Source organism: Falco cherrug, chromosome 3 (assembly GCF_023634085.1).
Source record: "Falco cherrug isolate bFalChe1 chromosome 3, bFalChe1.pri, whole genome shotgun sequence".
NCBI lineage: Eukaryota > Metazoa > Chordata > Aves > Falconiformes > Falconidae > Falco > Falco cherrug.
This window is the reverse complement of record NC_073699.1, coordinates 33684824-33829002: the sequence shown is the minus strand read 5'-3', so window position 1 is coordinate 33829002 and position 144179 is coordinate 33684824. Positions and strand designations below refer to the sequence as shown.

Genomic DNA, 144179 nt, shown 5'->3' with positions numbered 1-144179 from the left:
TTTTTCTTTCATTCACTCACTCTGAACTCAGATTAGAAGGGTAGAAGAAAAGTTACTGAATTAGAAAATTATTTTAAGCTGTGGTATTTTTTAATTACCAGCACAACACTGATGCTGGCTAAAAGTAGAACCACATTTTTATCTGCTATAAATGGCAGAAGTTAATACAAATTGAAACTGCTCTATTGCTGCTTAATAGTCTGTATAACCAAGACATTAGGAAGTAATTTACAACATTTTTTATTTTTGTCTTTGATTGCTTGTAGTATTTCTTGTGCATTTAACATTTCATTCCCAATAGCACCTAGAAAATGGGTAAAAGCTTTTAAAAGGTTATTGACTTGGTGTCTGTACCTGTCGTCCTTCACCTAAGTCAACTGTCAGTAGATGATTTGGTCTGATTTAATTCTAGACTTTTTCTTTATCAGACCTAGCCTGACAATTTGCTCTGCGTTCTTATTCCTGAGAGTATGTCTGTATTTTATGTTTCAGTCTGTATTCACTCTTATGAAATGCAGACTTGCCCGTGGAACAGGGGGAGTTGCAAAAACCTCCTGCAGCCCTCACCAACACACCGTTTCCAGCGGCAGGACTCTCTCGCTTAGTTCTGTGCAGGCTTGGATCACACAGGGCTTTTCCTGCATACTGCTGTTGTGCAAGGCAATCAATCCTACTGGTGAAGTAGCTCTTGGTAGCAGCATTAGCTCTGCCCTATGGTCATTTCATGTAGCCTATTCCCAGGCTAGTATAGCTTTCTCAGTGCAGTCACAACAGCGACATCCTGCACCTCACACAGCAGAGTACAGCAAAGCAGTACTATTTTATCCCTTCCACATTTCCTTTTCTCTCCAGCTATTCTCCTCTGTTCCTAGGGAGCTTGCAAAGAAACTTCTTTACCTGTTTTTCCTTCCATTCCCTTTCTGGTTTGCTAATTCATCCTTGCTGTTGCCTTGATGATTGCCAGCTATCATGCTGTTCTCTCTCCTTCTTTATTTCAGCCTTCCTCCTCCCTTTCACCCAGTCTTACTTAGAAGCATGGTAGAATGTGGAAGTCTCCTGTTCAGCGTTTGCACAATGTATTGCACTTGTGATTGCTGGTGATTGTTGCAAGGCTGTTGTTTAGAATGCACACAGCCAACCTAAGCTATCTGGAAGCTCAAAAGTTCCCTATTTTATTGCATATTCACACACTTTCAGCTAGAAAGTATCCCTGACTTCTTGTAACCATGACTTCACACCACAGAAATAACAAATCACCTCAATGGAGCAACCGCTTCCACTGATGGCTATGCTACTTTGAAAGAATAAAGACCCTGTTGCATCACAGAATATATCTAGATTGTCCAGATTAATTTAAATCTGTAATAATATAGCCATTTCCAAGCCTTTCACTATCGGTAACGTGCTAAAAATCATAGTAAGGTGTGATGTCTGATGAAAAGTTGATTTCAGTTATTGTTACCTCAGGAGCAGACAGGTGGCCAAGAACAGAAAACCCTCAGCAATGCTGGGAAGGGGCCTTACCACAACCACTGGCACGGAGCAGAAAATTCCCTTTGTAACACAGCGAGGATGACTGCTGGGACCAGATGAAAAGCAAGTGATGGCAGCCTGGAGGGGGCTGGGTGGGGAAAGCCCAGCTGCCAGGGAAGAAGGAGACTGGGCTAGCAGGTCCCTGCAAGCAAGCCACACAGTGGTACCAGCCCTTGCTGGAAGTGGGTGGCTGCCCCAGTCCAGAGGAGGGAGTTCAGAATGGATCTACACCATAAGAAAAGCCATGTTATTTAAAATTAATTAAAATACAAATTAATGAAGCTAGTCTTGTGCCAATAAACGGTAAAAAATGGCTGAGAAGTGCCCGATATCCACATGTCTACAATACAGTTTCCTTTAGAAAGAAGTAGGCTGCTAGGTCATGGAGATTGGCTTACTGATTGTATTGACACTGGCTTACTCAACTAATTAAAATCCTCATTAGTGATCTTAACTGAAAATACGCTATTTTCAGGTCAGGCTTCTGCCTGCGTTCATTTGTCTGGCCTTGGGGTTAAAGCACAGGGACTCAGCAGCAGAAAATAGCTCTTCCCAGCTACCTCACCCTCTTCTGGTGCGTCCTTGACAAGAGACTTCATCTGTTTGACTTTCTTTGCCAGGCTGTAAAAGTGAAGGCAAGAACATCCCACTCATCACACACTCAGAAACTAATTTCCTAGTATTTGAAAATAAGGTGACAGAGAAAATGGGATTAGTTCTACTAATTCAATCATTGACGTTAGTCTGAGCGGTTTGTGAGCATAAACAGGATGACTGGGTAAGTACCCAAAAGACATTGTGTTGCAATGGGTTTTAAGTTGTATACGCACAAGTGATAAAAGAGCTCTAAAAACCTGTGACTGAGGTACCTAGCAGTAATACTGTTGCACGCAGGCAACACAGACTTGCCTGACTGAAAAAGGAGAGTGGAAGACTTGGACACGGAGGTGGTACAGGACTGTATATGAATACTGTTAGAAGTCAAGTATTGAGTCATCAGCTTCCCCTAAAACACACTGACCAAATAAGTTTTCCTTGGCTTACTATGTCTTCAAAGGTCTGAACACCCTTCTGTTCTTCAGGTAATCGGTCCACAGTATTGGCTTTCTGCAATGCACTTCAGGATTTCTGTATTTTAAAGAGATTTTTCTGAGCCATGTGTACCAAATATGACTGCCAAGATCCATGCTGATTGAAATAGATGAACCTCTGTTAAATAAGCTGAATGTGCTTACTTGAAACAGAAATGGTACGTTCGAATTTATGCCATCTATCGCCTCCCCATTCTTTTATGACCAAAGTTTAGACTGAGTCTAAGAATATTTGATAAATTTGTTTCTGTAGTGAAAACCTTACCCTGTTATCTTGTCACCAAGGATGTTTTGCAGTTTGCTTGACCCATATTTGAATATGTGTGGTCCACAGCTGCAAAGACAAAAACAAAATAGTGAAGAAATCTTCCTTTCTTTTTTTTAATTACTATATGGCTATAATGTATGACATCTCTTTAAACAATGCTGACTAATACCCCATTTTCTAATTAAAGATTATTATCGATTCCCCCTTTCATAAAGGGAAGCCCAGGGCTGTCAAAGAGGCTGAGACCCTGGCCAGTGTAACCATAATGGCTATTTCATTATATCAGTGTGAGATCAAGCCTCACCACTGCAGCAGTGCTCTGGGGCCAGCAAGTCCTGCATGCCACAGCCTGCAAAGGAAACCAGTCCTCCACTCTAAGCCAAACCCTCAGCAGAAATAGCCCCACATTGCCCTGGGAAGGGCCATCTCAAAGCTTTTGGTGGTGACTGAGGGCTGGGGCAGTCTGAGATGGACAAACCATATGGGGCAGCTGCAGACCCCACACAATGAAATTGCTGTGCTCTCGTCCTCCTGGGCATGATGGGCAACTGTGTTCAGGAGTGTGTCCTGTATGGGATGTGACTATGTAATAAGGCAAATTCCACATGATCTGTCAAGACTGGGATCTGGCTTAGTGTCCTGCCCAAGGGGAAGGAGAGGACCTTCGAGAGTGTCACCCTGGGAGAGCCTCTGCAGCTATAATCTTGGGGACTGCTTGTTTCCAGAGACTTTGTCTTCCAAAGAGCACTAAAAATTAATCTCATGTTATATGCTGTATTAAGATACATCATTAGCCTTACAAATGGCTTTCTACAACATAAGTCTCCCCTTGGAAAGAATGGAAAGATTCTGGTAGAGCCAGATGGAAAATACAGAAACTACTGTGGGAAGTTTTATCATGACAGAAGACATTATTTAAAACAAAATATTTCTGGTCAGTATTTTGAAATCAGACTATAATTTACAGGTCACAAGAGCTTTTATTCTTAAACTAGTAGTCCATAAATGCTGAGAACACCAGCACACTACAACACCATTATTAAATACCTCATACTTTTCCATGTTTCTCATGTTGTTGTAGGGTGGAAAAAGAGGAAAGACATTTTGGAAACACATTGTCCCAACTGGAGATAAGCAAATCCCATGGTATTAATTGATTTGGTTGTGGCTGACTTCTGGTGAGAAGTAGAGTGACACAACTTCAAGGTCAGGAAGAACTACAGATTAAGAACTGCTGTGATTCCCCATGCTACATCATCATTATTATTATTATTATTATTATTATTATTATTATTATTATTATATTTTCCATGGAAAAGTTATATCTTTATGTTCCCAAAATCCATGGTCTGTCTAGACTTCATCCCTCCTTACTACTCTAAGTTTTTAACCAACTAACCCTCAAAAAAAGTACTGCCCAGATTTAGCCCCAGGCTCTAAGTTCCTGGGATCAGTAACCGCACACTGCCAAGATCCTTCTCTCAGATGTGACATAGTGAGACCAGTTTCACTGCAATTTGCAAAGTAACAACTAGCTCTTTTCTCCTGTGTTCCACTAAGAAATGCAACAGCTATGTTGAAGTCGTCCTACGAAGCACTGTCATCCCCAAGCCACAAAGAATTACAGGTGCTCATAGGACCACTTCACTAAATCTTCCAAGGTTTAATACTAAATAATATTGTTAATATTAATTGGTGTAATACTGATGCATCACAAAGGCAAACTATCCAGCTGTACTATGTACTTGAGGAAACTGAAGACTTCCCTCTTGTGGAGAACTTGGTCATATAAGGGCAGAATATACATCTAAAAATTCAGGGAACAAGGATTTGAGGAAAACTTTTGGCTGAAAGAGAAGACATCATGGGACAGCTTATAAGAAACCGAAGAGAACTGGATTATAAACCATTGCCCAAATAGAGGAGGCATTTCTTGGAAAAGGCCAAAGTACTATATACAGGTGTCTGGTTGTTTAGACACTGATTGGATGCCTGACAGTGAAGAGGACGGTGTGAGCTGTTCACTTAAACAATATAGATACTGTGTTTCAGCATTGCCAGTAGTCACCAAGAATGACCATCAGTAGCAGAAATGAAAAAGGCCAACATGTGGATGAGGTTAGCAGACATTATTGATGATTGTATAGTGTAGATCAGTATAGATTATAGTATTGTATAGAAGATCAGTAGATCATCATGTTGGGCTCCTAACTAAAGAAAAAGATTTAGAGAGTAGGTTAAATGCAACACTATTAACAAATCCTCCCCCACAGAGTGATTCAATCGGTTGCATAAATGTTGTTTTAACTATAGTGCAATCAACATACTTGACACATCGTGATGCAGACTGTACAAAAACTAATGTTAGCATCATTTACCCTGTTCTTGCCATTACGACCTGTTTTTTAAAAGGCAAGGGCATACTCTTTTTGTTTGTATGTATTAATAATATATTTTATCAGACTGCCACAAGTAGAAAAGCAAGACAAACTGTCAGATATGCACAATGTTGACACCTTGTAGTGGTAGCAGATACTGATCAAGCTCTTGCACATCCTTCCCACTTGCAATTTCGTGTACTGGAACCTACACACACACAATCATTGAAAGATTTATTAGAAGATAATCCTGTTTTGAAACAGGGCTCTCCAGAACCACCCTTCTAATTATGCAGGCCCCAACCTCTCTAAACCCTTTACGAGAAGTAAGCTTCCTGTGGTCAAAACAAACTAAATATACTAAGGCCCTTCCCAAGTACAAAACATAACCAACGTGTCTCCACTACTAGCACAATAAATACCCCTTAACACAGAACCATCAACTCCTATGCTTGTACTTCTGGGGTCATAATACGTTTCATTTGAGTGCATCAAGTGCTTTCAGGGTAACTACGCAGGTGAAACTAAGCAACTACTCTGCACCAGAAAAAAGAAGCAAAATTCAAGCTGCAAAGGACAGAAGCACCCAGTTATCAGGGAGGGAACATTTCCTAGAAAATAATCACTGCACTTTGAATGTCTTAGGCCTGCACCTCAAGGAATCCTACAACATTTTCCAAATAAAAACCTGGGTGCTTTCATAAACTTGCTAGATACCAAAACCCATGAACTCACAGACCGTATATCTCCCACCACTCTCAAGATGTCTCGCTTCCTCAGACTCCTCTTCCTTTCACTGCTCCTTCCTCCAACATCCTTTTCCCTTCAGAAGCATCAGCTACTTTCTCTTTGAGATGGTCTGAGATATAACTAACGTAATAGCTATAAGAATACTTTCAACTTCTACTTGGCTTTGAAGTATGCTGCTTCTATTTCAGACCTGAAGAAGGACTCACATGCCCCAAAACTTGTCTAATTTTGCCAGAGATACAAGCTGGTCTAATAAAAGATATTGCTTCCACCAACAAAATCTGTCTTGATTATGACTTTAGGCTGTCATAACAACAGCAGCACCACCATTACTCTTCACATGACACAGTCAATCAGTAGATGCTTTATTTTTTGTCTTTCCATAAGTGATGCACAAAGCTAAAATAAACCAGGCACTGGGGTTTTTTTAGGCTGATGGCTCAGAGAGAGGAGAGTGTACTACAAATAGTATTTCAACAAGCACAGCCATAATTCAGACAAAAAGTGTGTGTGGGCAGTGAAGGGGCAGGGGTAGGGGAAACTGTGGTTTCAAAAGGCATGTACAAACACCTGAATTAAAAAATTAAATTCAGAACCAGAGTAAGGTAAGAACAGAGAGATATGCTCAACCAATGACATCTATATATCAAATAAACTCATGAATGAAATAGGTATTATTTGTGGGAAACTTATAATGTTGAATTAAACTGAATGCTATTCTTAATCGAACACAGACAGTGTAAGGTTGGATACTTTTGCTTCCAGATTTCTGTTTACTTCTTTTAAAGGCTGACAGCTGTCAAGAGCACCTTTTTGAGGAGAAACAGAAGAGAAAATTCAGCTGTAACAAGAGGAGGAGATCATTTGCCAAACAAACACAGGGGAGAACACAAGCCCAGAATGAAAAAGGACATAAGCAAAATGAGGCTGCCAAGAGAGGCAGCCTGTCAGGAGTGTTTGAATAAGTACACACTGGGGGAAGGGAACAGGGAGGAAATAAAAGATATGCAAATATTTTAACTAGATATCCATAGAACAAAAAACTGGTGACTCTTAGAAGCATGATGTAGATCAAAAGGATCTGTTGGAGGAGGTGGAGGAGAATGACACATGGCTTGATCAGTGAGAGAGGAAGCTGATTCCTGTATTAGCTTTGTAACCTCCATCCAAGACCATACAGCAAAAAGAAACAAATAGTAGCTTTAGTAATTATGCATCAAACCCCCAAATTTAAGAAAGCTGATTTTTATCCAATGTTTTCACACATTTCCTATCATAAAATAGTAAAATTTAATCTCAAGATTCTGCTGGTATTATAAACCTCAGTTGCTTCTGGACCTGATAACTGTTTTGCATATTCAGATTAGTTTATTAAATGCCTGATCTGCTAAAGGTAAAGCAAACACTATCACATCAAACTTCTTTCACTGACTACCAAATTGATTTTAATGAGTAACAGAGGCCTGTTTCCCAAGTATTTACTTCCTTGAATAAGAAGCCTATTTACAGAGATGCGTGGGGTGATCTTCACAAAGATTTTCAGACTTCCAACCTGGATCCATCAGAGCTTTAGTCACTCATTCTTCAGCCTTTTTTAAAGGACAGTCATAACAACCAGACAACTGAATTCCACAATAAGCATGTATATATAGAGAGCATCATCCACCACCCAGGTGCAGTTGTAGTCAACAAGAAAGTGAAAAGCAAATTGACAGCATTGTCAGTTGTAAAAAGAGGATTAGTCAAAAGGATCAAGAATGCCTGTTTCAGTGCTCCACTCCATAAAGACATGGAACTCATAACAAAAGCTTTGAGATATGCATTAGCTATCATATGTGAAAGACTGTTTTGCACTCTTCCTCAGGGTATTTGAGACAACAATTCTGAGCTCCCCAACATCATCGGAGAAGCAAGGAGGGGATATGTCTTGAAAAAGGCACTGAACTGATCAGTGAGAACACAGTAAAATCACAACATTTTCTGCATTAGTTTTCTTCTGCAAAATAATTTCCCTCATCTGCCCCGCAGGAGTTTCTTTTCTCTGTTTCAGGTACAGTAAGCCTTGTCTTTGATCTTTTTCCTTCTCAGATATTGCTTTGAACTGCCAGAAGCTTGTTTTAATTTCTCATTTATATTTCAAAGTTTTTATACACTCCACCACATCCAGTTTTCTAACTCTCTAGCATCCCATTTACTTTTTTAAAGTTTAAGTTCTCCTGTAAAAAAAACCCCTAAAAACGCAGAATACCTCAGCCTTGATGTCATGACTAATTCCTTTTGTTTCACCTCTCCAATTTTCACAGCACCTACAAGCAACGGCAATGCCTATCTCACTCTAAAAGCATATACTGAGAGTCCCTCAAAACCTAAACTTTGTGGGTTTCAATTTTTTTTAAGTATTGTTGTTAATATAGAACTCTGAACTTCAACCACATTCTCTCCTTATGAGGCTTTAGCAGCCTCTATGACTACTGAGCCTGAGTTTTATTCCACTGGAGCATGGATAATCATCAAGACAGGGCCTGTTGAAACTCTACCGCATGTACAGTCATACTTTCCATACTTGTTAGTAAGTCTCACGCATCCCCACAGACTAATGAGCTAACTACACTGGTTAGTTAATAGACATCATTCACCTTTTTCTCAAGAGTCTCAACAATTGTAAAGATACTAGCGTGTTACAGAAAAACATGTAATTTCCTAAAATAAAGCTGCTATTTCTTTCTTTGTGGCCTATATGTACTGATACATCTTTTGTGAATTTCAGATTCAGGTAATCTTAAAATTGCTTTGGTAAGACTGGTTTTGAATGGGGTATTACTTGAATATGCATATCCTTAGCTCATTTACACATCCCACTCAAAACTACACAGTGCCACAACAAAGCACAGACAAAACCGTAGTCTACATGCAGTGTCCTCAGGTATGCCTAAGAAAATAAAGGGCTCAGAGCAAAGGAAAAGTCCTTCAGGTGCATCTGAAAACTCCATCCTAAATCTCTTCGCTTTTTAATATTGAACAACTTTCATGCTGTTCATTTCTGAAACTACCAAAGAAACTCAAGAAATCTCATTTCTGGAAACATCTCATGCTTCCCCAGGCTCTATAAAGTTAAAGCATGGGGTGGGTGGAATGTATATTGCCATGGAAATGTATCAAAAAAGCTTTCCTAAAGCCAGACTCCTGCTTTAAACCTCTATGGACCCGGCTTCGGTTTAGGAGGTGTCCCCAGGTAGCCTGTAGTGGACAAGACTACAACAGGCTTCAGGAGGACCTCTGCTGGCCTCAGGAATCCAGCATCAAATCAGACAGATAGAAGTCATGTTTTTATTTCACCACCTTTAAGAATGCAGAATGGCCAAAGTAATTTCTGGAAGTTTTATAAAAAAAATAAAAAATTACATTTAGGCAACTCATTGGCCAGTCTGCAGGCAGAAGATATGGTCTCCAGAAAACTCAATTGAGTTTTTTTTCATAAGAATTCCTGTTAGATTTTCTGGTCATGCCTTTCATTTTTGTTCATGTAATCACATTAATGAAATAATGGGTAGGAGCTTTCCTTCTCGAGAGTGAAGTATCAGCAGCGTTCATTTGTAATGGGAAATATGTCCACTTATCAACCAAGCTTAATAACTGCTGTATTAAAATTCCAAAATATTGTATTCAAAATAACTTTTGGAATTCAGCAATTGTATCAACTTATTACAATAATGGGAAGTCTGATTGCAAATGTATGATGTCAATTTAAAACAAAACTATGTTGGTAAGTTTTGTATTCAATTCAGATAATTTTTAACAAAGATTTCTTTATAGGTGCTCTCAAAAAGCAAAAAGAAGCAATCAAAATATCAGTATTTTTGCTTTTTAGTATTTCCAAGTTATGTTTTAATGCTGAGCACCCACAAGTTGAACAGTCTTGTATGATAATATTTATAGAAATAAAATTAAAATCCTAATTTTCTGCCAATATAATACTTTTTACTGTGCAACATTTATTTTTATGATTGTTTATATTTTTAAACTGTGACATACAATCTCATTAGTTCAGGTCAGGCAACATGACAAAATTTAGCTCTCCTTTATTAGCTAAAATCTGTTTATGTATGAGCTCTTCAAGCAATTAACGTACAAGAGAATTTCTCCTCGCTCATTGAAATGAACATCTGTAATACGACTACTGTGCTGCTCTCTCTTAGGTAACCAAGCCACAAGAATGAATTCCTTCTGGTTTTACCAAAAATACAAATGGAGGTTTTTGCTTTTTTGCAAGTAGTGTCAGTTCAAACAATCATGTCATAACATGGTACCTGATGAAAGGAACATTAAATCAGTCCTGAGATTTGCAGTGGAAACCTACTGCAAATACAATGAAAAAGTGGCCTATAGTGAAATATGGCCCTGACCTCAAAATTCATAATTTTCTGTTCTAAAATGAATTATTAGTAATACTTGCAGAAAAGACTCCCAAATTACACCTTTTGCTACCTCCATTTTGATGAATCCGTTGGTATGAACAGAAGTCTTACATAAATACAACTTGTGGACTACAATCTGAAAACACTTTTACCAACAGCAGGTTTAAGTACTGACATCTGCGCAGTTGCCATCTCATTCTTGTTTCTGACCACAAGCAGACCATGCAACAATGCATCCACCGATTAGATTATATTTCTTACTTAAAATATAAAATGATTAGGCTCTGTTGATGGGTACAGGCAGTTCATCATGACCTTGTTCCTGCCTGTCTGTGTGTAACTTTTTCACTAAAGGAATGTTGTGTTTCTGCTAATAATGTCTTCTGGAGAGCAGGGCTTAGACACAGCTTTTCATTTGTACAGCTGTTCTGCTTTCAGACCAGAGCAAAATTAAAATCCAGCCACCATGGACTATAAGCAGAACCAACACACACCAGTTTCTACCTGCCTATCTGGATATACCATTTTATTTGTCTACAGTGACGTGAGATGCCTTATGTCACATGCATGTTTTTATTTCTTTTCCCCCCCACGTATTTAGCATTGCATTAAAACTGAGAATCAGTAAAGTAATATTGCAGTAACTTTGATAAGGACATCTTTTGCAAGCATAATAAAAAGTAAGACTCAAAGGCTGATAAGGCTGATAAGACTGAGAATCCTAACGAAAAAGTAGTTGCTTAGACCAGCAAATCTGATATGCACACAGTTTTTGTAACATCCCTCCTTTTTCACAAATAAATAAAGTTTTGGCAATATTGTTCACTTGATCTGTCTAGCCATGGTGACTTTTATCACCGCAAGCACATACTTTGTATCACATACACTTGAGATCTGACTGAATTAACAGATTAAGTTATATCCTAGTGGTAGTTTTGTTATGAAGCTGTAACTTACCACTAAGCTGTACTTGCATGTCATATTTTTTTGCCATTGCCCCATCGCCCTCTGCTCCAATTTGATAGCTCTTCTCAGCAGATAGAATTTCCAGAAAACAACCAGATTCCAACTGTTTCTAGCAAAAGGTCTGGATTCAAGGAAAAAAGTGCTAACACCAGCTACTACCAACTGTAGATCTGGTAATTTAAGCTGAACTCAGCTATTTGTATGAAACAACAAATTGACTTATGAGCAAAAAAGACTTCTCACAGCTCCCCGCTCTCCAGCTGGCCAGTTAGCAGCTGATGTAGGGTCAATGGTTTGGTTTGTTTCCCCAGAGAAGGGAGAGTGAAGGAAGAGGAAAAGGACTGATAGTAGTTCTTTTAGCATAAGACTCCAAAAAGAAAACATGTATTTCACACACAGAGGAGCAGTGGCTGGAGCAAAGTGTGCTGCTATTTATTTGTGAATTACTACAGACAATACCTAACAAGAGCCTTGGTTTAATAACAATGCCTACGCACTGAAAACAAAAGGTATGCTGACCTACGCTAGGGAACTGAAGGATTTACTAGCATAATAAAGAGTACACAAAACACAATGATGTATGCTTTGCAGTAGGTCCTTCATTGCAAGTAAGATGCTTCAGTACTTCCAAGAAACTTGGAAATGAAAGTCTCCTTTGCTTAAAAATTATCTATTAATTTTGCAATAAGATTGTTTTTTTTGTTTGGTTTGGTGTTTTTTGCTAATGAAACTAATTGAGCATTCAATCCAGTATGGGAAGTGTTACAATGCTCTATAGAGAACACTCCTTTTACTGCCAATTTGAACAGCATGTATTACTTCACTTTTGTCTTTCAGGGCTAAATACCACTTTACTTACAAGGTAAATGCATAGTACTTGTAGACCCGTCAGTTGAAAAGCCCTGTGATCATAAGACTATGAGATTTCCCAGTTATTTCAGTCACATTAATAACAGCTCAGCTAATTAACAATTTTAAAAGGATCAACCCGCTAACAAATTAAAAGAAGTATCTGTATACAAAGAGAAATTTTTCTGTTTGGCTCCAGTCTTGATGGTAATAAATAAAAGCTTCTATTGTGGAAGTGGAGAAATGTGTCATCTGTAGTGATAGGGATTCACTTTGGAATGACACAGTCGCAGTTTCTATTTTCTCAGTGTTTTGTGGGGTATGTTTTGGTTTCTGCTTATTAAAAGTGAAATTTAAGGTCAGAGGCTAAATGACATCAAAATGCCTTCCACTCATTTGATGTGACAAGGCAGCTGAGCTGTTCAGAATGTGTTCCAAACACACGGATAGGTGGCGTTTAAGGGAATGCTACTGGTAAACTTACTGTTTCTGTCTGCAGCTCATTTGTCAGAAATAAAGTGACCAGCAAGGACACCTCTGAAAATACTGCCATATCCCTCTAGAAGTGGAAATGCTTTTATTCTAACACAAAGAGATTGCTGCAGAAAAAATTATTCTAGAGGTATTGGCTGGATGCCCCATCGCCCCAAGCACTGTGATGTCTTTTATGGATGCTATGAAACATTTCAGTTTGCCTTGGATTAGGACACTGGCAGTACAGAGCATGTGATCCCAGCCTCAGCAAAGCATTCTTTCTCTTTGGGATACAGCTATGGAGTGATTTTTCCTAGGAGATTAGACGAATCAAGCCTGGGCATCTGCAATACTTTTTTTCTCTCACATAATGGAAAGCTTTTAATCAGAAATGCCACACAAGCTAGTAACTGGAGCCCTCTTGGTCTTCTCAAATAAAAACAAAGAAATCAAACCAAATAAAAAACTCCAAAGACTTTAAACTAGTTCCCTAAATACACAGCAGAGAATTCATATAACTCAGAGAAGAGCCACATGTTCCAAAAAGAGATTGTTACTGCATGTTCAAAAATTATTCTAAAGGCAACCATGCATGCTATACTTGCTGGCATAACATTATCCTTGTATCACAACTGAAAGCTTGTTAAAATAACTTCAGAATTTCTAGTCTGAAAATATCAGGAGTACTATGAGCACAGCATTCTGACTTCCAGAGGGCTGGTAGCAGGCACTGTGGAAATAATAGATGGCCAAAGCCACAGGGCCTTGGTCTGTAAGCGATGCCAAGAAACTATGAAGTCAGTAGCTTTTGTAAGTGAATACCAGAACAAGATACATAGACTATAGCTCAGCAGTTTCCCAGAGGAAGATTATGGACATACATTGCTTTTTCTGTATTAAAAGCTAGGTGTTCTTTCATTCAAAAAGCTCCGTCGTTATCTGTCAATGCCCTTGATGAGACCTTTCTGTCATCGCTTCATATTGAGTGTGACAACCCATTGCTGCCATCAGTAATGCCACAGTAGAAAAGGCAAAATTTTGGCTGCTGGATCTCCAAGGACCAATTTTAAACTTCCCGAGAAGTACTTCCCAAGCACAAATAAAAAAAAGAGTCCTGTAGGTTTTGATTGAATTTCCTAATGTGACGAAGTTTTGTTGTTCTCAGTTAAAGGACTTCTAAACCATACATTAGACAAATCAGAATGAATAAAAGCAAATAAAGGAAAGGTATTAGCACGAACAAAAGGAAATAAGTTCTGTAGAAAAAGTAAGAATTTAATAGAAGTGACCTGAACACATATGTTCAAGTCATCTGAGGAAAGAGGAGTCAGTGAAAGGGATTGGAGAAATAAAAAAAGTTTTAAAGCAGAGGAGGAGGATATATCAGACATCTAAAATTAAAACAGTGCTATAAGTATCAAGTCATGAACAGCTGAGGCTGAGTAGAAACTATTTTTTTATAAAGAACATAGCCCAAGAGTGAAAACAAATTAGTCTGTATCAGATAAAGCAACTTCTAGAAAATAAAAGTACCACATAATCATATAATAACCATATAATCAAGCAATTAAATGCAACAAACAAAAAAAATCTGCTTTTCATACAAAGAATCATCAAGATGTATAATTTTAATTGTAATTAGTGAATCAAACTCAGGAAAAAAATCACAAAGATTAAACTCAAAACAGAAAAAGCATTGCTTTTTTCCTTCTCCTGTCTCCGATTTATTTTACAGCAGCATTTAAATATAGATTTTACAAGCATGAGGAGGTCAGGGACCCAAAATGAGTAAAGTGCAAATAAACAGACTCTACCTTATTTAACATCACAATTTGCTAAAAATCCTTTGCTCATTTACCAATGTGTTTGCTTCCCCAGAAGAGCTGCATCAGGCAACACTCGATAGGAAGATGCTGCTTTTCATTAAACCAGCTGATACAGCTAGGGCAAGCAAACCTGACTGGTTCCAGCTCCGTTGATGCAGGCTGCACCTAACTGGGCTCTGCAGGCAGAAGCCAGAAATCATTCTTGATTCCAGTCCAGGTGGGTTATATGAGCTGCAGAGTCTCGTACCTTCCTTACTCTGCCAGGTCAGTGCAAACTAAGTAAGCCTAAATTCTGTCTAAGAGTCCCTGGAGTTTCAGAAAATTTGAAACAGCCTCTTCAGTTTCATCTGAATGTGTGACAGCAAAATTAAAATGTATGTAACATGTAGTTTTCCGAAGATGAGGTTACCAATATTGATTACAACAATGTGTATTTCTGCTATTCTGCAGTGTGGGTGCATCAGGGGTATGTGTTCAGATCCTGCATTCCCAAGTATTTCTGTTTTATGTGTATTGAAATGCTAAATGCTTGCAATTGTTTCCTGTAATATGCAAAGGCCAGTTGGCCCACATGTAGAACAGTTAAGCCTTTATTGTTACTAGACTTAACATCTTCAGCAAGGTCGAATAAAGCTATTATCGGTGAGACTTTCATCTGTTGTTTCAGTAATATAGCATGGGGCTTTTTAAGCAAATGCAGAGACCTATGCATATGACCGAGGCTGAGCCCAAAACAAAGCTGTACCAGAAACACTAAGCCACTTAAGAACACGCAAAATTAAGAGCTTTGTCTGCTTCTGTGCCGATTGTTCACAGTAACTTGTCCCAAAAGATTTTCATGCAAACCCACTGAGGAGCTAGATGACTTTATTTCCCTCATGCATTCATCCAAAAACATTCTTTGAAGATGCAAACCAGTACATCTGGTCACCAGAAAACTGTATTTGACTATTGAGATAAATACATGAAAACATGACTTCTCCTCAAAGGCTGTAGAATTCAGTGCTTGAGTGACAAAATGAAGGACAGTGAAGATCATCCTGTAAGCACTGGAAAAATATATAACATGTCATAAGCATTTTTAAAGCATTATTGCATTATTATTAAATATCCATTAGATTTTTCTTTCCCTACTTTTCCTAAACTAATTGCTGTTGTCTTCCTTCAGACACAGCCGCTCCGGCAAAGCAGATCTTACTGTTGGGTGCAGGTAATGCTTCATGGTTCATTTTGGTGATTTTGATTGTCTTACCTAATTCCACCATCACTGTGTTACTCATGCAGATTTAATACAAAAATCAGACAGCTCGTTTGGGGTGGGTTTTTTTACCTCTCTTCCACTTTTTCCAATGTTGTTTGCACTTCCATAGCTGGTGACTCCCTAAAGCCATAAAAATTACACTATTGAAATTGCAGGTTTCAGTCCCAAAACATCAGTAGGAGGTGGCAAAATGTTTAACTTTACTCTACAGCCTGATGAAAAAAATAAAGCTTTTCAGTGGTGAAACTGCTAATTTTGACAGGCAGGAATGCTCTTCAAGGAATGAATGCTGACCTTAAAGTTTCTAACAAGCAGCTTTTTCCAGGCTTTCTCTTTGGAATTTATCACAGCTATTGTAGGTGGCCTGTGTTGTAGTCAGTCTTCTGTTTCAAAAACATGTAAGCTTAGGAAATATTTCCCACTATTTTATTTTTTCTTTCTCTTATGCAGCTGATGTTCCAGTTCAGCTGCATTTGCTACTCCTCACCTTTGATATTAAATGCCCTTTGGTAAAAGAACACATTGGGTCAGGTAATTTACTTGATATTAACAGGCTATATAATGCTGCTTTGAAACGTTTAAGCTTTAATGCAAATTTAAAAGAAAAATCAAAAACTTATCTATACCAAAACACGTCAGATGTGCTAATGAGTTAAAAATAATATGTAGGACTCCTCTTTTAGAAATTGTGATGGAAGATTTTACTATGTAAATCTAAGGAGGGAACCTGACAATATTTAGATCCAAATTTTGCTTTAAATTATAGCTCCTAAGATGCAAAACTACATGAAAGAAATTATGGCCCTTAGTATTTCACACTGAGGTCTGTCTCTGCTCTCGAAATGTATCCTTGAAGTTCTAATATATTCTGCATTTTCTCTAACATGAGGCAAAGAGGAACAACCTCATTGCAATCCACTAAATACAGCACAACTTGCGCAAACTGCCATTGTATTTACAGCAATGAGAGAGGAATAATCTTGCATTTGGACAAATAATCCTGTAGCCCATGTACAAGGACACCAAACAGAGACAGAGACTTTACAGAAAAAAAAAAAAGAAAAAAAAAAAAAAAAGATAAAGTGTACTTCCATGGGTTGTGGAATAATCCATTTATTCTTACATAGGATAACATATAGTTAGTACTTATTTATTAGTTAGTACTTGTTTATTTATGTGTCTTTAGCTACACATTTTCTCAAACTGGTCCTTAAAAATGCCCATCTAGTGCACTACATATTTGCTTTAGAAAAACAAACAAGCTGTGAGTACAATTATTACTGGCAAATGCTTCCAAAAATTTTGCCAAGTCACCACCCAAGTCAAATCCCATTCATCCTCAAAGACATGTAAAACCAAGTGCAAGCTGCAGACCATTCCTATGGTCTGAAAAACAAGACAGGACACAAAACAAAAGTTTGAGTTACAAAAGAGTGAGGAAAGTTATGATTAGACAGGCTTATAAGAGGCTTGATAATATATTTGGTACAGAACAGAAAATCCTGTTGTTTCTAGAGCTTTCTGCAATACTTGTTAATTGGCTGGTTTGCTCGATTTTGGAATTTTTTTAGGACACCTTTGTGTAGTTAAGACACACACAGACATATAGACTATGTAAACTCCCTTTTTGTTCCCTCTCCTGTAACCTGCAGCATTTGCTTTCCATCCACTTATTCCATTACAGACAAGTACACACCTCTATTTCTGTTTTTCACTATTTCAATTCCAAGACCTTTGCAGTCTTATGTCTTTTACAGACACAAAGCAGTTAACAGATGTGACAAAATAGCGTGACTCAAAATAATACAGCAAGTTCATATACAAGTGCAAAGTGTGGTTGAAATATTGTTGCTATGGAGGTGCAGCTATAATCAAACTGTGAGTACTGTGCTCTCAATATTTAGAAAGCTAACACTCAAAGGGATAAAAAATTTTGTACAGCTCTTCTTTTGGTTTCCTTTGGTGCCTAATGGAAGGAAAGGCAGAAGGTTTGAAATAAGCATATGGCGGGTATTGGGTACTGTGAAAAATTCAGCAATTGCGTCTCCTGTTCTGTGACAAAGCTGCAAGTCACTGGCAATAGAGTCCCTACAATTGTCACTTTTAATTATTATCAGTCAGCTTTAGGAAATGAGAGTGTCAGAATAAAAACAGAGACTTAACATTTTGATAACATTGCATCAGAATAAAAAAGCGTTGACAGTCTCAACTACACCAAAAGGAAGATCGACTGCTACGTAAGTGGTTACAAGGATTAGTGAAATGCCAAATCAGCAGTAACTGTGCTTTTCACCAAAATATGTTGATCATCTAGTCTTTTTTTCTTCATTCTCACTTACTGAATTTGGTTTACAGCACAAGTTAAAAGGCCTAATCAGAAGTAAGGCTCCAGGACAGCAGCAGCCACCCAAACACAGAAGCACGCATCACTCATCACTCTCCTAAGAATGTAATCAGAAATAAAATGCTGCAAATAGCTGTGGCAGATAATAGGAAAAACAAGAAAGAAACAACACTTGTCATTCTAAGACCTAGAAGTAATTGTGTTGCCCAGTTCAATGAGTGGAAGCTTTTCTTTTCCTTTTTAATTAAATGCCTTTAAGAGCTACTCCTGAATGCTCCATCTTTCACTACTTGATACCCTTGTTTGATGTTTCTCTCCCACTCTCTCCTTCACTTCCCACTTGGGCAACACAACAAGAGTGTGATTCAGAGAAATGTGTGAAGCAGCAAAAGCAATAGGATGCTTATGACAGCTGGATTTCAAATACATTAAAGGAGAGAGGAATGCAGAAGCCACAGCAAAAAAAGTAGGTTGGAGTACAATACGCTGCAACTGAAGAATTTCAGCTGTTTCAACCCCTGGGGTTTTATCCTTGTTTTGAAAACTATTGTTATGGTTCTTTATATTATTCTTCACATCCCTTGTGGCTTCATATATCCCAGCCTTGACCAGTTTGCTTTGCACACCGTCCTCTCCTTGCCCTTTTCAAACAGCCGTGCAGGTACACAAAGCTTCCCCATGAACTGCCACTATCCCTGAGAGATGCAACCTGACTTTCATAACAGGCAGGTTCGGGAGTGACTGGGAACAATCTGTGTTTCATAACAGAAGAACTGAGAAACATGAAATTCATTATGAATTCAATTGCAATTTTGACATCTTTCGAATTATGCTACTCTTTTTCCAACATCTATGACAAGCCTCAGCCCTCTACACAATGTAGAAGTGTGCACTGGATACTGCCAGGAGCGAGCTGTACATTCCTACATTTATATAAAAATGCTGTTTGCATTGTGGCATTACATCTAAAAGAAATTCAAGCAGCACAATAGAGCTAGTCCCAAGTATTTCAGAAATTATGAATCAGACCTACAAAATATATGGAGCTGAAATTAATTTATATCTAAGGAGTTACTTTTGACAAAGTTTTTGTGCAATCAGAAGTGTGACCGAGACACATTTGGAGGACAGAGAATTAGATGCAGCCTATATAATCATTTGCCTCCAGGACCTGGACTTGGTAAAATAATGAGGACAGAGGAAGACCTGGCAACACTCAGGAGGGGAAAGCTCTACTCTTTGAAAAAAAAATACTTAATTACAAATAAAAATGCATGTCCTAAAGTCTTTATACAGGAAAAATTCTGAGGCCTTTCCCAATTAAAATTGCAGAATTGCTTCCCCAAAAATGAATGTGCATCTGGATAGTTATATATGACACTAAGTAGCATCATTAGTTGTCAAAATTCATATTATCAGTAAGCTTACATGGGACTATTTACAGAATAAGACACTTTAAATAAACAAGATGAGAACTAGTAGTTGTATGTGGCAGACATCTTTACAGGAATTTTGCCACAGGCTCAAAGTATGCATTCATTTCCTCAGGTTGGGTACTGAGCTCCACCCAGTGTCTCCACAGATTGGCATAAAGACACTACTCCAGCACAGTGCTTCGGCTGTTCAGTGAGGGCAGTTTACAGTACTGAAAGTTAATTCTACTGAATATTTTGGTTTTTTTCATGGACTATCTAGTTTTTACAGAATAGCCCTTTGGTATTATGCTGCTTTTGGACAAAGTAGAACATACTGTGCAAAAATACAGAGATGAAGAGTTATCTATCAAATGAGGATCAAATATATATTCTCTATAACATCTATTTGAAGAACAGTACCGCAACTTTATCAGTGGGATGATACCGTAAGATGCCTGCATCATCATGCTTCAGTGGCTCAGAAGCATCACGGTTTGCAATTTTGGAATAGACATGTTGTAAAGACTGTTTGATAGCAAATTGATTAAAAGCAAGTCACTGGTCCAAGCTGCAAATAATAGAGATCTACAATCACTTTCACTCTACTGTTTTTGAATCTGCTCCTGCACTGCCACATTTTGCATTTCAGATCAGATACAGAATGCTTTTGAATAATTCATCTCCCTGTACAGAATGTTTTGTTGTTATTTTTCCTTAACATAATAGAAAAATGACCTAGAATTGGAAGGGCAGATGTTCATCTGTGTATGTAAGCACTGGCATGCCTCTGATTTTTTTCTTGCAAACAGTAAGTATTTTGTGCTTATTACCAAAGGCAACTAAAGTTATAACTACATCTAGGAAAGATTCAGAGCTCTCTGACTGCCTACCAGAAACAGTGTGCTTGTATTAGTAGAATAATCTGTATATCAAATATTTTCTGTGAATTCCTTTTTCACCAACTAGGTCTAGTTTTATGTTAGAACTCTTAAAAACATAAATGAAATATATCTAGGCAAAATAACTTGCATTAAAAATAGAGGACAAGCAAAGGTGATATTTATAAGAGCAAAGGTAGATTTGCGTAGACTGATGATTATCTGTATTTTAGGTTTAGAACATACCATCAGTCCTGGTCAAATACATAAAATAGAGATGCAACATTATGCAACAAACTGACAGTTTCTTTTCTTAGAGCAATTTAAAATAATTTTCATATATTTTCCAAGTATATTCTTCATAAACGCTTGTTGTTTTTATACAGGCAGATGGTGCTAACGGCTCCTTCAGAGGTCACACTAGAGAATTGTAGAACTGCAAAAGGAAACAGGGCTTCCAGACTAATTATATTTCCAAAAATACCATTTGCATATTTTATCTACAGCATATTTATTATTCTAATTAGAAAGGAGGTAACAGTTTTGCTCAGACATAATCCTTTAAATAAAACCTCATATACATTAAAGGCTGTAGCTAGTTACATGCATGCATCGTTTAAACACACAGCTGAACACCATCTTTACTTCCCTGGACACTCACTTGTATTACTTTACCATGGATAATTTTGTACACTAACACCAGAGCAGTTCACAAATCCAAAGTTAAATACAAACTGTAAAAAAGATTCATTAGTTCTATTGCCAAAACGGTTGCCTCAGGGATTAAGTTTACAGAACAGGTCTAGTATATGCCATAGGGTATGTCCTGACCCAGATACTTCAACATGCACACTTATTCTTGCAAACAAATCTATGGTAATTTTGAATATATGCCTTTTCCCTTACTCAGGACTATGTCATGAAGTTTGTTTCAGGCCTTGCAACATGCTGACTTCCATACATTTGTTGGAACCACCAAATTCTGCAGTTCCCAGAGCCTATAACCTGTGGCCCTACCACTTCTCACAAGTCTTTTAAGCAGTGGAAGCTGCTTGCTCCTTTACATCCTCTTTTCTGGCGCCTGGCCCCCTCCCAGTCTCAATGGTAACTAGATCCCAGTTAGCTATTCTCTCTCCCAGCAATATCATCTTCCAAACACACTTCAGGTGTCTTTCCAAAACCAACAAAAACCTTTGAATGCTCAAAGCTGATAGCCAGCTTTCTGTGATAATTAGCGCAGAGTCTGATTGTGGGTGATTTCACAGGCTGGAGTGGACTTGCCCCTCCCCACCCCACTCAAAAAACCGCAGCCAGCTCCCTCCATGCGTGTCAGCAGTGGCTACAAGAAGCAGGCAATAGCTGCCGCTCGGTCAAGTGCAAAAGGAGACTGACAAAGCTGTACCATCTGTTACTGGAAAATCTGAAATTATCTTCACGATTTTTGTTCATCCTTCTCTCTTGATATTTGTAATCAGAATGTTTTTTATAATCAAACAGATTTTTACAAGTGTCTATACTAGGAAGTTTTCAGGCCAGTATTCATACCTTTACATGCCTCAGGAAACTGATGTCCTGACACTCCCTGACAGTCAATCAACTCCAAGAAGGCTCGGCAACACCCCTATTTCTTCTAAAGTCAGGTAGCACAAATCCCCAATTATCTTGCCACCATGTAATGCCTATTTAGAATTCTCTTCCCCTACCTTGCAAAAGGCAATCACAATTTACTTGTTTCCACTAATACATAGCAGAACACTTTAACTGCTCTCATGGAGGTTGGATCTATAAACTCTTATCGTAAATGTCTTGAAGACTGACATCATCAGCAGACTCCGGGCGGTTAATCCCATCCACGTACACTGTTATCCAGAGGCCATTCATGCCTTTACCTGTCTGTCACATCATGATCTTTCAGGTTTTCTCCAGGCTGATTTCATTCATCTGTCAAAACAGTCCAGTGCAGTGTCAAGAAATGCCAGTTCCTTCCACGTGCTACTGACGTTATCGCAGCTTTGCAGTTTACCACTGGCTGGGACCTTGCATCAGCAAAATTCTTCTCCTATTGTCCTGGTTTCAGCTGGGATAGAGTTAATTTTCTTCCTATTAACTCGTACAATGTTGTGTTTTCGATTCAGGATGAGAATAATGTTGATAATACACTGATGGTTTAGTTGTTCCTGAGCAGTGCTTACACTAAGTCAATGACTTTTCAGCTTCTCATACTGCCCTGCTGACAAGGAGGCTGGGGGTGCACAAGAAGCTGGGAGGGGACACAGCCAGGACAGCTGACCCCAACTGACGAAAGGGATATTCCATACCGTATGACATCATGCTGAACAATAAAACTGGGGGGAGTCAGCCAGGGGGGTGGTGTCCTGCTGCTCAGGAGCTGGCTGGACATGGTCAGTGGGCGGCAAGCAACTGCACTGCGCATCACTTGTTTTCTATATTCTCTTACCATTACTATTATTTCCCCTTCCTTTTCTGTCCTATTAAACTGTCTTTATCTCAATGCACCAGTTTTACCTCTTTTTTCCCAATTCTCTCCACCATCCCACTTGGGGGGAGTGAGCAAACGGCTGTGTAGTGTTTAGCTGCCTGCTGGGTTAAACCATCAGCAGAATTCTTCTCTCATCCTACCATCACAGAATACTACACAGATCCCTTTTGAGATATTCAGACAAATATCTCTGTGAAGTGCAAAAGGCGTGCAAAGACCCTTATGCCAATCCTTCTATACTACTAAAATAATTCTTTGACACAGAAATTGTTGCATCTTTGCTCTCCAAGCAAGTATTATTTCATTAGCACTTCAAAACATCTGAAGAGAACCAATGAAAATTATTTTATTCAACGGTGAAGAAAAGATCCCAGGAACCTGACAAACCTGCTCCTTTAAGCTTATTCCATAAGCGTCTTTTCTTTCTCCCTCTTGGCAAATATCTCGACTTTTTGGCAGGATCTGTTATACCTGCAACAGAACTTCTTGACTGAGATTCCCCCATCTTTATCATTCTTTTTCCTTGGCCGGGCAGAAAGTTGGTTTGCAGCTCAATTTCCTAGCTGCTATCTCGCTTGACAGTATTGAGAGTAAATAACCTCAAGCCTTCCTAATCTCTCCTGGCCTTTCTTCAGCACCTCATACTTCAGGCTGAGTGCCACAGGCTTGTGGCAAAGTTTCTGTTAGCTCATCTCAGAAAAAATTTCACTACACTGTCGCTTGCTAGGCCTTGCAGTTCATACATCTTTCAGAGTCATTTAATGTTACAGGGAACAAGTTTGTAATTGATGAGACACCTGTCCTGGGTAAGCTCCAGTACCAAGATACTGCATTATTTATCCAGACAGAGTTGATCATATTCCTGTAGTGACATTTGAAGCCTTGCAGGTCTACTTTCTACTTAGTTTGTACTTCAACCTCATATTTTAGTGGATGGAGGCATCGGAGTCTTCCCAAAATGTTGCAGTCGTTTTCCTTGCTTCCCGTGCTGTATTACAATGTGCAGGTTGTTGGCATTCCTCAGTTACACATCGGCCACGCGGCTTCTACAGAGGAGGATGAAGACCTTTTTTCCATGCTGTGTATCATGGCTTGAGACAACAGTTCCCTGCTCTGATGCTCCCATCTTATGTGTCCACAGGATTTTCAGGAATTCTGCGGTGCCAAGCTGGTACTAAACATATTTAGTTATCAGTCGGTTGATCGGGAGAAAGATTATGCTACTAATGTTGTTAAAAATACCTTTGTGATTACTAAAAAGCTGTCTGATTAATATATTTTCCAAGATCATTGGCAGAGGTAATGGTTTGTTGAATATTGGAGGAAGAAATTTTTTTTAATTGATTTGCTTAAAAAAATATTTCTTGAACAAATGCACAATTTTATTACCTAAATTAGTATAGTGAGTGTTAGTGAAAGAAAGGAGATTTAAATTAGCTAATTGGCTAATATGATTTAAAATGTGAAGATCTGGAATATACCTAGCAGCCAATAACTGCCTGAATCTGTTAACAGAAATGAACAGAACAGGAAATAGAAAACCCTGTAAAATGTGATTGTGTTTATATATGGGAGGAAACACTTGCTATGGCTTGGTGCATTTTATTCTCTTCTCATTTGTTGCTTCCTTAGTGTTAAATAACTAAGACAAAGGTACATTTGAAGAAAATTTATTTTAACATGAGACATGAATTTGAAATAAATCCAATGAAAAAACTAAGATACCTGAAAAACCCAGGCCAATATGTAGAATTTAAAAGGAACATAAAATTTTATTTCTGAGAGAAGTATATAATTAATTATAAGTCAGGTCACCTACGCAGAATACTACTTCCAGAGAAGGCCCATGAGTACTTGTTAGGTTTATAAAATACCTTTTTTCCAACCTACCTTCTTTGTAAAAGCATGCTGGGGAAAGATGTGTCTTGATCATAGGTGTGGACACAGGTGTGGTTGTTTTTCTCTTCTACTCAAGGTTATGTCCACAAAGACAAGGGCAAAAACTATTAATAGTACCAGAATAGCTGAGGTGCTGTGTTATATTCTAGATAACCAGATTTGCTGATGGGAGGAAATAAAGGTGGCATTTAGAGCCAAATATGTCCTTAATGTGTTGATTTTGAAGTCAGTGCCATCGGACCCTGCCATCAAACAGCTAGTGAAACCTGGAAAACTTTTGCTTGGCGATAGCTAGTTTTCTTGAAGCATGATGTCCCGCAGACCTCCAGTTTTGTATCTGGGAGGAGGCCAAGTCCTGACTGGAAGCAAAATATTGTAAGAAAAAACTTAAGTTTGCCTTTCAGTTTCTGTTGTATTTTTCTGTAACTTGTTGTAAAGGAGAACATAATTTTAATGAAACTGTATTAATATTCAAGTAGCATGAATTAACTGGTCAACATATAAATCATTCATGTAATTTCCTAAACTGAAGGCAGTATTCTGGGGATAGAGCAAGCTAAAGACAACTTCACGTGGTTAGTTCTAGTCTAAAGACATATTACACCTGGTCCTGGGTATACTCAAAGAACAACGTATTTAGCTGGATGTATTTCATACTCTCTAAAGAGATTTTGTATCAATATTCTGTATTTCCTCAGTGATACAACTCGGCTCCCATGTTCTTCTGCCTTAAGTTTTTATAGAGCACATATCTAATAAATATAAAGCCATCCTGTAAAAGAAGAGACTCAAACTCTTATGGGTTACTCTAGGTTTGCAGTTTTAGTCGGTCCAGCAGCGTTGGGTCACCTCCGCAGAGAGTGACCAGGTTACAGGATTTTTAGCTCTACGTTTATAGTCTCTACAAAGCATTACCTAATCTATTGGTTTCAAACAAGTCTTTTATTAGTCATTATCTTGACAGTCGGTTTCACAAGTTGTTCTATATCTTGACCACTTCGCCATTTTACTTTTTCTTTCAAGGATGATCGCTTCAGGTTCTGCACGTCTCAGTTCTGAGTAATCACAATAGACAAACTCCACCGTCTCAGCCGCCTAGAAGTCAGGGTCTTCTGTTCTTAGAAACTTCTTTGAACTGTCAGGTACAGTCTTACTAATATTAAACTTTCATTGTCTAGCATCTATTTACTGACTGCACTTGCAGTCCTGGTCTGGGGCTATACAGGGGACAAAAGCTGAGGTACACAGCCTACAGTAGCACTCATCTGGCATTTTCCATCCTTTCTAGTGGGATTGAGACTGATGCTATTAATTATTTGCTGACTACCATCCTAACAGTGTTGGAACGGACAACCTAGAGGTAAACTGAACTGTCAGCTACCAACAGCCGCTTCAGACACAGTAAATCTACAGCCTTGCAAGATCTGTGTTGTGGATTTATGGAACAGATTCACAGAAGACATTTCAAATTGTTAAGTTTGTGTGAAAAACTAAATAAACAGTCGTAGATTTTATTAGCATTCTCCCTTATTGCTTTGAGAGAGAAAACCAGTGTAAGACATGGGTGTCTTAGATAGCAGACTGACTAATATGAGCAGAGGCTCGGAAAGCTGGGACTGTTCAGCCAGTGGAAAAGAAGTGTCGGAGAGATCTTATGCATGTACAAATACATGATAGGTGATGGAAGAGAATGATGAAGACGCAGCCAGGCTCTTCTCAGTGGTTCCCTGGGACAGAATGACAGGCAATGGGCACAAAATGAAATGGAGGAAATTCTACTTGTACGTAAGGAAAGACGTTTTCATTGGGAGGGTGGTCAAAACACCCGAGCAGGTTGCTCAGGGAGGTCATGAAGTCTCCACTTTTGGAGATACATTTCCAACACCAGCAGGCCCGCTCCTGGACAGCTGGGCAGCCTGCTCTGGGCTGCCCTTGCTTGAGCAGGGGGTTGGGCCAGGGGACCTGCAGGGGTCCTGCCCCTCTGAGCCGCTCCCCGACTGGGGAAAGGCCAGGTTAAGAAACGGTTTCTCTCAAATAAGCACACCTGCAAACTATTTACCTATCGTAAGACCCCATTTCGAGTAGCTAACAGAACACGTATTAATATTGTTCCCAAATAGATGGCTAAGAGTCAAACGGTGCCTCGACATTTTTTGAACGGCTTTGATTTCTGTTAATTTCCTCAAGCGCATTTTGCACGTGAACCCTAAGAGGGCAGGGCAGGGAACTCCGGGCCGGGCGGCAGCCTGGGTGACAACCGCCATTGCCAGCAGCACCGCAACCTGCGGCAAAAGTCACCTCAGGAAGCGAAGCCCCCGCTCCCCGCGCCACCGGCCGCGACCAAGCCGCAGGTGTGCCCCGGCCGGCGGCGGGAAGGCGGCGCGGCCTGCGTGTGGAGGCCCCGCCTCGGAGGGGCGGCGGGCGGTGACACGGCGGCGGCGGGAAGCGGCCCTCGCCGTTCTCCGGGGAGGCGGTGCGCCGAGGCCCTCCTGCCGTCGCCCTCGTCCCCGGCCCGAGGAGGGGTCTCCCTGCCGCGGTGCCGCCCTCCCGCTCACCCTTCCCCCGCGCCGGTGCCAAGCCGGGGCTGCCCTTCCCGCCTTCCCCGGGCGGAGGCGGCGCATCCCGCATACTCCCGCGGGGAGCGGGCGCGCCGCTGGCTACCCCCGCCGCACGGGGCCGCGGCGGGGCTGGGAGGGGGAAGCGGCGCGGTGCCCTCCCCTCCTCACGCCGCCCGTTCCTCCCGCCCTCCCGGTGCTGGCGGCGGCTCCTCCTCCCGCGTGTGACCCGCTGCCGCATGTGAGCGGGGAGGAGGGACGGCGCCGCGCGGGCCCCAGTGTGGCGGCGGCGGCAGGAGGAGGAGCGGGAGCCGCGGTGCGGCGTCCCCCCGCAGCCTCATCGCTGGGCCCCGCCGGCGCCCCGGGCCCGCCGGCGTTCCCCATGCCCGTGTGGTGCTGCCGCTGCTCCTTGGCCGGTCACTTCAGGTGAGGCGGCGGGGGCGAGCGGCCGGTGGGTCGAGGCGGCTGCCTGCTGCCCCCTCCCCGCCGCGGCAGCCGGGGGACCGGGTTTGAGGGGCTCGGGGGCGGTGCTGGGGGGGGGGAAGACGGCGACACCGACGGGCGGGGAGCGCGGCCGCCGCCCCGGTGCTGCGGCCTCCGCGAGGCTGCTGCGTGGCGGCGGGGCTGCCCGGTGCCGCACGCCCCTCGGCCGCAGCGGCGCTGGCGGGCGGAGCGCGGGGCCGGTGGGCAGGGGCTGGCGGTGGCGCGGCGGGCAGGCGCGCAGTGACCTTGGGCAGCGCCGGGGCCGCGCTGGGAGGGGACCGGCGCCCGCTGATGCTCGGGGGCGCTTCTGCGTGCGGAGCGCTGCGCCGTCGGGGGTCCCGGCCCTGATGGGCATCGCTTTTCTGCGTTACTTAAAAAAAAACAACCAACCAAACAAAAAAACCAAAACAACCAGCCAACCAACAATCCCACGGTGTTAAATTTGCTTCCTAACACGTCAGATGGAGACCAAATTTAAATTCCTTTTATATAACGAGTTTTCTGTTAACCACCCACTACAGTCAGTTTGCTTTTTTTTTTTTTTTTCTAGAACTATGTAGGGAATTCTAGGATCTTTCAAAACGGCTACCTGAAAAAGGCAGCTCTGATTTTAATAACCTGCAGCAAATGAGGGCAGTTGTTATGAAAGAATTACTTTCTTTTTCAAAAGGGAGAAGAACGTGTATGTGTATGAAGTGTTTTTTCTCTTAATGGGTTTTTCACATGAATTAAAAAAAGTAATGAACTGAAAAGCACTAAAAAGGGCAAAAATTGAAAAAAACAGCCCACAAACTCAAGCACGTTTGAAACTTAGGTGTTTGACAGAACGTAATTCTCGAGGTTATTTGGTATGACCAGCAGAAGGTAAAGTAAGCACTCGCTTTGGAACTGACTCATCCTTGTGCCCACTTGCATCTCTGCAGGACTATAGCCCGAGAGGTATTCTTACCAAATCCCCGGCACTGCAAAGCTGTCTGCCATGGCTTTTTTTTTTCAAGATCAAAACTTCTGGTACTTGGTGGCTTTCAGTGTTGTGCAGAGGTTAGGAAGATGGTGGCCCCGACTTAAAATCTTACTGAGCTCTGGCATGATGTCCTTGCAAAGGAAGAACATGCTCCTGACAGCAGTCCTTCCTCTGCTGCATGTGCACAATAGCTGAGAAACTCTGTTGCATGCGGGTGTTTCTATGCACATCTAGATTCTATGCTAAACCAGTTAGGATATCACATTCTACCCATCTAAGCTGCACAGAACCAACTGTTTTTATCATTACGGATTCTTTTGTAGCCTAAAGCAGTGCGCATATATCCCATAAAAGAGTTTTTGAAATGTTTCTTTTGTTTTTTATCTCCCATCTTGCACAGCAAGTGTATTAAAACCACGCTAAAACATATGTGCTCCCTTTAAGGCTCGTTTGCAAAGCATAGTGTAGTTTGCCTTAGTTCACTTTGAGCAAAGGCTAGAAAATAATAGTCTACCTGTGCCAGTCTAAAAGGAAGTGAAAAAAGCAGCATGATAATTAGATACCCTTTCTCTGACTTCTGCTTGTCTTCATCTAGCTCCTGGTATTTGTTGCCTGTCTCCAAGATCACCAAGAGCTAATGTGCAGCTGTAAACAAACAGTAAGCACGTAATTTGCAACCTTTTGTTTGTTGTAGTGTAGGGAATAAAGTATCAAGTACTTTCTTTCTGAAATAAAAACACTCTTAGAATAGCTTCTCACCCTTTTTAACAAGGAAATAACCGTCAGAGAGATGTATTACAGTGTGCTGGTGCTGTTACTACTGTACAGCTCTGCCTCTAGTTTATTTCAGACTTCCCCCGTTGAGGAAAGGCTTTTGAAATATGTAGCAGAACCTTCAGTGTTGGGGGAGTTGAGGCAGCATGTAGCTTAAGTGGCTTGTTGAAGGCCATGGGAATTGGATCAGTGTCTTACGCTTTTGGTCCTTAGTAGTAGAAAATAGAAATTTGTAGTGTAGAAAATAATTCCTGAAATAATAAAATAGCTTTTAAGATATTCTTGGGAGATAAATAAGAGTACTTTCATTTATTCAGTTAATAATTAAAACTGTGTTTGTAAAGAGAAAAAGTTTAGATCAGTTGATTGAGGTATTTTTAATGAAAAAGTTGCCTTTATTTTGAAGACAGTAAAATAACTGCTAATAACAGAGTATTGTTAATTTGCCCCTGCCTTTCTAGCTAAACTGATAGTGCATGCTTTTTCAATGAACTGGAAAGGCTTCAGAGGGGGCTCCTGAATAATTAAACAACAAACAATATAAACCAAGTCTTCGTAGTCTAGAAGCACGTTTGGAAGAGTTAACAAGAGCAACCAAAGTAGATCTTGCAGAGAAAGAACTGAGAAATCTAGGAAAATAACTGGGGGTGGAAGCAGTCTGCTGCACAGTGGCTGACCTGACTGCATGGCAATTCCTTTTATGAAAATCTTTCTTTTAACAGTAGTAAAATGCACTGTGTCTAAGGCTTAACAGGGCTCACACTTTTCTCTGTCTTCAAACCACTGGCAGCTTTAACCAGCCTTACTTCTACTCAAACAGAAATTCGTCGAGGCAAAGTCCTCTGTGCTGCTCAGCAGGTAGGAAGGGATGTGAACCGCTGCTCTTGTAGCTTAGCTATTCCTTCAGCCTTTGGTTGGCCTTAGAGTTGTTAATTGACTAGGCAGTGTGTATCCTCTTCTGATAAGGATAATGAGGAATGGATTTTGCTGTGTGTGGGATCAAAATAATGCTTGTTGGTTATACTTTTTTGGCTTTGTATAAACTGAAATTAGAAATCTGCATCTCAGCAGAACCATCTGTGCCTTCTTGTTACGCTTCTGTAGACTTTCTAGGAGAAAGTGGACTTTTTAAAAATCTTCTGTCAGAAAAGCTGTGCTGAAGCGTAAAATTTCGTAGATTGGATGAAGCGTATCTATTTTGGTCTTGGTTTTGCCAGTTCCATAGCTCTTAAAGTAAAGCATCAAAAGCAACTTTATTTTTGAAGAGACTGTTCTGATGACAGTTGAAATGTTTCATTTTAGTTTTTTCCCATCTGTCCTTAATTAGAAGTTACAGCAGCCCTGAAACAGAAGGACAGCTTTTGAATTCCTTTGTCCAGTATTTTGGTGACAGTCTTGGGAGGAAGATTAAAAGAATGCCTTTAATTGAAGAAACTGTTCTGCCTGGAGATTCCCTCCTTACTCTGCCTGTAGTAATAATAGGTGAGTTTTTTTCCACATTTTTGAGAATCTCTGTCACTGTCATTGCCTTTATAGACCTGCTGCATGAAGTCATTTATCATTAAATAACAAATGCTTAGCATCCTTGCAGTGAATATGTTTATTAGACTAATACAGTTGTTATGATTAATAAAAGTACCATAAAATTATGTTAAGGGACTTGCTAGTGGAGTAATTTGATTTCAGATTGTGCTTTGACAAAATGAGCTGCATTATTTGACAGCAGATACATGTGTCTTAATGGAAGAACTGTTTTGATTCTAGTGTTGATCCCACTGGGTTTGATTTACATGATATGTCTACTTCAGGTAACATGGAGGTTGTTGATGGCATGAGTAGAAATTTGTAGGGTCAGACGGGACAGTGAAAAGCATAACGTAAAATTTATGCTGTATGTTGGTTAGATGTTAACCTCCCTCCTTGATTGCCTTTCTCTTTGTTGCACCCATCACTAACGTCTGAATATTGTCCCATCTTTTCCAAGCTGAATCCAAGTCAATCCAACCAATTTAAAACAATACATTGTAATCTCAATTAATTAGTTAAGGGCTTGTACTCGTAACATCTTGCTGAATGACAGGATAGCAGAGGGAGCAAGCTCCTTAGGTATGTAGCTTAATTGAGAGTGCTAGGAGGATTTGTACTGGGCCAAGGTTTTTCAGCAACAGCTGGTCACCAGCTCCTTACCACCGTACCTTGATGAGGGGATAAAGAAAAGATCTGGAGTAAAGAAGGTTTTCAATAATATAGTCCAAAGCTGTTGAGACTACAGCAAACCAACAGCTTTAACTGTACTTGCAAACAAGCAGAGATTCCAGAGAATGATATTTCAGTGTAATGTGCTCACAGTAAGTCTCCACAACTTTGAAAGACTGGTGTTTGTACATTGCCTGTTAGCAAAGCTCTCTTCATGATAGCTTAAAATAGTGCTCATGTAATAGACTTATGTGGATGTGACAGACATGAATCACTTGCTCAGTTCTGTATCATAGTTGAAGAGCAACAGTTTTCTGGCATTTTGTCAACCTTAGTGTAGGTTTGCCATATGGTTAATGACTCAGTTTTCACTGTTTAGTTTTACAAATATGCATTATGCAAATACCTGTGCTCAATACTTACTTTGTCTAGAGCGCCTTTGTATGTGCTGACACTAAACGCAGCTGCCTTGACTATTTCTTCTTGAAAAACAAATACAGTACCCAAATGATTTTTCACAGATAATGTTTGAGACACTTCAGATCTTCTCGATTGGCAGCCTCTTATCACTAATTCATTGGCTCTCTGAAGAGCCTTAAAACGGATCTAGAATGATTTAATAATGTAGAAGAATACAAAAATAGTTGTCACACTATATACATACATGTATATATACACACACACGCACACACACCGTCTAGTGCTTTAATTATCTCTGTGTACTTTCTAGTGCTGCCATCTTCTCATTGCACTATTTTATTATCAGAAAGAAAAAGATGGCACATATGTAAATAGTTAGTGATGGAGCAGTAACTTATATTTCCCTTTCTTTAACTTTCTTTAACCATCTCCTTTTTACCTCTGTAATGTCCTATTTAAGATTTGATTCTAAGCTTGTGCTGCATATTGTACTGCAGTTCTGCGTAGGGTGCTAAGCTACTGTGTAGTAAGTAAGTAACTTTGGTGCTGTACCTGTCTTCAAGATATTGGGAAAAAATTAATACATTCCATTTGAATGAGTTGGGACTGAAGAATTTCATGCTGGAGCTCTTAAGTCTAGAGTATGTTCTGCACTAAACACTTCCATCTTCTGCACTAGTTTTGATCGTTACTGTGTAAATGTAACATTTTAAATTTTCATCTGAATGACAAGGCTGTTGTGATGTTTGTAGCTGATTATTTGCTTTACATGTAGACACATAATGTAAATATGATTGGACTGTAGTTGACTGTTGATCGGGAGAAGCCTCTGCTGCTAGTCACACAAAATGTTAACTGCTCCTTAAATGAACAGGGTCATGGGGTTTTGGGGTATATTGATTGTATATCTAAAGTCTGTATTATAATAAAATCTCAGTTGCAATCAGAGCCTTTATTGGAGGCATTGTGTGTAAATAAAGAGCGAACTCTTCAGGTATACATTTCTCATTTCAAAGAGAGTTGTTGGGGTTCCCTGCGCGCACCCCCTCCCCCCCCCCCCCCTCCTCCAGCCCAGGATGTCATGAAAAAATCATAGCAAGTCTAATTGCAGCTGAACCTTCATCTTGTGTTCTGAGAGCATATCCACAAGGGAATTTCTTTCCCTTGGACACAGTCTGCCCCAAGAATAGGAGCTGGGTTTGGATGGGCCCTCTGGATGGGCCCAGGGGAGTGGCTAGGGAGTTTACTGACAGTAATTCACCTTAGCATAATCCCATCCTCAGTAATTTCCTTGGCCCTTGCCAGCCTTTGTTTTGGCAACTTTAGCAATCCATTTGGTTCTTTTTAGTCTTACCCAGTAGGAATAAATAATCTTTAGCACGGCATCCTTGGGTATGGCACGGTTCTTTCTCTTTGTATTGTAGACTAGCGTCCTTTAGACCCCGGTAGGAAAAAAAAATCTAGCTATGCACTTGTAAAAAGAAACAAAATTCTTTACCATGTCCAAGTTGTAATTCCAAAAATAGTTAAGAATGGACTCTGTCATGGGAGTGTTTGTGAACTATAGGTATGAATAGTGTTTTCAGAACTTCATACGATTTTGTTCTGGATGGTTTCAGTGTATTGCTAAGGTTCTCTCTCACATCCGTCTCATGTGGCAAGTGGGTGACAGGAGGGGTGTGCATCTGTTTTAAGCTTTACTTCCTGGACTGAAGCGTAGCCAGCTATCTCATGCTGATCTGTTTGTGGGAGGGTAGAACAGTGTGAGAGTAAGGAAGAGCATTTTCACTGTCTGAAAGATTGTTTATAGTCTTTTTTGTAAATGGTAAAATAGGAATGAAAGTGGTTTGGGGGATAATATAGGCAGGATCAGCAATACGTAAAACTTTTATTACAGATTTTTGATTTAACTGTCTTGAAGATCCCAATGGTAGAAATCCACGGCTTGCTTAGTCTTTTCCAGTGTTTTATGGTTCTTACAGTATACAGGCACTCTATTTTTGGCTCCATATTTGGGTGCAGAAACAAGATTGTTTGATAGGAGCCATTGTGCAGTCTCACATACTTAGTCAGGTTTTAGGCCTTTGGAGAAAACATGCTTATTGAAGATTTCTATTAACTTTGTAGTCTCAGCCTTTGAAGAACTCGTCTGTAGTGAGCCTACATGATTTTATTGGAGCCCATGGCAGTGACTGGTCTATGCATGCAGCATTGGGATAAAGTATGGGATATATTGCCACTGGGGACCAGAGTGATGAGTGTAGTCTAGTGGAGGAGTAAAAAGAGATCTGATGTATGAAAAGGCTGGGAATGAACAGGGTCTCGGCAAACTGATGGGGGATTTAGGGACTGGGAAATCAGAAAATGGAGAAGGGACGGGCATTGGAGAACTGGGATTGTTAACAGGTAATGGAAATAGCGTGTGCAGAGGTGATGGGGAACAGGACATGACGGGTGAACTCTTCAGATCAAGAATTGAAATGGTAGGAAGAGCTAACATCCTAACAATGAGTGCTGTATAAAACACGAATAAATTAGTAACTTTGTCTTTACCCTAGAATTTGAATAGTGTGTGGTAAATACCATGTGTGCCATTCTAGTTAGAAAACAAAGACAAAATACTGAATAGTGCCTCATTAGGAGAACACTGTGCTTTTCATTCAGTTAATGAGCACGAGGAGCTATAGAAATAACAGTGCATAGTCACATGTTTAAATTCTGTACCAGAGCCTATACTTTCCTGACTTTACCTTTCCCTAGCTTTTGTTATCTGACTTTGCAACATGAATATTACTTCCATATTTGCATGTCATAGATATGGTCCGCTACTTTGTTTAATACTAGTCAAATAAATAGAAATAATTACGGTAGTGTTTTGGTCCCACACATTTCACACCTTCAATAACATTTTGAAAAGTTTTAAAGTTGCAATAATACACATATATTAATTGAATGCTACAAAAAGGATATAGAAGGATGTTTGAATTTATATTGTTGCTTAATGTTGAATGTGGTCTTACGAGTTTCTTGTACTTCACCACTTACCTACTGTAACTGTCTTCATTCAGCTTTTACATTGCTGTTGTGGTGTGTCTGTAACTTCTCATCTGACTTGCAGTCTCCAGCTTTCTGCTTGTCTCTTACTTCCTTTTATTTTATGGGAAGACCTGAAGAGCATATGCTCTAGATTGTCTTTCTGTTCTGTGTTTTTACAGTACCCAGTGTAAGTAGGAAGGCAATGTTGTAAGGTGGCAATAATATTCAGGTATCACTATGATTGACAGGCAGACCAGATCTTATCCATTGAACCATTTTCACACAAGAATAGTGATTTCGACATACTAAATTATGAAACTCCTTTATATGCATTTTCTTTCATCATTTAAACAGTCATATGTACTTTTCTTGTTATCTGGAAAAGATTCTGCTCAGTTTATTTGGAGGAAGTTCCTATGGCAGCCTTTATTTTACTGTGAAGTTTATAAGCTGCTTGGAATCAGGATAGTATCGCATTATAGTACTTTAATATGATTTTGCTGCTGCTTATTTAGCGACAGAAACTTTATTGGCATTTTTACTAAAGCGGTAACTTCTTTCTTTAATAGGAAATGGACCTTCGGGAATATGTCTTTCTTACCTGCTCTCTGGATACAGGCCATATTTATCTCCTGAAGCTATACACCCAAACCCCATTCTACATACGAAATTAGAAGAAGCTCGACATCTTTCCATTGTTGATCAAGTAAGCTTTGGTTACCAGCTTGTCTAGCTCTTTTCCTGCTGCAAGCTGGATTATGAAACAGTAGGCTTTCTTTAACAATCCTATTTAAAATGCTTTTGCAATTTACATAAATAGTGCCATAGACAAGAACAGGCTTAATATTCTCACCCCATAGAGAATTAGACCGCAGTAAAGCTCAGTAACTGCGTGGTCTCAAACAACAAGCTTTATCTCTTGGCCTCTCTTTTTTTCTACCTGTAAAATAAAGAGCAGTATATACCTTCTTCAGTGGCTTGTAACAAATTATATATGTAGGGCACTTCAGATGAAAAGCAATACACTTTAAGTGCTGCTTATCCAAAACAGTTCTGCAGATTGTATTGTGAAGAGCCAGCCTACTCATCTAAGGGTATTTCTAATGTGTTAACAAGTTACTTTGTTAATTTAAATAGAATAAATTCATGAGCACTAGATCCAATCCTGGGGCATGTGGTGGGTTTTGTGGTTTTTGAGGGCTTTTTGTTTATGGTGTTTTGGTTTTACAATCTGCCCTTTGCATTGTTCCTACTACTTGCCAGAAGTATCTAAAGCACCACTTGGTCAGTGAGTAGCTGATGCAGGAATTCCAGCTTTCGTGTCCTAGGATGTTCAGGCACTATTGTCAAAGAACACATGCTGCTAACATACTTGAAGTTAAAATCTTCCTTAAAAAGTACGATTCTCATAAAGACTTCATTTTTAGTAACGTAAGGGACATATATCCTCTATAAACACAATCCATTTTTCTTTTCTCAACAGTATGTATCCTTCAGTGTTTGTCTTGTACTCACAATTGCTCTTCTGCTATATTTGTTACCCTCATATAATCCCAGTTTTTTCTGATTTGATTAGTTAAATCTTCTTCATTATTTTTCTCCCCCCTTGTCCATTTGCTTGTCATGTTATTGCTTCTATTTACCTCACTGTTCTACTGATTGACTACTTACAATGCTATCACTAACTGTATTGTCTGTGTGACTAGTTTATTTGAAATACAAACATGCATATGTATTTGTAGTGGAGAAGTAGGGGTTGTTTGACTTTGGGTTTTTTTGTGGTGTTGGTTCTTTTTTTCCCCCAATTCTTTCTTCAAAACTGTAGTCTCTCTTCAAATATTTGCTATTGCATTGTAAAATTTTTAGAACACGGCTGATGAATAGATGCTGAAATGTGAACATGTTACAAAGTTTTCTGCTTTATCAAAATGGGGCTCCTAGAGATACTAGTAATTCTTTGTTAAAAGGAGTCTCCTATCTATAAATGCAAGTGTCACTAAGTTGCTCTGATCTCTGAGTATTTGTCCCTGTATTTCTTTTTTAAAGTGAATTTCAAATGCTAACCTGCCCCAGTATTACTGTGTGATTAACATGTAGTTTTTGCATGAGTGAAATGTATTATTCAGACCTATAGAAGAACTGAATCATGGCAGTTTTTTCTGAAAAGTGTTTTGATTGAATCTCTGCATTAAATACCTCTGCTTAAAATGCAGCTTGAACTAATTGTGTTTTCTGTTGAAATTCAACTTCTGTACATCAGAATAACATGATGAACAGTAGAAGCTGTGTGAACATACCACTTTTTCCATATTTTAGGATCTGGAGTACCTGTCTGAAGGCCTCGAAGGGCGTTCTTCAAACCCAGTTGCAGTGCTTTTTGATACATTGCTTCATCCTGATGCTGACTTTGGGTATGACTACCCACCTGTTTTGCACTGGAAGCTAGAACAACATAATTATATTCCCCATATAGTGCTTGGTAAAGGACCACCTGGTGGGGCTTGGCATGTAAGTAAAAATTTCCTATCACTTCTATGGTAACTTGATAATTTTATGGTTTGGGGTTTTTCTTACCATCTAAGGCTGGTTTAGATAGTAATGGCAGTTTCAGTTGCAACTGCTTAATTACCAAAGCCCAGATATGTTGGGGAAATGAGAAAATAAGGAAAAGATTGTCCTTCATTTGGGGATTTGTGACCATTACTGTTGTCTTATATGGTTTTTTTATTAGCTTAAATTTAATGAATTATAATGAAGAGTATTTTCTATGACTTTTTTCTCGTCTGCATTGTTTCCAGGTACTTCAGTACAAAATCTTAAATCTTAATGTGTCCATATGGTGTTAGTTTCACTTTTTTTTCTTCTTGTTTTGTATGTTAAGTAGCTTGCTTTTGATTTCCCTTTCACTTGTTCTGTCTTCACCTTCTGCTTTATTAGATAATGTAGTTGCTCAGTATCTAACTGTAACATGACCACAGTTCATCAACGCTTCATGTCATGTCCTGGTATTGTTATGTTCTGGTATTTTATTGCTCTGAATGAGTACAATGAGAAAAATGTTACTGTATTTTACATTAATGTATCCATTTTAAATGTATCTGGTCATGCATCTTGGGGTTTTTTTCTCCATAGTCCATGGAAGGCTCTATGCTAACAATCAGTTTTGGAGACTGGATGGAGTTGCCTGGCCTCACCTTTAAGGAGTGGGCAGCTAACAAACGCAGGTAACGATATTGCATAATTAGGGTTGTATATATAATTGTAGTAGGGTCACTTAGTTGCTCTAAGAATCCAGATAACATTATTTTAAGAACTGGAAAACACTCAAACTTCATTGTTCAAAGGGAGACTTCTTGTATTGTTTGTTAAATTGCCTGATGGCACTGGAAATTATTCTGCTGTATGTACTGTGATGGAAAAAAATGGACAGTGGTCAGCCAGAGTAATTGCTTTAAGAGCATCAAAAGCATACATACAAGCAGTGGTGTGTTTTAGCAGCATTTCACAAAGGAGTACTGTTACGTGAGCAGTTTTGATCAGAGTTTAAAGGAAAAAAATTACTGTCTTGTACAAGCTCACTGTTCTTACTTCAGTTATATAATTAGTTCATAAAGGTCTGTGTCATCAGATGAACCTAGGAACACTCTACATAAGCTTTTTCTAGAATTTTAATTTTCCTGACTTTGTTCTAGCAAAATTAAAGGAAGTTGTTCTTGTACCACACAGGGCAAAGAAGAATTACTTGGGCATATGTCTTTAAGGGCAGACTGTTACTCATTTCAGGACAAAACTTGTAGTGAAGAAGCTGTACCTTTGTTCTTTAACTGCTTTCTTAGATAACCACAGTAATCTTGCATCCTTATTAACTGAAATCCCATAAGCTGCTTATTATCTGAAGCTAATTTGTTTATATTATAGTTTTCAACAATACTAAAACCAGCAGTGTTGACCTGTTATACTACAACTAAACTAACATATTTAAAAGTATTGATGATAATGAAAACTTACAGTCATGTAAAATAGTTCCTGAAGTTTCATTGCAACAGGTGTCACACTGTAGCATTATCCTCTTCAATAAATATCTCAACAGGATTTTCAGAGTAGCAACTTGAACATTTAGAAGTACATATGCTATTAACTTGTTAATCTATGATAACAAGTATCTTGATTTCCTGTAAATATGCTTTTAAGCATAATTCAGTGGCAATCCCGATATTCACTGTTTCTTTTGCCTTCTTCCTAGAGCTTACTTCTAAAGAAGCACAAATTCATGCACCTGTTCAAAATAATTACATTTTCAGCTTACTCTTTCATACATGTGAATGCAATAAGCATTGGAAAAGCATAGATGTAATGTGAGGATTACAGTGCAAAAAATTTTTTATCGGACACTTGGACATGATAATCCTCTTTACATAGTTGTATTAAGGTTGCGTGTCATACTTGCATTGTTCATTCCTGTGATATGGAACAACTTGATTTGATACTTACTGAACTTACCTGTACCCAAGGGAGAGGTCTTTTGTAGAGTATAATAAAGAATACTTGCCTCCAGTAGTACATGGAACCTAGGGTTTAAAAAACAGCACTTAACAATTACTGTAACATTTAGTTACTTATGTCCTAATCAAGTGTATTCTCACGGAGTACAAGTTTAGCCAGTATTGTATTGTTGACCGTTGTGATGCTAAACTGGCTTTGTAAAACACTTCCATACAGACCTACTGTGATACTGCAGAGTTTTGTTATACTTGTTAATCACCTTATCACTTTGCATGGTAAAGATTTACAGCTATTAAAAATGTCAGATTGTCTTGTATATCAGGAATCAAGAGAACAAATAAAGGTTCAGTTATCTTAAATTTGACTGCCATGTAGTGTGTGATACATGATATTCACATTTCTGTACATTAACCAGAACCATTTAATTTTGTTTCAGAAATATAAAGAGTGATCGAGTAATGCCAGAGGAGATAGCTTGTTATTATAAACACTATGTTAAAGTCATGGGCCTCCAAAAGAATTTCAGAGACAATGTTTACATCACATCAGTATCCAGGCTTTACCGAGGAAAGGATGATGAAGATAGAAGTCAACTAAATGAAAATATGTCAACACAGCATTTGGAAATGGAAGATGGACAGAAATCACTGATTAAGAGAAATTGGGAAGTGAGAGGTTATCAGCGAGCAACGGATGGTTCTCATGTGCCCTTCTGCCTCTTTGCTGAGAATGTGGCTCTGGCCACAGGAACCTTTGATTCTCCTGGCCGACTTCAAGTTGAAGGAGAAGACTTTCCTTTTGTGCTTCATTCCATGTCTGACTTCGGAGCTGCTATCAGCAAAGGAAAGTTACGTGGGAAGGCAGACCCCGTGTTAATTGTGGGTGCTGGACTTACAGCAGCTGATGCAGTACTGTGTGCCTACAACAACAACATCCCAGTAATCCATGTGTTTCGTAGAAGAGTTACTGATACAAGTCTAATTTTCAAACAATTACCTAAAAAGCTTTACCCAGAATACCATAAGGTCTATCATATGATGTGTACTCAGTCCCATACGGTGGACTCCAGTCTACATTCTGCTTACACAAGTTTCCCTGAACACAATGTGCTTTCCTTCAAGCCTGAAATGAAGTGTGTTCTTCAGAGTGCCTCCGGACTGAAGAAAATTTTGAAGTTTTCTGTAGCCTTAGTTCTGATAGGTTCTCACCCAAATCTTTTCTTTCTAAAGGACCAAGGACATAGCATAGGTCATCACTCTAACCAGCCCATCACGTGCAAGGGGAATCCTATAGAGATTGATCCATACACTTATGAATGCACTAAAGAAGCTAACCTCTTTGCTTTAGGTCCTCTGGTGGGAGACAACTTTGTACGGTTTTTAAAAGGAGGCGCACTGGGCATTGCGCGATGCTTGGCAATAAGACAAAAGAAGAAACATGAGTTGATTGAAAGTGGGGATGGAGGAGGTGATGGGGTACCATAAATGAGACATTAGAAACTTTCACATACAGAATTGCAGATGTAGTCTAACAGAACACTCACTGACAGAGAAAGTTGATAGCAGTCACATTTCTGTTGTATACAAGTAACCTGCGCTTGTATTGCTTGGTAAAGGATGCTGATACTACAATACTTCACCTTTTCAAAATACAAAAAATTGATCTGCTATTACAACTGATCTCTACTTAACTGGCATTACTTCCAGATAAACAGAAAATGAGACTAACTTATATTGACCTGCCTGTCATCTCTTGCTCAGCTAAAAGAGCAGACTTCCTGTGGGAAAAGCAATGCCTACCAGAGTGGCTTTAATTTTAGTGTCAAACGTGACAAAATATTCTTACCATGAAATTAAAATAACTTCTAAAAGCAGAAAGCTTGCATAGTCCAAAGTGATTCTTGGTCCCAAAGCAAATTTGGAACCTTCTGCTTGAAAGAAAAATTTTATTTATTTGCCATAGTAATACAGTAATACTTGGAATGAGCACTTAGTAAAATGGTTTTTACTATAAGAAGGATTTCTTCTACAATTTTAAATTATCCTAGTTGGTAACTGGAATAAAAGAATAAGCATTCCCATTTAATCTTTAACACATGATTTGACACAATCCATTAATGTTTTTTCACTCTATGCCTATAGTTGGGGGAGTGCAGAAAGATTTGAGATGTTCCCCTACAGTGGTATGTACATTTCTGAGAATACTCATTAACATAAACAATAAAGTACTGATGTAAGTGCTCTTATTACAGTGTCAATATAATGAATATCTAGTGTACTACTGAAAAATTAAGTACATAAGAAAAATTAAGGGTTTTTTTGCTTCCTAGCTCAGGAAGACTGAATGGGATCACTTGACTGATGAAGGTGGGTGATAGATATCCTCATCTCCCATTTGAGCAAGTGTTGGTTATTTCTCTTTTTTTCTAGAGCAGCACATAACACTAAAACTACTTTAGCCTGCAGTTTCTGAAACTTGAAAAAGGGTTATATCTCACAGCCAGCTAAAAAACAAACAAACCAAACCCAAAACAAACATGCCATAGTTCCTATAAATCTTAAAGCTCGTTATGAAAGACAAAGACTTAACTTGTACCTACCTCTGAATTGAAGTTTCACCTTTCTGCTCCATAATGTGAGACCTAGATTTCATTTGCTGGGTTTTAGAGAAGTTAGTTTACCTAAACACACTCATGGATTTTTCACCATAGTGAGGCAAGCATCAGCTTGTTCGAAAACTTACTTTATATTCCAGAACTCTCAATAGACAAAAAGTGCTTGGTTTTAACTGATTTGTTACCAAACATTTTACTTCAGGTCCAATGCGATGGAATAGATGTTATTTATTTTTTTGTTGAGGGCTTTTTGTGTTGAAGAATTTCATGTTAGTTTAAGGTATTGTATTTGCATGATTAAAATCTCCGTATTATAACTTGAACAGATTTTAAAAAGGAAATTAGGCTTAGACTTTTGTGAAACTGCTAGTGCTTGCTGGTTTCCCAGCTGTCTAACTTTCATAAGTTGTAGATACCAATATGCAATAAATGCCTGTTTTTCTGTGCCTACTGAATTATGGGGTTCTGTGGCTGCTGCAGCCCTTTATGCATCTGAGTAAGTTACTCAGACTTTGGACATACAAGTTGAAAAGGTAAAGTATGCAAGGACTGAAATGACTATTTTCAAAGGAAGTCCAAAGTAATTTATGAAATGATGCTACTACTAATAATAAATTTTAGTTTAGAGCCAACTTAATAGCATAAAAATGAACACAAATGAAGCAACATTTATATTAATTTCCACATTGCCTCCATGGTTGGATTTAACAATGCATTGTCAATAGTAGTTAAGATACTTTTTATACTGATATTTGAGCTGGTTTTAATTATGCTAAATTCTAGGCTTATTCATAATTGAATTGAGATTCTATAATTTGCTGCCTTTGGCCGAAACTGTGTTATATATAAATCTATCCTAAACCTGTGATAGCTGATAATTTTAACTGAAAATCAGTTTTGTAAGTGCTGAATACTTGATTATAGAACTTCATTGCAGTTAATATGTTGGGAACACATCTGTGCTGTTATTAAATTCCTTGAGTTTTGTGTCGAGATAAATGTCTGAATACAACATATCATAGCATGTTACCACTTTTTCATTTGTCATGTGAAACCATCAAAACAAAGGAGGCCATTTACTTACACTTATTTTGGAAAAAGGGGAAAAAAGCTTCAAACAGCCAAATCTCTAGCTTCAGCTGCTGCAGCTACTTAAAAGCTGTGTGTGTTGTAGTGAAAAATTTGTAGCAGAGATTTCTGTCCTGTTACTGCAGTAAAAGATAATTCTGTACTATTACAGTACCTTGGGGTTTAACTGTCTTTCTTTATTTTTCCTTTTATCTTGCATGTATTTTTGGATTAAAAAGTTGCATGTGAGAAGCCCTTAGCTGGGCAGAGAAGTTCTCGGTAGTCATGTTTATTAAGCCAGTATAAAAATACTTTTTTCAATCAAAGCTTTACTAAAAAAATAATCCTGTTTCTTCTAGGAATTGCTAGGTTTAAAGTTGTAGCTGGACTTTCTTACTTTTGGGTTTCTTCAAGAGAAATTCCTGTTTCTCTCCACTGTGGTGTTTTTCAGAGAATGAGAAATGTAAAAATTTAAGCTTTGCCTTAGGATAGTTTTTACCTAAAGCATTATATTATACTGACTGCATTTCTTGTGGCTCAGATGTTGGCACTGAATAGTTGTCTTTTGGGGAAATACTTTGTTGCTCAGATTACAAAAACCCCAACAAACATCTGAACTTCCTGTATGGTATAATACAGTTCCCAGAAGGGAGCCTGACTGCTTCTTTCAGCTTTCCTTTCAGAAAGAAAGATAAGCTTTTAAACATCATGGATTTAAAAAGGATGCTTTACTACTTAAGCTTTTATTACTAAAATACAGACAGGAAGAATATAATTTTTAGCTAAAGGACTTTAATTTGGGTTTATAGAATTGGTAAATGTATGGTAACCCATACTGTAGATTTTCTAATAGGCTACTGGGAAAATGTCTCTTACATTTGGGTTTGGTTCTTAATGCTGAATGTGTCTCCTAGATAAAATGCTGCTACGATTATTTAAGTAGTATTGAGCTGTTGGGCTGGGAGTAAGATTTTTTCATAGTAATTCCCCATACAGTCTGCCTCATATGTGATGATGTAACGATAGGTGCTTATTAATGAAGGCACCCAACAGGGCGGTAGGAAACGGCACTGTCTTTCTTTTAGGTTCCAGTAGATGACTGATTTCTGCTTAAAACATTTTCCACGGAAGAGTAAGGCTAAGTTTCACCCTGGTGAGTAAATGCAGAAATTGTTTCTGCAAGTAATCCAGAGAGAACAGTGTCTGAGCTTGTCAGTGAACGCGTGGAAAGAATATAGCTCCCAGAAACAGTACCTATACATTGAGTAAAGGACACCAGAGCGTGTCCTGCAGCTGTATGTCCCTAGTCCTTGGCACTTAGGAAATTATTGGGTCATACTGTATTTTCCTTCTGGCCTGGTGACTGTAGGCCCCCTTTTTTAAACTGATTAATTTCATAAAGGATGGTTGCATAATGAAAAAAACCTAAATTTGTAGAAGTAGGTGTCAGTAACTTGTTTCTCTCATAGCTCAAGAACTATGAAAAGAAGGCTAGAGCCAGAAATCCAGAGTACTTATTCAAAGCTGGAGGAAATAAAGACTCAAACTTGGAGGCAGGCCCGACCAGCATGTCCAGTTGAAAGGAAGAAAAGGCCATTTTTAGGCCAACTTCTTGAGAAAGAAAGGGTGTAAAATTTGCAAACTTCTAGTGAGTCCTCACTGACAGCAAGTGATCACCTGTGAGGAATGACGGGAAGAAAGCAGAAATGAATCTGAGCAATATGAACTGCAAACTTTAAGGTGCTGAAGTGAACCTATGCAGCGTTGATGGGCTGGTGGTCTCCCACCCTCGTGTGTCAAGATCTGCCAACCGTAACTTCAGAGCTTTGTGCTGGAGCCCTTAGTCTAATGTTGCCGTGTATTTTTAACTGAAGTTACACTGAAGTGCAACACGCAACATAGGAAGTAGAAGCAATTATATTTGCTGCAGAAGCTGTAGTACTGGGTCAGTAAGGTGGTGTGCCAAGAGATGAGACTCTGTTGTTCTGGAACCATGTTTTCTAATTCTGAGAAAGCAAGCGCGTATTTTCATGTAATGGCGGAATCTGTGCTGTAACTGTGCTAGCTCCCAAACTTGTCTGAACAGCAAGAGGTAGCACATGTATGCCTTAAAGGCAGCTAATAATTTGATTTTATTATCATCCATATAGTAATGATTTCATTTTGAAGAAGTTACAGAACAACAAATGCTGAAAGGTTTATACTGTTACATTTTAATTCTAGATAGTATTTTAGAACCTTACAATAACAGTGTTCCGTCATCATTGATTATTTTTTGAGATAAGAGCAAGATGGGAGCATAGTACCTCAAATGATGTGAGAGCTTTTTGGATGCTTACTTCCCCCTTTTCCCCTTGCCCAACTTGAAAGAAAAGTCACGCTTTATTTGCAATAACCATAATACCTGATTCTATTTACCAGAAACAATGGAAACTGAAACATCCTTTGACAGAGAAAGAAAGGTTTTGGTGACATTAGGGGTACACATTTGAAGCGAGGATATTGAATTATGAACAGCTCTTCTTCTGAAAAAGACCATATTTTAGGGAATATGGTATACTTCAGTTATTTCACTTTAACTAATTTTTGAAGCTTGATTATACAAGGAATTGTGAGGTCATGGATTAAATTGGTGTAAGGAACAAGGATTATGGGGGAAAAAACATTTACAGTATAATTTAGTAATTACAGTGAACATAAGCTCTGTTTTAAAGATTATTTTGTCTTTGCAGGCACTACAACATTTCAGCTCAGGCAAACCCTGAACCTACGTTCACATTACATCTGTCCATGTGCTAGGTGATTTTCTAACGATAGTTTTGTACTTACAGGGCATACCAAGCAAACTCAAAACGCAGAGGTCATCAGTAGTCATTAAAACCAGGAAAAAAACCCCAACCTTCATATTGTTAGCTCTCTTATCCTTTTTGAAACAACTTGTTGTGGAGATTTAAGTTAATCTAATTTTCATTTTCCTCCTCCATCTCTTTATTCTGGGATCACTAGCAATGCACAAGTATCAGCCTACAGTGGATGCTTCAGTAAACTAGAATTCAGATTCATATTCCTGGGCACCCTCTGTGGACTCGCATACCAGCATAAAGAAAGCTAACGACTAGGTTTGCTAAATAGTCACAAAGTAGTATGGAATCCTGGCAATTTAAATTCTTTTTTAACTAGCTGTAATAAGTAAAAAAAGTTCTCCACAAACATAAAGCTAAAGACAAGGCAATCAAAGAGATTGGACAGAGTTCCAGGGGACACTCTGAGGAGAGAGGGGAATGGTTCATTTTTTCATCAGTTTGGACTCTAGCACCAGCATTTACATGAACTCTGAGTTATTGCTGTTTAAGAACTGATCCTGCTTTCTTATATCTACCTGGCACAATCTGGAGTGTCAGTACTCTGATCTTGCCTGTTTCTGTTAGGATTGGTATGCTGGTTGTGGAATTACTTCTAAGTAAGATAAAGGCTTGTATTTATCTACCTGTGTGTTTGTTCACACACGTGATACACCTGGAGATACTATGTAAATGTAATTTCTGTGTGTCATGCCTCCATTTGCTGCTTTTGCTGGAGTATGCTTGGGTCATACCCCCTTTTTCAGATGAGCAATGTCAACTTGTACAGAACATCTGCTATCAGCTGAAATACAGTCTCCTGAGCTGCAAGCAACTTGTGAGCAAAACCACAGCTTTGATTAGATGATAAGCCCGCCTAAGGTTTGCATGCTAAGCTTGTTTCATCTTCGTGTGTGAAAACTGATGATGGACTGAAGGCTAAATATTAAAAGTTTCACCTAGAAGTTAATTTTTTTAGTTTGGAAAAGTGGGGAATTTTTAAGTCAAAGGAAAAAAACCGGGGAGGAAGAGGTGTTCAGAAAGCTGTAGTATTCAAAAAGAGGAAGGTGTTGATTTGCTTGCATCTGGTGCTGTACCCACTGCTGGAGAGAGATTGTGCTGGTCAAAGCTGGGGCAGCGTAGTATGGGCAGAGCGCTAAAGCAAGTGGCTGTGAAAGTTGCAGTTAGGGAGATCTGATTTTGTCTAGCATTTTCATAACTATTTCCCTGGAATGTGGAGATGGCGGTTATAAAGGCATTGTAAGAGGAAGAGTAGAGGTGTAACAGTAAAGATGACGGTTCAGGTTTTGCCACATTTAGCTTGAAGTTCTAAGGAGATACCAGAATGCAACTGGAATTTGTGAATCAAACACCAGATGCTGCCAAATGTGACTTGAGGACAGATTCAAGAAATGGAACAGAGCAAGAGGAGCAGTTTTGCAGGAAGAGGAGAAAAGGCAGGAAAATAAGGACTGAGGAATCACCCGTGGTAAGAGGAGAGCTGGGAGGGGGGGTGGGAGGTAGGTCTATAGCAGAGACTTCAGCTACTGTCTCAGTTAGGATGGTTGACGGTAAACACGTGGAATAAAGCCTCTTTGACACGTCGGGAAGGAAGGTAGTGAACGGGCTTAGCCCTCCAGAGGAAGCCAGGGGGGAGGTTGGTGGATGGAGGAGACTGAAACTGAAAGCAAAGACACTTTCAGCATACAGAAACTGGTGCAATGATGCAGGAGAGGCCAGCCCTGCCGCATCAGTCCCCCATCATTCTGGGAGAAGATGGGGAGTAAGGGAAGGAGAAAAGGGGGCAGCTCAGAGATGTTAATGGACAGAAACAGAAAATAAATGTCAACAGTGAGAATCGTCGTAATCTTGCCAAAAAAGGCAGTGGCTTCCCCAACTGATGTAGGAAATATGCGAAGTTTGCTGAAACGCGTGTGAGTTAAACTGAGAATTAAGCATGTTCCTGCAGGGATACAGCACCCATCCTCTGTTTTAGTGGCGCATGGAGTAATTCAACCTGCTTTAAACTGTGTTCAGCTAAGCTGCTGAATACAAGACTGTATTTTAAAAAGCCTTGCTAATAAAAAGTATATTTAGTTTTAAGTATTGTGTGCATCTCCTTCCTGTGAGCAGGGTAAACAATAAATGCTATAAAAAAAAGCAATCCCTACAAGCCTTCAAACAAACTTTGTGTTACACAGAAAAAATGCAAGAAACAAGATCTGAAGATAAGTTTCTGGTTAGATGTATTTTTAGAAAAAGAGCATCATATTGTCAAAAAGGTGGCATACTTGCAGACTGTGGGTTGAGGCAGATCAGAGAAACCTTAGATGTCGTATCAGTTGCTGCACTTTTTTTACCCTTCCAAAGAAAACCATAGAAATTCTCTCGGAAAACTGCTGAACTGAATGTCGAAACCACAAGGCACAATCCTCACAAAGTTAAAATATGGCATGCAGCAGAACTAACACAAAGTTAATTGCCCTTGCTTGTGCACCCAGCTTTAACTGTTAAAACCGTCTTTATGTCAACCCCTCAGTTTTCCCACTTTCACCCTTCTGATTCTCTTACCCCACGCTGCTGGCGAGGAGCAAGTGAGCAGCTGCAGGGGGCTTAGCTGCCTGCTGAGGTTAGCCTACAACAGTATGTTTTGTAAACTGAAGGAAACATTGGGCCAAGTTAATTTAATAGTTCCAGGGGTAATGCAAATACTGGTGTAGTTTATTGGATGTTCAGGCTCCCAAGATTTGGATCACGTAATCACATCCTTTATCATCTACCTCAGAAACTTCAGTAACAGAAGGCTCAAACCAGCGAGCAAACAAGCATGCTTCCCCTAATGTTTGGAGCTCTAACTTATGACAATATTATGCTAAAATGGAAGGCTTCAGTATTACAAACAGGATTTGTTACATGAATTTGGAATTATAATTCAAGGCATGGGTAAGGGGTAGAGGTTTAAATGACTAAGCTTTTTTAAAGCAAATATAACTTCATGTTCAAATAGCAAAAGGCTTACATACTGATCTACAGGCTTCTCATCAAGCAAACAGCAGACAAAGCTGAATTAGAAACCAAACCTATCAACTATTAGATACCCTCAAGTTGGACCCAAAACAGGAACATACACTGGATACATATCTCCAGCCAAGTGCTGATGCTGGGTTTTTTTGTCAGCACTACTGTAGAAATTCCCAAAATGCCCTCCCATCTCAACAGCACACAGCCTGTGAAAGACTACAAAGAAATGTGAAGATGACACTGGAAACGCTGACACAGAGAAGACATCTCATACAAGATCTATAAAGAAACCTCCATGTTTGTCTGGGGGGTGCTTCCCTTAGTCACGTGGTAGATGAGTCCACTGGTTTGCAAAGGAACGGAAATACGCAGAGAGGGAAACTGCACTTGCCTCTCCCTCCAATTTCAAGGAGCAAAAATTAAAATGCTTATTGCTGCTGTAAGATTTTTTAGTATCTTTTCTGAGTTTGTAGGAGTGTTTCTAGTCTAACTGTAGGCTGTTCAAACAAATTTTGAAGACCTAATAGGGCAAAGTCACTGAATTTTAGAATTTAAACATCTTTCAAATCTGCTGTCACACAAAACTGGTGGCACTAAAAACAATTTGATGTTACTAACTTCAAAAATAGAAAGAAGCTTGACCTTATCAATATTAAATACTTGTTTCCACAGACACGAATTTAAGTTTTGTCTAACTTATTTATGAAGTCTTCAGAAACCACCACCTCAAGACAAAATTGACAATATGCAAAAATCTAATTAACAAAGCCCTTCTGAAAAGAAAAAAGTGTGATGCTAACTTCCTTTTTTTTCCTAAAATACTACTGATAAGGAAACACTAGAAATCAACAGCCCAAAATGAAATCTTAAGTATCTATGGTATTTTACTGAGCATTACTCTGAAGCAAGCAACGTGAGGGTCTTGAAAACGTGCAATCTGTTAAGTACCAAGCAGTGAACAAAACTTTTCTTTTTCTTTAATAAAGCCAAGACTTAAAAACAAGTCTTACAATAACAGATAGCTCAAATAGTCATATGTAGGTATGTATTACACACTGTAACAGCAAACCTAAAGAACAGAAAAGACTGCTTGAAAATCACTGTAAATTCAGGTCACAATTCATCTTCTCCTTTTCACATTAGGATCATATCTGCAACAAAAAAGAAAATTTGTCACAAATAATTAAAACTTAATGATCTTCAAAGTTAACAATGTGATGCAAATAGCTTTATTATATATTTGTAACAGGGGATTAGTCGGCGTTCAGTCCCTTCCCTGACTGCACTTCTATAATTAACTACAGTTGCTACAATTTGACTGAAGGACGCACAAGCCAGAGCCTGTGCATGAACTACAGCTAGCCTTTACTAAAATCTTCACTGATTTCCTAGCTACTTAAAATCTTTACAGTTGAGACATCAACAAGTTTCCCCAACCCTTTAATGTCCCAACATTAAGTGCCTTACTAAAGAAAACAAACCAAGCAACCAAACAAAAAACTGCCAAAATAAAAATTAAGAAGGGGAGGGAAGGGAAAGGGCTACCATATATTCACAGCAATGTATATTTGGGCACAACTCAATCAGACAAAACCCTTCTGCTGCTTACTACTCCCACATAAAAACAGTTCCTTGCCTTACCTTCTCTTTTATACAGCTTCTGATTGATTTTTACTAATTTAGATCTACTTTCTGGATATACTGGTCACCCGATTTACTGCAGTATGTTTACAGTTTGCCTCTGTTTGACACTGCTGTCCCTTAGCCTTCTCTTTCTCTCCATTTGGGCTTTATTTCCCAAAATCCTGCATACCTTCTTTGGAATTTTGATGTATTTTGTATTCATGCATGAATAACGTACAGACGCAACTGAATGATCAGGCAGTTTTACTTCCACTAATTCTGCTCTCATTCATCAAGACTTTTTTTTGCTTAGACAGGAAAATGTGATAACTTGTGAGCCAAATTACATCACCACATAACTAGAAAGGTATTAGAAGTCACTGCTGTTGCTATACAACTCAGACCAGCAGAAATGAAATGTGTACCCTTTGAAAGAAATGCTCTATTATTAAATGTTAATTAACAGAGCAAGCTGTTATTGCAGTAGGATTTTCTGAATGGCTCATACACATGTTGACATGCAGTATTGTGTTTCTTTGATAGTGATTTGGATAAAGATATCTTTCTTCACCATACTTATTTTTCTACCTAAATGCACTATTTTTAGTATTAGTCAAATGCATGGCAGGTGATAAGTCAAACAGTGGTGGCTTTTTCACATAAAAACTAAGAAAATAAGGAAATCTTTGCTAAATATGAGATCCTTATATTAAATCTCAAAGCATTTCTTTGAATTTATTGCTATAGCATTGTAACACATCAGCTGTAACATTTAAATATGTCCTGGACACCGAATCCTGGGGGGGGGGGGGACGGGGGGGGACACGGGGGGGACGACGACAGCAGAGATAAGTAGATAGGAGAAGGGGGTGATATGTGATGGACTGCCTTCAGGACTTCAACCCTGTCTGTGATGGGAGATGCTGACACCGACAGTCATGAACATCTTTTCATAACCTCCCCCACCTCACCTCCAGCCATTTTCCATGTTAAATGAAGCCTGGATGTTGTTTTCCAGACAGAAAGAAATCAAACAACATTATCAGAGAAAGGAAACTATACGGTGCCCGTGGCCTGAAATGGAAAAAGGACTACAGAGATTTCACTACTGTGGAGTGAATGCACAAAGAAACAAAAGACCTTGCTGGAACAGGGAGTGAAGGATACAAAGGGCTATTAACGAACATAACCCATTTATCTGTAGTCCTAGCAGATAGTACGATACGCCTTCCCTTCCTCCTCCATCTCTGTAAGTACTCAGCAGCAGCTGAGGGCACAGCTTTTCTTCCTAGCTCATCTTTACCTTGGAGTACTGCATGACCCTAATGGCACCTTCAAATGCAATTTTCATGGGAAACTGTAACTGTTACCATTAGCATTATGGCAAGTAGTTTTACTCAGGATTAAGGACAAAATTAGAAGTAGGTTACAAACTGCTGAACACTAAATTGCCTGTTTTAATAGTTTTGACTATGGAAACTTTTCTAAGTACAACTGTCCTAAACAATAGTTGAGATAAAAAGTTTTCTAAGCATGAATGCATACAAATTATCTAAGTTGCCACTGCTGTGTTTTGAAAGGCTAAAATTAATCAAGATATTTTGAACCAGTTAATACGCCAGCACAGTAATCAAGCTGCATCATGTTTTTATAAATGTCTTCATAACTGACATATATTTAAAGGGCTGTATGGCAGATGTAAAAACTGGATAAAGTAGCAAGCTTGGCTTAGAAATTTATTTGATTAGAGAGTGGTGAAAAATCATTAAATTAGGATTACAATTGAAAGTAACTGGACAGGAAATCAACTGACTAGAATGAATCCCTCTTTCAAAAAAGAGATTAGGGAAAGCAGTAGACAGCTGAAGTGAGGGTTATTAAAAGAAAAATGCTGAAACAGAGCGTGTTTTAGAGGCAAATGCAATGAGTTATGGCAAAGAGCAGTGGTAAACAGCAAAGGTGAACCTGGACCTACCAAAGAAATATCTCAAACTCCCGTGACATAAGCCCTGATTAAGACAGAATTAATCACTCTACTACACAATCAAGAGCATAGAATGATCAGTGTAAAAATGCCTCCTCTCAGTCTGAAAAATGGAAAGACAGTAAGGCACTGAGGGAGTTTCTAACAAAAAAAACCCCCAGGTACAAGCTCTTTCATTGCGAATGAATGGTTTGAAAGCAGCTTAAGGTCTCAAAGGGATATGGGGGCCATACTAAAGGATTTATTTAGTTTTGTGGGGGTTTAATTTTTATTTTTAATTCTGAGAATCATTACTTCAAAGATTAAAAAAAAAAAAAAGCAAGCAGTCCTGCCAATCACTTTCTCACAGCTGTTGTTTAGCTCCCTCAAGTGACAGGGATAGATAAGTGCTATGGCCAAAATGAAAAAGTGGCAGACCCCATCACCTTCTGCTTCGCATTTCAGATGACTGACTACGTTACAAGATCAAAACCTTCATTAGGCTCTACCTAATGCTAATGGTGAAAAGCCTGACCCGGGAATCTCTTTCAGCCTCTGTGAACAATCAAGTTTGCGCATATCAGCCAGGAAATAGCAACATTTTTGTTTGAGAATATTCTTATTAAAAAACTATAGCAAGTCTGAATGAAATTTAAAGCTTCAGGTATAAAAAAACAATTGAGTTGTTGAGTCATTGTGGCTATATTCCATACATGGGAATACATGAGATTTTGAAAAGAACAGTCAAAGCAGTCTTTTACAGAATTGGAATTTGTCAAAAAAAAAACAACAAAACAACCCAAAAAAAGATGTGATGCAAAAAACCCACACATTTTCTAAGTACAAACATAAAACTCTTACCTAAAGAGATCATCAGCAAGTGATTCTTCTCTTGCACGTCGGTTCTGTTCCTGAGAAAAGATGTTTACTCAATATTTGACATTAAGGATGAAGCTAATGAACAAACTATATAGAAGAAAAATATATTCCTGCACTAACACAGATTTTCCTGAAGAAATGTTTTCTCTAAGTACTCCATTCAGTGCATATTCACATTAGGTAATATATTTCACTACTCAAGTTTGGCTACTGCTAACAACTCATTCAACAGAGTTGTTCATGCAAGATAGCAATTTTGGTCAGAAATATGTTTGGGGTTTTTTTTAAGCATCATTATAGAAACAGGGAAATTTGTATCTGGTTATTGGTGCATAAAGGGAATTTTAACCAGCATTATCTATACGCAGGGGTTAAAAACAAAGGACAATCAAAAGTGTTGATGTACGGAGACCTCAGACTATGGAAGCAGAATACATATCATGAGAATACATCAGCAAGTATCTTTAAACAAACTATTGGAAAATGAAAGTGCTAGAAAACTGCTATGATAAAATATGGGTTTTTTTAAAAACTTTTACACACAAAAGGTCAAGATTTTTACAAAAGAAAAAACACCGAATTTATTCTTACTAATATATCTTCAGTATACTCCCAACAGAATTTTACTCAGGTATTTTCTTATCAAGAGTGCTGTATAACAATTTGAACATAGTGAACCATACAGAAGCTCTTTCTAGCTCCCTGTCATCATTTTAGAAGTCACGAGTTTCCATAATGCTTATTTTGCTTATTAAAAAAAAATTTCTAAATTACTGATTTTTGCTTTGAATCAGTATTTCTGATAACATGAGTGTCAAATGTAAAATGAATTCAAATAATCAGCAAAAAGATGAGTCTTACCACTGACCTTTGACTTTCAGTAACTTTTCTAATGTATATGATCCTATGAGCATGTGCACAGCTCATTGGCTGAGGTTTTATTTCAAGAATAAAATTCTGAAGTATTTCACAGTTTGGTATGACCACTTAAGTCAGTCAAGTTTTTGTTTGATCATCTTCAAGTAGTAATTCCTTACCTCCATTTCTTGCCTTAACCAGTCTTCGAGTTCAGAATTCTTTTTAGCATGGTGAGCAATCAAATCTAACCCTCCAATAATATACGGAAGTTGTCCTGCCCCTGGATAAGCTACCTGTTTGGACAATAAATTATTACAATTACAAAGCAAGGCAAGCACACTGCAAGTAGAAGGTCTGTTTTAATATATTCAGAAAGTCTATTCAGATATCACAGAAGTCAGTCAGTCTTCCTTTGCATAACATTTAATTAGAGATCATATTTCAGAGTCTGAAGTGAAAAAGCATTTACAGAAAGCTATTCACTCCCTTGTTTTACCAACAGAAAAACAAAAGCTGACAAGTTACATATCCTAAATAAAGCTGATAGTACATTAAAGAAGTTTGAAAACATCAGAAATTGATTTTTACCAACCGATTCTATTTTATTGTCAGAATGAATAAGCATCTATTGCAAAACAGTAGAAAAGGAAACACTATCAGAAATTTAACGTTATCTAAAAATGAGAACATATCACCAGAAAACTGGAAGTTGCATTAAGTGACTCACACTCTACATAATGCTTTACTGAAATGCATTTCTAGTAATCTTATACCATTTTTTAAATTATTGTTAATATCAGCTGAAGTGGTATTTTTACACTGAACACAGGATCTTCCTGAAATTATCTTCGGTACCCAAGCAAGTAATAATCTTACTTTTGTAAGATACTACATTTAGTTCCGTTTAGAAATCCAGGATTTATTAGATAAAATGCAAGACACTGAATCAGCATATACTTTATATGCAGGTTTTTGGAGAAGTCAAATTGCTAGCATTGTGGAGGTACAACCGGGAGTTATGGTAGGCATCACTTAATGACTGATTCCAAGTAACAGCTTGGAACAGAGAGTACAAGTACCTTAATAATCTAGCACAAGGTAAGCCTTCGTCAGCCTGGCACTGCTTCAGTCAATTAGCAAAATACTTGTTAACAGTGTAATATGGTATTTAAATGGTTTCCTTCTGTAGTTACTATACATTTAAAAATTCTTATATAAAATATTTCATAGAAGGGGTTGGGTTGGAAGGGACCTTAAAGATCATCTAGTTCCAACCCCCCTGCCATGGGCAGGGACACCTTCCACCAGACCAGGTTGCTCAAAGCCCCATCCAGCCTGGCCTGGAGCACTTCCAGGGATGGGGCACCCACAGCTGCTCTGGGCAACCTGTGCCAGGGGCTCACCGCCCTCACAGTCAAGAATTTCTTCCTAATACCTCATCTAAATCTACCCTCTTTCAGTTCAAAGCCATTATCTCTTGTCCTATCACTACATGTCCTCATAAAATGTTCCTCTCCAGCTTTCCCGTAGGCCCCCTTTAGGTACTGGAAGGCCGCTATAAGGTCTCCCTGGAGCCTCCTCAGGGCTGAGCAACCCCAGCTCTCCCAGCCTGTTCTCACAGGAGAGGGGCTCCAGCCTTTTGATCATCTTTGTGGCCCTGCTCTGGACTCAATTCAGTAGGTCCATGTCCTTCTGATGTTGGGGGCCCCAGAGCTGAATGCTCCAGGTGGGTCTCATGAGAGTGGAGTAGAGGGGCAGAATCACCTCCCTCAGCCTGCTGGTCAAGTTTCTTTTGATGCAGCCCAGGATATGGTTGGCTTTCTGGGCTGCAAGCGCACACTGCTGGTTCATGTTGAGCTTCTCATCCACCAACACCCCCAGGTCTTTGTCCTCAGGGCTGCTCCCAAACCATTCTCCACCCAGCCTGTACCATGCTTGGGATTGCCTCGATCCAGGTGCAGGACCTCGCACCTGGCCTTGCTGAACTTCATGAGGTTCACAAGGGCACACCTCTCAAGCCTGGCAAGGTCCCTCTGGATGGCATCACTTCGCTCCAGCGTGCTGCTCACACCACAGCTTGGTGTCATTGGTAAAATCACTCAGGGTGCACTCAATCCCAGTGTCCATGACACCAACAAAGATGTCAAAAGGAGTGCCAGTCCCAGCATCAACCCCTGAGGAATGGCACTCGTCACTGGTCTCCACTCAGATGCCAAGCTGTTGACCACTCTGAGTGAGACCATCCAGCCAATTCCTTATCCAAGCGGTCCATCCATCAAATCCATGTCTCTCCAGTTCTAAACTGGATGGTCTCAATTCCTTAGACAGTCTCAAACCCAACCTTCTCCTATAGCAAGTGGCTCTTCCATTCTCCCAGTCCCTGCCCTTGCCTTCTGCGACTTGTGCGGTGTGGCTGGAACACTTGTTGGTGAAGACCGAGGTGAAAATGCCATTGAGTACCCTCAGCCTTCTCCATGTCCCAGGTAACCAGGTCTCCCTATTTCCTTCCAGAGAGGGCCCACATTTTCCCTGGTCTTCCTTTTATCACCAACACACCTTTAAGAAGCTTTTCTTGTTGCCCTTCATGTCCCTGGCCAGACTTAATTCTGTCAGAGCTTTAGCTATCCTAACCAGGTCCCTGGCTGCTTAGACAATTTCTCTATATTCCTCCCACGCTACCTGTCCTTGCTTCTACCCTCCGTAGGTTGACTGTACTTCTACAGTCTTGAAGCAATACTTGGTAGTATTTTTAGACACTACTTTTAAATAGTGTCATCTTGTGACCATTTCAAATACACACTAACCTTTTTGAACTTTTTGAAATTTTTCTTTCCCCCGTAGCTGGTATTTCCAGTAAACTGGCTGTTGTGTCTTGGATGGCTGACAACCAACGATCTGAACTCAGTCAACAGAAGTCTGCTAGGAAGATTGCTGGAGTCATCTTGCAGTTCATTGTGGTTCTTATGTGGGAAGAACAAGGAAGGAGCACTTCAAGTGTGTAACAAGACATACTGAATATCTAACAGTATAAACTTTAGAGAAAGAAATTACCATGAGCACAGCTGAGGCAGAAGTTAGGATTACAAAAGGGTGAGAGGAAGCACTAGCAGTACTAGAGGCCAAGAAAATAGAGGTACTTCTCGGCCTCCTTACAGAGCACCAACAGAGCTGGGAGCTCAGTAGATTTTTTTTCTCTCTTATTTACATCTGTTGAAAAGACCAGCTCATTAAGAAATGCAGTAATAATAAGGAAGTCAATGTACCTCATTTCACCAGGATTTTAATTTTTTTTTCAATATAGCTAATATCTAAGAATTACTTATTCTTCCTCTCACCTTGTCTCCTACCTGGACTAATTTAATCAAGTGTACTTACTCTAATGGAAACTCCAGCTAACTCCACGGAAGAAAAAGTTGAATGTCTCCAGGTCAATTCTAGCCTACAGATTTACCATTCAGGCCAACTTTAGGGCTGTAAGCTGGACCTGATCAATGAAGCAACGTTTTCTTGTACATAAGAATGCTCATATGCCAGCAAGTCTACATGCACACTTTGCTGCTTGGGGCTAGATCTACACGGATTAAAAAGGAAGTCTGGGTACAAAACAACGTTGCAAGTAATGTTAAACTATCTTCGTGAACAGCTCCAGCCCAGATATCGTATAGTTGTTTGTAGCAAAATATAAACTGAACATCCCTTAATGTAAGCTGTCCCTGCACTTGGTATACCTGCACAGCATTCCTGCCATTACAAAAGCATGCAATGAACTACAGTTCACTGTCTTTTCACAGTCAGTAAGCTAAACTGTACTAATCAAATTTACACGTGATTTTAAGGAGCACAATCTTCAGAACCTCCTTTATGCTGAAATACAATCCACAAAGACTATGTTCTTAAAAGCAAAATTTTGATGCATTTTATTAACGCTTCTCAAAGTTCGCTGTTCAAACTAACAATTAACTGGTTTCTTACCAAGACTTGCGACTCCTGCTTGATGTCACTTTTCATTTCTGAAGTTAGAACTGATCCAAGTTCCTCTTCATTCTATTTGATTAGAAATTATTTCAAATGTAACACTGAAATTAAATGCAAATGTAATTACATAAAATTGTTTTCTGCTATTTTCAGTGGAATAAGCATTTTCAAATCTATACAAATATTTAGACAGAAAAGAAACTGCACTGTACATTTAAATTTTTATGATTTTATGTGTACTGTAACAATTGATGGGGGTTTTTTCTACTAAAAAAATCACTATTATTTTCTCACTTTTTTTTTCCTTATACCAGTAGCCAGTATTGTCCATGTGTACAATCTTCAGAGTCCTGCCGTGTTCTGGAAAACACTGTAAAAACTTTTGAATATAAAAAGTTGCATTTTCAATTTTGTATGCTAAGTGTACATGTCTGCAGGAAGGAAATTTCATTACTAGGACAAGAAAGTATTCTGCAGATTGCTTTCCTCCTGTAGTTTAAAACCAGATTTGCCTTTCACAGATTACTTTCAATGGTAAAAAAAAAATCAGATCAGTTTTAAGCAACCCATAGATTTTGAGTCACTCACATTCTCTGTCTTGCCAGATACATGAGGTGCATCTATACTTGAAGAAAACAGGCAACATAAATATGCCTGTGGAGCTTTATCATGAAATCTCCTTCCTATTCCACTGGAAATATAATTTATGAGAATAAAGTACGTCATTATTAAACTAGTCAGCAAAAATCTTTTAAGTGCACATCTGAAAAAATAACAATTTAGTTATACATAAGAATTTGTTTTCCCTCATGATCCTGACAAGAAGTTAGACTAGAAAAACTTCCCAGGCCACAACAAAATTCGAAAGACTATTCCAAGCAGCCATTTCAGTCTCTCAGTACAGTCAGACCAAACGGAAAATACCTCCTCTCTGATAGGATGCAGACCAAGAAATAAAGATTCTCTACAACTGTAAGATTTGTTTTTTGTAAAATTTGCCTGTTATTAACACACAAAAACCCAGCACTATAATGAAGTTCAAAATTCACACTTTGCCAGAAGCAAGCTCTAGTAAAGTATCGAGAGAAGAGTGTTAAGCTGGACTGAGCTAAGGATGCACAGAAAATTACTAATTATCATCTGATTCAAGGTATCTTGCAAATCCCAACTACTCACACATACATTCAAACTGATTCTCAGAAACAAAATCAGAGAAATAAACAAGAAAATTAATCACAGGCTGTATTTTGGTTTGGAGTTTTTGTTTGTCTGGGTTTGGGTGGTTTGTTTTTGTTTTAAAGAGGACATTAGTGATTTGAATTGCCTCATACAGGAATTTTAATAATCTTTCACGTGACACCTAGAGATTCTGACTTGAAAGATGCTGGACCCTACTGTGGCATTCAACAGAAGAGGTCAACTAAAGGTCTCTTCAGAAAATTCATTACATAAAGGTAAGTATTATTTTAGTATAAATATCAGCATTATAATTAACACAGTAATATACAATTTGAGAGGTTTTTCTTGGACCAGGGGTATATTCTGCTGTTCTATCCACAGTACTTAGGCAAAAAGAGAGGAAAACTCAGAATACAAGCAGCTTTCAGTTCACAAAGAAACAAGGTCCTGAAGAATGAAAAACACTTAAGATAGGCGTAACACTGCAACATTCATGTGTAGCAGATACATCATGCCAATTTTTACTTCAGAGTTATTTGGGATGCTTAAGCAAACAAATTTTACAAAGCTACTTTCTGTATGCAGGCAGCCTCATTCTTAAAGAAGCTACCTAAATTCTTCCACCACAGTTGTAAATTTCAATATTAGGTACATGAGAAGAATATAGCTTACCAGTATTTTATTATCTTGCCTCTGCTTTAAATTTACTTCTCGAATCCTGCCTCCTTTGGCTTCCAAACATTTTTTTTTCCGTGCATTTCCTTGAGCTTCCTGGTCATGATCTGCCGTTTGATCTTCCCAGTCTAGATCTCTACTTCCGAACACAATTTCTAGTGCCTCTGTATCTTCAGATAAATCACTGAACTCCTTTCTCTTCTTTGGTGCATGCTTTTCACTAGAAGCAGTTTTAGTGTCTCTTTTATCGCTTGTTAGTTTGCCATTTTCCCTCATGAGCTCTACACCTGTGTCTTCTAACGCAAAATTTGGGTTTCGGTCCAGGATGTTATTTTCCTTTTGATGTTGTTCTGCTTCACTGTTCCGCACCGATGAAGCTGTGGGCTCAGTGCACTTGGAAACAAGCAATGACCTTTCCTCCAGTTTTGCTAGTTTGGGTTCAGATGTTTGTTCTTCTTCATCTCTTTCCCTTAGCCAGAAAGTAATTAGAAAAGAAATTAGAAAAGCATTTTTGAATACGACTAGCTGCATCCACAACAGCTTCCCGGGGTTTTAGTGGCTGCATTGTGAAATTCGAACATAAGAGCCCTTGAAAAAAAGCTTGCCATTCCAGGAAGCTGATCTAAAAATTACATTTTTAAGTACGTTTAGAATTAAACGTACATGCCTTGAGTTAAAATTATTTTTCAGAAACAACACCAACAGAACAACAAGGTAAATAATGTCAAGAACATTTCAACATACCTTTTTCTAGCTACCTGGAAGTAATTTGTAATTACATTAGACTGGTGATGTGAAGCACAGTCACTAGGTTTATTAGCTTCTGAAATTTTAGATGGTGAGACAGGATGACTTTGACTAAATCCTGATGTTCTGTTTACTCTAGCCATCGATGTTCCTGCATTTGCACTGCCACTTGTGGTAGGGTTTCTCTTTACAGCAGTTACATCTTGGAAAGCCATTTTGCCCCATCTATCCATCTGGGGAGTATCCTCTATCATCATACTACATTAGAGAGAAAAAAAGTGAAAACACAAGAAGTTACCACAGAGATACACCGTAGAGTACCACTTTTTAAATTGAACATACTTATAAAAAATATAGGTGTACTTAAACTGTAAAATCTGCTACGATAAATACAGTTTTATAATTGTGGAATGCCAGTCAAACAGTCAAATCAGATATGCAGCATCTACATTTGTATCCAAGAGTCACGCAAGTCCTAACGTGATGCTTTCTACCACTCAAAAGCAGAACTCCTCTCACTGCAGACAAGTTGCAGCAGTTTAGTTAAGTGCCATTTCTAACAATCTATCTCTTTGCCCACGGCAATGATAGAGCTCCTCTGCCACAAAAGATTGCTTTATTTGCAACTATTAGCTTAGAAACTATTTCCATGAATACTTTACCATGTCTGCTTTTCTGTTTCCGTGTCAGCTAAATATACTGTGCTGTTATCTGCAGCAGGTGGCATTATGGTTTCATCCACAGCCAAGCTCTGGGAAATGGCTCTCCTTGCAACAGCTGGTGCAGGAATACCTTTAGTTACAGCTGCAAGATCAACACATAAGAATGAAAAGGTTAGTATCAAATCTGTGTTTCTTTGCAAGTGTTGTCACACATCAGTAACTGATCAGGTGAGATTTTTGTAAAATGGCCTTAAAGCCATTTTAATAAAACTATTAAGCAGATTTACTAAAAAAACCTGAAAGAAACAGTTCTAAAGGGCCATATTCTGGGGTTCAGTTTTAGTCAAATATTCCACTGAAGTCAGTCATGGAATTTTGCTTAAATAAAATGAAGTATAATGGGAAATCATATATTAATATGGACATAATGTAATTAATAAGCCATGCAACAAATTTTTTGCAAAACTGTCAAGAGCACAAAATTCCTCACATTTACAGCTTTACGATGGTATCTAACATGATTATTATACAGAATACAGAACCAATATTTGAAATCAAAAAATCTTTAGAATAAATGTCTTCTACAGCCGATTTCCCCTAATGTCTATAGTCAGGGGATTGCCTTAAAACATCCTTTGCTGCTTTCTATTTAGTTACTCTCAGTATTTCTCTGTAAAACAGAAAGAAGTGCATATACAACATTTATTTATATTCTTTCCTTTCACATGTCCTTGTTTCACACATTTCTTCTCCAAGTCAAAAGATAATAACATCTACTATTTTAACATGCCTCATCATGCTTATAGATACATTTTTTAATTACTACTCATCACTCAGCCCTTTTACATTTTTCCTGCATCTTGTTATGATTGAGACTAAGGTAACAGTATTACCCTTTCAGATGACCCATTCTATATACATTCATTCATTTTTTCCTACCAAGAACAACATATAGACACACCTAGCAACTACATCTTATGTATTCATTGCTATTCATTGTTCTGAGACAAGATCAGAGGAAGTAATCTTGTTTACAATCCCTTTGATTTGAACACTTACATGGAAGGTTTTTTTAAGTCCCAAAAAATATTTGCTAAGAGGGAACAAATGCTAAACTCTAAACACAGCTATTCTTAAAAGCCTGACATATAGCACATTCACACAATTCAATCAGACAACTTAATTTCTATCCAATTGTAACATTCAGACTGGAAACAAGACTCAGCATGTTTGATATATTCAGATGTCTGCAAGATGCAACTTTGTATCTTTAAATTCAATCTGATAATTATTTTGTATTGTTTCCTAAACTAACTGGATAGGCAACAGATCATATAGAAGTTATTCATAGAATACCAGTCAACCTAAGTATTTTTCAGCGCTCTGCCAGTACTGCACATACATCTTTCTCTCTTCAAAATACATTTTTGAGTAAGTAATGTTCCCATATGTAAAGGCAAATGTATGGGGGTTTTGTTTGATTTTTTAAAAAAATTATAGGATTTGCTACCTGATACAACACTTTGTAGAACAGAATAGAACATAAAATTATACACAGAACTTTGAACATTTTACATAAACAAAACAGTAACAATTTTGGAAGATACGTGAAAAGAGAATTAGAGAAACAAAACCTCTTTCTGTCTCTCAAGCATTTTTGTTAGTACTGCATTAGCAAATACAAACTAAGTTTCAAGTCAAGACTTGGAACGCCCACCCCCAAACTATTACTTTAACAAACATGGCAATCATGTAATTGTTTTTACTTCTTACATTAAGATTATGTTTGATTTTGAACTGTGTGTGGGGCAGATGAATTTTCCTAAAGCAAATCCTTTTTTGAAAAACAAAACAAAACAAAAAAAAAAAAATAAAAATCAAACAAACCCAAGCTTTTACAAATTAATTCCCTTCCTATTCTTTCACTTTCTAACATTCATCTTTTACCTCCCTGTTACCACAGCCTTTTCATAAAAGATAGAATAGCATGGAGTTCAGACTACCACATATGTATTAATTCAACAAAAATGTGAACTTCAGAAGATTCTTTTAAAGTACCTTTCCTTTACAGATCAATGTACTATATGTCTGCTTTTTATGCTAGTTTTAGATCTGTACTTTTTTAATTATGAGTCTTAAATTTTCACTGCAGTTTATTGCCAGACCATTAAAAAAGCATCATTCTATTTTAGTGGTCTTGCAAAGCAAGACAAAAGAACATAAGCAGTTGATGCCCCTTTACAAAAAGAAATAACTGCCTCTCTAATGCTGTTAACTTATTACTACCCTTCCAATTACCTTTGTTACCAGCATGGTTTTGAGGGTTGCAGAATTTTTCCGTAGACATGAAGATAACTGCCAGTCCAATTTCGGCTTCAGGAATCGCCCTGAGACCCTTGCTGTTAACATAAAAAAAATGTAAGAGAGACCGAAAAAATTTGTTTATTAATACAGAATCGGACCTGAATAGGTGAATGGGCACAGATATGACAAACTCCATTCCTCCTTTCAAAAACCATCAGTCTACACCACAATTTTCAAATACAGTAAATCAGCATAATTATCCATGATTACACCCATGTCCTATACATATGAACTTCCAATTGCCTGCTGCTGTAGCCACTGTCTAGTCCCAGTAATCTGGCTAATGCATCTCTCCCTAGCGGATTTCTGGGCATTTAACCAACCGCGCTCTACCTCTGATTGAAAAGTGTGAATGGAAAAGTGACTTGAAAGATTTCAACACTTATTACAAATCAGTTAAGCACATAAGAAAACCTTGCCATAAGAAAACCTTGAGTACAGTTCCCTGCATTTAGCAAGAAAATTCAGGGGAACTAGGTTTATGTATCAGGTTAAGGACTGGGATTTTGTTTTCTTTCATTGTTTTAATAACATGAAAATCCTAACATCTATAAAACATGCACTCCACCCTCTCACACAAAACCTACCACCAAAATAAAAACTGATTTTCAAACAGAAGCTACTCTTCAGAAACACTGTATACAAATAATTAAGACAGCAACGAACCACATGTCCTCAAGATGCCATTTCATCTGTCTTCCATTAAATACATATATTTATTGAAAAAGCATAGATAATATATTCTACGAATGGAAAATAGATCAATTTTTAACTTGTTTTAAATAGAAGAAAAACCACTTGCTGTCTGTAATTTCAAAGCAGCTTCATTACAGTAACTTTTTATAGAATTGGATCCTCTGAAAAACAAAAGAAAACACAAACCCCATCAAATCCTCACAGAACTGCCAAGTCCTTTTTTCCCTGCTTCAAGAAATTTTAGTTACAAAATACTTAAAAGCAATGAAGAAAATACCCTCTTTATAAGCATCCTACTGCTTCAGTATGCATGCAAACACCATGACCAAATCTCTGCAGAAATTCTGAAATTACCCTACTGCTGTACAAGAGAACAATGCTGCACCTTTGCAAGACAGTCAGAATGGAATCAGTCCAGTTTCTCAAGGAGTCAGATCCTGGGATCTGAGAGTCTGCCAACCCCACATCAACAACACAAACTTCTGGAGAAACTAGTGAAGATGTTTCTTTTCTTCCTTCTGTCATCAGCTTTGCTTCCCCGCCTCCAAGAATAACCACTGGACCCAGTTTCTTGTGCTAAAGAGAATGCAAAAAAAAAAAAATAAATCTTAAAATACAGTCAGTTTGTAAGTATCAGCATAATGAACTACCAGCATAATGCTTATCACTGACGTACTAATGCAGATGTGATGTGTTCTGTTTCTCCCCCTGTATAGGCCACTGTATTTTAACAAGAGAAACACAAAGAAATCTTCTTTCCTGATGAACCCAGAATGAGTGTGAATTCAAAGAGAACCTGTGCCTAGCTAGCCCTCCAATATTTCTGCAATGTAAAGCCTGATTACCTGCTTGGCAGTTAGAAATACAAAAGTTTTTCCACTGAATATTTTTTTCCTTTCATGATGCTCAGATAAATCCAGTTGTTCAGTGCCAATGGAAGGCTCATCAACTGGAGGATAAAAGCTGCAAGAACAGAAAACTAAAGTTACAAAATTCAGATTTACCCATCAGTACTCGCTCATATTCCTTTCCATTTTAGAGTAAAGCTCTAAAGTTAAAATACTGCATTGCTCTGTTAAAACTATTTATATAAATATTTTTTTCAAGAGATTGTTAAGAAGAAACAGAGCCTCTAACTTCTCAACATCTAAGCTACGACCAAGAATTCTACTTTGACTAAGAGGACAAGACTTTTAGGAATGCATTCGACCTATCCACTCCACTTTAAGTATCTGCTGTACACTGTACACATATCTGTATTTTCCACTAACAATACTGACAAATGTGACTGCGACCTTCTGCAATTAACTCGAGCTAACAGTAAAACTCCACACAAAATTAGTCATCTTGCTCCCTCTACCCTTGAGGAGTAGACAGCCACCCCTCCTTCTCTTCTACTGGATCAAGAAACTGTGTACCACCACACTAGATGACAGCCTACTAACATGACAGAAAATAAGTACACTTTTCTTGCTGGTGGGATAGAGAACTGAACTGATTCACACTGCAGATTCTCAATTGTCTTCTCCAATACAAGAAAAGTGATCACAAATTCAGCTGGGGAACAGACAGGGCAAAAGCAGAATTCTCCCCTGAAGCTCTCATTTTTGTCACGGCCTGTGATCTCTGCTCTAGTTAATGATGGCATGCCCCCATCATAAAAAGCCTCTAGAGTTAAGACAAGCACGTGACTGATAATTTCAGGACAGTATTTACAGAATCTTTAAGCCACAAATTCACTACTACAACAGTTCTGATAGAACAAGGTGCACACTAGAAAGAAGGGAAAACATAGGTCAATTTAAAATCTATACTATACTACGTCTGTACCCAAACAGCAGTTTGTGTACTTACTCTTGCTGATCACAGAGCTACTTATCTTTATTCTGACTGCTGATTATACATCCTTCTCATACTACTATGCAGGGGAAAAAAAAGATGCTCAAACACACTCCCAAAATCTACTTCAACAGGATAATAAATTACATATATAGAGACATAAATACACTTGGATATTTTTTTTCTCATTTATGCAAAGATTAGCAGATTCTAAGCAAGAAACATACTCCACAAAGTACTGAAATATTATTTAAGACCATTTTACCAGACTTTTACCATCTGTAAACATATAAAAATTCTTCAGACACTGTGAATGTTCACATACTTATAACTGAACGCAAGAATAAGCATATAAATTTTCTATTGCATTCACCTGTAATTCAATCATGATAAGCTAAAATGTACTATATAAGCACACTTCATTTTAAGCAATCTTTGTTCTTTTGTGTTCTTCACAATCAGTTCCTGAAGCTTTACATACACAATGGAAATTAACCAGCCTGCAACTATCAGGTTTTGAAAAACTAGGATTTGATAAGTTTCAGCAACCTATTCAAGTCTGTTTATAAAAATACTGTTGCATTGAAATAGACATGATGAAGAGTACTAACTGCAAGAAATAGGGCAACTCAGATTTTAGTTACTAGACCAGAAGACTTCTGATACTGAGTCCCATAAAGACAGTTACTAACCTAAGATAAATACAGGGGGCAGTCATCTTTAAAGACCAAAGGATGAGTAAAAAGGGAAAACCCGCAGTTTCCATTACTTTGGAACTGGACTACAGTTTCTCTATAAACACATTTCAAACCTCCGTTTTTATTTCAAACCTCTGTTTTTTAATTTCAGCAGGAAGCTTCAACTGATCATCTCTTCAAAGAAAACTTTGACTTGACTTTGAAACTCTTACCCAATGCTGATCTAAGCTCAAAAGGCAACATAAGTCTTCTTCCATCTTAGGATTCTGAAGTGCTCCTTGTACTCTCCCCCTATAAGCTTTGAACAGTAACACCATTATCCAGAAAAGACCTTCTACAGTCTTGAATCCTTCAATAAATAAATTTTGACTCTTGATGAGTTTCTGTTAAAGGCTCATTTATTTTCCTACTTTTTCAAAGCCCTGCACTACTTACAGTGGACTGGTGTAATAAAACACGTTATTTCCTACAGAGCTGCACTTATGCAGCCATTAGTGAAATCTTTGGTTATTGTTCTTCCTTGCATAGGTCATCAAGAGTACCAGAACACTGGAGTAATATATTTCACCATAAAAAGCCTCAAGTAAGAAGCCCCACATTCATACATGAACTGCAGGTTTGCAATTCTGTGAAGCCTTAGTGTAAACAAAAAGAAGTTTTAATTTTTTTTAACTTTAAGATTTTATTTCCCTAAAACTTTTTGGGATCAGCTCTACAGTAGTAATGAAGATTAATTAACAGTGTCACCCTGTATTACCGCATTGATATACATTTCTTATTTCATAAGTATTCAAACTAGTATTGCCCCAAGTTTAGTGTCTTGCGCATGTAGCAGCTCAGGTCATCTCTAGCTACAATGCACAATGTAGAGATTCCCTGTGAAAGTTAAAACCATTTTTGGAAATTGAATGCAAACAGCTGCTAAGTAAGTTTTCAGAATCTTCTCACAAGCTACATCTTAAAATACCACCTATTTAAAATACTGTAATTATTTTAAATATAGATCTATTACACCAGCTGTTCCATTTAGCTTGATGCAGAACTCTCTCTTTGAAAGCTACATCATGCATATACTGCTAATGTCACTAACATTTAGTCAGCTCAATTCCTCCAAGAATCTTAATAGTTAGCAAAAATATTTGAGGGAAACATATCCATCTGGTTTTATTTTAGAGAGCACTTAATAGCTCAGTTATACTGTCACTCCTGTATCAAAAGAAATGGACAAACATGTACCCTAGTCTCAGGAGCCCAAGGCACTGTCTGCTTGTTAACAGACAGTAACAGCAGTCTTACAGCTAGGCAATGTTAGATAGACCAAGCAAACTTCTGACTGTACAACCAATTGTTAGCACCTCTAATAAAAAAAACAAAACCCAAAAAACTGCCAGAAAACCTTCACACACCCTTATAAAACAATGTAGAAGTAGAAAGAAAAGTTACACTCCATGAAGAATCCTCTCTTCCAAAACTGAAGACCCAATGAATTTTAAGCCACTCACAGGTGACCGATTTGACTATTATATAAACCCCTGCAAACATAAAACAGCATCTAGAAACTAAAGACTAGTTGCTACCAATTGCTCCAGATTGGCACCTGTATTGTTCTAACAACATACTGTCACATTCTGCAAAATACATTTTACCACCTATCAAGTGCAGCTTACTGCTAATCCTCTACAGCTTTGTTTCCATTACTGTGTGTGCACCATTGAGGCTTGTTTAGATGCCCTTTTCCTTCCAGCCCTGTTCTTCAAACTACACTGTTTGTGGTTTGTAGATACCAATGACTATCATCAGACCTCCTGAAGAAAATAAATTGCTATATTCTAACATGGATGGATGGACATGTATCTTGTACGTATGTAAAACCAATAGTGACCTGATTCTTCTTCACCACTTATTCTCCCCTACTCAAATGTCTGGTGTTCAACATCCACCTGGTTGTTGGATGTTGAAACATCCATGCAGAAAACAATACATGCAGAACAATCATAGTGTCTTAAATGCATCTGAAGTAATTTCACAAGTTTTTCTCACTGTACACTGACATTAGAAGTTCAGCATGTTATTTTTCAAATGCCAAGTACTATTACAATTTCCTTTCATTGTGTATTTCATTTCACAGTATCTTCCAAAGCAAACAAAGAAAAGAAGCGATTAAAAAAACCACAGGTACCCACACAGTTTACCTTTTAAAAAGACAGAATGGATATTTCTCACCTGCATTAATCAAAAATCAAAATAATAATTAAAAAGCCCACCCAAAAACCAAAACACAACTGTCTCCCATTTCAGGTAAAAATCGTAGCAATACAGGCTCAGATGGAACTCTTGTATACAAAAATGGGCCTATTTTACACTTTTCTACATAGAGAAAATAACCAAAAGGGCTATTCTACATACTTAATTGAAAAAGGAATTCTTACTTTGGAACAAGTTAATTTAGCCATGAAAACAATGAGTATTTTATTCTCACATAGGGAAGACCAATGCACATTAATCTCACTTCATCTCTTAACAGATAATTAACCACCCCTGCTATTTCAGGGAATTCAATGGTAAGCCTAACTCTATTTTGACCAAAGTTTACAATAAACTCAGTAACTAACTGCATACTAGGAAAAAATGTCTACATAATTAAATACGCTTGATATAATTTCTTCAATAAAATTTTAATTTTCTTTATGTATCAATTCCCAAAAGAGTTTAAAGGTTGCTTCAAACATATCAACAAAACAAGTTCCTACTTAGAACTAGTAACAACTCTAAGCATACAGTCAATTCCAAGAGCTCATTTTATAACTCTTGGAGACAAGAGCAAGAAAATTGCCTGAATATTAACACGTGTCATATTAAGCATTCTTCCACAAATCAAGTTACTGTAAATCACACATTTTGTCAAATATGATCAGATAAACATGTAGGTTTTCAATAATCTAACTCCCTTAAATTTAATTATGTGACAATGAAAACATGACACTTACCTTTCATGATTTGGCAACTGTTGCCTGGACTGAACAGCTTTGATTAATTCAACAAAAAACTCTGGTTTTAAAATTGGTCGACCACAAATTAAAGCACATATAGTCTGAAAGGACAAAAAAATGCTTATTTACTGTATGGAAAAAGTTCAGCTAGAATATGGTTCAAATGACATTAGCCTTTTAAGATCTGAGATATGGAAAACATCACACAAACAAATAAAACAGTACTGTATTTTGCTACTGAAAAACAGGATTGTTTTGCTTCTAACAACCTAGCTTTTAATTGCCGTCTTGTCCAAAGTTATGAAAATGTACAAGGCAACTGATGAAAATCAGCAAGTCTTCAAAACTGGCTTTTTTCATTTTATTTCCCTCCAACCTCCCATCAACACATAACCTCTTTCTAAACTTGGAGGAGCTAACTTCATAGCTTTGTAGAAGAAAATCTTGAGCAGGTCTAGAATTTAATTTGCTTTTGTGGGAAAACTGCAAAGCAACACTATCAATATGCAAAAGCTCAGCCTACCTTAACAGTGACTTTTACTGAAACCATTACAAGGTGAGTACAGTCTTTTGTCCATTCATTCACTACAAGGCCTCCAAGCTGCTGGATGGCTCGATGTAAAGCACTTTTCTGAGCTAAATCTAAACACGAGGAGCAGACAACCAAAGGTTCATATTCTACTCTGCAAAGAACAAGAGAATTGCTGTAGTTATTTCAGCCAATCATTACGATGAACAAAGCTGACTTAACTATCACGTTTGTGTCTCAGGGAAACCTGAAGGAAAGAAAACCAAAACCAAACAAAAAACCACACACACAAAACCACCCATACTCTTACCCAGATCAAAGACTATGTTTTAAAGTTTCCTGAAGAAAGTAAATACTAATTTTTATTCCAAAAAAGTAATAACATTTTGACTTAATGTCTGAAATACTTCTAAGGACTTTTGGGTCTTTCACAGACATCACATAGAATTCGTGCTTCAAAAAAACACAGGGAATATCAGATGAAATTGAGTGTGTTCTTCCAAAGGCAGAAGTATGCTTAATAGAACAGTTCCTAAACAGATTAATATTGAAAAAAATTCTAAGAGCTGTAGAATGCAAATTCAAGCAACTTTTTCCTAACATTGCCATTACTCTTGACCATAAGCTTATTTGTATTTGTAGATCTTCCATATAGAATTACAGCATATCAAATTCCAGGATTTGATTCCGTTTAGTTTACAAAGCAGAAAGAAATTTAAATTATCTTTCCAGTACAACAGTCATGATGTATCTGGTCTCATGGCATGATTCTTGTACCATATTTCAGGTGCATATTCAGGTTTATCTACAATACCAAAAATAATTTATTGTCATAAGTGGAGGGAGATGCATTTTTTCCTGTCAAAAAATACCAGCAGCAGTGACAAAACTGAGTCACATTTTAAGGAACAAAGCCAACTTCTGGTGGCTTTAACACTGATTATAATGGTCATCAGAATTTGTTCTATTTACCCACAACTTAACTTCAAGGAGTGCTTCCTATATGTAAACATAGCCCTGGCTACCAAGTTACATTTGAAAAGTTAGCAAATTGGGTTCACTACAAAGAATGCACGCGCATGTCACAGCAACAAGCATTCAGCATGTCAGTTCTTCTCTTGTTACACTATCAACAGTGAACGACGGCTCAGACAAGCTCTCTCCCTGCCCTAAACTTTGTTTAGAACTATTTGTTTCAGGATGTTTTTCTTTGCCTAAGATGGCCTCACTGCACATGTATGAGTACAAACACTCACTGTACATGATACAACATCTTCCAAAATGCCAATGCTTTACTATGAATAATTTTAGTTTCTCAGTGTCAAAATAAATTATATTATAAAATTAAGTAATGGAAAACCATTGCAGAAGCAGGTGTGGAACACAGGCAAAATACTGCTCACCTCCTTTGCTTTCTAAAGTCATCACTGCTGTATCGCTTGATGAGTTGTATGATGTGCTAAAATACTCTTTTTAAAAACTGCAATTTTCTACTTTGCATTTTATAATCAAAGCACTTACCTAAACTTGCTCTCAAAGACTCCAAAGTTGATTCTGTCACCAGACTGCAAAGACACTGAACTGCCATTGAGTTTTGATCCATTAACAAAGGTACCATACTTAGATGTATCTGTTACTGTTAATACAGGGACTGAGAGAGATTGGCTCTGAAAATAAACATAAATAGCCATTATAGTTTATCAGAATGAAATAATTTTACTAGAAAGAGGTTACTACCATCGGGGATCAAAGCACTAGATAAATAAGAAAAAGCTCATAAAATACTATCTTAAATAAACACTTTGTACAATGAGATCGCCTACACATAATTATTCACCTTCTGGTTTTCACCTGTGAAGAAATAAGAGAAAACATACATATTTTTAGCTTCAGAACATCTGTGCTTCTTACATTCAGACCTTATGGAGGCTGTGCAAGGCCCAAAGCCTCTGCTAGTGCAACTTAGCAAGGCTCTGAGATTCATTATTGATGCTTTCACCTTCCATTAAGCCTTGGCATAGGTGCTCAAGTCACTTTCCTTCACTTCCTTCCATGAACACTGCTAGTCTTCCACAAGTTCCAGGGCATGGTGACACCAGCACATCTTGAGAAGAGATTAGATACTTTCGTATTTCCCAAAAGGATCACAAGCCAATGAGAACACCGTCAGCTTGTTCTCATGAAATTTTGCCAAATAGTTATACACTATTTTCAGTATTAAAAAGACAAATACATTTTATGTATTTAATGTCAAACTCTATACACAGTTACACAAATGAAATTCCTGCTGACCAGCTTCAAAATGTCCATAAACATTGTAACATGTAAATGAGAGTAAACTGCTGCTTACTAATTCTCCTTGGGCATTTTTATTTTCAGTCCCCTAAGCAAATACAGAATTCATGATATGGAACGAAACACGAACTAAGCCTGCAGTAAGACAACTGAAGTGCTTCCCAGAACCAAGATCTAAAACTTGTCTAGATAATAAAATTTAACTGCATCATTTTCCTGCTGTGATTCTTTTAATACAAATTCCTAGTGAATCTTTAACCTGGGATAAAAGGGAGCTTGGACTAGTAGAATTACGCCACTAAATTTCTCAACACAGGCAGGCAACACTGAGGAAAAAAAATAAAAGTAAAGATTAAGGAAAGACAGGTGATCTGCGGTTCTATTCCAAGCTGCAACCAGTGAGCGCAAAATGAGAGTACGTATGGTCATGGCAGACTGAATTATCCACACAGTACATTGATATGCAGTAAAATGCTAGCCACTTACAGGGGTTGTTTCAGGACGATTTACTGTCAGAACTGCATGACTTCGACTGATGGACTGGTCATCCTGAATTAAAATTGCACAGTTTTTGCGTCCAATAATATATTCCGTACCACTCAAAAGCCGGTATGGCTCTCCTGAAAATAAACAAGAGACAGAAAAATACCAATTTACAAAAAACTCCAAAATACCCAAAGTACTTAGGAAACATTCAGAAGTTTGTAATATATCTAAAACTCAACTTTGTCATGCATCATTTATTAGTCTGACTAGAATTAGGCATTTAGTTTACAGACAAAATGTCTTTCTTCCCCTCTCCCTCCCTTTGTCCATTATAAAAGGATACATTTTATGATAAGCAAAGCAGTTACGAAAGTGGCAACGCACTTTTTTTTCAAGGACAATATACTTTTACTATTACTTCTTAACTTCTCTCTTGTATTATTTCTTGAAGATTGTTACATATAGAAAAAGAAGAAAAAAATAATTACAATGTAAGATAACCTTCCCAAAACACAAGTTCTCAGGGTGCTGAAATTTTTTGAAGATATGCTATTCACACAACTTACTAAGAGGTTCAGGGGAAAATGTCCTGCTAACAAATATAAGAAGTTCTGCAATGTAAATCAGAATGATACTCGGTAAGTTCAGTCTCTGACCTATGCTTTAGCTCATTCTTGGTATCTCTCATCTAGACCACGTGGTGGCTTCTCAGTGGATGGCTTGACTACATCTGGTCAAGAGAACTAGAAATGTTTCTTGATGAAAATGATATCTACAGATTAAATCCTAGTTCTCAGCCCTGGGCAAATAACTTTCCAAATATGAACTGCACAGAAACAATAATTTTTAATATGATGCTCCCAGTGTTCCGGCTCTTGAGCGAGAGTCTTCCAGGCTGTAAGAGGTAAGTCAGTTCAACAGAATTCAAGTAGGTACTGTTGCTACTAGGAGATAAACCAAACACACAATACTAACTCCCAATGAATTAGGAAATAAAAGGCAGATGCAGTTGTGATAGGACTACTCATTATACAGAAAATATTTAAGTCAAGAAGGAATTTATGTATTACACGATACACTGATAACTTGATAATAGGTATCAAAGTTCCTATGGATAAGAAAACTGATAAAGAAACGCACCGTGGCAATTCAGTTTCAAAACTCTGCACCCAATAATCAACACGATGTTTTAAGTTCAACACTTGGCCCTTGAAGCATCAACATAATATTTAGGCATCTTTTCTGAGAGACTCCTGAGCTCACTTCTGCCTCAGAGCTCAGCTCCTCGGGTACTGTAACGGGGCCCTGCACCCCGCCGGCTGCGGCAGCGCCCCAGGACACCGCAGCGGGGCTCGCAAAGCGAAAAGCCCGATCAAACCTAACAGGAGCCCGGGTCTGTGGCGCCCACGGGAGAAACGGCGCCCCAGGTGCGGCCAAGCGCCCAGAACTCGTGTCACCGCCGGGCCACAGCGGGCCCACGCAGCCCTGCCCGGGGAGCACGGCAGGACACAGGGAGGGCCGCACGGCCGGAACCCCGGCACTCGCAGCGAAGGGCCGGGCCGAGGCCCGCCGCCGCCGGACCCCAGCTGGAGCCCAGGGGCCTGCGTCCGCCCCGGGCAGCCGCGCAGACGCAGGCCGGGGCGGGAAGGTGGAGCGGGCCGCGGTGCCAGGCCCGGGCCCGGGCGCAGCCTGCCGCTCCCTCACCTCTTCCCGCGGCGGGCACCAGCTTCCACATCCCGGAGGGAGGCCAGGAGCGCCTCAGCGGCAGGAAGGGGGGAGGGCGGCTCGGCCCTGCACCCCCCGGCGAGCCAGGCCGACGCCAGCGAAGGAAGGGAAAGGAAGGAAAAAACCCCGCTCGCTGCCGCGGGGACCGCCGCGTCGCTGCGGGCGAGAGCCGGGCCGAAGTTGCGGCGGCAGGGGAAGGGAGGGGAGCGGAGAGCGCCGGCTGCCGGAGGCGGGCAGCCACTGCAGCTGGGGCCCGGCGCGCAGGCGCGGCGGCCTGGGGCAGCGTGGGGCGGGGGCCTGCCCGGCCTCGGGGAGGTCCCTGGTTTCCCACCAGCCGCGCTTGGCGTCTCCTTCTTTCACCCGTTCTCGGCCCAGGACCACGCTTCGGCACCCCCGGGAGCTGCCGGTTCCCCTGCCCGGTGACAGCTGAGGTCGGGACTGACAGCCCCTGGCCGAATCGAGGGGGGTCCCCGGGCCGCGCGGGCGGGGCGCAGGTGGGGGCCGCAGGTGAGGCTGGGTCGGGCCGGTGAGGCCTGAGGAGCCCCCAGCCCACCCCGGCAGTCGTGTCCCTCTGCCCTAGCCTTCATTAGGCACTAATGCCCCTAACCAAATGCATAGCATGAGGAACATTAAATGCGACAGAGATTCATCTTATACGTGAAAGCAACTTTTGGATAAAAAGAAGAAATAAACTTCCTAGAATTTTGAGTAAAAGAAAAAACACCTGGGATTTTCAAGGCCATTCAGCAGGCTTCCATCTCGGCTAGCATTGTGCTGTCCTTCGGGAAACCAGCATGTGCATCATTTTTTATAGTTAAAAAGGCACAAAAACATTCCTTTTCTACATGCCACAGATGCTTTAAAACCCACCCTTCTTTGGAGGGGATGGAAAGGGGCCTGTAGATAAAATAATGAAATTGTAAAGTCCAAAGACTTTCTACTCTGTTATGCTGAATTTTCTGGAAAGGAATAGCAGAGGACAGGTATGGAGAAGCCCTATGTGCATGACTCCAGTCACACACATTTGAGGTACGGCTCAAAATACCTGTTTCTCCTTGTGCTACGCAGCTCCCAAGCAGCAAGGTTGTCCACTTGGACTCCCAAGTCAGCTTCCAGTTGCCCACAATTAACATCAGCCAACAGTTGGAGAGCAAATGTCTTCCTACTGGGCAATCAGCTTGCTTCTCAAGTGACGAATATGGGTAATTGTTTGCCATTTATCTTTGCAAAACAGTGGAAGCTTTTGGAGGTATGTCTACAGCTAGTTAAGAGGTTTTAGCATCAGAAAACCTGTGGAATTTAAATGGACCGGGGGAACTCAGGATATTTTTTGTAACAGGAAATGATTAATTTAAAACATACAGAAAAGTAAATACGAGCTGTCAGAAATGTTTCTGTAGAATCATAATCTGTTAAATCTCCATGTTTTATAACTTTAAGTATCCTTTGACCTTTTAAATGTTCACTTAGATATCTTTCTATATTTTCCTTCCTGTGCTTCTCCTAAAATAAATGATTCCCATCATTGTGCGTTTTCTTCATCTTTACTTGTCTGTTTAGTCCCTCATAACTTGCAATTTCAGTCCGTTTTAAGCTAGGGTGACCAGAAATATAGACCATATCCTAAATGAGACTATTTCTCAGCTTTATATAGCTGTACTTAAATATTCTCTGTATTGTTGTCATCATTCTATGTCTTAAATACCCTATTGGCTTGACTTTTGTGATCACAACCTCCTATGACAAATCATCCATCACAAGAAACTGTATGAATCCTGTAAACCCTATTATTATGTTTATACTTTCAATTTCCCTGCATTTATCCAATTTTATTTTATTTTCTGGTACCGTGTTTTCCCATTCATTTATAGTCTACACTTCTTGAGTTCTTGCCTGTCTCTCTGATCCTGATTGACCTAACTGTCTGTCCTCCAATATTTCTTGATTTTCTACTTGTTCCTTTTTTCAGTTCATAAATAAATGATTCAGCAGAGTCCAAAACTCAGAGACTATCAGAGCAGAAAGTGTCATTTCAGATATTCTTAGGGACTGCAAGCTTAACTTGCATAGAACTGGTGAAATAGTACCACAGTCAACTACCCCTGGGAAACAGTATCTAAACAGAATATTGAGGTGATTTATCATTAAACTTTTGCCCTTAACCGAAACGTTTGTCTGTGTTATGTCCATGTTGATATTTTACCCCTGATCTACGATTATTTTTTTTCTTTTTGTTAGAAGCCTTCTGTGTCAAAAGTCTCTTGGACTATTTTTTAGCTTTATCATCAGGTGCTGTGCATTTCTTTTGACAAGGTAGTTTGGGTGGCAGAAACTCATTGGCATGCAAGTTTAAAATGAGGACTCGGGTTTCTACTGAGCTCTATGTTATGCCACTTGGCCAAACCTATGAAAGTGTACATTATGGCTGTCAGCTCTTAAATTGCCTTGTAGGTTTTTCCATAAGAGATTATTGAGACTATTATCTTTAAAGAATACTAGTGCTAGTTAGACTCTTTCAGATTATGCTTTTCTAGGTGTTATGGTTGTTAATTACTTTACCTCCTGCAAATGTTAGAATTACAGTCTTATAATTTCTTATGTTACCTGAGAAGATTTTTCTAAAACCAGGTATTTTCTGCACTTTAAACCCCTTGACACACTTTAAACCAGAGATCAGATGCTTTTAACGTTTCAGTTAAGCCATTCTTAAACTCTTCCTAAACTTGTAAATAAACATCATGCAAACTAAAGTAGGATTTTATGAAGTGGAGTGATAGCTTATTAAGCCAATTTACTTTCCTTGTAAAATGCAGGTAGCCTGCCTTAAATTATATGTTTAGGTGATGAGACATGAAAGTGTCACTGCAGTTTCCTGGCTGCTTCCTAGTCTTGTAAACCACTTTCTTCTTATTATTCAAATATTCTTACTATTATTCAAACAAAAACAGGTCTGGTATAGGGATTGCACCTCATCAGTGAAAGCTGCTGAATAACATTTTCTGAAATTTAGTTTGGTCATATGTTCTTGTTCACTTTTACCGTGACAATACAACAATTCTTTCAGAGATAGCTGGCACATTTGTATCTTCCAATGTGTAAAAGGTTTGCTTTTGTTGTTTGTTTCCTCTTCCTTGCTAGTTTCTTTCCAGTGAAGCTTTCTAAATGCTGTAGTATTTCTAACTTTAAAACATCTCTTGAACTATATTCACTCCTTTCTCTAACTTGTTGTTTTGTTCAGTGATTACATATCTCTTGAGAATCAGTGTGTTTTGAATTAACTGATTTTACTGAAATGTTACTATTTAAACCTTACAGTGACTCTTTAACACCTACCAGATATTTGTCACACAGCTTTAATGGTATTGTGGTAACTGCTTAGTGGTGTGGCACTGTTGCCTCAGTGGCTGCCAGGTGGTATGCAGGACTAATAATGATATTACATACTCTAGAATTTACTGTACCAACAGAGCATCAACTATTTTTTTTTCTCTAGATGTTGAACATTGAGCTGTTTGACCATTTTTATACAGGGAGCTGATGACTAAGGTGTAGGATTTGAATTCTGATGCCTCTGAACTCCCATAGCAGTGTGTGTTGTTTGTCCTGAATTCTTACTTCAAAAGTTGGTAGCATAGACCCACTCATGGGTTTGTTGTCTTTCACGCCAAGTTGTGTAACAGTGTAGATTTGTTGGCGTGGTCTCTTCTCCTCAAAACCTGCAGCTTTACCGAATTCATAGCTTCCTACAGCTCCTGTGCTAGGCCAGATACAACTCTGCAGGACTCTCTGCCTTGTTACCCAGACTGTGCAAAAGGGTGGATAGTCAGTATATCGTTACCTTTCCCATTGGCCAGTCTATGTACTCAACAGGGATAAATCAAATGCCTTGTTATCTCAACATAATCCCCTGTAGATTGGTGACTTCATTTGACATGATCTATGGCCGTGCTGTTGTTGGACAACATTTTGCCTATGTTTCCTATTTCATGGCTTGGCAGTGCTAGGTTAATGGTTGGTATTGATGATCTTAAAGGTCTTTTCCACCCTAAATGATTCTATGATTTAAAGTTCACAGACTGCTCAGGCCTTTTCTGAACTCCGTTGACAGTGCTGCATTTGAAAAGAGGAATCATGTTTTTTCCGGTAAACCTTGTTTCACAGCAGATGAAAGGTGGAGACGTGTGGTGGCACCAGCCTGGAGCCTCTGGAACGAACTCATCACAATCTCACTCCAAATCAGGCCATGTGTTACCCATTCTACGTGAAATCCTGACCAGTAGCCTGCTGTGCCACCGCTTTTCTCATACTTCTGGAACAAACCCCTTTCCCCCAAGAACACGTGCCAAGAACTGCCAAGACCCCCTGAGAGAGAGAAGCCATGTTGAGGGGACAGGAGGCACATCAACTCCTGGTTTTAGATCGCACAAGGAAAAAAAAAAAAAAAAAAAGTAATTCAGTGTCCTTCACGCAGCACTGAATAAACCATTTGCAATTTAAAAAGCCCAACGCCGTGAAGCTTATAAACAGAACCGAGCACACCCCATCCCTCGCAGCTGCCACTGGAGCCCCCGGGGCGGCGGCAGCGGCCGGGCGAGGCGCCCCCGGGGCGGGCGCGGGACCCCCTTTCTGGTGCTGCAGCCGCGGCCTCGCTGCTTTCCCGAGCTCGGTGGCTCAGGCCGGCGCGGCTGCGGCGCACCGGCACCGCCAGCCCGCCCACGCCTGCCCGGGGCCCGCGGGTGGCCCGGCGGCCGGACCGACAGCCGCCGCGGCGCGGGCGCTGGCCACGGAGCAGGCGCACAGCCCGGCCCCCGCCGCTCCCGGCCCCTGGGCAGCGAAAGATGGCGGCGGCAGTCCGGCTGGGGCGGCGCGGCGTCCGTGGGGGTGCCGCGGCCTGCTTCTCTGGCATCCGGCGGGTAAGGCGCTGCCTGCTCCGGTGGGGCCGAGGGCTGTGGGCCGCCGCCTCCGGGGAGCTCCGCGATCTCCTGCCCCACTGCCCCGCGGCTGCGCGGGCGCCCTTGTCCCGTCAGAGGGCACGGCGGGTCTCTGCGAGCGGTGCTGCCCGCCGGGCCGGGGCCGCCCGGCCGCCTCACGGCCCCCGCCGCCGCCGCGGGGAGAGCCCTCTCGTCGAAGCGGTGTCGAGGGGTGGCCCTGCCTGGAGGGGAGCCTCGGCTGTTTGGGTTCGGGGGAACAGCCAGGAAACCCCCCGAGGGCGGGGACGACCCCCGGTTCTCCTCAGCTCCCGTCGCAGCCCGCGCCAGCCCTGTCGGCCGCGGAGCCCTGGCTAGAGGGGCTGCCTGTGCGCCGCGGGGCAGCTCCCGCCTCTCCCTTTTCCGTGCGGGCTGTGGAGGCGTTGGTCTCCGCAGCGAAGTTACGCAGTGCGGTGTAGGTAAAGTGGTTTGAATGTTACCGTCCGAACGGTGCCGTGCCTGACTCGTGTGGGTGTTGCTGGAAGCCGTATCCAGCGATTTCTGCCCAGGCACAGGCCTTCTCCCCGGTGGTGGCTTGTCAGCTTCAGAGGGCCGCCTGCAGTAATTTCGTGATTCACTTGGACCCCCTGGGTGAGGGTTGTTTTTTTGGTTTGTTCGTGGGTTTTGTTTGTTTTGAAGCTGTTTCCTGGCTTCTTTATGTCTGTGTTTACACCTGAAGTTTCATTTAAAACCCTGACCTTAGAAAGTGAAATAATTAAACTGAGTAAATCCTGTCATGGAAGCCCCTTGTGCAAGCTACTTATGAGGCAATAGCAGTCTCATGAACAGATTTCTGAATTACGCCAACTTTACTGGCTGCTTGATATGTGACAGTACTTCATTAGTCTTGGTGCAGATTTGCTGTCTGCCCCTGCAGTGGCCTGCTCCCTCATCTTTCTCCCCCGAGCAGGAGAAAAGCTACTTGCACAGTTTCTGTAGCAGTGACCAAGATGAGTGGGCTATGTTTGCAAGTAACAGGTCAGGGAGACACAGTACTGTGTGTGGGTTACCTCCAGTTACGTCCTTGAGACTGGAGGAAGAGGGAGTTCAAATGCCATCTTGATTTGCAGTGTCTGCCATGAGCTGAGGTTCTCTGGAGGGAGCCCTTCTCTCTCCCTGCATTACCCGAAGAGATGTGTTGAGTAGGGACTACTAAGAAAGGCTCAGAAAAGAATATTCGCACCCTCCTTTCCTGGAGCTTTAATAGTATTCTGTGGAGGAAAAAAAAGGTACTCTGTGAAAATATGCAGATTTTTATTTTCATTGGGGGAAAAAAAAATAATCAACAGTATTTCACAGACATTTGGTGGCAGATCTGATGTGTAGAATTCTGTTATTTCAGAAAAATCTTGTGAGTCTTTAGATTTTCCATTTGAGCTGCTTGTGTTTCTTAGAATCACCTTTGGTTTATTTTCCTCATTGTGAGAAACTGTAGCTGAAGAGTCCGAGTTCCAGGAGGAATCCCTAAAGTACATTTGCAGCATTGCTTTACTTTCGTGATAATTCTAGCTTTAGTTTCAGCTTTACTTTTATTTTCTTCTACATAGCACCTACCACTCTTCTTCACTCTTTAGTTTTTCTTTCATCATTTCTTTGGAACATGAGCTCTGTTAAATTGGCAGCGTAATTCCATCGTTATTCTTTCTGTTTTCACCTGTGTTACTCATATGCAAATATATTATCACACAGAAGGATTCACATGCACACTTTCTCAGACCAATTTTAAGCTCTGTGAAACCCTCACTCCAGTGCATTGTAGCTGTGGCATGTTCAGATTATTTATTCAGCTACCACTAAAAATGTTATGTCTTAATTTTAGTGTTGAAAATGTTAGTAAATAGAACAATACGTTGTAATATTTTTACTATTATTTTAAAATAACTTCTCTTCTTCACGTCAACCTGTTGAACAATTGCATGTTTTTATTAACACCACCATACAAGAGTAACCATTCATTGTTCTTCCCTAAAATTATACTAGACTTTTTATATTCAGCTAAATACATTAAAGGTTCAAGTACAAATGAGTATTAGAGAAAATAAATATAACTCATACTATCCTAAGTTTTTGTACATCAAATACAAAACGTCTAGTTTTGTCATACTTAGAAGTATTTACAGCTTCAGGTTAAGGTAACACTTACATTCTAAATAATTTGGAAATTTCAGAATTGTTACTGTGATGCTGCTCTCCCAGAGCATTTACTTCAGTATTTAGTTGAGGGCTTGAGTTAGTTCAGTGTTTCAGGATGCCAGAAATATCCTCTTGGCTATTTTTGCTGTGACTTTCTTGGTGACATTACAAATTCGTCATTGCATTAATGGAATGTTTTCTTATTAAAGTGAATCACTAGATGTAGTACTGAAGTGCCCTTGTCTAGTTGGAATGGGAAGTCGAATAGCTCAGATGCTTTACTAGTCTAGTATTAGCTTTTATATGAAGATCCATATGTATAATACAATCTAATGATTCTTGCACTCAGTTTATAGTAAGGCAGTTATGGTTATGTCCACTGTCGTAAGTAAATGTCATCTTGCATAACAGTCCTGTATACAGAAATGAGAAAAAACTAACCTTCCTCTTATTTTCTTTCAGTTTTTCAGCCGTGGGCCAAATGTGCTGCATCAAGACAGCAATGCACCGCAAGCTGCATTCTTTTCACCTCTTCAAAAAGCGATGTTGCCACCAAATACCTTTCAAGGGAAAGTGGCCTTTATAACTGGTGGAGGTACTGGGATTGGCAAAGGGATGACAACAACTTTGTCCAGTTTAGGTGCCGTGTGTGTTATAGCAAGCCGGTAAATATTAATGAACATGTTTTAGAATTTTCATACTGAGTGCTGAAAAGCTCTATTTTCTTTTTCATAATAAATCTTAATTTCTTCTTCATGAACTGGATAAATTTATTCTATTTACTCTGTCTCAGTACGCTTTTAAATTATAATGTCATATTGTAAATACCAGAAACTTGCAGATCCATCTACGTATGTCTAATGGTGTAACCAGTGGTACAAAAAAATAAACTAAACACACTTCCATGAAATGTGACAGCAAAATAAACAGCCCAGAATATTATGCATAAATTCAGCTAAAGCCTGAAAGAGAACAAAAATCTGAAATGGCCATTATTGATAATTTTGCATGTATTATTACAGGTGTTCTTGATACAGATTTGAATTGCAATAAAAAATGAAAGCCATTCCTTTTAATTCTTACAACTTTAAAAACAGCCTTGATTTTTCCCTTAATGAAGATGATCTTTCTACAGTTCTTTTAAATAGCACTGCATTAAAGACTGGAAAACCAATCTCATTTTTAATCAAATTAAACATGTGTCATGACATTCATCCAAACAGTGGTTTAGTTATTTAGTTTGAAATCTCAATATGCATGTCTCTTCTAAAATACCAGTACAGTAGTAGCAAAACCTGTTTTATATGATTATGTACTCAGAATGAAAATATTTTTTCTAGCTTATCACATTTGATCAGCTTGTGTCTTTTACTGTAATAAATCAGAAATTACTTAGATTTAAAGTTTTTTCTCAGAAAGTTAGTGGCTAAGCATAGGGGTTTTTTGTCTTAAAGCTCAGTCAACAACATGTATGTGTGCATGCACCTATTCTAAGTTTAGCTCAATTTGCTTAGAAAAAATAATTAGATTTTATTAATCTGAATTGTAGTTGTATTTAATTGAAATTTAGTGATGTATACTTACTTCTAGGAAGCTCGATGTTTTGAAAGGAACAGCAGAAGAAATTTCTTCTAAAACAGGCAATAAGGTAAATTTTTACAGAATTGTGAATGTGTTGTTATACTTTAAATGGTTATAGGATTTATATGCATGTACATGCTTCTGTGGGGTTGCTTAATTTGTAAGGGATACAGTTTTGAAGTCTTATAACTGCCTTTCCATTATTATCTAGGTTCATGCCATCCAGTGTGATGTGAGAGAGCCAGTTTCAGTTAAGAATGCTGTTGCCGAATTAATCCAAGTGGCAGGACATCCTGATGTAAGTGTTCTAGTGAAAGAACTTCAGTTGTCATTACTCAAAATATTCTGCATAGTAGGTATGAAGAAAATTACTATGATAGAAGGTTAAGGGAATCTAGAGACACTAGACAAAAAGTAGACACTAGATTTCAAGATGAAGCTAATTTCACAGACTGGTCACTATTTCTGTGGTTCTTAAAATACTTTGTGGCCAAATAGACAAAACGTTGTTGTCCTTACTCTGAGGACTAACATTTTCTTTGTAAACAGTACAACTATTGTTATGGGGCTCGTTAATTAAGTGAACAGACTATTGCCCTTAAATTCACCTTTTCAGGAGGTTTACCTGTGTTAGTACAGAATTACACTTGTTGCTTACTAACAGAATGTCTCACAAATCAGAAATGGAAGTAATCATAAACATCTTCCTTGGTCCTTGCTTAGCTTATTAAAATACACAAAGAAGGTTCCAACTTGAAGACTTAAGTTCTTATAAAATCAAGGGAAAAATATCTTCAGTCAGGCTAAGCATCTGGTTTTTGATAGTTTGACCCAAACCAGAGCTCTTTACATCAGATTTGCTTTGAGAAGGGTGGTCTGGTGGAGTCTGAGCAATGATAGGCACCAAATTCTGATTTGCTTGTTGGAGAAACAACTCAGATTCAGGTAGCTGATGGAAAGTGTGATGAGGATGTTACGGTCAATGTAAAGGAGTCAGTGAGATTTAGAAATGGTTACTGTAGATTTAACACTGTCATGTATTGTAGATATTTTGCATTCACCAGTAGCTTCGTACAGGCATGGAAGAGAACCTGCCGAGTTCTAAATGTGTTAAGAAGTGGAGAAACTATTTCTCATAGCTGTATGCTATAACGGTGCTATAAAATAAAGCAGCTCACTGTCCTGATTTGTAGACATGATACTCTGGATATTATTTTGACTGTTAGTTACTGCAGTTTTTGGCCAAAGCACATCAAAATCTCCAGGTTTTAAGTGTGTCCAGAGAGGGAGGAGACTTCTTCCTGTGTATTGCATTTTTAGTACACCACCAATTTTCTGAATAAATACACCCCATGACCTGGTCTTTACAAGCATTTCCTTTCTCTTTAATTTCACATACTCTGTGTATTTAAGAGTGACTGCACAGTAAGTTGAATATTCGGTTCTTTTTGTCTAGTTTTTCTCTTGGTGACAGACATGACATGTAAGGTTATGAATACTGCAAGCCTGGGTATCCCTGCCACTGTGAGGTGAGATTTCAAAGACAGGTCTTAATGGCAGTATCATATTTCTTCTAGCTTTGTTTTGTTCATTCCATCACCAAGATTGTTACTTGCAATTAGAAAGCAATTGTTCTTTTGTCATATGAATTGTTCTGGCAGTCTTACATATCTACGTACTACAAAGATTGTATCATTCCATCCTTATTTCACTAGTTTTATTATTGTCTTCACTGTATTTATTAAGTGATTCAAGTAACCTTCCCAGTGCCTTGAGGTGTTTGGATTTCACTTTTTTTTCCCCTTCAAACTCTAGGAAGGCCTTTAAATTTTATTTGCCATCTGTATGTATAATTTATGGCTTCAACAAAGTGATTTGTTTTATATTAATGCAGTATGTGCTGTGCTCTGTTTTGTTATTGAAAATTCTAATGTCTTAATTTAGCCCAGAAGTTCTTCAGGAGAAAGACTTGTTTTGTGTGCAAATCTACATGAATCTAGGTGCCATTCAATAAGTAATAACTCATTTTATTGCTTCAGCACATTATATTAATATTAAATACACAAGATCCGGCTGCAGAAGTTTTGGTTTAAAAACTGCTTATGTGATGCTTAGTCCTCTTAAAAAAAATAAACAATATCTAACTTGCTAGCTTGAATGGCTAAGCAGATGGTATCGAAAGTATCCTCTGCCTAATTATTGTTTGTAGAAAGGCAACATTGATTTGAAAAAAGTTGTGGTTTTTTTTTTTTCTCTCCACCCACCAACCCCACCACCTTGATGGGGATATTTTTACTTTTCTACTTAGAAACACTAAGAAGTTCCTTGTAAATTCTTTGCTTTTCTCTCAGGAAGAGTTTGTCTTTAGTTAACTTTTAGTTTTTCGGTTTTGTGTTTCAGGTTGTGATAAACAATGCAGCTGGAAACTTTATTTCCCCTTCTGAACGACTTTCTGCTAATGCATGGAAAACAATAACTGATATTGTTCTTAATGGTACTGCTTTTATAACTCTGGAAATCGGAAAGGAGCTCATTAAAGTAAAAAAAGGTATCTTAAACATAAGATAAATGGTAACTAAGCATTTTGATACATTGTTACCTTACCATTATTATAGCCAGTTTTGAGAGTTTGAAAAGGAACACAATTTTTAACAATCTAAATCTTTTCTGGAAAGAAACTTTTTTCAGTAGAAATCCAGTTCAGTAGAACTGGATAGCAATTACTTCATTGTAGAATGTGCTGTTGAAATTGGACCCAGAGGCCATGAAGTTGAATATAAAAATCTGAATGCAGAGTTTGTACTGGTTGTAAAATGTTTTTAAAATTCAGAAAATTAGGTTTTGTGTAAAACATGCTGTTACTTCATTTGAGTCTTCTATATGTTGGTTTCATTGAGCAACTGAACATGTAGCATTTATATAAGTGAACAGCAAGTCAGGATATCACTTTGAATTTTCCTCCTACACTTAAATAAATAAATACCACAGCTGTGGTATTTGATTAATAGCACTAGAGAATATTACCTTTGAGATAATTTGGAAAAAAAATTAAAAATTGAAATAGCTACGAGGTTTTATTTTCCTGGGTATAATTCTTAGTTCTAGACTAGGCAGGAGTGTAATCCACTATTTTACCTTTACCTTAAAAATGTGATAGTTTTTTTTTATATACTGTTTAGCTAAAGATTTACTTAACCAGATTCTTGTCTTTAAGGGAAAGATAATGCATGCTATTTTATGTTACAACATAGATTATATGCAAAGAATTATATGCTTTCATTTTATATTATCTTCTAGTTATGAATCGGAAAACATTGAGCTTAATTTTTGATCTGAATGACATCATCTCAAATAGCATTTAAAAGCAGTGAGGTATATTATGTGCCCTCGCTTCTGAATCTTATTTTCTAGGTACAGCCACTGTGTTGAAATAATCCTTTTGTATTTGCACTGTATTTCTCCTAACTCCTGAATTAGTTCAATTTCTTCAAAATACCTCTCCGAAAAGTACTCAGTGGGGTTATACTATTTAATGATAACCATATAAAGTTAGTGTTGTTTCAGTAAATCTGTAACAGTTTTGGTCAGTTGAAAAGGTATTTCCCACATATATTTTAGCAGCACATGAAAAAATAATTTCCACCATTCTAGTGCTAATATTCCCGCATTAAAAACCTATCCCCAACTCTGTCTTACTATATCATTGTAGCAAACTATTGTAATAGTTTTATGGTCTTCCAGGTGCATGCAGTAATATGAAATGCAGCTTTAAAAATGCCTTTGCCTCTGCTGCTGTTGAATGAAAAACTACTTTCCTTGCTTCCACCCTTTAAATTCGGCAAAATCCAGGAGTCATTCACCTTCAATTTGTTGACTCTCTTCCTTTCAGTTCTAAGCTTCCAAAACATTTTAATTTCTTTTGCTATTACTTGCATGCCTTCTTTCTAGGGGACTCCGTCTGTAAGTAAGGCTTTATTTAAAGCTTTCTTTGAGACATGTTTTTGCAAGTAGATCAAGTGTACTCATTTGTCCTCTTTATTTTCCACCTTCATTTTCTATTTACTTGCTTGGTGTTTTAAGTTTGAATGCAGACCTTAGTTTCTGGAGTGTTGGAGATGCTACTCAATGCAAATATTTTAGAACAGTCTGTGAGGATGCTGGACATCTAGCAGTTACTAAAGCACTGGTGTATTTTTTAGGTCTGCAGCGTGACCTACAATAAACCTGATTTGGTAAATAATAACAGTGCTCTGCTTTTAGACTTTTAAGTTTGTACCGGTATTTAAAAAGGGATTTGTAATTGCTAGTGTATTATTTATTTATGCACTAAAGTTTTACAAAATGATAGGAGTTAGATATTGTCCGTTTTATGAATATAGGCTTTAGGAGTAAAAATTGTGTATAAGCTGAAGTGTGCTTTAAACTTCAGAACTATACATTTATCAGTCATTCTTCCTTTTGTGTTTAGTCCACCCAACTCACCTCTGTTTAACCTGTGTTTTAAAAATTCTGTGGTTTAATTCTGAAAAATGTGTAATTAACAATCAGCTCTAGAAAACTTCAGTTGTTCTGTGTTTTTTGCCTGTGTTAATTTTCCTTTTCAAAGTTCCTCACTGTAGACTAATTTTTTATAAGTATAGTCCATGGTTTTTGGATATCTGCTGGCATTTCTGTCAGTGCTTGTTTATGGTTCTTTTCAATTTCTTTTGTGTAAGAATACTGTAATTTTTTAACTGAGTCTCTACTTCATCATCACATACATTCTATCAGTAACATATATTGTTCTAGAAATATCCCTTGGGTAGCTATTCTAATTAAATTATTTTTAAGATACAGTAACTAGAACAGTTATTTTAGTTACTGTGGCGTAAGTAGTGAACTATCATCCCTTGTCCTCCATTTCCATTAAGTTCATGCTAGTCATTGATCAGATAATTGGAATTTGCAGGCTTCTGTAAAGGAAAGATTGAATAAACAGTTGCAGTTTCCACGTTTTTGCTAAATCTGTTATGAAATATATAAAAAGAAAGTGGTCTTTTTATAATACAGTTTATTGTGATAATAATGGGAAAAAGTAATGCAAGTTTAACTGTCGTAAGCTCTACTGCAGAAAAAGCTTCTGAAAATTTCTTAAACTTTTTTCCCTGCATAAACTTTAACTCAAGTCTTAAACTGTGTCATTATAAGATTATGCTAATCCTAATTATTAGTGCTGATATTTTTATTTTTTTTTCAGCCAGGAATTGGTGAAATTAGGGCAGATTACCTGGTTGGTGACTACTAGACTAGGGCAGCTTCTAAAAAGACACTGTAAGACCTTAGACCTTCACTCCAGTTAGACTGAGTTGCACATGTAAATTCATTATCAGTAGAAGTCTGAGGGTTTAGACCTTTGGAGCCTAATTAATAGCTATTTATGCTTACATGAAACAACTCTTAACGTTCCTGCAAAAGAGGGAATTGAAATAAAAGGGCTTAAAAGCAAAGCTTCTAAGACTAGATTTTTAAAATATCTTTTTACAACGGGGAGTGAAATGGCATCCCAAACACCTGAGCTGCAAACTTTATTCTCACTGAGGTTGCGTTTCTCTTAAGTTCAGAGTTTGATCTTCATGCATTTTTTGCTTGTTTGGTGTGGGGTCTCTTTAAAATGTTTTTGCAACTTCCAGGAGCAGCATTCCTGGCTATTACAACAATTTATGCAGAGAGTGGTTCAGGATTTGTGTTGCCAAGCGCCTCTGCCAAAGCTGGTGTAGAAGCAATGAGCAAGTGAGTAATATAGCAAAATGTGTGTTCTGCTTTCCACGTCCCTGAGATAGGGTAATGAGTCTGTAAAAATTGAGGTAGTTGGTATAGTCCTGCTATTCCATTTCATAAGAGAACCTTCCATCCTCCAGTATCCTACCAAGAAATTGTATAGTGACAGGTTCTTACAGAAGGAAGCCTTAACTGCTATTATTATGACAATTTTTATCACAAGGATGAGCTGAGGACAAGTGGAACTACTTCTTTCAGCAATAGCAAGTTCCAAAGTTTAAATTACAGAGAGTTAGTAATCAGATTCTCATACCTTCCACTTTTTTCTCTCTCAGGAAAAGTGCTTATATTTAGGTGGAGTATACTGTTGCTTTGCCTGTCTAGTTTCGTAAAGAAATGATTTCCTGTCACTATTTTAAATTAAGGTCTGCAGTTACACTCAATTCAGAAATGTGGTGTATCCACATTACTCAGCAAACAAAAGGATTTCTAACATTATTAACTATAGGGCAGTCCTTCATAGCAAATAGATCCTCCTCTGCACTTTTGCAGAAGAAATTAAATAGTTTGGCAGCCTTTTAGTAATTAGAATTCTTTATCCAGAAAAAAATGAGGGAATGTGTGATGGTCTTGATTTCTGTTCTACAGAGCTATAACTGAAATGTGTACTTTTAAGAGACTTTGACCAAGCTAATTCATTCACTGCAGTAGGTGATCTATCTGAAGTACTGCTTATGCAGGGAAAACATTGCCATAAAGTAAAATTATTCTACTGGTCCCACTTCAAAATGTAATATCTGTTCTGTGTTATTTCAAAGCATCTAGTGTGAAAGCTATATTGAAAATGTTAGAAATGTGTACTTGTGGGATAGTCTAAATTACCAGAGAAAGATGGTGGCCTAACAGTTGTTTGTCAAGGAGTTTAGGTGCCAAAATCACCTGTGTAATTTGTGAGAGAGAAAGAATTGCTCCATAATACTGCTTTGTTTATGATGCACCTATTAATCCTGTGTACCCTGTATTTGTGAATGTGATTTTGGTTTTTTTTTCCCTCTGAACTGTTTTTGTTAGGAACAAAAAAAAAATACAAGTAGAAATGCCTTTTTCAGAAAAAGTCTAGTATTTACATGTTTGATTCAGGGTTTTTTTTGTGTGAATAGCATTATTAAGTACTGCGTTTAAAATACTGATTCATTCTGTTAATGAATTTTTAGGTCTCTTGCGGCTGAGTGGGGTAGATATGGCATGAGATTCAATGTGATTCAACCAGGTCCAATAAAAACAAAGGTACATAGCATGAAGTGAAACACAGCCTTGAATATGCTTTGTAGTACAATCTTAAGATAGTCTAACCTTTTCTGTAACTGTTAAATTCAAGTATGATTTCCTTGGCAGTCAAGACTGTGCTGGAATATTGAACACACTACCTCTCAGTTCTTCGGTAAAATAGAATTTCTTGAACTTCTGAAACCTGCCACTGTCCCTTCTACTACACTAGTATAAATGAAACCTTTTTTTAGTGTTTCAAAGAAATTATTTATCAAAATATTTAATGTTGATTCTTATCAACTGTACATAACTAGCTTGTCAAGTGAAATGAATTCTTACACTTGGTGGAGTAAAAGTGCCTAATTTCTGCCTGAACTCATTTTTAAACAAAACATCAATTCAAAAATTTCAGAATCCCTTTTAGGTGTATGAGAACAGAATCTCACTAGCTTTGTTGAAAATCACAACACTAGGAAGAGAAAACTAAGTCAGCAAGGAAATGTGAAGCTTTGATGTGAGTGAAAAGGAGGACTGGAGGGTTTGAAGGAAATAATCCAGACCAGCGGTAACAGGAAGAAAAAAGACAGCAGAAAAAAGAGGAGAGGGGAGGATCGATTTCACATTGAATCAAAATATTACAATTGTGAGCAGTAACTGCTAATAATGGTATTACTACTAGCTGTAAAAAGTTTCACAGTTGGTTTTGCTGATGTTTTGGGGGTAGGGGTGCAGAGTTGCTTCTTTTTTTTTTTTTTTTTTTTCTTTCTTCCTCTTGCAGTATTAGATGCTACACTGGACAGCTCAGTTTTACCTTTTTGACTTTAAAGAAAGATAAGTGGTGGTGTCAGCAGGGCTGTAAGAATGCTGAAACGACATTACAGGGTGAGACCAGAGGTTCTCCAGGTCTTGTATCTGGTGGATTTTTAGGCCAGAGCAGAAAAACATTTAATGACATTTCTTCTTTATGTCGCTAGCCTCTGGCAGTCTATGGTCCAGGGAGTTTGATACAGTTGTTATCTCTTCATATTGTAATCATCTTGGTGGATCTCTTTTCTTCCATTAGTTCGTCCTGTTCCTTTTTGAATCCATATAAACTTTTGGTATCCACTATATCACATGGCAAGATCATTTTAATTTATAGATTCTCATAATTTGTGGCAAGTTAACTGCTTTAAATGTCAGTGTTGCTACCTCCTGTTAATGTTTCTTATTTCAAATAGTAGTGTATATTCCACTTGAGGTATATGTGTTCTTCATAAAGTACTAGTTTTGTCATACTGGTTCCAAGTTAAAATTCCCTTGAAAGCATAAAAAGGCAGACTGGCTTTACTTAAAACAGCATATTGAAAAATCAAGGCTTTCTACATTTCTGTCTTTTAAAAAAAACCTGTTGTAAGTCATGATAGGAAAAAACCCAAGCATAGAAGCACAATACTGTTAAGCTTATAAACTGGCATTTAAAAATATGGCAATAGAAGACTTAAATGGCATGAATACAACTACAATTATATAAATTAGTGTGCTTTAACTCGTAACTTAACAGGAATGTTACTAATATGTTTCTGATTTTGCCTAAGGAGGTTTTTTCTTTGTGGAGGAGCCAGGAAGAACAAAAAACCTCTTCTATTTCCCATGCCATTCTAAGCTATTAAAATACTAAAACATCCAGTGACTTCATTTAGTTCTAGCCATTGCTGCAATATAACTGAACTTTTTTTTTTCTTTTCATTATTACTTACTTTGTCATGTATAATTTATTTCTGTCACTTTCTGGATCCTCTTCTCCTGGCATTCCTCTCCCCTGTCCATGCAGCACATTGCTTATTTCCTCAAGTGTTTATCAAGGGTGTCTGGGAATCAAAGATCATTAACCCCTTTTGTTTTTCATAGATGATTATCCAAAACATGTTAAATTCCAGCTTATCATCCTCAGTAGATGCATGTCAGCGCAACAGAGATTGTTTTCTGTTTCTTACTTTCTTCTTTTCCCTCATACTGACACAAAGAAGGTGTAGACAGTTTACTTGTAAATGTTAACTTCCGTATTGTTTATGTGGAGTCAAATCTCTGTTGGGTTTTAATTTCTGATGTAGTTACAACTTTTTTTTAAAAAAAATGTTTCTCTTAATTCTCAGGGTGCTTTTAGCCGCCTTGACCCGACAGGCTCATTTGAGAAGAAACTTATTGAGAGGATTCCCTGTGGTCGTCTGGGAACTGTAGAAGAAATAGCAAATCTTGCTGCCTATTTCTGCAGTGACTATGCAAGCTGGGTTAATGGAGCAGTGAGTTTTCGTTGATCTTGTTTATACAATTAACCTAAACAATGGTCTGAGTTTTGATGATATTTTTTTAAAGCCCTGGTTTCAGAAATGGAAAAAAAACCCCTGATAATTATTCTTTAAAAGAATTATTAACATTTTAATTGTACTGCATGGCATAGTCCCTTTAAAAAGAACTTTTAGAAGTGATTGAATTACATTATTCTGAGCATGTTTTTTTCTGATCCAAATTAATACAATTTACTTTCACAATTCATAATAGGAGAAGGCTACAGAAACCCCACTATTACTAAATATACTGCTTATGCTTTTTCTAGGTTATTAGAATGGATGGTGGAGAATATGTTTCTATGGCAGGAGAATTCAATGATTTGAAGAAGGTATTAAATTCCTTGCATGCTATTTTCCTTTCAAACAGTTATTTATATGTGTAATTATTATATGGAATTCCAATAAAATGTTCTTTTTTTTTATTAGGTTACCAAAGAGCAGTGGGATATGATGGAAGCAATGATTAGAAAAACAAAAGGCTCTTAAAGTACATAACTATATGGTGGAGATTTTTGGAAATGAACCACTACTTTTTCATGAATACTTAGAAATAACCAATAGAAAAATAGTTTAAAAATCTTTTGTATGGTAATTTCAATAAAGTATTTTGAAATAGTCATATTTTGAATATAGTATGTATATTTATCCCATCTACAGTCTATTCTGTTGCTAATGGTGAGCAACAGTTGTTCACTGAAATGTTATTGTTCTTTAGATTGTCATATATAGCCATGCCATGCTCTACAGTTAGGTGGCCAGGTTTTTAATGTTTCCGAGGATTCTTTTTGTTTTTCTCAGATACATGCAAGTATCTCTTAATATTGTAATTCCAATAGCATTTCAGGACTATAACTGTTAATCTGAGAAAAACTAAGAAATTCAGTCATAATCTTCACACTTCAGTAATGTCCTACACTTGCAAATAACAAAGTTTCAAGTTACCAGTTTGACTACGTACACTTGAGATAGGATGTAACTCCTGTGGTTACTTAAAAAATCTTGAAAGACATAACCAACTTGTTCTCATCTCTTGGTGACATTTTCAGTCTGTTGTTTTATGCTGAACTTTAAAAATGGCATTTAAAGACTAGCAATACCTTTCTAAGGAGCTTGCTCTTTCTCATGATTAAGTTAATGTTCTTGTAAATTAGAAACTAAAAATCATTTGCTGTTAATGTGTGTGTGACTAGGGGAGTCTCTCTGTAAAAAAAAAAAAGTTTACTTAAGACTAGTAAAGTATATCAGTAAATCAGAACTGAAAGCGTTGAAACCTCATTGGCTTAGATTTACAGAAATCCTAGGTTTCATTTCCATTCACAAACTAAAGTACTAAAGGAGTTTTAAGGTGGGATTACCTCTGAATCTAGTCAGTTTATCCATCCTAAATGAGCAGATGATTAAAAAACCCAAAAATCCCAAACAAAGAAAAAACAAACAAACAATGTTTATTGCTGTCCCTCTTTTAGTATTAATACATTTTCCAGATTAGGGAGTTGCCAGTTGTGTGTCCTCCCTGCTTCAAACTATGGGATGGAGCTCTTAAAAGAAATTTAACCTCCTTTGGCCTTTGAGGCCTGAAATCCATGTTTTTTTCTTTTTTAATTGTTTAACCTGAGCCCCAGACGATCCACACATACAAGCATGGATATAGCTGTATGTGCTTTGAAATTGATACAGTGGTTTAAGAGTCAGTAATATAGAACCAATTTGAGGATGTCTCCCTTCAAGTGCTGGCAGCAATCTTGTCACTACCCACACTTCAGGCTGTACTTATATATGCCAGCGTCTGACTTTGAAACCATTTGATTGCCTTAATACAAAGGTGTAGTAAGCTAATATATGTTCCGTTGAAAGGGTGGACTATATTAGTGCAGGTTTCCATATGCCAGCTTTCTCCTGAGAGTAATGGTCCTATGGGGAATTGAACAGTATCTGTGCCACTGATAATAAAATAAAGCAAATGTGTTTATCATAGCAGCCTTCAAGGTGTCACTTGAGCATAATCTAAAGCTTTTTTTTTTATAGCATCTTGGGTTTTGGTAGGTCTACTGTCAAGATCAAATTCTGACATATCCATGTCTTTTCCCCAAAAGGTGATTTAATTGAGAAGTTAGGCACCTATATACTGTTCTTTGCTTGTTGTCCTTTGCGTGTGCTTAAATTTTCTGTTTGTATGGCACACAGTTGCGTGTAAGGCTTTGACACTCGGAAAAAAAAATATATTTCAGAAAAAAATCCAAAGGTACGCTTGTGAACTGCAGTATGATCAAGTATTTCTCCGTGGTATTTTGTAGGGTATCCTCTGGAGATGGGCTGTCAGTAAATATAAGTTCCCACTGGTCTCTTGCAGTCGTGGGGGTGTACAACTTTTACTACGGGAAGGTTTGTCATGTGGTTGAATTATTGGACTGAGATTGAAGAGAATCATGTTCAGTCTCCAACATTGTCACAGGCTTTGTGTGACCTCAAGTTATTTCTCTTGTATCTGAACAGCAGGGCAGGTATGCTTTTCAGCATTCCCTCAGGAACTGGTCATCTGAAGCAGGGAGACTGGCACATTTCATCTAGCTCAGGTCCTGTGTGTGGCACAGGTGGGAAAGATCAAGGCAAGAGGCACATTCCCAGTCTTAGGATCAAGTCTATACTTGGCTTTGGAGGCTAGAGAGCACTGCTGGCTGCCACATACTCATCCATCTCTCTTCCCTGCATATAAAATAGTAATAACAATACTTTTTTTTTTAATCTCTCATACATTTTTACATAATCCTACATGTTATTTAGTGTATATTTTAGATACTGAAAGCAGAAGCATTTTTTGGTGGGGATAGCGTGAGATGGAAAAGGGAGGGACAAAGGAAAAAAGGGAGATAAGCCTAGCTCAGCTACAATTATTTTTTTTCCAGATATTTCAGCAGTAGGTAGTGTGGTGCTCAGATGTAATATCTACTGACATAGTAAATGCCAGAAATCCATTATGTGGCTTTAAACACTCCGAGCCACTATTCGTTGGCTCAACCACGACTGCTTGTAGATGTCCTTTGTTTAGAAAGTAAGCTTCACAGACCTCAGTTAGAAATGTTTCTTTTCCACAGCAAAAGGCAGTGCGTTCCTATGCAAAAATACTTTCACAGTTTAAAATTAATACTGGTTCTTGACCGAAAATTAAAAATGAGAAGGTCTTTGTCTTTCCTTCATTGCTTTACTCATCAGAGAGATTCAGGCCAACTTTGCATCTAGGAGAAACTCACTTTAATTCATAGTGAATCTTTCAGGGACTGAAGCTGTTTTCTGAACAGTCAGAGTTACTGGAAAATGTAATTTAAGGGGGAGGGGATTGCTTAATTGAATAAAATCAGAATGTTGAAGGGAGGTCTCTTAAAGCCTGTCTTATAGGTAGATACTGGGTATTTATTCAATAACAGAACATTTTTATCACTTGCAGAAACAGGTATTGCTTCCAAAGTATCTTCCTTCTACCGGTTTACTGTCCATGACTGAATGAATTATTAATTTTAAAGTGACAACAAAACATTTTTAAAGCATGCTATTCAGTGATAGAACCAGAAAGCACATTTTAAATTTTAATGAGCATCTATAATAAGAGTAATCTATTTTATCTTACCTATGCCAATAACATTCATTTCAAACTATGCAAGTTAGTTGCTTTTAGATTCTTCTCTCTTGACAAGATGTATACAATGTGTTGATGCAGGTTTTAGAAATGACATGTAATGTTTTGGAGAGATACATATTATTAGCTAGTTTATAAAATATTTCCTAATATGTACACTTAGTTCAGTGAAAAAACTTAACTCTGATGTAGCCATCCACTTTTGCAGAAGAATGGAATAGTCTGGCTTGGATTAATTTTCCTCATTAAAATTATTGTTAGACTTGTTAGGGGCAGGAGAGGAATGTCCCTATGAAGAAGTGAATCTGGAACATCTCAAGTTGTTATTACATGTGTGCTTATCCAAGTACAATTGCATTGCTTGTTACTGAGTTAGCCACACATGACATCTGAACTCGGGAAGAGGACAAGAGAAAGCAGCTTTATAGCGACTGCCTAACCCAGGTGGTGTCTGGCTTGGCAGTTCCAAAGGAACCTGTTCCTAAATGTCCATGAGGATGAGACTGTCCTGAAAGATACGTAAAACACCCCTAAAACCTGAGAGGTACCCAAGCTGTAAGCATGTTGTGCAGCTGTGTGTTGTGCACGCTTGTTGCAGACTGACATAAAGCATAGTTATCACATCTACTTTATTCCAAACATAGCAAAAATGGTAGGAGATGCTATCCACATTAAGCACGCTGTCTTACGCTGACACATTTGCCCTGAGATTATTACATTCCTGACCTTGCCTTAGACTGCCAGTGAACCACAATGTACAGGGGAGTGTGAAACAAGTATGGCGTTGCAGCGTAATAATTTTATGGAGAGGAAATTAAAAGGACAAGAAAACATGATGGTATATGTTGGGGATTGTGAAAGGAATCAGTAGTGTTGCAGAGGTAATTTAATTCTCACGGATCACAAGGAAAACTTTCCTTGACTCCAGATACCTTGTTTAAAATACTTTTGCATGACCCATCAGTCAAAGCTGTTACCGTTTCCATGAACTCAACTTCGAGACACTCACAAAGGAAGATTCATTGTCTGTTTTCAACTGAAAAGTACATCTTGTCTGCTTGATTAAATCTTGAATCACCCTTATTTCAGCTGATGATCTACTGTCTTTGAACCTGTCTGTTACAATTTCTTACATTAATTTTGTGCTGTAAAAGTGGTATTGTATTATAGCAGAGGCTTATAAACAAGTTAGGAAAATCATTTGAGGTTGCAAATGAAAGAGATTAGTTGTATTACCTCTGTACTGTGATACCAGAGCTGCTGTCAATCTTCGGTTCTCCTCTTTCTGCGAATTCCCTCCTTTTGAATATTTCAATTCCTGTTGAGAATATTGCTGGTATTTACCAATTCAAGAATCTGCTTTACAAGCAGAAGATGACAGTGAGGGAACTGCGGATTCCTACCTGTTGATACTGGCTTCCAAGTTCGTTGGCACATGACCTGCTCACTTACCTTTACTTCTTTTCGTGTGCTGATAACACATAAGTAAAGACACAGAATTGCAAGGAAATCTTTACCTTTGTGTAACTGCACAGAGCATATCGTCTTGTAACTTCTAAACTGTAACCCCATTGTAACTGAGGTAAACCGCCCAGTCTTTTATGTGATAATATAATGTGCAGTAAAATAAAATGGTCTTTGGGATTTCGGTGCGTTGGCCTGCTTTTAATTGGTCCAGAACAACTTCAGTTGATTTCATAGGGATTTGGAAGTGTTCAGCACTTGAGAAAATCAGGCCACGTATATTTAATGGGTGCCTAAATATGGGTCCTGGGCATCCTCGTAGACACAGCAAGTAGGTGTGGATTTCAGTATGCCTCCACAACCAGCGATTATAACCATGGTTATGATGAGGGCTTAGTATAAATGCGTAAGATGCCAAATGGAAATTAATCGGAAAAAGCAAACATCTAATGAAACAGACTTAATCCTAGTTTAAATGGAGTTTAGCAGCAGCGTGTGCGTATTTTGTGGGATGACGTTCATTTTACATAAAAGCACTGCTGCTTGTCAGCATCCTGATCTGTATTTGACATCGGCACATGGGATATGCTGTTTAGAAATTCTGTAAGCTTGTGTGGGTAATCTTTTCAAAGATGTGTATCTAAGTTGTAAATAGGGAGGATTAGACCGGTGCTATGATACTGCACATTAACTGCTGGGGATAGAACAATGCAGCAGTAAACAAAGGCCAAATCGCTTGCCTGAAGGCCTGTGTTCGGTTGTAATTAAATCATCAGTGAGAATTGGTATGATATTCTCCGTAATGTGTATCACAGGTGCCAGCTGGGCAGTGTGGGTGGTTTCGGATCGGGTGAGGCCCCTAAGGTGCGCTGCTGTGCTGTGAGGTGGGCACAGCTGGAAGCAGGCACGCACTCTGCCTGAGCTGGTACTCTTAACATTTACATCCATCAGCAAACACTGCATTTAGAATGCCAAAGGTTTTTGAAGGGCCTAATAGTTGCTGTTATTTTTTTTTTTCCTATCAGTCTTAGTAAAAGTTTGCTCTCTTGTGCTTTAAAATTAGTAGAAAACCACCTTCTTTGATTGGAACACTGAGCACTGTGTTAAATTTTAATCTGTACACACTTAAACTAGAATGGGCTAAAATTTTTTACAACGTACTAGTTTATAATTTGTAGGACAGTAGTTTTGAGTATTTATGAGCCTGAGTGCTTATTTGAACGCTTATTTTAATAAAATACATATTTTTAGACAATAAAATGATTAATGGCTTCAGTAAAGTGGATCCCAGGTAGCTACGTGTCAGTCAGTTTCTCTGTTTAGCAGGAACATGGCATACCTGCACTACCTCATGTCATTAATTTTTGTGCAAAAATTTTAATTTCAATCCTTTTTTTGGACACCAGATGTCTACCAGAAGAAGGAAGCTTGCAGTCTTCCTTACCATCACCTCTCTCACTATTCCAAGCTTTGTTCTGCCCCAGCTGTGATGGTTTTAAGAGCTGTGCCCAGGAATGTTTCAGAGATTTTAAAACCTGGAGTTTTTACAGCACTTTTGACTTACCCCTATTTTGCTTTGCACTGACATAGTAGACATCTTTGCTAGAATGGGGTTTTTAAATTGCTGTCTCTTAATCCAGGTTTTATTTATGAGAAATAACTGCAGGAAGCACTCTGCCTGTTGGTGACTGAGACCTGCTTTCTGTGTCACGCTCTGCAGCAGAGGCAGGTGGTGGCAGCAGCTGGAGTGGAAGGGTGGTTTCAGAACAGGTCTGTGACAGGTAACTTTACTTATGTTCAGGTTTCTGTGATGACTTTTTGTGAAAAAACACTTTAAACGTTTTTATCTTCCATTGTAATGAGTTGAGCAGCCACATATGTTTACATACAAGTTTTGGGTTTTTTTCTTTACCTTTACACTATTAGAATGTTAAAATAAGGCAAGATCCAGGGTTTCAGGTGCACAGTATGAACAATATCAATCATTTATTGTACTGATAGGCAGATTCAGTGTTCCTCCACTTAACACACACAATTGTATTTCACATTGCATAGAGAAAAGAGGAGAACAAGCAGAAGTTAAATCACTGTGCATGCAGTGGGAGTAAAGCGGTGACAATGAGCTAGCTTAATCTTTTGTTGTTTTTTTTTTTTATTTGAGGGGGAAGGGGGTTCAGCAAGACCCATCTGGCACCATCTACTCCTTAACTTCCCAAGGCTCAGACTAGAGAGATCCCAAGGCCATTAGGCCATTCCTAAAATGGCATTTAGTTGCCTGAGTTCACCTGAAGAATTCAAAGATTCATTTCAGTGGGAATTCAGTGACAATAATCTTCAAGAATCTGAGCCTCGTTGTTTGAGACACGTTTCAAATAAAATGCATTTGCTTCTGCTTACGTAAGACACAGAGATGCATCTGAGAAGTTGTATATAGCTCTTCTGCTAACCTGGAATTGCTTCTGAAACAGTTGTACGTGGAAGCAACGTAGATTTTTTGGCTTTAAGACACAGCCCAATTTCCTTCCGACACCAGTACATACTGGGAGCAATGGCCTGGACATTAGTGGAGTTGCCTGGCATAAAACCAGTGTAAAGTAAAAAGGGAGCCAAGCCAAAAAAATAAAGATGCAAGAAGACAAGGCTGTTTCCATAGTATGGTTCCCATTTTAAAAATACCTCTCAAGCATAATAAAAAGCTGAGTCCATGTAAACTAAATTACTAGATTGGTATAAAATCTGTACTAGACCTTTTGTTTCATTTAGTGTTAAATTTTAATTTAACTGTTATAGATTAGTAATTCAGTGTAAGATCTGAGGAGGCACATGGTTTTTAAATAGTTGTTTTGTCCCTTACATGGTACAGAAAAAAAATCCAGGAGATAGACAAAGTAGACACCAACAATCTTAGGTTATTAAATTTAATTATAGATTACACAGAATATGATGTAAAAACAGCAATTTACTAGAATAGTTATAACCTGCAAAATGTGAAAATAGTTTAGAAAATGGATTGTCATATTCTCTGACACAGCAATAGTCATGAAAGGTACACTTATAATATCATATGTTAATCTGTGTATTAACTATACTACCTGTCATTTAGCCAGGATTCCAAGACAGATTAAAGGCATTTATTTCTGAAGTGCCTGTGTTTAAATTCAGTAAAGTTAAACAGCTAGATTGAAAACACTACATTTTTGTCAGCTACTGCGTGGAGATCTATCCCGGATAAATGCTTTGTCTATATGCTATGAGTTCATAATGAGAAGAGTAATTGAAAAACTGCAGAGAGCACAGACCTGTAAGTGGGCGGTTTGACAACTGAAAATATTTCCTAGTGCCTTGTTAATTTTTGGAAATCAGGCATGCCAGCATCTCTTTCCTGTTTCAGACCTAGATCATGTTTCATCTGAATTCATATTTTGCATTTAAAAAACCCACGCTTGTAACGGGGAAAGATATCTGTAGACCTTTTTGTTACGTCGTTCAACAAGAAATGTTGCAAGTGTCAAAGGATATGATGACCACAGCAATGTCAGCAGGTTTAATTTTTTTCCCAGCTGTGTTTATGAAAGCAAAACCAAAACCAACCCCGACATATTTTAGTTTCTTTTTGAATATACAGACTGGCCCAAACATAAACAATCTCTTTATCAATCTTATTGTTACAAAAACTGTACATTACAAACAGTATAGAAACAAACTGAAAGGAATGTGCCACACATCCTGGCTAATTTTCTATATGCAGTTTAAAAATACAGCCTACTCCCTTATAGTGCACAGTTATTGTGTAGATGAGTACATCACTAGTTAAGTGGACATGATAGAAGAGTTCTAGTTTTCCTCAGCACAGAGAATAAGAGCCAGTTCTGCTCGGTAAAGCTTTCCTCCATCAGACAAGGCCATGATGCTTTTCTTGTATGTCGCAAGGTTGTTAATGTCTAATTCCTATTTAAAGAACAGATAATGCTTTACCAGCATGAACAAGTTTGCTTCCAAGGCAGAAAATGACAAAAAAAAAAAAAAGGGGGGGGATATTCTCAGACTGACTGTCTGACAGTAATACATTATAAATATTGCTTATGCATTTGTGTGTTATCCATCTTATAGCCATGTTAAATAGCTGATAGCTATAGATGTCTCAGAAGCAAGATTTAAAGAGTGTTGCTATACAATCACAACTCCCCTAGTTCAGAATTTACAAAGTTGTGACTTCTGCCGAGAATTTTACGTGTACTTTGACTTCAGGAATTACGACTTAGAAGCTCTATATTTATCTTAATAGGGTGGATTAACATGTCCTTAAAATCCACATTAAATCTAATCTCCAAAAGGCCTTTAGGATTACCTTTTTGTTCTTCTCACAGAGATCCTTCAGTAGTGCATCAAGTTCATTTTCATCTATATAGCCATTACCATCCTGAAAAATAACATTAAAGATAATTTTAAACATTTATTTTTCATTTCAGAGGTTGTGGCTAATTTTCCACAAACTCAGAAAATAAATGCCATCAGACTACACAATTAAAAAGGTTTTTGAAAGACTTACTTGATCATACATCTCAAAGGCTTTATTGAATTCTTTTGCACACATTTTGACACCCTAAATGCCAAAAGGAAAACACATCCGTTAATTACACCAGTTATGTATGATGGTAACAAGTTACCTTAAGAATGTGAATATTCATACCTGAAATTTAATAAGAAAATTTTCCTGCACTGGGAGTAGCCTTTGGAGAGGAAAAAGAAAGGTCAAAATATTTAACTCCTTCCGTAACAGTGCTTGGTACATGATACTTGTTATGCAAAGAGTCAGAAGACATACCTGGCCAGTTCAGTAAGCTCCAACTTCCCATCATTGTTTGCATCAAACATCCTAAGCTGAAAGAACATATAATTCTACATTACTAATCAAAATTAATCAACATAATGAAGTAAACACTTCTTTGGAAAACTTAAATTCAATGAAATATAGCCTTTACTTCATGCCGAAATTATGGCTCCAGGTTTTAATCTTCACATTTGCTGTGTAATGCATTTATTTAAAGTACTGATGAAGTAATTTATAGTGATTGATTCTACTGCAAAAGCCTCATAAGAAGCCAGACGAGCAATTCTGATTAACCTACTCTAAGGTTGGTCTTAACCAGCCTGCAGGGATGAATGTTCCGTATGAAAAATGCTCATGTAGTTAATTATAAATGAGAGGAGTCTTGACGTGATAACATTTTACTTTTGACTTCATGTCATGATTTGATAATAGCATCATTATTGTCTATTCTTAAAGGTGAAACAACAGATGGGTAAAGTGCAATAGAATCCCAGGCATTAAATTGCATAGTCAGAAGATAATAGACGTTTAATTCAATTAACTGCTAGGTCTAAATATTTAAGTAAAGATCACATTCTGTTTCTGTGATATATTTCAAGGAAAGAGTGAACAGATGCTATAGATGATCTCATTTTGTTGATGGTATGAAAACGGGAAATTAAATCTCTCCAAATAATCATAATTAAATTATAAGAATAAGTATATTAATGTAATTGGACAAAACAAGTAAATGCTATTTCTGATCATTTTTAATCACCCTATTGTGTTAAAGTGTGTTCCTTTGAGGCCTTGAAAAGATGAGCCTCTGCTGCTTGAGAAGCACAAACAGTTTATACTGGTTATTAGAAGCAGATGGAGATAGTGCACTTGCGTGGGACTTCCTCTCCCAGTTTTTACATCTGTATAGTTCTATTTTTCTACTTTCAAGTATTATTTTGCCTGTGCTGTATAAAAGAGTCACAAAAGCAGCAAACATTGTTAGGCATTGTACTGAAAACACCACCACCCACACTCCATCCCATCTCTTTCAATCACAGTAATTTTAGAAGTAATTTTTAGATAAGAGGAAAAACGACATCCTGTGCTGAGAAAAGTGTATATCCTTTTAAAGACAGAATTAATGCCATGAAAAAAGACTTAATTTCACTTGGTTAATACATGATAAATGGCAAAGGAGACCAGAAGAGACGCCAATTCTATAAACATTTATTTCTGCACAACACCTTGGTTCCTTTGAACGCTTCCTTTCCTTGCATAAAAGCATCTGCCTTGCATGCATTTTCCATGAAAGGAGATTTGCATTTGGGGGAGGTACGCAGTGCCAGCTGTGAAGTCAACATACTTTGTATTTTGATGGGTCGTTAGTGCCTGGCTGTGCCTGCCTGCAGCTGCTCAGGACCGTATGTTTTCTAGTAGTCTTTTCTAGTTTCTGAGGAGATTATGGGAGAGCCAGCCTTATTTATTTTTTTTTCTTATTGCTGTTAATTCTTTGTCATTGGATCTCTCTGCAGAGGCCAGAATGTAGAGCATGCTTTAAGATGAAGGTCAAAACGCTCCCTGAATGAAAAGGATATGTCTTATTTTCACCAGTGAATAAACAGTGACAATTCTAGGTAAATGGTTTATACTGGTACAACAAACCAGCAGGCTTTTTCCGGGAAAACCACAAGTTTTGATCAGCCATTCTCAGACCAGTTTGAGGACTAGTGTGTTTACTTGGCACATTTTTGATTGCTAAAAATATTTTAGGATGAAACCAAGCTAGCAAAACAAAAAATGTAGTGTTACACATTTCCTGAAGACAAGGATTCTGAGCCTTTTTTTTCTTGAAATGTCCACTCAGAAGCCCATACTGGTCCTTACCATGGAGCACCATAGCAGTGGGATGGAAGGAGTGCCCCAAGGACAGGCTGAATTAAGGCCAGGGAAACGACAGCTTTGTTCTGGTGTTTTATCTGAAACATCGATTTCTCCTTCTTGAAGAGAGGGAGAAGGAAAGAGTGAGATGCTTGTAAATCTGGTAAGAAGCCACCATGTGATGGCTTGATGGCTTTTAAGACAAGAGGCAGACACTGCAGCACTGTAAGAAGGCAAAACGTAGAAAGTAAACCCAAATTAATTTGATCTAAATGTAATAATGTATTAATGACAGGTACAGTTTTTCTCTTGTGAACTTAAGCTTTGCAACTAATGGCACAAGGAAGCAGAATGGGAAAATTCTATGGTTTGGTCTATCTAATATCATTTAAGTGCCAAGAAGATTCAAAATTCCTGACCGTTTTTTTTCAAGCAGCACTGAAAACTTCCCATCAAAACTCTGTAGCTGCAGAAGTACTTGCAAGGCTAGATGCCTTGGTCATCTACCTGTTGCAATGACATAGTTAGCCTGATTAGGACCTGGTGGACTCCAAGTCGTTTGGAGCCTTCCAGCAACTAAAGATAAATTGAGTTGGATTAATCCAGTCTTGATGAAATAATGTCTGTAAATAATCTTACCATTATTTCTGTGTATTCTGTTAGCTTTGAGTCTTCAATCTGCTTATTTGCTTTCTGTAATAAATCTTTCAAGAAACTCTGTTAAAATAAATAGAAAAATAATAGGTCATTTTTTATTTACGGTATAAAATGCTTGACATGCTAACTTCAGATTAAAGTAACGGGAAATACTATTTTACTCTCACTTTAGTATTTACTGCTGAAGTTCCAAGTAAGTATGAAAAGCAGTAATTAACAGCTAAGAATATAACAGTTTCTTTTGATCAATTCAAGTATATTGCCGTTTTATTTGGAAAAAGTGACTCATAAAACTTTCTGCATTGTATGCCATTTGTTGTATTGTGATTTTGGAAAAAATGGTTTGGCTTTCAAGTGTACTGCTTCCTAATCAGCTCTATCAGTAAACTAAACTAATTAACCTTGAGTCTCCTTGAAAACGAGGATGCCTAATCACTTCTTGCAACATAGGTACAATTTTACAGAAAAGATCAATGATTAATCAAGTTTTCTTCTTGCCTGTGGCAGTACCTGATGCTAGAAGTGAACGTTAAGCTACATTGCTCCTTTCTACCTTCTATTTTAAATGTGTGCAGCCAGTTTCATTGCATTTTATTGAATGAGAATTTGATATACTGTCACAGGACTTGAAACATCAGCCATTATTACTTTAAAAAATGAGATTGTTTCCACCTATTCAGTGGTTTAAATTTCTGTACTAGCTCTGTGACATTAAAAAAGAAAGATATCAATTTACTTAACAAGGGTGTTACAAGAACTGAGATGTCTGTATGCCTGTCAGTGCTCAATGAAGTACCTAATTAGTGTCATCAGTTGGAGTGTCATTATCTTTGTGGAATCTTGGCCCACATTTCAAGATATAAAATGGGGTAGCTTGTAAGAAAATCTATTTGTACATAGATGACTTTCTTGAGCTTGAATGCAACCATGTCAACAGTCACACGACTAATACCCACTGTAGTTCTTCTAGTTTTGCCCCCTCCATCCATGCTGGAGGGCCTTCCTGGTGGTGTGTATACAAAGAGCATGGCTGAAATGTTGTAAATGGACATTATGGAGACATGTTTGATCTTGTGTGCTTTGGTGGAAAATAGAACTGGAAAGGACATTGAATGGCTATCCAGTCTGTCTCCATGTCTCAAGAAAGGATCATCTGTATCTAAACTTCCTGAGTTACTGTCTGATCTGAGCTATTGCCAAACCTTTCCTAAATACAGGCCGTGATGGAGAGTCTGCCTCCCCCTTAGACAACATATTCGACCGCTGTTTCTATTGTTAGAAAGTATTCCTGATTTCCAGCTTTAATTTCTCTTACAACATTTTGAGTGGGTGTACTCCTCACATAGCAAATACTTAAAATGTTTGGGCTTGTCAAGAAATACTGATCTACAAGTAAAACTGGATATTTATGTCTTATGTTCAATATGTTAAGATGGCCTGTTTTTCTGAGATGGACAAAATTTCACAGCACAAGAGAGAAGGGACCACTAGGGATGCAGTTTAAACGTCTTTATTCTTCAGCTGGTCCTCAATCAGCCCTGCCTTTTTAGGTTTACTTTAAATTATAGCAGCTGGCAACAGTCCTTAAGGCATTGTCTAACAGCTGGAGAGTTCTCAAGTGCTACATGCATGGCCTCTCCTGATCCTGCAGACTTTAGGTACACTGACTGGCTGTGACCAGCCAGCAGACTAAGCTCATCTGCCTGAGGGGTACCTTCAGGTAGGATCCTCAGCAATGTCACACAGATACCAAACTCAAAGAGGAAGAGAAAAGGAAAAAAGGTGTGAATTGTCTGATGTAGATTCCTCCTCTGAACAGAAGAACTGTAAGGGTTTCAGACAGTTTGATCTCCCAGAGCTTTAGTTAATAAAGCTTATTTAGTTCTTTAGCACATATATGGGCAAAATAGTCTAAAAGAGATGGATAAACACTGCTAGGTCTTTCTCTAGGAATTGTTTTGATTCTTCTGAATTAAAAGCTACAGTAATGTATCAAATGCAGTTGAACTGTGGAAAAAAGCACCTTTCTAGTCAGAAGGTCTTGCATATGAGCATCTCCTCTGAGGAAAGGCTGGGAGAGCTGGGACTGTTCAGCCTGAAGAAGACGAGGCTTGGGGCACCTCGTCAATGTATATAAATACTTCAGGAGAGTGTGCAAAGTGGATGGAGCCAGGCTGGTGCCCAGTGACAGGTCCAGAGACAGTGGGAACAAACTTGAAACACAGGAGGTTCCCTCTGAACATCAGGAAACACATTTTCACTGTGAGGGTGACCAGGCACTGGCACAGGTTGTCTGGGAATGTTGTGAGTCTTCATCCTTGGAGATATTCAAAAGCCCTGTGGATATTGTTTTGGGCAACTGGCTTTAGGTGGCCCTGCTTGACCAGGGGGGTTGGACAAGATGTCCTCCAGAGGTCCCTGCCAACCACTCTGTGATTCTGTGACTGTAATTCAAGATCTACAAATTGCTGTTAGTTTTATGACTAGAGAGGTAAATCATTGCAGATTTAAGGTGTTTTAAATCTTCAGGGCTGAGATGGCTAATTGAATTATCTCAATTCTGTTCTTATTTGTGCATATTAAAGCTGACACCAAAATCCCACCAATTTAACCAAGCAGGGGGAACAGAGTTCTATTTGTGTTAGCCTAACAGTATTACAGTGGAAACGAGGATTACATTATACTTGAGAGAGCACGATCTGTCCAGCAGCATAGTGGTTGATGGTAGTGATGTCCTTAGGGGAAAAAAAAAGAATAAAGAAAAAAGAAAAAAACAGCTCTCCTCCCTAATATACCAAAAAAAAGAACAGCATAGCTTTCACAGGCCTATCTTGCTTTCTTAATCTTTCTTATTTCTAAGTTACAGTACCTGCAATGCTGAGTCACTTGAGACAAACATTGATCTGAATTAAAACATGTTTTAAAAAACATTGATCAGATTAGAGTTTCAGTTTAAATAATTTACTGGTGATAAAAACATCAGCAAATCACATTGCTTTTCGGTCATGTTTGAAATGCAAAAACATGCATTTGGTGGGTATCTGAAGAAACAGATAGCAGCACAGGCTGTCATCCAATGCCTGCTCTCATCTTGTGCCTACTCATAAATATCAGCTTACCTTGAGTTCCTCAGAATCAATGAAGCCACTGTGGTCGCTGTCGTATTTTCTCCATGTCTGCAATCAGAACGTGAATGCATTAATGATATATTTATGGCAAGCAGGTCTTGGATAATTTTACAAAAGGTGACTTTTCCTACTGTACCTGCATGAAGTCTTCACTTGACTTTAGCTGCTGGCATCTGAAGAACAACAGGAAATTCTCTTCCGTCGGTAATATCTGAGCAAGCTGTAACAGAATTTAAGAAAGATTAAATTTTGATTATTCATTAGGCCAGCTGAGCCTGGAAAAGAGCATGAAGCTTTTTAAAAGACTGTGAGATTCTTTGTGCTTATACTGCCTTATTGTGGCCCCATAGGCAGCTTCATCCTCTTAGCTCAAATGTTTGGAAGATGCCTCTGAAAGGCTTCTGGCTTGCGGCTTTGCCATATTCATCAAGGTCAAACAGAGTTTAGTTCTGAGAGAAGGGAGTGAGACATCACTTTCCCTAAGGGGTAGCTGGGGAAAAAGGGGAAAAATTCACCCGTGCAGTTAGGTTCTATGGTGAGAGCCTTGCAATTGGCACAAAGAGAAAGCGTAATGCGGGGATGTTCAGAGGGTAAGTGTGAAGGACCACGAATTAAGAAGATCCTGTGGCAGATACTGAGGAACAAGTGAGAGGAACACTGACATGAAGAACAACACATGTAAGGTAAACAGAAAAATATATGGAAAAGCCAGGAGTAAAAAAAACAAGTGGGGAGGGTGAGGGGATGGCAAACAGTCATCATCTGTCAGGCACAGAGATGTGTTCAAGAAGAGCTATAAATACCAGAAAGAAATCAAAAGGGCTTTTAGCCCTACAAAGTCAGGCGTGGTTCTTCCAGTGCCTCTGCTCTACAAAAGGCTTTTTTAAAATCAGACATTATTGTACTGATTATTGAAAATGTTCATTTACTATAACTCAATTTTGGCAAGTGACAAATGTAGAAGATGGAGAGTATGCTGTATAATTTAATGTAAAATCATGACTTGTTTTTAACAAAAGCCCAATATTTTTTTCTGTCCTCAAAATGTATGAAATGTGTTTTGATTAAAGAAAAATTTTTACTTGAAGAATAGGCCAGCTGTGCTTACTAGGATGAGAAAATGGAGAAGGATGGATTTCTTAGCTGCATTCTTTCACGAAAAATGAGATCTGCAGACTTCCTGGAGCCCCATCTTAAAATTTTGATCCAAATTTTTGTTTCTCTGCATTCAGTTCACACCCTTACATCCCTCATTCTGTCTATTTCAATGTTATTGCCTAATTGCTCAGGCTTTTTACTTGGGTTCCAGCAGTGCTGTAGGTGAGTTCAGCTCTCCCTCTCACCCTACAGGCACAAGAGTGTGGAGACAGATCTCTTGTTTCTCTAAAATTACCAGTGCAAGGAATCAGTTATATTCTTTAAGTGTTTGTACAACTGAAAAGACACATCAAGGCACGCTCCTTATAGAAATGGTGCAGCTGATGGCAGGCTGTTGGGCCCATCAGAGCACTCCAAGTGCCTTTGCTAAATGGCTGAGCACCAAACCCAACCAACTTAAACAATATGGGTTTGTCAGCAGCTTTCAAAACCAACTCAGTTATAAATAGCATATACACATTTGAGTAAGTACATGTTCATATGTACGCAATAGTTAAAAGTGTGTAACTTAGTACCGATTTATGGAAAAATTTATTTATTGCTCCCACAACAGGGGAGTTACGATTTTTAGAGTACATTCCTACTCAACAACAAATGTTGAATGGAAGAACTGATTATAATAATAAGCAGAGTCTGGAGGAAGAGGCTAATTATGACAATGGGAAAGGGTTTACACGTGTGGAAATGACAAATAAGGTGTCATTCATGGGCTCTCTGTAACTGGTGAATTTTTCAAGGACACTGTAAAATAGTACAAGGTACAAGGGTAAATGTAAAATAGTAACTTTCCAAAGAATTATTAACAGCTTACTAGCAGTACCAAACTGTATTAGAGGTACAGAACCTATTACCTCTGGAAGAAAATTAGCCTATTTTAAGCTATACCTCTCACCCTTTGTAAATCCCCAGGGCAAGCACAGGCTTTTACGTTACAAAGATGTAGTAGCTCAATATCCAATATTAGCTCAGACTAATGCCAAAAATTGTGTTTTGAGATTTCTTTCTTTCGTATCCTTTAGCGTAATAGAAATAATATCGCTAAAGGGAAGCCCAGTTCTCCAAGCGTATGCATCGAATAGCATTACACTGCTTTTTGTGGAAAACTCTGCATCATTAAGGGATGAGGAGATTGTGTCAAAACTCAATCAGCTTCCAAGTCCCAGTTATAGCACCACAGAGGAAAGATGGAAACCTGGTGCAATTTCTAATGACTTCTTTGTGAAAGTAAGTATAGGGGGACCCTGTGACCCATGTTTGAAGAAGAGTGCAGACCGCTGCAAGTTCATCTGTGGCAGCAGTAGTGGTTCAGTGAGTGTTTCCATGAGCTATGCTGCTTTTATGAGGAAGGTTGGCTGTTTCTGCATTGGGAGTTATAGAGGACAACCACAAAGCCAGAGACTGGCTTGACTCCTCTCTGTTCAGTTGCAGGCCGAGATACCTCTTTATAGGTTACCTAGTGAAAAAAATACTCCCAGTACTCAAAACAATATCAGAACTATTTTCTAGAAATCACTCTGTAATGAAATCTGTTTCTATTTAATGCTATTTAAAATTCCTTTCACCTAATACAGTGAATTTTCTTTTTAAAATCCTGCAATAGAGAATGGGAGTACAAAGAATATTTTAGGCTAATAAGTAGTTATTTTTACAGCAGCAGTGAGCTTCAAATAATTTGAATGTGGAATTACTGCAGTCCTGAGTTTCAAAACCTTGGGTTTCATATCCACGTTTCAGTGAACCATTTGCCTGAATGAGTACAAAAGATGAATTACAGGTGCCTTACACAACGACAAGCAAGTGGACAGGTCAGACTGAGCCTTTAGCTGGAGTGCACTGGATAAAAGCTAGTGAACTAACTGCAGTGTGTTTGCAAAGACAGAATCGACAATCTGAGCTGAAAATCCGCTCCTTCCTCTGTGAAGCCACCCAGGGCTCCTCTTTGTCTCAGTCAACAGATCTTTCCTGTAAACTCATTATTTGCAAGGACATTTTCCGTCAGATGCTGAGGTATTCATTATGATGGCTGGGAGTCTGAATGGTTTTACGTTAAGGTTTTTTTTAAACAATATTCATACACTTTTTCAGAAAAAAACTATTTTATGTACTATGTAAATGGGAACAATCTGGAATTACTGGACATTTTTGTTTATAAGGAAGGAGAATCAAATTCAAATATCAACTGCATGTACAACATGTTTTATCTGAGTCCCATCAGCACTTTCAAAATGAAGCTCCGTGCTGATGTAAGTGAAATAAAATATAGCTATTTGATTAGGAGACTGCTATATTAAGGGAGAAAGTCCCTTCAGTCACTGAACTGAGTACTGTCACCATTCAGTGGCTTCCGTGGATGCTGAGCATGCTTGGCACCTCACTGGGTGTGGTGAGCACCGTACCATATCAGGCCCTCTTGAGTTTTCTCACCTTTAACCATTAAGTCAATAACAGAATCAGAAACAGAATTTGAAAGGTAAAACTTCCAGTTATCTTTTCTAAGTGAGGAAGCCCAGTCTTTTTCAGCCACTGTCTATACATTTTTCTTGCATCCCAGTGCTTGCTATTACACATATTTAAAAATAATAAATTAAATAGGATTCTTCAATACCAAATGAAGAAGCATTTTTTAGTCCCAAACCAAACAGTCTGTTAGTCCAAATAAACACTTAATTCTTTTTAAAACGCAGAACTATTTGATCAGTGCTACATATTGTCAAAAGGTGCATTTTTAAAATCAGTTATAGCTGCAAGTGAAACACACTGCTCATATTTCGATTGTAGTTTTGTCATCATTACATATGCATTTAAACAAGTATATGCAATTCAGACACATGACAGAGGAGAAAAGATGCCCTAAAATGATTTATTGTATCAACGGTAATACTTCCTATTGACTTTTACAGATTCTGTGCAGTCCTCTATTTTAAAATTTGCTACTGACTGAAAGTTGGTCACTGTAGAAATTTTGCAGACCTGGCTTGTTTCCAGTTGTTTCTTAATTATCTCTCTAGGTCACTTCTCTTATTATCAGAAAAAAAAAAAATAATAGCATTTAATAATAAAACTGCAGTCTCACTGCACTCAGAGTGACATAAATGAGTTGTAGATTTAAGCTTGAAAAAGTGGCTTCTCCAGCTGTAACCTAGCAAACTTTTTTGACTTGCAGCATTGAAGAGTGAAAGCGAGAGAAAACACAGTGGTTCCCCCCTTCCTAGCAAGTTTCCTAAATTACACAATTGTTGAGCAGCTGTAGGTGCAGAAGGAGTTGGTTATTTTTACGTTCTTTAGAAAAGTGGGAGTAAGGAACAGGGGAATTTTCTGCCTGAAGTTCTGTTAAAGTTCAAGAAAGGAATTAATAAGAAATCCTGATCTTTCACAAACTGGATCACAACTACCATTAACATTTAAATGTTCACTTATATGTTATACTCACTATAGGGGTTGTGACAGAGCATTACTTCAAAATCATATGTAGAAATAAATCACATTACCTTTCACAAACTAAATTTCTAAAATAGAGCTCTTTTCTGCTTTCCAGGAAAACTCTATCACTGTTGGTGCTTATTATACTGAACAAAGGGTGCACAGAGTTAAATGAAGTCTAGTGAAATGTCTGGAGAGGGGTAAGGAATACCTTCTTTTTGTTAATGAAAAAATTTCTTTAATGAAAAAAATACTAAAGATTTTAAGACAGCAGAAGAAATTTTCTGTGAAATTGAAAAATCCAAAATATTTACATATCATGTTTACATTGTTTTGTGCTAAATGTATTTTCTACAACATGTCAGTCTTTTGTTATAAAGTAACTGTCTTACCTCAACTATTCCTATTTTTCCATCAGCAGTCTTTCCATATTGGTCCACAAAAGCTTTCATTTCAGGTGTTAAATCCTACAAAGTCACAATGAGAGAATCATTACTTAAAGATCCAGAGGAACATACGTAAATTTACTTGAATATTCTATTAGTCGCCAAATAATATACTACATTTAATGAAGTGCTCACACTTATTGCAGCTAGATTCCTCAAGTTTAAATGAAACAGTATTTTTTTAACATGAATAATGTAATTGTGATAAATTTTACTTCCTGAGGCATTACATTATAGTCAGTGTGAATGATTGGCTTCTAAATACTTAGAACTCTTATTTTAGTTTACAGAATGAAAAAAATTTTGAAGACAGATGTGTTGAAAGATGTGTATAACAGCTCCTTTGTTTAAGAGGATGACGGTGAAGTTCATAGGCAATTATTAGTCAATTTTCTCATTTTTCATTTTTAAATTAGCAACTTGAAGGCAGTACAAAATCTTTCAAAATAAGAACATTTCAGTATAATATAGCTGAACACCAAAATAGCCTTTCCACATTTTTGAGTGGATTTTTCCTCAACAATGGATGCTATTTTAGCCCTGAAAGAGCTCATCACGATACATTTTTCACTGTTTAGTATTTGATTATCATAGAAACAGAGTCAAAATGTCACTGCTGAAATGTAGAGGGGAGGATTTAGGAGGGAGAAAACTTTGAGCAGTACCTTAAATCTGGCAAAGTAAAGCCAGCATAATTGTTCTTCATATAAATTATGCTCCCTACTGTACGTCTGTTCTCTAAAGGCTGTCCCTGCTCTAGGCTACGGCAAAGGTGCCAGCTTTGGGGTGAATATCTAAGTATTTAGTTTTGCACTTCAACTTACCTTGCCTTGCTTTGATATGAGCTGCCATCAGCCTTCGATACTGATCAAACTTTTAACTTTCTCTGTATTTCTTACAGGTGTGAGTTAATAAAACGGTGCAGGAAGAATCAGGACTACAGTTATATTAAAACAATGGACAACACTATGTTTATAGATGGAGATACAGCAGTCTGGAAATTAGAAGTTTAGTTGCTATAATAGATCTGATTATATGGGACCTAAGGGATCCATTCTCTCGCTGGAGGCCCAGGGAATCTCAGCTGTACAAAGTCCATTGTAGTTTGTCCCAAATTTCAACTACCAAAGCTAACTAAAATGTCAGTTCTTTGTAGCTGATACAAGCATGGCCTAGTATCCTATTTCTGTCAAAGTCATCCATGGCAGGTTAGTAATTAAGCCATGGCTTTAATTAGAGATGTGGTTATTAATACAATGCACTTCAATGTCACCTTTCATCTAATGATCCCAAAGTGCAGACAAGTTTGCTTAGCAGATAGAATGGAGAATTTAGACACCTGGATTTTAATTAGTCCTGGTTAAATATTTTACTAATCTTTCCAACAGCAGCTCTGCAGTGCCAGACAATGTCCAGCCATTGAAGGAGGCACAGCTAATTACAGGTTAAAGGAAACAGGATGTTTGTCCTATAGTACATTATTCAGAAAGGGTTGTGAGGGTTTTTTTGTATTTATTTCACCTGCTTTTGAGCTGCTTGATAAGTTATTCAAGTTATGTTATTCAAATAAATGTTTTTAGTCAAGAAAACTTGCATAAATTTAACCACGTCTGCTCCTAAACTTGATACAGATGCAGTGCTCAGTGATAGAAATTAAGAAACTAACCCTTCACACCTCAGTCTCCCCTTTAAAAATTTAAGACACTTGTCCAGCCAAGTGTAGCTGTAGAAAACCAGCTTTTTTTGATATGATTTGAAAACGTAAGGATAGATGACACTACAGAAACACCTACATGACCCTATTCATAAACATCTATTAAATCACATTTTTCTGTGGAGATATATTGTAATCATCTCTATATGCAGAGAAAGTGAGCAACAGATGTGGAATAGCTCAGCCAAGATCCACCTATTGACCCTTAATCAACCTCCATGTTAGTCACTTACACCCCACAGTTTCTTTTGGCAATTGGCATATAATAGAGAAAGTATTGCATGAACATGGGGCGCAGTAAATGGAAGCTATGTTTATATACTTATATCGCTTTTATCTTTAGAAAAGAGGCAGTTCTTTCAACATGCCTGAAGGTATATCAGATCAATTCAGTGTCTACCATAATGCATGAAACAAAAAGACAGTGTTACCGCAGAAAAGCCCAAGCCCTAAACCCTCCAAGTACAAATCCACCCTTTGGGGCTAGCATGAATCAGGCTGCATGCTACTGCTCCGTCTGAGAAAAAGCAACTGTGAAAGTATGGGCTTACTGAGTAGATTAATAAAACGATTAGAATTAAAACATAATTAGAACGGTTCTGTAGTTGGGAAGAATATTGGGAAATGTTAAACCATCCTATTGGATGACAGAATCGATGTAATTCTTTAATACATATGGCATGACTGATGTAAAATCCAGCTATGAAGAATGCATAATTGAATATTTCAAAAATAGTGAGCAGGAGAGTGACCTGAAATGCAGAAGCTAATGATGACAAAGAAGCTTTGGGGTGTTAAAAGAAGGACAGCGAGGAAATGACATATAACCTATACTAGCTTCTCAATGTGTCCCTTCTGGCAAAAAAAAGACATTCAAAGCTACTGAATTAGCATCCCGTGAGACAAGGCATGAACTAATGAGATGCTTGTTTGGCAAATGAGCCTTCAAATCCAAGAATCAGCTTTGATTTGACACCTTAGATGACATATATCCATGCCTCAGAGCCAACAGACCAAGTAGTGAATTTCATGTTGCAACTGTAGATAGCTCTTTTCAGCAGAATACTCCAAAGATAGGTTTGAATCAGAAAAATGGGAAAACAAAACTTAATTAAACACCTGAACATTTTAAAATGATGTGTGAGATACAGTCAGAGGTTATTTTAAAAAAGGGCATAAATTATGAAATTTGTAGCAGATAAGAATAATCCTGCAAGGCTTTTCTGTGTTACTTTGAGCAGGCTCTGTTTTAAGAAGAGATGCCCACTTGCTTTGAGAGAGAAAAGAATCTGATCTTAAAACAATAAATATTTTTTTCATTGAGCTTCTAATTATTTTTTTAACTACTGAATAATATATCAGCATTTCTACTAAGAATGCCATTCATACTAATACACACAAGCTTTAATATCTTCTTTTTAATGGACATCAGTTTCCTGCACTTCAGTATAGAAGAGAGATTTGTTTTGTTGCAATACTTGAAAGGAATTGAAGTTGTGTTTAACGTTTTCCGTGGGAAAAAAAAATAATTTTTTTTTCCTTCTAAAAACATACTCCTTTCCCAATTTCATGGTTTTTTTGAGTTTGGGTTTGTTTGTTTGTTTGTTTTTAAAGAGTTTAAACTTACACTTATGAAAATGAGTGCCTACACCAACTGCACTAGGAAGAATTAACTGGTACCTGGACTGCAGTAACATCAGAGGCATTGCTGGGAGACAGATTTTCAGATGTGTGAAGTTTGTGCTTATACCATTAATAACAGTATACAATTTTCCACAAAATAAATTAAGATTCTTCTTTTTCTACATGTTATTCTAAAATATACAGCAACTTTAAAGCAAAGTTAATTATTCAAAAGCTATTGCTCAGTTTGAAGGTATTCTTATATGAAGTATTAATCTGTTTCCCCCATGCACTCATGCCATCCAGTTAAATTATAATTTTGTTTTCTGTTACTTCACAAGTCTTTTAGCATAAATTGATTACGTTAGGTTATATATTGGAGTTTGAAGGTAAGTGGCTTGTGTTAAAAACTGATTATTTTGAAGACAATTGTTAAAAAGGTTCACTTCTATTTTAACTCAAATCTTTACATGGAATATTTCTTTCTTTTTTTTCTTTTTCTTTCTTTCTCTCTGTTCTTTCCCCATGGAGGTATAGTTTGGAGGAAATTTATCATCAGTGCTTTAATAACTCATACACAGAACTGTTTTGACAACATTGCCAAAAACTTTACTGTCTCTGAACAATTTAAACCACCAGGATTTGGTACTGGTACTCCTAGTGTGTAACACTGGTGAAGGGCAAGAAGTGGTTAGCAGTCATCTGCAGATCTATTCAGTGACCACCAAGGGGCAGAAATGCATTTCAGCCCATACTGCCCATTAGGTATGAAATTAAGAGTCCAACTAACTTGAAGTGTTGGTTTTTTCTTTCTTTCCTCTCTCTCTCTTTTTTTTTTTTTTTTTTAGCATCAGTGCACATCTGGATCAGGTAAGATTAACTGCAATGGCATAAGGTCCCATCCAAGCCAAAAAGATAACATCCATGCATTTCTTGACTTTTCTTTTTAAGCACTGCCAGAAGGATCAACTTGTAGCCTGCCAAGATGCGAGGGGGGACCTGCCCTCCGGGGAGGTGGACCCTGGCCTCACTTTTCCAAAGCCGGCGGTTTATTTCATTTGCAACCTGCCGCTTTCTAACCGAGCTACTCCCCTTTGCCTGCTGAGCAAGAGAATGAGCCATGGGATGGCAACAGAGGACAGAAGGAAGTGGGGCACCGGAGTTTGCTCAGGAAAACTCTTCTTTCCCGGAGGAGATGGAAAAGTGGGGTGAAACATCAACCTACCAAGCCTGCCTTCTTCCGCGCCTGCTGCAGCTCCTGGATGAAGTTTTGTAGCTCCTTCCCATCCATGTACCCATTGCCTACAACAGAAAGAGTTAGGGGTGCTGTCACTGCCCCCTGCAAACTCCCTTCGCTCTTCGGCGCTGGCAGGGACGCCTCCGAGCCGTCTGCGCCCTCCCGGCGGCGCGGCTCCCTGCGCGCCTCGCCCGGCTCCGGCCCCAGCCCCTGACGACGCCGGGCTGCGCCCCCCGGCTGCGGGGCGGCGGGCGCGGAGCGGGGTGGGGGCCGGGGCCGGGAGCGGTGGGGTCCCCCCCAGCCTCCCGTGGGTCTGTCCCCCGCCGCCCCCCGCGCCCCCGCCGCCCCGGGGGGGCAAGGAGTCACCGTCGGAGTCGTAGTGGTGCCAGATCTCGAAGAACTGGGCGGCCGAGATCTCCACGCCCTGCAGGTGGGTCTCCGCCGTCATGGTGGGGGCGCGGGGCGGCGCGGCGGGGAGCGGCGGGGCGCGGAGGGGCGCTGTCCGCGGTGCTGACTCTGCCCCGCGGCGACGGCTGCGGCGGCTGCGGCGGCTGCGGCGACGGCTCCGACGGCTCCTCCCGCCGCCGCCCCGCCGAGGGCTATTTATGGGGCCGCCCGGACGGGCCCCTCCCCCTGGCGCTGCCCACCCTCCCAGCCGGCCCCGCCGAGGCCTTCCCGCCCTACGCGGGGGGGCCGGGGTCTCCCACCGGCGGCTCCGGGGCTGGGCCAGCCCGGCGGCACCCTGCCCGGGGCACCCCGCCCGGGGCACCCCCCGGCCCCCGCAGCTGAGCCCTCCGGGGACGGGCACCTCTAACCGTGGGCGGGAGCGGGCGTTGGGGGGTGCCGGCTTGAGGCCCCCGAGAGGAGGGGGCAGCGCGGGGTGAGCCAGGAGTTATTGCGGGTCCTTCGCTGGGGGGGAGTGTGCCCATGAGACCTGGGGGAACTGGAGCAAGCACAGTTTCCCAGTTTAGCCATCGGGTTTCCGTCTGGGAAAGGGTCCCGGATGTCAGAGCATGGGCTAGTAGCTCTGCAGGATGTCGTGGTACAAGAAAGCCACATGGGACACCACATAGGGTGCAAGGGGGCCATTTTTCACTGCTCCATCCCCAGGCCAGACCTGCAGACAGCTCTGCGGAGGCTTAACCTTTGAAGCTCTGCACCCCTGTAACCCCGCTATTCCCACTGAGGTACCAGGGGATGCTGAGATATCCATATTGAGACAGCATGGGAACAGGCATGGCACATTTAAATATACTGCCCTAGCAGGTAATTTCATCCCAGCAGATAAGTATGGGAGGCTTCATTAGTGAGCTCATTCTCTCCCAGCGCGGGGGTGTGAGGGACACTTCTGGCTGGACAAGAGTGTTTTTTGGCAGACCAGCTTTGGAAACGCACCCTGCTACAGCAGTGGGTTGGTGGGAGGGGACACAGCAAGTTACCAGAAATCTTCCTTCTGCCATGGGGTAACAGTATTCTAATGATCAAGACCCTTTTGGAATGTCTTATTTTAGTCTTTAGGGCTACCTGGGTACTCTGAAGCACTGAAACTGCCTTTTTCTGGCAACATCTATCCCTCACACGTTACATTGAGTTAGCATGGTTCAGTGGCAAAGATGATCGGCTGACAGGACTTTGCCAAATACTGTAGGTAGTATAGTAAGGATGGGGGATGAGAACAGCTGGGAAACCCCAGAATCTCCTTGTGCTAAGTGATTGACACAAGCAACAGTAGGACAATAATACGTTAAGACTCACATAATAGCATGAGGATAAAAACCCAATGGGATAATGCAGAACAGAAGACAGCGAAATGCCAAGGGAGGTGGATAACCCAGCAGGATGAGAGGTGGATGCTTAGTTAAAGGCTGACATGTCCTGAGAGGGATTTCAGTAGATTGGGTGGCTGAAATCTTGTATGCATTATGGAACAAGATGTGGGCATAGCGATTAAGTAATCATGAGACCTTATACTTGATTCCCTCCATCTTTCCATTCTCCTGTTTCTCCACCTGTTATGTGCAGCTTTCTGTCATTCTGTTGCTGCTGTTTGGCTGTGAGCTCTTCAAGAGATGCATCATATTGGTCGGTGTTTTGGGAGCTGCTGAACAAAACAGCAGCTAAAATGAAAGACACAAGAATCTGATCATTAATCCCTTCACTTCAAAATATTTGTATTGGTGGAAAATGTTCAGAATAGTTTTACAGCCACAAATGCCATTATACACTTGCAAAAGGACTGAAGGAATTTTAAATAATTTCTTACGATCAGACTTTGTGTTTCACCATGTACAAAATAAATGAAAAACCACGACTGAGTCAGTTTCCCCTCTAGGAACTGTTTTTCACGCATCGCTTTCTCAGGGTAGTACACTTCAATGCGAGCCATATCCTGAAACTCCTGTAATCTGTCTACATCTTGTTTTAAAAATAAAAATTGGAAACTAATGCATTTCCATACATAGCAATGATGACAAGAAAAAAGAGGCTTCATGAGGCTTATTTTTATAAGGAGCAGGGACATCACAGAGCTCTGGCCTTCACAAGCAGAAGCACAGTGAACTGAGCCTGGGATTATCCTTTGTACTTGGAAAAGACAATGGGGTACCAGTGACGCAAGGACAGTGGAAGGAGACAAAGGTGAAACTGGCATTTCCATCATTTTTAGATAGAAGAGGTCTGTGCTAGTGAGGCAACTTCTTATATTTGCCAAGTGTATTGAATTACTCCATCCAATGCAGAATTTCAGCTTCCAGCCAGGCTGCATGAGTGGAAACTGAGTACCGAACCTGTTTCAACAGTCCTGTGACTTGCATCTTAGGCTGATTTGCTCCTTGCTGCATACCGCTTTCCAATGGCACATCAAATCTTGTGCCTGTTACTTTTCCCTGACCCAGAAGTCTGTAGCTGAATGGGAGAGAAGAATTCAGAGCTGTTTGGAGCCAGCCCAACCTTGCTCATCTAACTGCTCAGACTTTTAAATGAACAGGAGCTGCAATGTTTACATCTTCAAAAATTCTCCAAATAAAATATTTTACATAGGTCGTATGTGGCCAGGAGGGTTTGAAAGAAGAACTTTCAAAATATGCTGCCTCTCACCTCCAGGAACATATATAATTGTAAGGATACCTGGACGCACTGACCTCTCATTATGCTAGCATCTACAAAATCACTAATGTCTACAGAGCATTTATGCATCTTTGTGCCTTCTTTGTAAAACAGTGTATCAAGGTGAGTGGGTTTGTATGTTCTCCCTGCTGCACTTGAAGTGATCCTGCACAGGCATAAAAGTAGCAGACATTTCCATGCAAAAATAATCACTTATATAACTAACTGCACACCATATTTTCATGATTAATGAATTACCAAGCCAGCATTCATATTTAATCCCACTGGACTCCGCTTCTTATGCAAAACTAAATCAGAAACTGGTCATTTCAATTCCAAGAAGCTATTAATTTCCATTGAAAGAGGAAGCACTGGAAAAAGATTTCAAAATGCAGATATATACAGGATGTGATCCATAACTCAATGAAGTCTGTGCCAATTTTTCCAATGACTCTAGAGGGCTTTATACAAGGACAAAGTTCTTCATATTTTCAGAAATTATATGTATGGTGATATGCATATATACACATTGATTAATGAATTACTTCACTGAGAAGCCGAAGCCTTGTCATTCATTTTAGTTAGAGCTACTTGAAGTTCTCCTTACAAAATATGAGCCAGATCCATATCTGGCAGAAGTCAGAAATGCTACACTGAAGCCAGCTGGGAACTTGACCCAGAATCTAAGTGACTACAATTTCCTTTGAAAACATTTGTTGTTCGTAGCTGTTCTTCAAATGCTTTTCATGAATTATTTTTTGTATGTGGGCTTTCTGAGACTTCCCTGTTCTGACTACCAGACTTCTGTTTTCACTCTCTCAAGAGCACCTAGCTATGGTATCTGAAGGGTTTCTCAAGATGTGTAGAATTCAAATAGCCCAATTATAATAGCAACACAACCTAAAATATCCCTCACATAAAAGCAAGAAATAACAAGGTAAGTACTTCTCAGTCAGAAAGCGCCAATATTTCAGCATCCTGTGAAGAATCACCAACTTGATTTTGATGACCAGACACCAAAAGAGACTCAAAGGTAAGAACTTTCAAATGAGACATGAACATGAACAACATAAATCTCTGCAAGGACAAGAGCAGTTATTTACTCGGTTATTCTCAGTCCACCTTCAGAAGATACACCAAAGGCAGGGACTGTTGTCTCACCTCTCTTCTGAAAGGCCAAATTCATGTGTGATCCTGAGGTGTGGCTGGAGTTCCTTTATCAGCATCTTCTTTCCCTTTTGATGCTTAGTTCTGATTAGCAGCACAATCATTCTTGAAAGTTGTAGAAGGAAATGTTGGTCCTTGGCTGTTATCGCTCGCTACAGTCCTGCCTTCCTGTACAGAACCATCGCAGGAAGAAGCATTTTGAAACAAGTGATTTTAATTATAACCTTTTCATGATTGTCAGAGATGGAGAAGGTGTCTCTTACATTCTCCTTCACTCCTTTATTAAAACACATATCTGAAAAACATTGTAACTGGAAGGATGGATAAGGTTTTAACCAAATTTTTAGATGTTAAGTAAATACAAAAAGTATTAAGTAAATACAAAAAGCAGGGTTGCCTTTCATCTTGAGCCCAACCATGTAAGTATGAAATATTTTAAAGCCAATAGACACAGTCTTTCACACGGGAAAAAGGATGTAGATGTTGTTAATTCTGAACAAGTGCAAACATCTGTACAAGTACAAAGTCCTGCTAATGTCAGTCTTGATGGTGACAGATGCACAGACCAGATGATAGGTAAGGGCTGGTGCTTCATAAAACGATCCTAGGAAACTAAAACCTGGGGAAGACTTTTTCTCAGGTAAATATTTGGTCCAGGTACTAAAAGAAGATCCTCAAGCTTATTCCTGACATATAACCCAGACAGAACAACAGGAACAACTGTAACAGTGTTGGTACCTGGTCTGGGCTGTGGCAGAATTTATGGAAGTAGCGCTGGGCTCTAGAAGGCGGCTTCAGTTTTGTGCGACTGCCAGCAAGTATGGCTGGCCGTGGGTGGAGGAACATGTCTTTTCAGAATATTTGAATAATACTACAGAACAATTTATTGCTTACTTTTTCTTTATCTACATGTCAATCAGTATTCGTATTCTTTAAAAATGAGAAAGAAAATGCAGCACTGAAGTGCACACTCTACCTTAAGTTGACCTTAGCTTATGTAGTCATTATGTAAAGCCACTATTTGCACAGGAATTATATTATGTAAATAGTGATTTACATAAACCTTCACTGTTTTTCAAAGGCAGCACTACATAGAAATGTTTTTTTTCATGCACCAGACAGAATTGTCCAAAATAATTCTAAGGATGTAAAATGTATTTTAATATAAAATGCAAATTAGTGAGCCACTTGTAAATTCAGATTGCAGCATATCCCAACCCTTAACCTTCTGACACATGAAGTCAGGGACTAATTAATTTCTTTTTAACCTATTTTATACCCTTACAGTCTCATCCATAGCTGTCCAAGGAGCAATGTAATGATGACAAGGCAATGCTCAGCAACAGATTTCTCAACATTAGAAGGCCCAAAGTCCATGCAACCATGCTTTGCCATGTCTTCCCACCCTGCAAGATCCTTTGAGCCATCAGAACATTTTGTTCTTCACATTGCAGCTGCCTTCCTTCAAGGACCGTATGGATGCCCAGCACAGATGTTGTGGGCAGCACTGGCCTGGCATCTCCCTCTGGCCCAGCAATTCCAAAGGGCAGGCAGCATGACAGCCTGTGGCTCCAGGCATGAGGGAAGGGCTTTCTTGTTTGAAGGAATCCAACAACATGTTAGTGCTACATATGCATGAAAGGTTGTTCTGGGGTGTCGATGTATCAGTGCCACCAGGAAAAGCACCTGAGGTGGATGGGGTTTGTTTGATACTCTGCAATACTATAGACCAACTAGGAAACCAAGAAGAAAAAAAAAAAGAAACCATGCAACATTCTTGAATTTAGTCCTATCTTTTCCAGCATAATGCCTAACTGTGGGTTTTTTTCTTGTATTTTGCAGGCAAACACCTGCCTAACTGCGAGATTTAGAAGAGCCTCAGGGATGACCTAACTCATGCCTGGAAAAGCAGCTCCTCTTGCCCACCTGCCACAACCCCATAATATCTTCACATTGGTGGGGTGTGAGGTGCTGCAGAGTTACTGCTACAGCCAAAGCTACCCCTGGCAAGAGGAAATCTTCAGCTGCTGCCTGGAGCTCCCTGCATGGCGTGGGCTGAACACGGATGGGCTGCAGGGTGCTGGACCCTGTGCTTTCTCTGAGAGTCTGATCCAATGTTTATTAAAATCAGTGTTCATCCTTTTATTGATTTTCAGTGAGTTTCAATGGGATTTTTAGTGGCTTATGTTGCTGTATGCCAGACCAGAATTTTATTCTTTCTACTCTTTGGATAATGTATATTTGCATACTATTTCAAGCAAATTCAGCACAATTTAGTACTCTAACGTGTAGTTAAATGGAATGTTAGTGCTACTAATGGTGGTTGGTTATTGAAGCTCTTAGAGACCCATCTTGTGACACACCTTACTGGGAGACTGCTGGAAATTTAGGATCCTAATTTAAGAGGATTGCCTGTGTCTTTGGAGGACGTTAATGCTCCTTTTGAGTATTTAAGACACTTTCATTTTACCCATCCTGGAAAACTCAGACTGTGTCTAGCTTACAGGGCAGTATGCATGCTTTGGCTGAGCATTAGCCCCACAGCTGGAGAAGAGCTGGATGTGTGTCAGTGGTCCCTGTTCCCAGAGTCCTCACTTCCTGAGCACTGACATTTTTTGGGAAAGAAACTTGAGCTGACAGCTGAAAGGAAACTCCGGAGTACGCCCACAGGTACTACAGCCTGGGTGAGTGGGGGACCAAGGCTATGGGGTGCACCCTGGGCCACACCTGCTCTGCAGCTCAAGCACGTCCATAGGGCATTATTCTACTTGGAAGAAAAGCTGTGTGACCAAAACATACCCAAAAGGGGTATGTTAGATGTGATGGGATCCAAGTGAAATGGTTTTGCGGGTCAGTCCCCTGTGGACAGAATAGGAGCAAAACACTCCTCTCTGTTCTACGTACGTCCTCTTGACTGAACTCAATGCTCTTTAAGAAGAGAATGAATCACAAGAAACACAATCCCTGTCCTAGAGTAGTTATGCAAGATGAAAACATACTGTTAATTTGTAACTAGAAAAATCCAGTGTTCCTCGGGAAGGTTGAATTAAAAATTTAAACTGGAGGTTTTTCTTGTTTGAGCTTACAGCACAGCCCTATCCTGTCCAATCTGTGTGCTGCAAGGGTCTACCACAATGTAACAGTTGCTTGAAAAAGTAATCATTTTAGCAAAGTTATGGAATATGAAGGTGTTTAATAAGCAGACTCACCCTTTTTTAAATAATGGAAAAAACTTGTGTTATCTCATTCCAAATTCTTTTATAACAGTTGTAGGTCAACCCACACAACTTCAAAGCCATAAAATTACACGGTGCGAGTCTCAAAGTGTAATATGGAAAAAACAATAAATAGAGCAAACAATATTATAAGGTGAACAGGTTCATCTTTCAACTCTGCTGAACTCAAAACTAGCTCAGCAAAAATGACGTAAGTGCTGTTGTAATAAAGATCTCAGTCACTGCCTGCTGCTGCACAGCAATGTGAGTTCTTGGTATGGACAGAAATCTGTGATCAATGACCACGGCAACTGGAAGCCTACAGAAGCAGGCGTGTAACGTTACTTACTTTTTCCGTGCAAAATACCAGCTGCAGTTCAGCTGTAAGGTCCATTCTTATGCACAGCTCTCACTGAAGATCAATGGCTGGTAATCGTGCATATCAAAGGGAGAATAGCTCTTCCACATGCTATTTATCTCCCAAATGATATGAGCTCTCTTTACATAGACTGCTGTATTCTTCTGCTTATTTTTTTATGTTTCATATTTCCACCAGCTTATCTCCTTTGTTATCCACATATTTTAAAATATTTGTGATTTTATCAAGAATATTGAACATTACATTGGGAAGGAAGACTTGCTAACAGTATTTTTCCATCCCTGTGTTCTATTGGAAAAAATAAAAAGTTTAATTCTCTTTAAAAATTTAAATAATTTACTTTGTAGATGAGTTTAAGTTTAGAAAAAGAGAAATTTAGTGAGGAATCTCTTTATTAATTCTCCAAGGCGTATCACTTCTGAAGAGAATTGACAGCTTCTTCTAAGTAGCTCCTGGAAATTATTTCAGCATCTGATAAGTACAATGTCTTCTTGGAAGCTTGTAAATGATACATTAAAAAGCATTTATTTTGTTTTATTTCAAAATGCGATCCATTCTACCTGCCTGCACTAGTGTTCAGGATTAGAAACTTCCCTTCCAACAATTCATAACATAACCACTTACCAAAATTATCCAACATTTGCAGTAAAATGACGGTGAGCAGGTTTGATATAAGAGCTGGACCCTTTTCTGAGCAAAGATCAAGGCCCGGCCTCGTGATTGTGGAAAGAAGTGACATTTACAACAGCCAGAGAATGGAAAATGTAAGCAAGTTAAAGCAAACAGAAGCTCAACATTAGGCTTTCACAACACAAGAGTGCAGTGTGTCCAACCTGTCATCAGTTTACAACTTTAGCCTTGCAGCCCTCTTTCCTAACTCACAAAGTTCTTTGTTTCTTCTTGATCAAGATCGACCTGGATTGCAAAGCTGTTCCCACCGCGCCTTGCACCATGCCCGTGGTGTGGGAGCGCGCAGAAATTTAAGGGCTACGCAGTCCAACCCGCTGCGTTATTTCCCATCAGTGAGTGACAGTATTTAGTACCTGCCATGAAAAGATTTTAGGGAGCTTGCTTTTTCTCCTCAGCTAAGTACTGGAAGTGGCCACCAGTGGGGCTGCCAGTTTCACCAGATGGAAGCAATGTAAATCAGGAAAAGTTCATCCTATATTTAAATAGCTATGAACTAAGCAAAACAGTGAAATGAAAAAGCACATGTTGCAGCCATACCAACTGATCAGGTTTTGAACTCAACCACACAGGAAAAATGTGCCATGAATACTTCAAATGACCTCTGTCCTGTCAGGGCACAAACTTACTTGCCCCGGTGTTTTTCTCTCAGTCTCACCTAATTGCAACACAAGACTGACCTCAGCTCCAGGTTTCTAGTCACCCGTCTGCTTGTGAGAGAAGCACAGGGACACTCCCAGAAAGTCTCTTGTCTTCCACAGTCCCACCAGCAGGATTTGTGTACAGGTTTTCCTTGTGGTCCAACATGAGCTGCAGTAGGGCTCTTCACCTGGAGCATGGAAATCCCACATATTCAGGTGCCTGGGCTGGCTCCTGGGTACCAGTTTGTCTGCAGCGAGCTTATTCCAGATTCACTGGGAGTAATAGCCAGAGGTTTCCCACAACTTTTTAGCAATGCCTCACTGGCTATATTCAGTTGCTCAGTTTCAGAATGACTGTATTGAAATGTCTGTCCCTCTGCTTCTCACCACGTCCCTACTCTTCCCACCACCTGGAGGAGGGTAGGGAAGAACTTGGCTCTGTGCCATGGAAAAGCATGGAAGGCAAAAGTGGCAGATAAAAGCTGTCCCCTCAAAACCAGATCCTCTGCTGTCTGAAACAATATGTGACTGCCAGAATGTGCGGAGGAAAATCTCCCAGAAAGCCACAAAAGGCTGAGTAAACCCACTGAGTAACAGTAAAACATGTGAGCTTAGCACCAGCAAGGCTGCAGCCTCGCAGAGCCCGTGCCAGGCCTGAGGGAGGCCCCAGGGGAGCTTAACCTTCCCCCTCCACCTGTATGGGGGAGACTTTCTCCAGCCATACGTACGAACACAAGCTACGCTCATTTTGGTGCAGACAGAACTCCACTAACTGCTCTTGAGGTCATTCTGCAGACTGAAGGACAGACACACCAGAAAGTAAATATCTGTGCGGGTGCTGAGCTCCTTTCCAGTCCTGCATTTGCCCTGTGGAGCTTACACTTGGCTAACCAAAAGCTTGCTCTGTGGGTATTCCACATACTTAGAGCAGTTGCATTCTGATTTTCCATTCAAAATTGCACTATTCTCTTTATTTCAGGAATACCTGACATACCTTTTGGGCTGACTCTTCCCCTCTTCTCTGTGCTATTATCTTGTGTACAGGTAAGTAGAAGAATTAGGAGTGTTTTTGCATGGCTGCTCTTAAGATTTTGAAACGCTTAGGGCCTTTACTGTTGAGAAAAGTTTGCTAGCTTCAGTGAACCTTTCCAGCACTTTTCTAGAGTCTTACAACAACCTTTTTCACCATATATTTTCCATTGACAATCCAAGTTCATAGAACAGGATTAATCTTTAATCTTTATAATTAATGTTTCAAGTAACCTGAGTATCTATTATTAAATGTTGCAAGGCACATTTCTTTCCTGGATGCCCGGGCGTGGCTTCTTTTAACTCAGAGCGACAATGAGCATACGGCTTATTGATGTTTTGTGTGTTGGTATAAAAGCCATAGTACAAACAGCTTCTCTAGTTTCTTACACAGGACTCATACTGTTCCCTTTTGTTACTCATAAATCTTCAAAGTCATCTCATCTGTTCCTAAAACTAATGTACAAAGCAGATAACAATTCGAGAAAGTGGGAGGAGGCTTTGATTTCACAGGATGGCATAGTGGGCAGGCTGGATTCTTTAGGCAACAAGGTTGGCGGAAACTTTCTTAATGGTGACTTCTTCAAGGGGAGATCACTGGTAATGACCATTCATATCTCCTCTCTCCCTGTATTTAAAAGACAGTAAGGCACAAGCAAACAGCAGCAGCATGCTCCTAAAATGTTGGTAACCAGAAAGTATCTGGGACTTGCATATGTGAGACGTGGTCCAGGAAATCCCACCAGAGGAGACCCCTGTGGAGTCTAAGTTCAGGCAGGATTTTTGCACTTATGCTTAGTGCAGACCATAGGAAAAAGCTGCTTCAACCTGGGAGGGATCTGCAGACAGTCTTAAAGGTCATATGAAGGTCTTTAAACCTTGAGAAAAGGTCTTTTCCATTAACTAATATGGTTCTAATGTACCCAGACCCATAGCTCCTGGGCCTTTTTCATCCGTGCCCTGTCACAGTGGTCACAAAGTATGTATGTTAAAAAGGAAATACATGCTTTTCAAAGGCAGAATGATGGATTCATTTGATCAAACCAGTCTGCCTGCTGGTTTTGCTCACAGGCAGCCCATACCACTTGTGTGTGCAGCAACCTATATACATGGCCATTTGTGTCCCGTGCTGGGGAGGAGCTGGCTAGGCCATTGGTGGCAGGAGCTGAGGACAAAGCAAAGTTCACTGCCTCCCACCCCAGTGAGGAGGGCTCCTGTGGAGAGTGTATCTTGTGTCATGAGAAAAACTAGAGTGTGGGACTTGATTGTTAAAAGTTTATTCAAAGAAGAGAGGGGCCAAAGGTTGTTTCTATAATAAGAAATATCTTAAGACTGCTTATAGGTGGGTTGTACATGGTTTTACATTTTCTGCCTGAACCCCAGCAAACTACAAACCTCATTTCTTCAGTGTTTGAAACTTCCTTGAGAGGAAAAGTTTCAGGCTTCTGAGTCCTGCTGTTGTGATACAGAAATCTTTGAAGATCTCTTGAGGTTCAGCAAGTTTATTAATAATGTAAGCTAAATGAATGCCCAATGTAATTTTCTGTGCTTTGAACCAAAGCTGTTAAATGCTGGAAAACAAGTAAAAATGTAACACTTCCCAGCTCAGTTTTTCAGATGGGTCTTTCACCTAAGAGTAGGAGTTTGTCAAAAGAAGAATATGTATTGTTTTGCCAGATTGCCTGATACACTCCAATTTATAGATTTGTATCAGACTTCAAAGTCTGTATTTAGGCACCTGTGAACACACTGTATGACTTTCCAAAACTCAAGTGCACACAAATCCTATTAAAGCAACGGAAGCTGCAGATATTCACTATCACTTCATGAAGTCTTTTTCCCGCAGGCAGAAATGATTATCATCTTCATCATCAGTTTTAGAATCTTTTATGGTGTGTACTGTAGCTCAAGCTGGGAGAAGGTGAACTTCTTCCTAAACCTCCTAAGTGGAATCAAACAATTTTTTGACTGGGACCATAGCTAATTTATGGTTTCAACTGCAAGGGCCACCAAAACATGCACATAACTGGGCCTGATGGGTCTTCAAATTTAGGTGTCTGATGTTTCACTTATCTCCACTGAGCTCAAGCTATTAATTTGGAAAGTCTACAAATTCCCTGTCTCTACAATTCAATGCAGGCTACATAATGATCAAGACATTATATCAAATCGGGGTCAAATCTTCCCCACACCAAAAGAGAGGAGGTGAAACAAACAGTCTAAAATAAAACTAGTTGGATCAGACATGGTTAACTTGAATTACTAGTGAAGATCTATTTTAAACTTAAGATTAACAAGTTCGTATTGCTGCGGGCATCACACTATCAGACTGGTTAACACCAGTTGCTCTCCCGGACATGCTCTCCAGATTAACCAGGCATGAAGTAACAGAACCTAAATATAGGTTTCTATTTTTGTAAGCAGGTGTTATCCTTACCAGGTAAAATTTCTTATTCCTTCCCTTGGTAGCATACAAGGGTTTTATACAGTAAATTTCTTTACAGCAAAGACAAAAGAGTTAGAGAGTGGTCATTTGTAAGTATTTTACATTGGCAAATAGAAGTATTTAGAACCATCAAAGGGAATTTGGGGCAATTGTTTTAGTAGCTATCTTTGACAATGCTGAAGTCTTTCTAATGCCTTAAAGTACATGGCATTTATAAAAATGGGAGCTTAATCATTGCTCATGCAATGCTGTTAGCTGTCAGGGAGTGCTAGTAAGGGAAATGTACCTCTGTTTCAATCTCCATTATCAGCTTTTCTGTTTTTTTTCATCTCCCTTTGGACGTGTTTCCTTTTCTAAGCAAACATTTGTGTATAATCCAGAATATTCTGGGTTTGGAAGAAGACACCCTTTTTTTTTTAATTTATTTATTTTTTTTTTAGTTTATGGGGGGAAAAAAAACCAACAAAAACCTTAACATGTGTCAGTTTCTGTGGTTTTTAGAAAAGAAGAAAATTAATTACTCCCTGAGGTTTTTTTTTTGTTTGTTTGTTTTTCGTTTTTGTTTTGTGTTGTTTTGGGTTTTTTTTCTTCTCAGAGTTTTAATTAGGAGTGTAAGAAGAGAGGTCCTTTAAGCTTTTAGCAGGAAATACTCTTGTTTTATCAGCTCCTGCAGCCTTGCATCAGTAAGACACCTTGTTGCCAGTACCAGGTCACCATGCCCAAGAAATCTCATACCACTGGAAGGAGTCCCAAATACCATTGCCCTAACACTCCCAGCTTGGCCCTGTATCATCCACACAAAAGAAGCCCTAATGCCATCTTAACTGGCTGCCAGATGATCCCCAGCTTGGGGAGATCCATGGGCTGAGCAAAATCAGTTTGACAACTGCCACGGCACTTCTGTGGACCAAGGTGGCTGGGTTAGGTGAGCAAATGACTCTCAGTAATTAAAGAAATCCTTCAGCAGCTCTAATGGCTGCTAGGACAAGTAGGTGAGGCTAGGAAAATGATGAACACCCAGTCAGGGGGATACAAAAGCCACCTGAGTGCCCCCTCATTAAAGTGACGAGCAGTATCAGGAGGTCTCTGAATTAAAGCTATATATTTGTGTCAATGGCTTGAAACCTAAATTTGTTTATTGCATGGTAGTCTGCATTTGCTGCTGGATTAGTGACTAACCCACTTGTAAATGGGTTGGCTAGTTTCTTGTTCCCACTTGTGCTAAAAAAATGTGGATCTGGGAGGGAAGAACTGCCCCTGCAGAGCAAAGATAATAATCTAATATAGGAAGGGAATTCAGAAACAGAAATAAGTGGGAATCACTTCTGTGTTAGCTGCTATTATTTGTAATTTCTTGGCATACACAGCTGCAAGACCTGTAGGGTCAATATTCAAGATTTTGGCACCTGTGGTAAACATCGAAACAGAATTGGTGTGTGTATCGCATTTCCCACAAATCCCTTGTTTCCTCATCTATATGCAGACAAAGCTTAGAAGTACTTTGTTTTACATGTGTCAGTATAAATGTTGCCTGCAGAGCAAGAGTCTGACCTGGAAGGAAATAATTCTGTTTTCTCCAGGTGGTTTTGAGCAATGACTGAAATGCCTTTGAATGGAGATTGGTGATGTGTAGATTCATCCCAGTGTTTCCAAAGGTATCTCTTAAAGCCATTCAAGTCACTATTTCATACTTAGTACACTTGGATAATATTAAATGCAAGGAACAATTAATTGGTCTTCCATGATATGTGACATAAAGTTCATTATTTACATAGAAGATAGAAATAGTTCCAGTATGTTTGCTTCATATAGGGTTGAATTAAATTGTTATTTTATAAGTGGGCTTCTTGCTGGTGACCTGCATGTGATGAAGGACGCTAGAGCTCTGGCCATGCTGGTTCTGCCTGCATATAACCCTGTCACCAGGCTTGTGGGATGATGGCCAGGTATGCTATAGATGTGATAAATTCTCATTATCCACAGGAATCTCTTGTCTTTCATTTCTTCTGCATAGCCAAAGAAGCTAGAAGTCATTTGTGTCTATGACTCACATTTGAAAACAAGATTATAAAGAGCACAGGTACATTTTTCAAGGATTATTTTCCCATTTCCATGGGTGATTCAGAGCTAAATAACCCAGGAAGAAAACCAATGTTTTTATTGATGTCTAGAGTGGACCACAAGGCAACCATCAAGCTGGGGCACACGGGTCCTCTGCTCCCAGCCCCCTTCTCGAGAGGCTGTCAGGCCTCCTGCTGAATGCCAGATCTCAGACCCTAGTGCTGCTCGCTCCTGGCTCAGGAAACCTACTAGTGCAGCCCTAGATGCCACTGTTCCTTTCTTCTGTCTCCCTCAAATCCCTCTGTCTTTAGTGAGGGGTACATTTTGCTGGAGAGAGGAGAACGATTCCCAGAACTCTAGTTGCTCTAGGTTCCAGTGAACTCCAATTGCTGTGGACCCTGGTGGAACACCTACCTTACTTCAGGATTTGTACCTTTCCCTGTGCTCTTCCTACATCTCCAAAGTGGAGAGAGTGGGTTTGCCCTCTCCTTTCTGCCCAAGTACTCAGCTGCAGGGGTGAGCACTCCAGCAGCAGGCAGTGGGCTACTGTAGGATGGGGCTTTCCTCTGGCCTCCACTTGCAGCTGTTTGTTGCTGCGTTGTGTAGCTGCACGTTCCTTCAGCTGAAGAGAAGGAGCATCGTCCCAGCAGCTGGGCAGCCACGTCAGTGAGAAGAGAGAGCAGGAGGGGAGAGACGTGCTTTCCTGTCCCTGCTCCGCTGCTGTTCAGACAGTAACAGGAGGCTGGACTGAAATACGGGTATCTCCTTGCCTGAAGCAGCATCTAGAGAGTAATGCTTATCTTCTGGCCAATTAATATTTAAGCATCCTATATAAAATGAGCAACTCCAACAGGAAAAATTGCAAGTGGGCTTTGTTCCTCCCACACCCCCCCAAGAATATCTGATAACCTTAAAGTGAGAGCTTTCCTCTCCTGAAAAGCATGAGGCACCATGTGTCACACATGAGTGGTTTATCCTAAAAGTCTCTTAAAGAATCCCACCAAAATTATGAGAAAAATGGATTTATTATGAGTTTGCAGGAGTGTGAATTCACAAAACTTGATGGCAAGGTTCACTCTACTACACGTTACATGAATTGAACACACAAATTAAAATCAAAGTAAAAAAAATAGAGTTAAAAGAAAATTCAAATTAAAAACCAAGTTAAAATTAAGCCAAAATGATTTTACACAGGGATCAAAGATGTGAAGTTAGGGGTAAGGGAGACCCCACCATTGAGTCATGTGGTTTAGAGAGGACCCCCTGCTTTCTAAACTGTTTGATAGAATTTAGGTGCAGCTAGATCCAGTCTTAGTCTCAGATTTGGTCAATGGCTTATGTCTAATTAATAGAAAAGATATAAAGAGTAGGACAAAAGAGTAAAGGAGGCTATTCCACTGAGTTACTAGGTTCAGAATGGATCCTCTTTACTTTCCAAACTCTTTATAAGAGTTTAGGTGTGGCTAGATCCAATCCTAGTCTCAGACTTGGACAACAGACTATATCTAAGGGTATATAAAGAGTGAGGGTTTATTCACAGTTTAAGGTTGATCACAAAATTGTAGCTACACTTAATCGTCTATTAATAAGTATTTACCAAGTGATTCAATATGATTTACTTCCCTTATAACAGTGATTTGCTTACAGATCTGAAACGATAACACCCATACCATATTGGTTATGAAGTATCTAAATCAATTTGCACATGCATACATGCACACAAACAAAAAGGAATAGGTGTATAGAAATATATATACAAATGTACAAAGATGTAACTATTAAAAGCTCCCCTCAAGTTCAGTGAAATATTAACTTCAAATGCTTTTGCATTTCTCAGCAGGTGAAGGGTTGAGCCTCAAGGAGCAGGGGTATCAGCCCAGGCTCTGTTGTCATCTTTTGGCAACAGTCCCCCTAGTATCACAGACTTGGGAGTTTGCCAGCGGTGAGTGGTGTCCCACTCACAGCGAGATGCTGGTTGCAGCCTTCTGCAGTCTGGGCAAGGTCAAAGGGTCTCACCCAGACCGCTGGTTATAGGGTCAGCGATGGTTTTAGTCATCCACAAATTTCCATCCTGGCCATTGAGTTGGTAATTTTTTATTAATAATGGTATCATTCCCTTCAGGCTCCAGTTTGGGTCAACAGGCTGTCAGAAGATGACCGATTATTGGTTTTGTTTCCACCTTTGCCAAGCAACAAGTATTCCTGGTACAGGCAGTACTGCTTCCCTCCTTCGTCGTGCAAGAGTTGTTGGTATGATCAAGGGGTGCCTAACTTTCCAACTCATTACTCAAATGCCAAGGCCTAACAGGTATTCCTGGGGTTGTAGAGTGGCCCCAGGAAGGGGGTGAGATGCACCACCTCACCATGGATACAAATCCTTGTGGGCAGAGCACAAGGGTGTAATCCCAGCTCCCACATCCCAGGGAACACTTCACACAAGCTGATGGGTAAAGACTGAGGTGTGGAAGCTTCCTTTTTTCTGGAATCAGGTGCCTGGCTTGCGTTGTGTTACAACAATCCTCGACAAATTTTGCAGGCTTATTTGAAAAACTCAGTTCTGTGGCTGTGCCATTCTTAAGTCTTCTTTATATTGTAAAAGCAGCCGTACACATTCTGAGGAGAAATGCTTTAAAGTGCCCCATGGTGGTTATCACACAGCCAGCCAGCCTTTAGGGGCTGTGTTGTAAAGCCCTTGGGACTGGGGTGGTCCCCACCAGGCCAAGTACTTTGAAAATTTCCACTTGGGTTGTAAGAACCTCATGTCTCTGCCTTTTGGCCGGCTCCCAGTTCTGGAAGCAAAGGTCAGCATACACAGCCAGAATATTTACTGATGCAATGGCTGGCTTTTACAAGGTCTGTGCTGAGGACTGTTTTTAAGTAAAGTACCAACCCATTAAAAAATTTATACTTATAGACTGGAAAACTTAGAAATCTACTATCTCAAAGTATTTTGCTGCCTAAGTAGTAGAATGATAAGACACATTATTTACTTTTATGGTCAATAAAGTAAAGCCTGTTCTCAGGTGCAGTGCTCTTAAGTGGCTGCCAATCGCTAACATGAGACTTTAGACTGATTTTATCCTTCTGACGTTCAATGGAACAAATATCCTGTAGTTTGCAGATAAGGATCACTCCAGGATCAGTTTCAGTTTGACACAGTTGTTTCAAAATTCACCTTGGGTGTATTTTTTCCCTTCAACTTTATCTAAAAAACTAATCTGCCTGGCTAATGAATTAAAGGGGTCAAAGGAATCAATGGTCCTTATTTGCGTTCATTCAAATGAATACCTATCTGTTTTATTGAATAAGGAGTTACAGCTCTGATATTCATAAATACTTGATACAGACTTAACATGATTCAGTAAAGATATTCTGGTTTTCTTTTTATGAATTAACATGCACCGACAGTAAGTATTTTTACGATTAAAAAGATTTGTCATGTGAAAGTGATCACTGCACTGGTAAAATGGTGCTATTGAAAGGAAGAATGATTGAATAGCTGAGGTCCTGCTGTTAGACCTAGGAGTGCTGGGCTCAGTGCTCCCTTAACTGACGCCCTGAATGGCCCTGGGAGCTCTTCGAAGTTCCGGCGCTTCAGTTTCCGACTCATGAATTTTCTTTCTTAGAGAAGTTTGGTGAAAATTAATACCTTAGAAGCTAAGGATGTCACACCTTTCAGTTGCGCAATATGGTAAGAACAGAAGACCAATACAAAATAAAAAAAGGTCAATCTCTTTTAAATGGAGCAAAGAAATGTAGTGGGAAAACTGGAAGGGCTGACAAGGGTTTTTTTGTTAAAGTCCATCTTGTTTTTCCATGACATGCTAAGCTAGACCTGGCTGTAATATGAAAGGCCACAAGAAGCCTGATTAGAAAGCACACTGGGCTGTTTACAAAACTGTGCAATCCCTAATCACTCTTGAAACCACTGGAACACACTACATTGTTCTGGAAATTATTTTATGTATTTCAGGTAATGGAATTATTTGTCCAACTGGAGGCTGCAGAGTTGAAAAACTGCTGACAATTCCTGTGAAATTTGCTCAGAAGAAAAAATACTCTGAATTTAGGTCCCACTCCTGCAGAAACACACCTGCTTTTAATTGTAAGGACATGGGATGTCAGCTGGCAGGACTTGGTTGGTGTCAGTGAGGTGGCTCAGGTGGGAAACAAAACTCTTCAGAGCAGGTCTCCTTTACGCAGAAATACTGGATGTGTCAGTGCCACACGGTTCAGTGCTGTATGGAGAAACCTGAACCGTTTCTGCTGCTCCGGCTGGGACCACAGAAGGCAGGCAAGCTACACCAGCCAGTGTGGAGTGCACTGACATGGCCCTGCTGAGGCAAAATGGTTTCGTTTGCAGTAGCTATTAAATGTGACACTCTTTCAACAACCCATTTTAATTCCTAAACAGTTATAAAAATGTACTCCTCAGATTATCTGTGGTAGTATTTTATTGAAAATTTCCTGATACAAACCAAATAGCCAACCACTAGCCAAAGAAAGTGTCTTTCTCTTCCATGCAGAAATGAATGGCTTTTGCGGCAGGAAAAAGACACCTTTTTTTTGCAGCTCACAAAGGAGACTATAGATGCACAGACGCTCATGCTCGGAGTTCAACCCTGTTAGGACAAAAGCAGGAGCTAAATGCAGGTGTCTACACCTCAGCTGCAGACATTACAGGGGAAGCAGATCTCCATCAGACCTTTGAATGAAAGGGCTGTTTCATGACCAGTTCAGGAAAAAAACCTCAGAGCAAGATTCAGTAATACTGTGGCACTAGTTATTAATCAGCACCCAGTGTAACACCTAGGGTCAGAAGAAGATTGCCTAGTACAACACCGATGTCTGAAGGGCCACGTCCGTTTCCCTGCAACCTTGGTGCTTACCTGTATGGGAAAAGATTTTGAGCTAAGAGTTGCAAATAGGGAGAATCTTAAGAAGCCTTTTTAAGGGCTTTTTTGCTTTGCTGACTTAGGTGGCTTTCCCCGGAATACCAGTTTTTGCATATCTCTTTCAGAAACACTGCACTATTTCCAGTGTGTGTAAGCCAGGCAGGCTCCCTCCCTGGGGCTGTAGATCGGAGGGCTGGAGGACAGCTGCCTAAGATCCCTTGTGTACCTAACCCCCAGTTAGTATTAACAGATATAGTTCAAAACTGAAGGTGTTCAAATCTTGTCTGTCTACAAAGGAAAAACTGAAAGAAATATTTAATTTGATTTAACAGCAAGGCAGGAAGAAATGTTTTACAGAGCTCCAAGAATTTCCTATTGGCTTTCTCCATGCATCATGCCTTTAAATTTCTTCCTTCTTAATTGGTGAAGATTTAAGGACAAAACTCCTCAAGCTCTTTTTATGTCTGTAACAAGTTGTGGTTTTAACAGGAGTTATTTTGGGGGTACTGGAGAAGGAAGAGGGAACATTGGGCTCTGGGGACACATTTCCATAGGGTAATGCTATTGAGCTGCTTGATTTGTGCACATCATTGTGCCTCGGGGTGAGAGCCAGGGAGGTGTTTGGAAAGCTACCTACTCACTCAAGCTATTTGATTGAAGTTTGCCATTACCTGCATGTGCACACAAAGTACTCATTTGTGTTTATAACTGTTCTGTGCAGATTTTTGGCAGATGTTGTGCTGTTATCCTGAAATATGGCTCTTTGTTCTCTTTAATGAACAAGTGCTGTTAATACCATGCTGTGTTGCTGATGTCTTTTTGCCGGTCAGTACTCACTGCCCTCTTTGCTCCAGCAGAAGCAGGAATAGAAGCACTGCGCCTCCTGCTTACCTGGTGTTACAGACTGGCAAAGTGAGGAGGTCTCTGGGAGGGAAAGCCATTTTCTTTTAATCAATTATTAACTAGTAAGTCACCCTGGTCGATCTTTGCTTAGCAGCTGTGTGAAACTTCTGAGCAAGTTACTGAGCAAACCAGGCTTAGCTGAAACCAAGCGAAGGGAAAATCACATTCTGTGCAAACTTACCGAAAAATTAAGCAGGTGGCAAACTGGAGAAAATGAGAACATGCCCACTTACATTTATAGAAGTGCTCTTGTCCGAAGTATCATAAAGCTCTTTAGAAGCCTAGAAATATATACAGTGCACAGGGACTCTTTCATTTTCCCTTTAGAAACAGTAAGTGAATGAAAGAGGCTTCCTTATGACAATACATGGCAGTGCTGCAGTGAAGAATATCTAGTAGCAGGGTATGTTAGCCAAATGTAACTACCTAGTGCTAGCTTGGCACAGTGTTGTTACTAGTTTAGCTATTTTTACTGAGTGATACAGCACCTGTAGCTGTTATATGTAGTCAAAACACTGATGATGTCTTCATCACCACAATATCCCTTAGAATGGAGGAGTTCACAGATGCAGTGCAGAAAGAAATCCCTCATTTAATCTCTTTTTTTCCCTGGGAAAAAATGCAAAGCTACTCAACTGCTGCTTCTTTCCTCACAATAAACCCCATCAGTTAATCTGATAAAAAGAAAGATGTCTCCAGTTTAACAGTCAAACTAGCTAGGTATTCTGACAAAGGTCATCGAAAGATGTGTGTCATTAATGTAAGTAGGGACAAAGTTTTGGATTTGGAATGACAATGGATGCGAAGCAATCCAGATTAAGGTTTGGCATAGTGAGACCTCCAGTTGACCTGCTGGAAAAAGTAATTCCCATAAATTCTCTGTGGAAGAGCTGATATATATTCTCTGGCTGTGATTCATGCGTGACACGACATACAGCTCTGGCCACTTTTTAAGAGCAGGAGGACCTTTTATGGCTCCGCAATGATAGCTTTCTTGGAGAAAGCCCTCTGGGACCTCAGATTGCCAGTCCTCCTGCAGGTGTGTGTGCTACAGGGTTGAAAAGGAGATCTGATGTAAACAAATACCAAAGGTGTTAGAAGTAATTAAATGTTCTCAGAGCACTAGCTTCTTGAAAAATACAACCATGTATAAATTTTATGGTTGTCTTCAAAAGAGAATTTACTATACAGTCACCAAGGTGTACAGTTAACGAACAGCAAATTAATCAAAACATTCTTCTGATAATGTGCTTTTCTTGAACTTACATAAGCATTACTTTTAGCAAAGAATTTGCTAATGAGTTTCCTGCTGCACTAGGACTTATTCAATAGAGAAAAATGAGAGATGCACAGAAAGAACTCTGTGAGGGTATGATGCTTCTAATTCATCAGAACTATTCAAATGCAGTCTTTCTCCGAGCAGCTTCAGTGTGAAGCTGTCTCTTCCACACATAACAAATCTGCTTTATAAGTTTTTATCTACTTTAGTGCATTATTTTGGATCAGAAGTGTGTTTTGGAAAAAAAAATGTCCCTACTCACTCTTACTGTGCTTTGGTTCCCATTGTGGAAAAGTTTTTGAAGACATGAATTGGATTTCTTTTGCATGAAACTACAGTGGAAAATGCTCTCTAGTAGGTAGCTAATACACTGCACCACAAACAGGTTTATATTATATTAGATAATACAGATGTAGGCTGCATCACCAGGGCTGTATCTACCCTTGCTGAACCAAGCTAGCAAAGATGCTGTTTGTTCTTGTGTGTCACTTTACATATTTTCTTTTAATCCAGTGATGTTCTAATCCTCTCCTGTGTTTAATCAACAGACTTGCTTAACGAAATGCAAAGAATAACATCTGGCAATCCCATTGAAGAACAAAAGTTGCAAAAGTGTCACTGAAGACTACTTGAAAGGCCACGGAGTTCTTACACAGCAACCTTGTTTGACCTGGGCTACCTTATTGATGGTGGTGACGTGCAAGTGAGAATAACAATTGTAGTCCTGATCCCATGCTGACTTCTCCGGACTGTATAGGGTGTACCTTATTTGTGTAGGTAAGATGGTACATGTGGATCCTAGCAGCACTGCTTTTAGAGAGGAGAAATGGACTTGCATGAGGAAAAGACCCAAGCTGAGAGAGTGGAGATGGATATTAATGTGCAATTAATGAACTAAGAAACTGCATTCATAATTATAAAAGAATAAGGGTATTTGGTTACTGGAGTTCTGTGGTATTTTTTGTGTTAGTCCCTAACATTGGGTAAAGACTCTACTAAAGCTGATAAAAATAACCCATCTAGCACCAGGACACAGCCAGGGCCCGTTAGTGATTAACAGCTCCTGGGACATGCATATACTGTTGTGTGCACAAACTGTAATGCACTTACTACTGCCTTTGTGGAAATAACATGCATCTCTATACTATATTTGTATATCTCAATTGAAAGTGAAATCACTATAGATGTCAGTTGTAGTAGTACTGTGATCGTTTAGTAGAAAAATCCCAAGAGTGTGCATGTTTTTGCATGAAAAATTCTTCAGACTTTCTGTAGGATGGGGTCTGGCTAATACTACTCTGCAGTGCACTTACATGCCTTAGAAAACAGCCTGTGTTTTCAAACTGCAGATGGAGCTGAAACAAGTGTCTCTCTTCAAGTTAATTTCACTTCCAAGCCATCTTGGTAATGCTACTAATGATTTTCTGTCTCTATGTATATGATATTTCTGAGTGTCTATCACCAGGGTATCTAAATGTCATTATAAATTTAATGAACAGCTGCTGCCCATTAAAAGTAAGTGTAACTTCTATTGCTTAAATTAAACTAGTTTAAAGTAAAATGAGCATTTAGGTTAGGCAGGTGTTGCCGCTATTTATATCCAAAAGTCAAATTTCTCCTAGACCAAGGGCTAGTTTCAAAATTGCACTTTTTCTGCTACTGCTCTTTTTCCAGGAAAACCTCCATACATTGGTATGTAAACTGCAGAGATGGTAAAAGAGGTGCCTACATCACAGTTCTGGTCATCTCTAAAATGTGGGTATTCATGCCAGAGGATTAAACGATCTTCTTACATGGGGAACTTCTAGCATTTGCCTTCTATATTGCCAATTCATGATAATAGGCTGAGGTTAATTGGGTCATTTAACTGTGTTCTGCCACTCTGCCTTTCCTTAAAGGATTCAGAAAGATTGCCTGCTAAAATTCATATTATCTCTGTAACAAACCCAAGTGTTAGTACCGCTGGTCTAAGAGCAGAGGAAAAGGATCAGGACAGTTCCACAGCAGAATCCATTAATGTCTTTGATGTTGTTTTGAATACTTAATTACAAGAGCTCACAGGGGTGTCCAGAAACAAACTTGGTCAGAGTAAATATACCAGCACAATTGTAAACTCTCTGTCAGATAATTAATAGTAGCAAAAAGGGCCAGGCTCAGTAAATCTGGGACTGCTCTTCACAAGCGACTGAGAAAGGTGCGGCCCCAAATTGCGGAGAGGTGGCCTGCGCAGGCAGATCATACCCCTGGTATCTCTCCTTAATTGTAGGAAATTTGTTAAGGCACAGAAGGCGGACATAATTTGAGGGAACTAGAGAAGCATATCACACATGCACAAATATTGATAGCACCTGCAAGTCAAGAGGAAATGATGTTGTAAATGAGCAATTTAGCATCCTTCCTCTTCACCACTGAGTAGCTTGCATCACTCCACTTTAGACACACATCCCACCCTCTCCTCAGCTTGGCTCTGCAAAGAGCAGCTCTGTGAAGGTCTCTTTGCCTGTCTCAGGTCCTCAGGGAGCTTTTCTGATCTGGCTGTGAGCTGCTGCTCCTCAGTGATTCAGCTGCAGGACAACGCTGAATAAGCATGATAGTAGAGTCCACTGAGCAACACTTTTCATCCCGTCTCTTCTCATCCAAAGGATTTCCTGCAATGTTTCCTAACATGCAGCAGCCCGGGGAATGGCAGTCAAGCCCAGGACTGGCCATTTAGAAATAAACGGAGGGTAGGATAAGGTGAAGGCTGAGTCCACAACACTCTTTGGCCTTGTGGTAACTTTCTGAATGTTGCTGGAGGACATGCTAGCTTGTGCCCATCCCCATCCCCAGGGAGGATGTGGGGCTGCCCTGCTCCCTGGCTGAGACCGTGGGATGGGTCCAGGCTGTCTGGCCCTGCCCTGCCCCCTCCCATGGGGAGCCCCCAAAGCTCCCAGCCCCGAGCAGCCCCTGGGCCACTGGAAGCTGTGTGAAAGGTCCCACTTTCCGTGTCTCTAAACATTTCCAGGTTGTTTTCAGTGCATAACTTTAATTATCAGAAACCTCAGGAGACTTTTGACACAGCTGGCTGAGCAGATCTGCAAACAAATTTCCTCTGAAATTTGAAAGGAGAGTCTAAATTTTCCATCTGTAATGGCTGGAGCCTACATGCATTTTGACTGCATGCCTGGTGTAGGATGCTTGGCAGAAGTCAGGTGGAAGCACTTTTTTAGGTCCAGACTGGCTGGGGCTAGCCCAGATGACAGCAGATCCAGCACAGCTGTCCTCTGCAGTTTCTCCAATGGGCAGATGCCTATTGAGTTCACCATCTTATTCAGACGGAGAACTGTAATCCTCCTCTTCAACAGTGCCACCACTTCCTCTTGTCTTCTCCTGCTCTGGTTATCAGGCCATTGCTGGCCTCATTAGTACACTTATTCCTTCCTGCAAATCCTTTTTATGTTTGACCTCATATTTGCCACTTTTATTTTGAGGAGAAATTAATGCACTGGTCTTCTTTATCAGCCTGGTGAATTGTTGCTTTGTGTAGCTCATACGTGACACTCCTGTAATTTCTTTACCAGGAAACTGTCTTTCTAACCTTATGAACTTTAAAGTTGGCATTTACCATATTGCAAGGGAGGGATGATGGTTGTGTGAGACGGCGCCTGACGTCTGACCACAGTGCA

The 144179-nt window shown here is 39.2% G+C and overlaps 4 protein-coding genes across 7 annotated transcripts; 2 read left to right on the top strand and 2 right to left on the bottom strand.

Moving 5' to 3' along the window:
• The first annotated feature begins 27299 nt into the window (after window positions 1-27299).
• OSGIN2 (oxidative stress induced growth inhibitor family member 2) lies at window positions 27300-43732 on the top strand. Of its 3 annotated transcripts, XM_055704589.1 has the most exons (7): window positions 27300-27828; window positions 29445-29507; window positions 30951-31105; window positions 35845-35981; window positions 37592-37783; window positions 38408-38499; window positions 40215-43732. In XM_055704589.1, the coding sequence occupies exons 3-7, from the start codon at window positions 31039-31041 to the stop codon at window positions 41260-41262; spliced, it is 1536 nt and encodes a 511-aa protein (XP_055560564.1). In that variant the 5' UTR covers window positions 27300-27828; window positions 29445-29507; window positions 30951-31038; the 3' UTR covers window positions 41263-43732. The 3 variants fall into 3 exon arrangements, with proteins under 3 accessions (XP_055560564.1, XP_055560563.1, XP_027669985.1); XM_055704588.1 differs by lacking the exon at window positions 29445-29507; XM_027814184.2 differs by lacking the exons at window positions 27300-27828; window positions 29445-29507 and adding an exon at window positions 29557-30481.
• Window positions 43733-50276: 6544 nt separating this feature from the next.
• Window positions 50277-75717, bottom strand: NBN (nibrin). Of its 2 annotated transcripts, XM_055704585.1 has the most exons (16): window positions 75484-75717; window positions 73780-73913; window positions 72520-72665; window positions 70993-71152; window positions 70467-70570; window positions 65788-65905; window positions 65328-65518; window positions 64181-64281; window positions 61883-62024; window positions 61218-61478; window positions 60471-60942; window positions 58617-58688; window positions 57449-57604; window positions 54824-54937; window positions 53769-53818; window positions 50277-50472 (listed from the first exon to the last, which is right to left on the bottom strand). In XM_055704585.1, exons 1-16 carry the CDS (start codon window positions 75512-75514, stop codon window positions 50442-50444), a joined length of 2283 nt encoding a protein of 760 aa, XP_055560560.1. In that variant the 5' UTR covers window positions 75515-75717; the 3' UTR covers window positions 50277-50441. The 2 variants fall into 2 exon arrangements, with proteins under 2 accessions (XP_055560560.1, XP_055560561.1); XM_055704586.1 differs by lacking the exon at window positions 75484-75717 and having other exon boundaries at window positions 70993-71147.
• A 4542-nt stretch (window positions 75718-80259) lies between these two features.
• DECR1 (2,4-dienoyl-CoA reductase 1) lies at window positions 80260-94160 on the top strand. Its single transcript, XM_055705091.1, has 10 exons — window positions 80260-80417; window positions 83067-83269; window positions 84195-84252; window positions 84397-84483; window positions 86586-86733; window positions 89855-89954; window positions 91157-91229; window positions 93347-93493; window positions 93808-93870; window positions 93968-94160. Exons 1-10 carry the CDS (start codon window positions 80343-80345, stop codon window positions 94025-94027), a joined length of 1014 nt encoding a protein of 337 aa, XP_055561066.1. The 5' UTR covers window positions 80260-80342; the 3' UTR covers window positions 94028-94160.
• A 7376-nt stretch (window positions 94161-101536) lies between these two features.
• CALB1 (calbindin 1) lies at window positions 101537-119278 on the bottom strand. The gene is made up of 11 exons (XM_055706347.1): window positions 119074-119278; window positions 118696-118772; window positions 114080-114154; window positions 109246-109329; window positions 109101-109157; window positions 105964-106041; window positions 103462-103517; window positions 103327-103366; window positions 103186-103239; window positions 102985-103056; window positions 101537-102584 (listed from the first exon to the last, which is right to left on the bottom strand). Exons 1-11 carry the CDS (start codon window positions 119153-119155, stop codon window positions 102471-102473), a joined length of 789 nt encoding a protein of 262 aa, XP_055562322.1. The 5' UTR covers window positions 119156-119278; the 3' UTR covers window positions 101537-102470.
• Between the last annotated feature and the right edge of the window lie 24901 nt (window positions 119279-144179).

Bases quoted from the DNA above. Each gene is read 5' to 3' on its own strand.
- OSGIN2 (XM_055704588.1), top strand. From the start codon at position 27,785: ATGCCCGTGTGGTGCTGCCGCTGCTCCTTGGCCGGTCACTTCAG. The intron at 37,784-38,407 runs GTAAGTAAAAAT...TTTTCTCCATAG, and splicing joins CACCTGGTGGGGCTTGGCAT to TCCATGGAAGGCTCTATGCT. The intron at 38,500-40,214 runs GTAACGATATTG...ATTTTGTTTCAG, and splicing joins TGGGCAGCTAACAAACGCAG to AAATATAAAGAGTGATCGAG.
- NBN (XM_055704585.1), bottom strand. From the start codon at position 75,514: ATGTGGAAGCTGGTGCCCGCCGCGGGAAGAG. The intron at 64,282-65,327 runs GTGCAGCATTGT...TTATGTTAACAG, and splicing joins ATTCTGACTGTCTTGCAAAG to CAAGGGTCTCAGGGCGATTC. The intron at 58,689-60,470 runs GTAAGCTATATT...CTAATCAAATAG, and splicing joins GGCAAGATAATAAAATACTG to AATGAAGAGGAACTTGGATC.
- DECR1 (XM_055705091.1), top strand. From the start codon at position 80,343: ATGGCGGCGGCAGTCCGGCTGGGGCGGCGCGGCGTCCGTGGGGGTGCC. The intron at 84,484-86,585 runs GTAAGTGTTCTA...TTTGTGTTTCAG, and splicing joins AAGTGGCAGGACATCCTGAT to GTTGTGATAAACAATGCAGC. The intron at 93,494-93,807 runs GTGAGTTTTCGT...TGCTTTTTCTAG, and splicing joins CAAGCTGGGTTAATGGAGCA to GTTATTAGAATGGATGGTGG.
- CALB1 (XM_055706347.1), bottom strand. From the start codon at position 119,155: ATGACGGCGGAGACCCACCTGCAGGGCGTGGAGATCTCGGCCGCCCAG. The intron at 103,367-103,461 runs GTATGTCTTCTG...TCCTCTCCAAAG, and splicing joins GAGCTTACTGAACTGGCCAG to GCTACTCCCAGTGCAGGAAA. The intron at 103,057-103,185 runs GTAAGTCTTTCA...GTTATTTTTCAG, and splicing joins CCTTTGAGATGTATGATCAA to GATGGTAATGGCTATATAGA.